The sequence below is a fragment of the Ixodes scapularis genome, unplaced genomic scaffold (genome assembly GCF_016920785.2).
Source record: "Ixodes scapularis isolate PalLabHiFi unplaced genomic scaffold, ASM1692078v2 PGA_scaffold6__148_contigs__length_123643588, whole genome shotgun sequence".
NCBI classification, from domain to species: domain Eukaryota; kingdom Metazoa; phylum Arthropoda; class Arachnida; order Ixodida; family Ixodidae; genus Ixodes; species Ixodes scapularis.
The window spans coordinates 47,550,552-47,674,465 of NW_024609881.1; the positions used below are offsets into that span (position 1 = coordinate 47,550,552).

At 47.3% G+C, this 123,914-nt stretch overlaps 1 protein-coding gene across 1 annotated transcript; it reads right to left on the bottom strand.

The window, feature by feature from the left end:
* Nucleotides 1-59,915: 59,915 nt before the first annotated feature.
* LOC115327921 (hydroxyacid oxidase 1) lies at nt 59,916-121,651 on the bottom strand (the record flags this gene model as incomplete). The annotated part of the gene is made up of 8 exons (XM_042294674.1): nt 59,916-59,983; nt 87,196-87,265; nt 98,759-98,917; nt 100,263-100,354; nt 109,964-110,118; nt 113,442-113,694; nt 118,487-118,661; nt 121,631-121,651. Coding segments are annotated over 8 exons (993 nt in total), but the record flags the coding sequence as incomplete, so codon positions are not given.
* Between the last annotated feature and the right edge of the window lie 2,263 nt (nt 121,652-123,914).

Genomic DNA, 123,914 nt, shown 5'->3' on the forward strand with positions numbered 1-123,914 from the left:
CGTTGGTCAGCTTCCCTTTTCCTCCCAGTCCTTTTTTTGTTTTCTTGAGTTTCTCCAGACCTGCATACATCCTCTTTGCTACGTGATTGACGCAATCCTCCTTGTGGATGTCCTTGTCGTACAGGTCAAGGCTGGACACATGCGTGAAGGCCTTGCTGTCGCCGTCGCACAAAACAGTGATGTACTGCATATTGTGTAGCTCAATAGACCGGCTGAGGATGGTTGCAGCCGCCTGTGCCTCCATTGCATTGGACGATCCCTCATAGTTCTGGCAAGCTGCCTTGTGGGTTTCTGCCCACTCCTCGAAGTGTTCGTCATCTTCCTTGGAGCCCAACTCGCACCCGTGGCAATACTCGCTCTGGACTGAAAAGTCAAGCACCAAGCCGGTCTCCAGTTCAATAGCAACGCCAACTCCGAAGTGGAATGTATGGCCACGTTTATGCCACGTGCCATCGTAGCTGATGCAGACATCTAAACGATTGCTGCCGGCGCTCGGGTTCCCGGTCGGTTGCGTGTCCCTCACGGCTTGCGCAGCGTCCCTCATTGCGTCACTCGCCGCTTGCATCGTCGCATCGTGCACTTTCGCCGCGATCTTCTGGTACAACTTGACGTGCATCGGGGGCGGAGCGTTGAGGCCGCCGAAAAGATTCGTGAGCTTCGTAAAACTGATGCCACAGTCTCTTCCAACGACGCCGAGACGCACCGCGAGTTTGTTCTGTCGATACTTGCCAATTGACGGTGAATGCGGTGTCGTGACGATGTCTCCGCAAGTCGAGCAGCTAACAACGAACTGAAGGTTGACGCCAATTCCTTATTCTCGCAAGCTCAGCAGTTCTCCGTGGCACTTGGGGTAGAGCAAAGCCGCAACAAGAGTTTGCACGGCCGACACACTGAGAAGCCGATAGCCGTCCAGCGGCTTTTCAACGGGAGCGTCTGTCGGCTCCGGGTCGTCCGTAGTCCCCGCATCGAAATGGAGCAGGCTGAGCTTCTTCTCGAATGTGGTCAGCACATCGGATTCGGAGGAGACAGGAAGCCGATGAGCATTCGGAGATGAAGCTGTAGGCTCCGATGTCCGCAAAGCCCCACTTGAGCTTGAAGATGGTGAGGTGACGGCGGCGGCGGAGATGGTGACGATGGTGCCGGCGGAGACGGGTCCCCGTCCTTTTGCGAGGAGTGCCGCTGATCGACCCCTCGGTTTTCTCCATCGAGAACGCCGACCAAAGCTACTGCAAGTGCGAACCTTGGAGGCAGGCATTCCTCCAAGGAATGCCTGCCTCCAAGCACTTCAGCTAGGACACTTGATCAAATTCTGTTGGGTTCCTAGCCACGTAGGTATTTCCGGCAATGAGAAAGCAGACTTGCTTGCTGGCTCTGCAAAAGAGTCCCCAAAACTGCCTCTTGGCTTGCCACACCAAGACCTGAAACCAATCATCCAGAAATCAATTATGAAGTCATGGCAGCTGGATTGGAATATGGAAAAAGAGAACAAGCTTCATGTTATCAAACCCCAACTGGGAGTGCGGGAGAGTTCCTCCCATAAAGACCGTCAGGTTGAAGTTCTCCTTTGCCGCTTACGAATCGGTCATACCCGTTTGACTCATTTGCACCTGCTCTGTGGTGAGGACGTTAAACTCTGCGACAACTGTGGGAAAGCTATGACTGTTTTGCACATCCTGTGGCATTGCAAATCTTTAAACCAAGAGCGGCGATCATGTTTTCCAGAACTTTTTTGAGGTCACCTTCTCTTTCACCCATATTTTCTGCTCGGTGATCAACCATTGGTACCATTCAATCGAGTTTTAAATTTCCTTCATAAAACTGGCTTTTTACACCAGCTGTAGCTTCCAGTTCTTATAGATTATACTTTTAAGCCTCTTGGAAAAACCTTTGTTTGGCGCAATATGGCCTAAGTTGCTCTTGCGCCAAAAAACCCCAATCATCATCATCATCATTTAGTAATAGTAATATTTATTTTGTCCCGGGAGAGCCGTGGCACTGCAGAAAGGGAAGTAGCCCGTACCACAGAGGCCCACGGTGATGCGTCTAGTGATGACGTAATGATAATTTACAAATGGCAGTGACTAAGAAATGAGGGGAAATTAATGACGATGGTGTCGACGGTCTTCTTGAGCTGTCAGCCTCCCATCTCTGGTTTCCCCCTGTTGGTGTGAGTCGTCGATATACTACTAAATGTAGCAGGCCCTTGCATCCACCAAGATGTCTTATAGCCCTTCCCTGAACTATAGTCGGTGACAGGTCAAGAACGAAGTGGAAGCTCCTCCCACCTCTTTCTACTTTAGTTCTTTAGTTGAGCGAACGCTGGAAAGAAGGCGACCTCCTCTTCTCCATTCGCTCCGCTGAAGTGGAAAGGGGTGGGAGGAGCTTCCACTTCGCTTTTTACCTGTTGCCAACTAAAGTTATCAGGGCAGCGATTCTAGGTTCTAGGAGGGCTTTAATTTTCACTTCAATGAACTCAATAGTATGCTTGGCAGTAGGCTCACAACAAACAAGTTTAAAAAGAAAGTTGACATACTCGCCTTATGCCCATGAAAATAGCTGGTAGCTAGATGACGGGAACTGCTCTCGAATCCTCCGCAGGACGCAACCTGGTAAACGGTGTCTTCGTGACTTTCCACAGTAGCCCCACACCCAGCTTACGAAGATCCGGTATGCCGTATACCTCAGTTTTCTGAAAGGGAATAAGTAACAGCACGGAAATTTCTGGGTCAGCAAATGTAAACTTTATAAATACTTCAGTTGCTAGTAGCCTCCCAAAGTGCTCACATAACCACCAAAGTCATATCATCTACACGCATACCGGTTTCTATCGTACGTCTCCATTTCTGTCGGAGTGAAGTGTTCCATGATCCGCGCGTGAACCTCCATCTGGTCTCTTTGAAGGCACAACCGGTTGAATAAGGCGTTCCTCGTGATGCACCCATCTCGTAGTAGTGGGGACATTCTCGCAATCTCCCCACAGCACAGGTCTTCATCCGGCAGCATTGGCCTACAAGCGCCACAAGAGCACCTGTGGAAGTAAGCGGTAGTCAGCCCAAGCCACAAGCGCTCGGACGAGTGGAGCACACGCGAGCGCGCGGATGAAATGCACGTTCACGAAGCCGAAGCTACATGCGCGAATGATGTCTCGAACGACACTTTTACAGCGCGAGAATGGAAATTGAGGTTATGAGGCCCTAACAATCTTCCATCCCCGCACTCGTGCCTTCTGTCCATAGGGAGTTTTAGTAGATAGTTATCAGAGGCCCGCTACCCCTCCGGGCGCGCGCTAGAGCATGCTTAGAAGTGGCGGCGCGATCTCGCGCTACGGAAGCGTCGCTTGAAAACACGGTCTACTAAAACCGTCTATTGTCAGACCCCAAGATATAACAAAAAGTGCCTCCAATCAAAAGGCATAACGTCAATCAGTTTTTCTTGGCGTGCTAGCAACAAAAACTGCCTTACCATTCCGCTTCGGATGCGGCATCTGGGTCCACATGGCGGCGGATCACGAATGCAGCCGCCGCTGGCGCTTCCCTCGGAGGCGATGCCGGCGGATCGTATGAAAACGGGTTATCGTCATCGTCCCCAAAATCTAGCCGCATATCCTCATCGTTGCTCGATTCAGACAAGCTTGATGAGTCCATTTTCATCCGCGGCACGAACACAAAACAGTGACCTGCTGCCAGGCTGGCCAGGCTCAAACTGCACACGTGCGAGTGTTTATACCATATGTGACGTCACATCAAAATGGCGGACCAGTCGAGTGGCAAGTTGGTTTTGGTTTCGGTTTCAGCGTATTTTAACGATTATAAATTATGTAAACAGTTTCTTAATGATTTAACCGCTGCTATAGGCTAAATTTTTAGTACCCTTTCCGAAAATATGTTTCGATAAAAACGCTCAAATTGACGGCGGAGCTGCTCTTTAAGTTGCGGCTGTCAAAAGGAGATATTACCGTATTTGCACAAATATAACGCGAGTTTTTTTTTCGAAATTACTTGCTCCAAAATGCACCTCGCGTTATATTCGGAGTCGAGTTCAGCCGAGTCCGGAGAAAGCCAGTGGAGAAAGCCATCCCTCCGGCTCAATGCAAAATATCCGGTGGGAAAAGAAGTGGGGGTGTGGAAGGGAATTTATTAGCTATTGGGCCACGTGAAAGGGCGAATAGAAAACATAAAAAAATCATTTTTATCGCTTTTGTGTTTGCACAACGCGTGCACGCCGCAGAAACGGCAAAAAGCAGAAACCCGGCGCGCGCGCGCGTCATGCGGGAATGCGGGCACTGGCCAATTCGAGCTAAGCCAAGCTGGGCCAAGCGAAGCCAACACAAGCCAAGCCAAGACCACCAACCGCGTTTACGCAATCGTGCATCACGAGGCATTTGTTTATGCAGAGGGACCAGAACAAGATGTGTGATCAGGCATCGGATTCAGCAGTCTTTTTTCTGCCTGCGCATTGTTTAGTTTCTGCTCCAGAGTGATCTGGTGTTTGTGTGTTGGTGCTTCTGCTTTCGTGCATTGTTTGGATTGTGGGCTGCCGAGGAGGCTCGCAGGGAAGAAACAGGAACTACCAGACAAGCAGGTGCCGTGCTGCTGCTTATATGCGTAGTCGCCAAGTGGATTGTAAACGGAAGGACCTGAGCAGTGAGGATGAGCGCAGTCGAAACATAAACTGATATTTCTTCTATTTCCATTGACTTTTCACATCTGCTACGCCCCCGAGTGCGAGAAGTCGATGCGGCCTCGGTTCGCGTTATAATAGCAATAACATTTTTTTTTCTTTTTGAGGGCATCAAAACCTGCCCTCGCGTTATATTCGTGGTCGCATTATATTCGTGCAAATACGGTATGCATGCACTCCCGCTTTCGATATCCTTGCTTTCAGCGCGAGCGCACTGACGTTCTTGGTGCTGCGTGTGCACGAGAAATGTACATGTACGGGTGCAGTCATTCTGCTGTGAGAAGCAATTTGCACGAGGCATTCAACAAGCAGTTGAACAGCTCTAGACGGTTGTAACAAATCGTGATGGCTATAACAAAAAATTATGCGCATATGAAGCTCACCTTGTTTCCAAAGGGATCTTTGTAGCCACTCCGCGTGCATCGTTGAACACAGCAGGATACCGGGGCATACTTCTGGAGCCTGCACCTTCCGTTTCAGCAACGTATACACAGCAAACGCAGCTAGGATGCTAGCTCGGACACTCGGGCGAGTACGGACAGCACGGCGGAGCATCCTCCAACATGGTGGACATTTGAAGTTTGCGCACGGCAAACCAGATGGCGCTTATCATTTTTGCATATGGCCTATATTTATAGGAGGTTCCGTGAACACAGCAAAGTATGCTCGACGGACCTTCGTGGCCGCCATTTGTGCTTGTACTTGGGCATAATAATCGTGATCATGCCTCAGCTGCAGGTTCTAATTCAGATAAGGTAAACGCTTGGAAGTCTTAGTGAGGGAAGCACCTTTCATTGATGCAGCACACTTGACTTCCAGGACTGCCTTCTCGCAGCATGCACGAGAGACAGTGGCATTGGGAGATGCAGTTAGAAAGGGCAGGCTTTCTACAACAAGCCGACCACACTCACTTAGTTGCAGGTCTTTATGTTTCATAGATTCCTTTGCGATAAATGCTCGTTTAGATTCTGGTTTCTTTTCGGAGCCCCAACGGAGGTTTGAAACACAAGGTGCCTTTATATACCCTATATCTCTGCCACGAGGCCATCAGCACCACTCTCAATGCATATTCAACAGCAGGTGTGAGATGCTGCCGTGTATACGGGTACAACAGCGCGAGCACGAACACAGGATAGAGAAGACGCAAAGAGACGGAACGCTGACTGTCGTCTGTTTATTTTGAATGAAACGCTCAACGGCGTGGTCACAAACACATGACCATAACATGATCATCACAAGCTAAAGCCCCTCAAAAATGCCAACTCACGTTAATAAAGATCTATCGAAGGCACGCTGATACACTTGTCTTTGATCTTGGAAATGTAAAAGGCCTCAGAAATGTAAAAGATTTCTTCTCTGTGCTGTGTCCGTGTTCGTGCTGTTTTTTTCGTAAACATGCTTCACCAACTTGCCCAAATTTCAACAGGATGCTGCCATGCCCACAGGCAGGCACGTACTGGGGGGACATGTTCAGATGTCAGAAGACTTCCCGAAATTTCACTTTATTAGATAAATATATACTTTTTTTTATTGTGTGTGATTGCAATACACCTTGAAACACCCCTTGAAAATATTTTCTGGCTACTCCACTGCCCGTAGGGTATCCTGAGGAGAGTGAGAAGTTAGGCATGAGTCCCAGAAACATGAATGTTCGAACAACTTATTTTAGAGATACCTTCCCGTTGATTCCCTTCGAGGTACATCTGTCATACTAGTCAATTCAGAATTATGTTCAATTTAATATAATGACTGGTAAATTACCTTTTTATAAAGCTGCATTTTTTTTAATATGCTTATATTTTGATGCCAACTTTCCTCTTTAATTTCACAGAATGGCAAACCCCAGGTTTGCTCCTGATTATTGTCATTTGTCAAGATATTTCGATTTTTTCAGTAATGTGATGTGCAACCTTCTATGTGTCAAAGTTACGAAATCATTAAGTTTGAGCAAGCCATTCATTACGTTCAACCATTATAGAAGTCACGTCCGACGTACAAATGCCTAAGAAATTAACCGGGTCACATAGACTGTGTTTCTCATACATTCCATATTTTGCGAAACTTTCCTGATAGGCTGCACATCCCTGAGAGTAAAAACAGTCATGTCACAAAATTTAAAACTCTCAGATAAAACTTGTGACATTGTCAATGTCAATGCATCCATCAGTAGCAGTCGGGAACAGTCTAGAGGTGACTTACAGTGTTCTTGATATGTATGTATGCTTACACAAGCGCGAGCATAGCTTGTTGCTTCAGAGTTTTGACAAGCAAAGGATGGAGGGGCAATGTCACTAATTGTTCTATTAAAAACATTTTTAACGGCACGCAAAACATCAATAATCGTGAAAATGTCACAGTCGATAGGATAATAAAACAGCACTGAAGAGATAAGTTTACGACAAGACTGTTATAACTTGGCGGATCTAGCTTATGTGTAGCTGCGCTAAGTCGACCGGTGCCGGACAAGTATACCCATAGGGCAGTCCTCTGGGTCAGTCGGTGGTGGATACAGCTGCCCCCAGGTGAAAATTCAAAGTGGGACCACTTTAAAGTGGTATTTGGTGCAGGTCCCACTTTGGAAGTGGGACCACTTTAAAGTGGTCCCACTTTGAATTTGGACCTTTTTGCCTACTTTCCATGGGCATTAGGCATCAATAAGGTACCTACGCATATTCTTGTGGCTAATTTTGACTACCGAACAGAACATCTCATCGAGAGAATGATTGTGTCTTAAGACGAAGAATTGCAAGTCATATATTTATTTCTCTGTTGGAAAGTAAGAAAAGGATGTACAAACAAAGAAAGTTGTTTAGCTATCTGCAAAATCTCCCTAATCCTGCATCAGGCCCATGCGCCTGAACTCCCTTCTTGTGTCCTGGATTTTCTCAGACAGAATGGCGTTCATGTTGGAAAAGGCACCGCTGGCCTCAACATTCGTTGCCCGGCCTCAGTGTGTCTATGTTTCTGTGAAATACAAGAAAAAATTCCAGCATTAAATTAGATCTATGTGAGACCCACTTCATAACTCACGCACCAAGGATGAGGGACACCTTTTCTGGGGTTAGCTCCTTCCAAGCAGAAGCACCCAGGCTCTTCCTGTCCTTTGGAGCAAGTTTCCTCGCGTAGCTCCTCTCCACCAGTGTCTTTGACCCCCAAAGGATCTGAGCAGTATCTTTTGCAAACTTTGCAGGTCCCGTGTTAGCGTACATATGATGCCTCTGTTTTTCAGAGATAGTAACCCCGAATAGAAAGAAGCAAGAGCGAGTTGCAAAATCAAAATGGGCGATCCGACTTGCGGCATTGCTGCGGGACCCCTCCATCTTTCAAGATGAAGGGTTTTAGTTTCTCATACTGCCGGATTGAATAATGAGGTCTAAGGTTTGTGCATGCTAGAGACCAAAAGTGGGGGCATCGAAAAGCACTACACAGAAAAAAAAATATGTTTATTGCATTTACAATCTCCCCCCACCCCTTTAGGTTGTGGGGCAGCCTGCCCAGTAGGGCAACGTTTTTTCACCCGTTCTCTAAAACAAATACTGGTTTTTAGCACTTCGGCGGCTTCGTATGCTGCCGTTGCCGCCCTCACCTCCTCCTCTACCGCCTTTAGTTTGGCGAGGAGACATCGCCTTTCAAGCTTTATTCCTCCTGTTGTGCAAGCACATCTTGGTAATACTGTTTGTCAGCAGCCCGTGTTCCAGCTGTTGAGCCTTTGGGCAGCGTGCTGGGCCTCCAGGCTGGTCGTGAACGAGGTGGTTTCTGCCGACGTCGGCCCGGCAGTGCCAGTCTCTCTTCATCAGCAGCTGCTGTCTCAGGCAGTCCCTCTGCTATTGGCGGAGGCCCTTCCCGGTGTGGCAGAGCAGCTGCTACACCAGGCTCCAGAGGTGCCTCATCCTCGTCCAGCAGCTAGTCCGGAGGCTGATAGTTTTCCGCTTCTTCGGATCCCGGCACTTGAAGGAAGGAGACCCCAGGGGCCACCTCAACCTCGTAGATGTGGCCCCGACCTTCTGGCACCACCTTGTCAGTCGTCGGCTGAACATTGACTGGTGCCGTGCTAACCCAGAGGAAAATACACAGAATCTGTACCATGCCACCCTTGTCCAGAATTTGAAAACTCTTCTTTGTTTTTTAGTCATGCTTTTTGTGTGCATGTGGATGAATCACGGTTCCTCAGCTCTCGGCCGTTGCGGCTATCTGTCATGAAGGCAGCTGGGCTCAAGTAGAGCCAGTCTACAGTGTGCAGATCATGCCCGATCTTAGCTGTTGCAGCTATTGCTTACTCTTCCGGCCCCTCAGCAGAAAGTGAAGAAACTTATCTTCAAGCGCCTGCGCAGAGCAACTTCATGGCAGATACGCCCGTGGATACAGGGCAGCTTTCCATAGGTCAAGAAACTGCCGCGAAGCAAACATGTGCACGACAACCTTCCGCAAGGTTGTGGTACGACTGGCGTTTTCAGCAGCACCCGTGACTTCACTGCTTTCGCCATTCCTCTTAAAGGAAGGGAGGTGTAACGGTGCTGTTACTCTGGCAACCTGCTGCATCGTGGGCAGCGCCACCGCTGGCCTATTTAAGGGATGCATTATTAAACTTTATCCTCTTTTCTTCAATCGCTACCCCACGGCTCGTGTCTTTATTCGATACAAGCTGCTGCTGTATAATTTAGCCGAAAATGCGGCTGGAAATTTTCATTTCCAGCTGGAAGCTGCAGCTTATTTTTATGTCTGTTTTTTAAAGTTCTGCATAAAATACTGACCGGAGACTACCTGAACTTTGGCCGGTGTCGACTGCTTAGTGTTGAGGTCCCCTGGCAGCAACCTCCCGCACATTTACTGAGCCAGTGTTTCCGTGCCCCAAATGGCTTGGGCAGCATCTAGTACACCAATTGTCCTCTTTTTGTTTTTAATATTTTTGACGCGTTCTTTGCGTCGATGAAGGTGGTGTTGCCGAGGTGAAACTGGGGAATAGGTAGACATATAATGTAGAAGATGTAAACAAATGCATGCACCATTTTTTTGCCATACCTTCAAACGTCGTAAGTGACACCACACAGCCAATCAAAATAAACCATATATGTGAATCTTGTTTAGGTGACTTAACATTGAAAATAATTATGCAACTCTTTGAGAACTGTACTCACGCATTCATCACCAGTCGGTGAGAAGTTTGGCACTTCATCTATGGGAGGCTGGGCATCTGGTGCAGCTGGGGGCTCGGCTTCTGGGGCCTGGATTGGTGCGGCTGGGAGCTGGTCATCTAATGCTGCCACAACAACTGCACCAGGCTCTGCAGCTTTGGAAAAAGAATGTCAAAATGCTACACAGAAGGTGTGCAATACAGGTGAAGAAAAGGCCTAATGGAAAACCACAACAAAAAGTTCCAGCGGTGATCGGAAGCTGCACATGATTGGCATTCGCATCAAGAAAATAAACAGTCAATGACGATGGGGTGTTTTATGAATAGTTACTTAAAAAAACTGTTATGCTTACAATTAGCTGCAGCACGATACGGCATTATACTCTGAAAGCACTTTCCAGAAGCGAGCTTACTTTGATTAAGTCCTTCAGTATGTTTTTTCTGGGCTACGTAGTACTATACTTCATTTCAGCTTCGGTCCGAGCGCGGCCGATGTTATGAGCCGAAGGGTCAATCAAACACCGCAAAAAGCGCAGCGTCATAGCGCGCTTTCTGGGCTTGATAAGACTAGCCGGCGGAGGAGCACGCACAGAAATGCGGCGAATAGCGGCTGGTCCTATCAACTGCAGAGAGCACGCCATGACGTTGTGCCTCTTTAGCTGTATGATTGGCCCTTCGGCTCATAACATCGGCCGCGCTCGGACCGAAGCTGAAACGAAGTATAATGCAGCTCAACACAAGCACACTGAAAGAGAAAGTATCACGAAAAAAGCACGAGCAAATAATCTATAAAACTTTTAGCACAATGCACTAAAATATTCTGTAATTTTTCACCAATAGTTAACACAGAGCAAAAAGCAACTGCATTTACCTCCAAAAAAGTCAAATCCGTTGGTAGATGGTTCCACTGCAGATGTTTTGACTTGCTACTGAGTGCCTGGCAGCTTGACGGAATATGTCATTTAAAAGAGCAACCCTCTGAACCGGTGTGAGGACGTCTGTGTGTTGCTTTGACGAGTGTATGATGAGCATGAAAAGTTCCAAAGTGGAGAGTCTGATGTGACCGACAAACCTCGCTACGGCTGGGCTCGCACTTCGATTACGCCGAAGAGGGCCTCTGCCTTCGAGCAACTCAATCACAGGAACCGGCGTGTCAATATCGATGAAGTAAGAACTGAGTATCTGGAGCCAGACAGGCTCCAGAGCTATTCCTGGCTCTGGAGTCAGTCACAATAATGTTTCTCCTGCAGCATTTGCACTGGTGACATGTTGAAGCTCATGAATTTTATGCGGAAGGACCAGTGTTTAAAACCGCTAAAGTGTTTTTTTTTTAATATGTGTGGTACTATGGAAATAAAAATTAAGTTGTGGTTACATTTTTACTTTGCCTCGTAACTAAACTAGTATTCCGAATTCTGTGACTGTTTCGACACGGTTGTTCAGCTCACGCTGCAATTTTTTCATGGGTCTGCCTTTCAAATAAGTTGCTGTTTACTATCATAACAGTCACCGAAGTTCCTACATTTTTAATGGAACTACCCACTATAGGTCTTTTTAGTATTGCCTTCAACCTACCCTGTGTTTGACACTATGGCCTTAGTTGCTGCTGTGCCATTAAACACCTAATTTTCTTCTTTCTTCCACCTAAGTTCCCACCTACGGTCTCACAGGCAGCACTTGGTGCCTCGCTGGAAAAAGTGAGGCACACCAGCCCAGATTGGCCAGAGAGCCAATCCAGGCTGATTCCCACTCTGGAAGATCATGAAGCACTGTGCATGCTCGATGATCCACCACATACACCTGTCCTGTCAAACCAACAAGATCGCACAGATTAGGTGTACATCTGCAATATTCAGAGCTTGGTAGTGCTGTTGATTCGTTCCTTCACAAGGAAGTAAACCGCCACCTTGAGGTTCTGCTTTGTCGCTTGAGAATTGGCCATTCACGTTTGACACATACATACCTTCTAAGTGGCGAAGATGTTGCAGTTTGTGCCCATTGTGGGGAATTACTTACAGTTTTACACATTCTATGGGAATGTAGGTTTTATCATCAACTGCGCGTATCATGTTTTCCTGAACTCTTTAGAAACCATCTTCCCTTTCATCCTATGTTTTTACTTGGAGACAATGCCTTAGTACCACTCGGACGAGTTTTTGATTTTATTAACAAAACTGGATATCTACACCAGTTATAAAAAGTTTCTCTAGCCTAGCATCTGTTTCATTCAATCTTTAAAACATTTTGTTTGGCGCATTATGGCCACCGTTGCCGCTGCGCCATTAAAATCTTAATCCTAACCTAACAAGGAAGTACATGCCAGCCTTCTGTGTGCACCCAGGGAAAAGACATTGCCATTAATCCTGTAATTATCGCTGCATCTTTTTGCATACATGTACCCCCATGCAAATAAGCAAGGACACATGCTCACTGTAACGATGAACAAATGATGCTGTTGATAGGTACATACTTATAAAGCTACCGAAGCCCATTTGTAAGGTGCATGACTACGCACAAAAATTCATCACTCAAACCAGGTTGGTGCACTCTGATGTGCTTACTATTCATTCCTGCAAGCTCTCGAACCAGCTTCTGCACTAAAAGAAAGAACAAAAAGGTCAGTCAGCTATGATCCCATCTATACACAACATAGAAGCATAGAAAAGAAATCACCTTACTTACAGCTGCCCAGCCCCACAGGGGCACCTGTGAAAGCAGGTGTTTGGAAAGTGGCGTCCCTATGGGCCCCGAGCCCCGCAGGGGCGCCTGTGCCTTAAGTGCTAGGTGTTTGGTGAGTAGCGTCGCCACGGACCCCAGCCACGTGGGCCACCATACCCACACACAGGGGGCACCTACTTTGGTAGGTGCATGCTGAGTAACATCACTACGAACCCCGAGCCATGTGGGTTCGGCCACTCACGCCTGTCTGTGCATGGCTTAACCCGTGTCCCGGGAAAAGGGGATCCTGGTAATCGAGCTGAGCCCGAGGTACATTTGAATCCTTCGGGGCCCCCCAGGTGAGGCAATATACCGCTTCGGCCCCTGCTTCTCGTAGACGGGCGTTATGGCTTGGCCCGACCAGGGTGAATCAGTCAGTCGCCTCTTCTACCCTCTTGTTTTACTTTTTCTTCCACCTCTTTTTCTTTTCTCCTATGCTCCCTTCCTTTCCCAGGTGAAAATTCAAAGTGGAACCACTTTAAAGTGGTTTATGGAACAGGTACCACTTGCAAATTGTCCCACTAGCAAATGGTGCCTGTTCCATAAACCACTTGGAAGTGGTCCCAGTTGCAAATGGTCCCACTTTTAAGTGGTTCCAGTTGCAAGTGGTCGCACTTGGAAAAAAAGGTGGCATATTCTAAAATATGGCTAAATGAAAGAACCAAAACTGCCAACTAGGGAATGAAAACATGAGATGCATGCTGGCCAGTTTCATGTTTTATTTGCACATTAATACACAAACTGTGGTCATTGACAGCGCAGCAAAATTCTGCTTGTTGGCCAAAAATCCTTTCGCTAGGGCCCGGAGCTTCATGCCTCTTCTTGTATCCTGTATTTTTTCGGACAGTATGGTCGAGATGTTTGCAAGTGCCGGAGCCACATCAATCTTTGTCGCCATTCCCCAGTGGCTGAGTGTTCCTGAAAAGCAGTATGATCATCACATATGTACAGTGAAATGCAAGGAAGCATGCCTAAAGTATTTTCACTGATGACGAGGGAAACTTTGTGTGGGCTGAGCTCCTTGCGTGGCTTTGCATCGGGATTATTCCTGCCTTTGGGAGCCACTTTGCCTCCATAGATACTCTGCGCAAGCAATTCTGAGCCAGCAATTCTGAGCCCCACAGGGCCTGTGCAATCTCCTTGACTTTAGCGCAGGCTTGTTTTTCTTAGAGTCAAATATGTTATCGGCCTGCACTGCGCTGATGGTGACACCATCCTTCAAGTGAAACTACAAAAGGAGCGAAATTCAGCCATTACTTTGAAAAAGCATAACTAAATAAAACATCTGCTTACCCTGCTATTGCCACACTGATTGAAATTTGGTGCTCCAGAACTGCACTCTAAGTGAAAATTTTTTTTAACTTTAGCTCTTTTCTACCAATATGACATAAAGGCAGTTAATTCGGGAACATGCACTGTTATTTCTTTATAGGGGTGTGCAAATAGTGATTTTTGAGACCAAATAGGGTATGATTAGAATAATTTTCGAATAGATTTTAAATATTGGATACACTGCTTATACACAATAGAGCTTTTTACAGTTTCCTAGAAAACCATTGTGACAACAGAAGGCTAGGTGAAAGTTACTAGAATTATAAGGTGGGAATAAATAGGGATAAAAACTAGCGCAATGAGCAAGTTTGGCAGGAGTGTGTAAAAGTTCGGATAAAAAGTTCTAAAAGAACTTTAGAAATCATGTGAAGAAAAACTCTCTGGAATGATGAGTATAAAGTCTGTGAGTAAGACAGAAAAAAAAAAGAACAGCAACAACGAATAGCTCACATGGCGTCACAGACAATAGAGAGCTTTGTAGGAGAAAAGGAAAAAAAAAGCCTCTTGTACAGTTGCTTTCCTCATAATCACATCCATTTTTGCAAACCAGATTGAGGCAGAAGCAGTTGGAGATTGTGATTCAAAGCGTGCAAGATAAGTGTTGCGAAAAAGTGTGCAGTTAGCCGTAGGCGTAGGAGTAGATACATACAACGGCACCGTACAAATAGAGACAAACTGGTACTGCTGGTTTCAATCATGCCAGGGAACCTGAACTTTTTATCCGGTATATAGGGAGCCTAATCTAGAGAAGAGCGTAGTGACATCTTCCGGCATGTATGGCAGGCCTTCGACAAGTGCATGTGAAAGAAAAGTTGTGGCAAGTAAGGGTTCCAACACTGGCTCCGACTATTCGAAAAATACTAGAAACTGGAGAAACAACTATTCAATTCATACACTAAATCAAATAGGGTGTAGAGGCTTGCAGCGAGACCGTCTTCCCCGTAATGCTCCCCTGAGCTGCGGAGGAGGCTGGCACGCACCGGGGATATCCGACACCTGCTCGGGGGGGCCCGGATGCGGGCCAGACGGCCAGACCTCCGTGAGGTAGACTAAACAACTCGAGTCGCCCCTACGGCAAGAGTGAAGAGAAGAGCAGAGAGCAGATTCCTTGCGAGCAGCGCCCGGTTAGGACGCATGAACATTGCTCGTAACTTTAATGTCATTCTTGTGTAGTCACCCAGAAAAATAAAACGAGTTCAGTAGAACATTATTTGTATCTACAAGAAAAATATTCTATTCATTATTAGAAGTTATGAATATTTGCACACCCCTAGTTTTTTTGTGATTAGCATTAAAGACCGAGCAATTAAAAGTGTAGAGAAGCAAGCTGCAATTATCAGTGAGTATGTCAAAGCCACAAAGCTGGCAACAAGGCCTATAGTTACCGTAAGCAGCCCTAGGCAGTTCCATGCGCTGATTTTGCACAAGGCGCTCTCCGTTGCTGCCTGAAGGCGTCCTGGAGCTTGCAGCCACTGCAATGCGGTCAACCCCTGTTGGAAGCCTCTTTGCAACATCTGGAAGGTGGTTTCATTTGAAATCGAACACGCTTGCCTGGGTGGGTCTTCCGATTTTAGAGCGCAGCTCTTAGGCGCCCGTTTCCGGCTTGAGCGGCGTCGGCGTAACCAAGGTCACCTCAAGGTCACGCGACCCCCCGAAGTCACATGGCCCCCTCCCCGAGGTCACGTGACACCCCCCCTCCCCCCGAGGTCACGTGACCCCCTCCCCCAGAGGTCAGGTGACCCCCCCGGAGCATATTAAAGAATGAGGGGAGGAGGAGGAGGAGGGGTCTACCCTCCCCTCAGTACCCTTCCCTCCTCCTCCTCAAGAGCTGCGCTCCAATTCGGCGTTATAGAAAGTTGTAAACGGCTTTCACTTTTTTTTTTTAAATATATGTAATTGCCCCATTTCTCAAGAAAACAAAACCGCTCTTCAAAAGTTTTTTAAAAAATATTTTGCTTCACAAAAAAAATTAAGTGGAGCAGGGTGAAAATCTGTTTTTTACTCCCTGATTTTTCTACCTAGTTCTGTACGCTGGTATGAAAACGGGAAGCATACAAAACAGTAATTTTTTGTGATTTTGTATGTCATTTTGACTATTTTTTAGTTCAAAGGAAAATATCTTTGTATTTTTGTTTATTGAGGTAAAAAATGTCAAATATTGTCTTTTTGACAATCCGGTGACATCTTCAGAGCCTTGTAACTCATGAGTTATTAAATTTGTCACTTATTAAATACTACGCGGGTGTAGCCCTATACATGGGCTATCGACGGGCATCAGTTTATTTTATTTTCACTGAATTTTTTATATAAAATTTGAAATATCGTCGGAATTGAAATTAACCAATATTTTGAACCCACTTTATCGAAAAAGACCATTTTTTATTTTGTTCAATTCTTCTATTATTGCTGCCGATCATATGAACTTCCAATTAGCTTGATGCGATTTCTCCCTTTTTTGTTGTATCTTCTCTAGAAGTGATCGAAATGGCTCCCATGTGACAATGCGATGACAACTACAGAGCCTTGTAACTCATGAGGTATTATATATGTCGCTTACCAAATACCATGCGGGTGTAGTCCTATACATGGAATATCAACGGGCATAAGTTAAGTTTATTTTATTTTCACTGAATTTTTTATATAAAATTTGAAATATCGTTGAAAATGAAATTAACTGATATTTTGAACCCACTTTATCGAAAAAGGCCATTTATTATTTTGTTGAACTTTTTTATTATTGCTGCCGATCATGTCAAATTTCAATTAGCTAGATGCGATTTCCCCCTTTTCCTGTATGTTCTCTAGAAGTGATCGAAATCACTCCCACATTTTCAGAACGGCCAAGCTCAGTTTCCGCAGGTCGGCTTCGCTGCAGACTATACTGCTTCTTTGTGTGTTCAAATGCAGCGGTTAATTTCTTTTCGATTGAGAACACTCATGCTTGGCTACATATTGTATTTTCTTAATTTTTTAAAGATGGCAACTGACATTCCTTAGTCTGATAGTTAGCAGTGCAGTGGATGTTCCATTATCCAAAGTCTAAAGCCAGGGCACAAAGGGCGGAGAAAACGGAACGAGCTCTTCATGTAGCCAGACCGGGGTCATATATCTGTTTGTGCTATGCACAGCTTGTAAGGCTTGAAGCACCTCGCCACAGTACACAATTTTCGTTCGCAGGACGGCTCCTTGATGCGGACGTCAAAGGACTTCGTTAAAAAAAATTAAAACAATGACAAGGAGCATTCGGCTTTTCGGTCGCGGTGTGAAGTCACCTCCTTGCCTCCCTCGTAGAATGGAGGGAAGTACGGCGCACGTCTGTTGCGCGTCTCAGCCACTGGGGAGCAGGACCGCGGGTGCGGTGATGCGCCCCGATAAGAAACGGAAATCTAGAAACGCGTCCGAATGGAGCGTTTTTACAGAATGCTGTAAAATGCTTCCCCGGCATTATATCCTTCCAAAAATGGTTGATTTAGTGGTTTCCGACGATGCTCTACAAGCTTCTAATTGAAACCGTATGTCTATTTCCACTAATTAAAAAGTTAATTAACAAATTTTAATTAATTAGCCGACTTATCGCAAAGATTAGCCACCCACATAATGTCTGCCCGGCCTTATAACCCACCTGCACAAACCGCATTAGTGTAGCTTTCATGGTTTTTTTTAAACAAATGTGTAAGAATAAAAAAAAACACCCTGTATGTTTCTAGATCTTCAATACAAACAGTCAGAGGCATTGATGCCGCAACTCAAGTATCTCAAACTGTGAGTAATAGTAACTAGCCGCCATTTCATTTATGACTAAGCAATATAAAATAAGGCTATTTTGATAGGTTCAAGTGAATAGCCAAAAACTCAGTTGCTGTTTAAGGAAAGAAATGAGAGGAATTCAAATGTATTCCTTCTTATCCAACAACCTTTTACCACTAATATCACTGAAGGCAAGAATAACCAAAAACCAACCGTAGACACTCTGTCGCGGGACTGGCTATTTCCTCAAACGCCGTTTCATTGAATGCCGTATAAAATGTTGTCGGTAAGTTCTCTTTTCCTTTTCTTTCTTAGAGAAGAGAACTTTCTGCAGAAATAAATAGAGAAAAGCGAACAGTGTTCATCCTCTCAACTCGGTGAGAACAACTGACCACGTAGAGGCTTCTGGATCAGTGGCATTGTGTTACTTAGGTCAGAATAATGCCAGTGCGCTCATGTATAGCAAAAAACATCCTAACCAAATTGCGTTGCACCGGACCTTTAACTACGCATCTATCTGATTTCTATCGTTCATAAGGAGTAAACTATAGATATTATCACAGCTAATGTTATGCTCGCATTTCAATTGCAGTTTCTGATATGCTGGCCGAGTACACGGCAGACCAGCGGCATCAATACCATAGTAAAGCTAAAAAATATATTAAAAAAGCAGCACAGTGGAGAGTACAAACTGTGAAATGCAGAATCCTACTTGTATTTTCAATCCATTAGAAGAGTATATTCTTGCCTCATTGCTAATTTAACTAATTTTATTCACCATACAAGGACGCCGTACGGGAGGCGAAAGAGATGTCCGATCTCAGCTCGGCAAAAAGATGCTCCCTTGATCACTCGGAGAGCGAGTCGGAGGCAGATGGACCTTGGTAAGTGTAATAAATTTTGTCAAATGTTTGCTAGTGCTTTGCGCTTTTTGTTGTGAAATCAGGGGCCAAGTATGTCGTATTTCATAAACGCAGATGAAGAGCCCAATTCGCCCCTCCGTCTAGTCTTCCACAAAGCAGCAGGCGGACTGAGACGTCGGGGACGGTGACGAGAGAAGTGCCTCAAGGACGTCCATTAAGGAATTCACCACAAAGTAGGTATCTAGCTGGGAGCATTGGAAGAAATAATGCTGTACTCACAAAGTTGTGCAACTGAACCGTAAATAGATATACGCACGATGCGGGGAGCTCACGTTGTCTTAGCGGTGCCAGTGACCCCAATGTTACACGCCCGACATGGAGTCAGAACGCGCTTATGTCCGCGCTCTTGCCTTCCGTCATACTTTCGCTGCGCGTGAACACTAAAGGCTCACAAATTATAGTCACTGATAGGGTGAGAACGGCGGGGCCCGTTTTTCAGAAACCCAACCTCCAGCACGTGCTCGTCGCCTTCCGCTTAGCTGGATGCGCGTGCACACTCAAAGCTCACGAGACATTAAAGCTGGGAAGCTCGCACTGGGGGCACGCAAAACAAACTCCGCGCCTCTCTCATCCTGTCAGTGATTTTAGACCTTTCCAAAAAAGAGCGTGCAGCCGGTGACATTTTTAATGTTTGTGCGTATGACGCGTGCTTTGCTCACTTTCCGAAGCGCCAACACACCCATGTGCTGGGCTGTGAAGATTGTACGCTGGACTGTGATTTTTTAAACACTCGAAAGGTCTATAGAATGAAAGCTTGTGCACAAGATCGAAGCTTTTAAATGTAATCCGGCTACGCGAGCGCTCATCCACTGGGACTGTCCAAGTGTAAGAGATAGGGCTCGCGAATTTCGTTTCAGTCAGAGCGAAGGATGGATGCAGTCTGGTTCAAAGTGTTGCGTCAGTTGCGTTAAAAGCAACTGAAACGATCGCAAAATTCAGGTTCGTATCAAGGTCAGGACAGTGAAGGGCGCACGTTCACAATTTAAACTTGCTTTTGCGACGAATATTGTGCTTGTTGTACGGATTAGTCAAACTGTATAGCTATTAAACTTCGGACATAGGCAAATCATTATATCGTTGACAGCGTCGTGCATGCGGAACAAGGCCTGCGACCCATTCACACCGAGAGACGTACCTGATCTTGATTGATGTCCACTGCACCACTGTGGTCGGCCACTATAGATTGCCTATGCTCTGTGTTAAACATAGCGTGCAACGCTGGGAAAGGTACTGAAGTAGTGCGCATGAAAAAACATAAAAAAATGTGTTACTCCGCGCATTTTGTGGACGAGCGGTACAAGGCGCTGCTCTGGAGATACCGACGTCTCGGTGGCGGTGGTTCAAATCCACTTCGGGCGCAAAAGTTTTTTGTTTTTTTTCGACGTATTTTTTGTGCAAAATTGTGCGCATTGTGGAAGTGTATATTTCAATTCCTATTTTCTTGTTCCTTTTTTATTTATAAGGGGGTAGACTAGGGGCTGGTGTTCCGTTTGAACCCCGCGCCGGCCTCGTCAAAATGGAAGAACGGTCGAGATCGAGGGCGTCTTTATTTAAAGCCGTTTATTTACGTGGTAGCGTGAAAATCGGAGAGTACCTTGAGAGTGCGTTGGACGGTCCTTTATACAACGAATACTGGGATTAGGGGACCGCACTGCCATTGGTCAGACGGTTCGGCATTCCCTCGCGTGATGTGACTTCATGGAAGTTTCCTTCAGAGTTTAAATACTCGCCGGTGTATGGAAGTCATCCAGACGGCAGTATCTCGCTGCTCTGGTGCCGGCGCCCCCATGAACCGGGAGTGATTCACAATAGACGCGTACACACCACACGGCACTCGAGATCAGGATTGAGTGTTGTTTCCTTTTCCGAGGAAAGCAGGCACGGGCATGTGCGTCGTCCACTTAGCCGACCAAGGTTAAGGTGCCTTAGGCAGATGGAGCCGACCGAGGTTACGGTCCCGCAGGCAAACGAACCCAGACGCTTCGGAATGCGGCCACGGGCATCGTCCGCTTAGCCGATGAAGACGAAGCCGTAGGCACGATTCATCACCGACACGGTTCCTTCTTGAGGCTTGTTTCACCTTGAAGCCACAAGGCCGATTTTAACACCAGAAATTACAAAAGGCAGTTCACAACACGGTCCGCGTGCTCGAAACTTTCACATTGCGAGGTCCTCGCTTCGGGGACGCCACCTTGCCAGGCACACCGGTGTCGTTACTGACCGTCTCCTGAACTTTACGGACCGACGTCTCCGGGAAACGCGTTCTTGAATGCGCGTACACGTTGGCGATCGCCTGCTTGCACATTTTCGAGATCTTCACACAACGAATCTCCGAAAATATCCGAGCAGGAGAGCATAGCTTCCTGCGTAAGACGCCATCTTCTCAAAACCGGCGAGGCAGTGGAAGCCGCACAACCCGAAAACCCGAAGCGGCTGCCGCACGGACGAAAACGGAAAACAATTTGGACTTTGGAGTAGTATACATTATATTTTCCTTTTTATTGAAAAGAATTGGTGTTCCGTCGAAATCATAACGCCACTATTACTTACTAGCTCCAAAAATGCACATTTACGACTCTTTTTTTTTTTTTGCAGGGCAGCATTATTTTATGAGGCGAATGTAGGCGGTCGGCAGTGCAAACCGGTGTGCTAGCTTTGACTGCGTTGCACGCTATGTATGAAATGGAGTATAGATGGCGTGAGCTCCCCGCGTTGTGTGCATAGCTATTTCCAATTGAGATACTGCCTGCCTTGTATTTCTGCGGATGTCAAAAAGGTGCAGTTTTTCTACGAACGAGAACTCGGCTTCAGAGGATAGGAAGCGCTAATACTTCGAATAGTAGAGCATACCTGCGAAGTTTTACAATTTTATCGTAAAGTGTCCGCTTTCCAGCACTTTCTTACGGTTATCGTATTAACAACAATATTTGTACAATTTTCCACACCCTATGTAAAAAAAAAAAAAAAAGTTTTTGTTTCAGCTGCATTTTGCCTGTTTACTAGTTGGAGTTGGCAACGCTGGTACATGAACTTGTATGCCAGGGGGCGCAAGTTACTGCTCCAGTACCATAGCTCCAGTGTTGTAAAGGGTGGTATAGCCGCTAACATCCATCCATCCATCTTAATCCAAAACTGCTTAGGAAATCTCCTTTGTTGTGGCGAACGTTGCGCATTGTGTTACTGAAACTTTTACTCATGATCCCTTGAAACCTTCTTTGCTACAAGATGTCAGGAAAAAAAAATACTTTTAAAGTGTTTATTCCCAGCTATTCACCCTAGCAAAAATTCCCATAGAGAATTCCCATAGCCTATCGGTTTATTGACACCTATGGGTGTATCGGCCTATAGGTGTATGGGCCTATAGGTGTATGGGCCTATAGGCGTATGGGCCTATAGGCATATGGGCCTATAGGTGTATGGGCCTATAGGTGTATGGGCCTATTGGTGTATGGGCCTATTTTTGCATTGGCACATAGGCCATCTGCATGAGCACACAGGGTATGGTGGTGCCTTTATACATTTTATTATGCAAAAAAGGGTCTTGGGATACACTTGCTCCTGTTATGAAGGCATCTTGACGCTGAACACTGTCACAAACTGAGTCTTGAAGGTGCCAGAGCGTAATGGCATACTTCTTGCTTGAAATCCTGAAATGAGCAGCAGAACAAACAAAAAGTGTTAATCGGCGGCGTGGCAAAGGTGGAGGATGATGTCACCACAGAAAGTGATTAAGGCTAAAGCCATTCGATAGATGACTCAAGCATTTTTAAATTTCAGACTGAAGAAAATAAAATTAAGAGGCTGGATTTCCTTTGTTTTCTGTCTTCATCATGAGCCTAACTGCCTTTACAACTTATTAAGCATCAACCTTCTGAAGAACCTTGAAATTAAATAATGTAAAATTAGTATCAGCTTTGTTTGTGGGATTCCTAACAACGCTTCATTTAGTTCGGTCAACAAATACATAGTAGGTATATAAACTCAGATTAATTCGGGAAAGTCAGGGGATCGAAGTTTGCCCTGTTTGCTTTAACATTACCATCCAGTCCACTTGCATAACTTCAAAACTAGTCGCATGCTGTCACACGTTTTATAAAGATGGCTATTTTCGAACCATTTTGACTGCAAAGGTATAGTGGCTCTGCATGAACCGAATACTATGGAAAACTTCTCAAATGAAATTAAGTATGATCAATGTAATCAATTTATAGTGGGACCACTTCAGTCCACTGCTAGACCAGTAAGACATTTTCTAAAGAAACGCATTGAAGGTAGCATGAAGGAATTTAGTAAGTGTGCTCTGTTGACATAAGCTACACTTTCTCGGACCACACGCGGAATGAGTGACAACTTTTCTTCCAAACATAAGAACAGGTAAACAAGCACAGCTAGTTAAAAAAATTGCTTAACAAGCAAAAGTGAGCCGAGAAAATAGGGAGCTTTAGAATAACGGGCGCTAATTTATCTCGCGTTACGGACGGCAAAAGCGTTTCTCTGCCGGGGACCCAAAACGCAAGCATCTCACACTTAAAGCGCCACCAAGATGTTGCGATAGCTTTTATTTTGAAGTTAGAATGTTATATCTTTAAAATTAAACAAGCTTATCGTCTGGAATAACATTTTTATAGTTGTTTTATACTCAATGCCGCATGTTTCTGTCACTCTCAAGCTGCTCTGTTGTACTTCCGAGGCCACGACGATCCACAACCCCGGCATATTTACATTTCTGCCGCGATCGCAAGTACTCGCGCTTTGATAGCTTTGAGCTCTGAATCCAACGGTATGTGACATTTTCTGTACGCTATGACTATACCAACCGCGGTCGCCAAGTGCGACTCACGCAGTCCCAAGCGGACGGCCGGCGTCGAAGACGCGATCAACGGAATGTCGTGGGCGCCGCCATTTTCGGTATCCGCGCTATTTCCGAGAAAAATAACGGGCCCCAAAGCCCAAGCCCCAATGCTCGTTTTGGGTCCGCGCATTCGCACTAGCGACGACGTTATTTATTCGAAATTGCGGACGTCGTTCTGAAACTCCCTAATGTTCAAACTTCCACGCGTCTACAATGCAAACAAAGACCAAAAGCATGCTTACCAAGTGTGTTGAGGTGCTCGCGAGACTGTTGCGTCGTGGGTCTTCCAAGCTCTTCTTGACCATAATCAACATAAGAGGAGACTTCACAGATAGGTAAACTTGAATAAATGAGCACATTTCCATGTCTAAAAGCATCTTTGTCCCCTGACAGAACCGTCCCCGACACACGACAATGTCGGGGAAAAAAAAAAAAGGTGTGGTGTCGCTAGCGATGGGGTGCTGTAACTAGTACGAGCTCTATAGGAATAGATAACTGGGCAAGTTGGTGAGAATTCATGTTGCGAGACAGCGCGACCGGGACGAGGACAAAAAGACGAAGAGAACACAGGACAGGCGCTGTCCTGTGTTCTCTTCGTCTTTTTGTCCTTGTCCCAGCCGTGCTGTTTTTCAACAATATGAGCTCCTTACAAAATCGAAACCGAAACTGGCCGAATCGCGATGGAGGGTGCCAAAAAAATGTCTTTACATACTTAGGAATAAAAGAGGGTGAATACAACTATTGTTATAAGCACATGAAATAAATGTGTAAATCATGACTAGTACCGACTTGCCATTTGTTTTGGGTGAAATGGAGTAGGAAGTCGATTTCTTTGTTTCAACCCATCAAGATATTTTCTTTATTTTTCGTGGAGATTACTTTTATTTACACTTTCCTTACAGTATTTTATTAGTAAATTATTTTGACGCACCAGGGTCCCAAGTTTTATTGAGAATATTGCCCTAAAATCTATTCAGAAAAGCAAGCATTTCATTGTGCTATTTTCCTCTAAATTGTGCATGACTGTGTGTGAGTCTCTTATTCTACCATTATTTCAAGCTACAAAACTATATGAATTTTTATAACCCATTGATTTACAATGATGGTGTGTTATGTAACCTGGGCTTAAACCATTTTTGCCATTCGAAAATATTGAGGAAAAAAAAGCGTAACATTGTCGCATAATTAACTTGACTGATGTACTTTTATGCATGCTGTTCTAGTGTGGACACATTTTTTGCATTTGGAATAGATATTTGCACCACACAGCCCAGGTTACATAACACATGCATCAAATGGGCCGGTGTATTTCTGACACGGACTATTCTGACAGACATATGTCTAATTTATTCCTATTGCTCAAATATAGACATGCATAATTGGTACATTCCTATTGAATGATTCGAGGTTTCCACTAGTCAAGGAAGCATTCCTATTTGGCCAACAAAACTTTTGGTTTAACTGATGAAGATTCCTAACCGTCCGATAAGGTCCTTATGGGACCAGTCTAAGTTTCTATGGGACCAATAGGAATGCCTATTGGACCGATCCAAATTTCTATAGGCCCAATAGGCATTCCTATGGGACCGGTACACACTCCTATGGGACCGATACACACTCTTATGGGACCGATACACACTCCTATGGGATTGATACACACTCCTATGGGACCGATACACACTCCTATGGGACCGATACACACTGTTATGGGACTGATACACACTCTTATGGGACCAATAAAACTTCCTACGGGACCGATACGCACTCCTATGGGACCGATACGCACTCCTATGGGACCGATACACATTTCCTATGGGACCAATTGAACTTCCTATAGGACCGATACAGATTTTTATGGGACCGATACAGATTTCTATGGGACCAATAGAAATTCCTATCGGACCGATAGAAATCTCTATTGGTCCGATACAAATCTCTATCGGAATTTTTGCTAGGGCAACCGACTTTCCATTTATGAAGACGTCGCCCAAGGGCGAAAAGTACGCATTTTGTAGTTTGTGTCGCTGCGATGTCAACATTTCGCACGCTGGTTGCCGGGACATTCTGCGCCATCTGAATAGAAAAAAGCACAAGGACTCTGCAAAATTAGTTGAAACCAACGAGAAGCTTGGAGGGTACTTTAGTCGATCAACGGACTACGACACTACCCGAGCAGAATGCCTTTTTACGGCTTTTTTATCGAACACAACGTGCCGTTCATGGCGGTTGTTGTGGAGACATTAAAGAGCAAGAACTTTGCTTTTTAATGTTTCTGTTAAACCAGGCATAGTCGAAAGAGTTTTCAGCAAAGTAAAGAAGGCACGCATGCAGTTCCGCTTCACCATGTCGAAAAAGCCTCTTGAATAGTTGTTAGTTGTGAGATGCAGCCAGTCCCCGGAAAGTGCCATGAACAAGTCTTTGACAAGAACTTCCTAAGAAAAGCAGAAGCTGCAACTTCTTCGGTGTTGGCCCAACCTTCTACTTCTAAAGAATAAGACATTTTGTGCAATGTATGATGTGTTTGTGCCTTAGTTGAGGCATTTTTCTTACTCAAACCAAGTTTTTCAAGAATGAAACAGTTTTCGTATTTTTTAACACAATTGTAGTGTTGTTTAACATCCCCTGTAGTATTTTCAGCATTGTAGTGTTGGCAGGTCTGGTAGAGCGTTTACAGAAACTGACAACTGCCAGGCGCACAACAACTAACGAGAAATGCGGGGCCAAGATGTCTTTACTAGCCACATAAAGGAACACCGACTGCTGGAGAGGGCCCTTTGTCACGCATATAATATTTCCCCTTGTGATGACCGCTACCGGAGAGTAGCAATTCAACCACCCTGAGGTCTCTTTTTGGGGTAGAGTGGAAAAAGTGCCACGACACCGAATTTTGAATACGGACTTTAATTGGTTCAACTGGGACGGTGTGTTTGCTCACTCCCCCCCCTTGATGCCGGTGCTGTTGACGGGACACGGGGCCTTGGGCTCTTCTCTCTATTTTGAGCGACATAGTGGTGAAGCGGCCGGACGGTTCTTGGACCGCGGTCTCGGTGATCCGGTTGGATGCCTGAGTGGTCTCGGAGGTACAACTTGGTCAGTTTCGGTGAGCTGGTCTCGGTCAGGATCGTTTCGATCGGTGGGACGCTTCGGTCATGTTCGGTGGGTCAGTCTCTGTCAGCTCCGCGTCGATCGGTGGGATGCTTCCGTCAGGTTCGGTGGCACGACTCGGTCAGCTCCGCGTCGATCGGTGGGACGCTGCGCAGTTCTTCCCTCCAGTGTTTTCTTTTCTTGGTTTGGTCCTCCTCTTCACTCCCACGCGCCCCGTCCAAGGCGCTTGTTTTCCCCCAACCGTCCACAGTGGCTCCCCCGACACGTCCCCCCTCTTCCCCAACGGCGGGCCTTCCTCCTCGCCGAAACACCACCAAGCTCACAGAGAAAAACTCTCTCCTCCTCGGTGACGCACCCTTGTGCTGTTCCCGTCCCTTAGGCCAGCAGCTCATCTCTCGACTTCTCGGCGCCTCCGCAGCTGGCAAGCACCCATCGTCTTACCCGACACAGACAAAAGGCCAACGGACAAATCCTCCCCGTCGAAGCCCGAAGGGCATGCACCTGTTTCTCGGGTTCGGCTCAAAAGATCCATTGGTGGCGCCGTGACCTCTCACCGCACGCCATACTTCACATTCGTCAACACTTTTTTTTAAGAAAAAAAAAAACTCAGCACACGCACACACACCATACTTAGAATGTCAATACGAGCGTGAAAAGTTCAGAGGTTCTTGCTGCTCCCGGTCAATCGTTTGTGCGCTATCCCCCTGGGCCTTCTCATGTCTACAAGGCGATACACTCAGCACTCCCAGTCCGACTCACGGTCCGGAACACGTTTGGTCACAAGCTTACTATAGATATAACAAGCATACAATACAACATAACAAGTATGCAATAAAACAGTCTGAACATACCCAATAGCCCGTCATATTCGCTTGCTGGAAATAATGAACAAGCGTTACGAAAGTAATCCATGGAGAAGGGGAACAAGAGGGACAAAGGACAAACATAAATCTCCAAACACAGCTAGGTGACTGGTGAGCGACCGAAAAAATCCGCCTGGTCCGGGTATCGAACCCGGGACCTCTCCATTACATGTGGAGCGCTCTACCAACTGAGCTAACCAGGGGTTAGACGTCAGTAGAGCAAACGGGTTTTATCAGCTGCCACCAGTCGAACACCAACAAGGGTGAAGCTTGCAATTTAAGGTTATAATTATAATGCAATTAAATGCAAAGATGCAAGCGAGCTGGACAAGAATGACGAAAGTAATCCATGGAGAAGGGGAACAAGAGGGACAAAGGACAAACATAAATCTCCAAACACAGCTAGGTGACTGGTGAGCGACCGAAAAAATCCGCCTGGTCCGGGTATCGAACCCGGGACCTCTTCATTACATGTGGAGCGCTCTACGACTGAGCAACCAGGGGTTAGACGTCAGTAGAGCAAACGGGTTTTATCAGCTGCCACCAGTCGAACACCAAAAAGGGTGAAGCTTGCAATTTAAGGTTATAATTATAATGCAATTAAATGCAAAGATGCAAGCGAGCTGGACAAGAATGACGAAAGTAATCCATGGAGAAGGGGAACAAGAGGGACAAAGGACAAACATAGATCTCCAAACACAGCTAGGTGACTGGTGAGCGACCGAAAAAATCCGCCTGGTCCGGGTATCGAACCCGGGACCTCTCCATTACATGTGGAGCGCTCTACCAACTGAGCTAACCAGGGGTTAGACGTCAGTAGAGCAAACGGGTTTTATCAGCTGCCACCAGTCGAACAAGCTTCACCCTTGTTGGTGTTCGACTGGTGGCAGCTGATAAAACCCAATTGCTCTACTGACGTCTAACCCCTGGTTAGCTCAGTTGGTAGAGCGCTCCACATGTAATGGAGAGGTCCCGGGTTCGATACCCGGACCAGGCGGATTTTTTCGGTCGCTCACCAGTCACCTAGCTGTGTTTGGAGATTTATGTTTGTCCTTTGTCCCTCTTGTTCCCCTTCTCCATGGATTACTTTCGTCATTCTTGTCCAGCTCGCTTGCATCTTTGCATTTAATTGCATTATAATTATAACCTTAAATTGCAAGCTTCACCCTTTTTGGTGTTCGACTGGTGGCAGCTGATAAAACCCGTTTGCTCTACTGACGTCTAACCCCTGGTTAGCTCAGTTGGTAGAGCGCTCCACATGTAATGGAGAGGTCCCGGGTTCAATACCCGGACCAGGCGGATTTTTTCGGTCACTCACCAGTCACCTAGCTGTGTTTGGAGATTTATGTTTGTCCTTTGTCCCTCTTGTTCCCCTTCTCCATGGATTACTTTCGTCATTCTTGTCCAGCTCGCTTGCATCTTTGCATTTAATTGCATTATAATTATAACCTTAAATTGCAAGCTTCACCCTTTTTGGTGTTCGACTGGTGGCAGCTGATAAAACCCGTTTGCTCTACTGACGTCTAACCCCTGGTTAGCTCAGTTGGTAGAGCGCTCCACATGTAATGGAGAGGTCCCGGGTTCGATACCCGGACCAGGCGGATTTTTTCGGTCGCTCACCAGTCACCTAGCTGTGTTTGGAGATTTATGTTTGTCCTTTGTCCCTCTTGTTCCCCTTCTCCATGGATTACTTTCGTCATTCTTGTCCAGCTCGCTTGCATCTTTGCATTTAATTGCATTATAATTATAAAAAAAAGAACAAGCGTTGTTACTCAGCAGCATAGCCAAAACCCCAAACATTCGGGTCGATCTGGGCAGCTTGATTTTGCGGCTGATCAGAGGCCTCTATGACGTCGCCTTCTCTCTCCCCTCCGGTAGACCATTGCGCTCGCCGCAGCTCGCGCTCAAACTCCTCGAGCGCAATGAAAAAGTTCTGGTCAGGTAAATCCGGATGGCTCTCCTGCGGTAATTTTGACTGTTCCTTTTGGGAACTCGGGGGCCTCGCCCTTGGTCGCTCGGTTGAGGGAGCCTCCTTGATCTCAAGGTATGAACTCTCAAAATTAGCCTTTTTCAGTCGGCTTGCATGGACTGTAAACGAACCCCTGCCCCCGCGAAATACCACTGGGCTCAATTTTTCCACGACCCGATACGGGCCCTTCCACTTGGGGGCCGGCCTTCGCGACAGGCCCGGCCCGGTCTGCTCCACGCAGAGGTATACTCTTTCCCCTACTCTGAACTCCACGTCCGCTGAGCATTTGTCATGTCGCTCCTTCTGAGTCCCGGTGACCTTGGTGTTAAGCTCCCAAGCCATATCATGAGCCAAGCGCAGTTGGAGCGCGAGTTCTTCCCTGTAGCTCTCAAGTGTCCCATAGCACGGAAGTTGAGGTCGCGTTTGAAGTTCATGAGGGAGGTCTGGGTCCCTACCATACAGAAGGAAAAACGGGGTGTCGTTCGTACTCTTGTGTGTGCCGTAGTATATGCAAACATAACATAGGGGAGCCACGCGTCCCAATCCCTCTGGTCCTTCGCAACCAGATGAGAAGAAAGTAGGCCTTTCACTGTCTGCTTCAGCCTTTTGACTGCCGTTGCTTTTGGGGTGGTACGGCGTTGTTTTCAGTTCCTGTACTCCGAGAAGCCTGCACACCTCCATCATGAGACCCGATACGAAGTTGGTACCTTGATTAGTTAGAAGTTGGTGTGGATTACCATGCTTAAGCACGATCCTCTCAACAAAGCATCTCGCAACCGTCTCAGCCTTCTGATCGGACAACAGCAGAGCCTCAGCAAATTGTATGAGGTAGTCAACGAAAACAAGGATGCAGCGGTGACCCTCAGCCGTAAGAGGCAACGGCCCCCAATATCCATGGCCGTTCGCTGGAATGGCTGACTCACCTCGTCGAACATTTGCAGGGGAGCCCTTCTTTTTTGCTTTGGCGTTTTTCTGAGCTGGCAGGACTCGCAGCTGCACAGTAGTCCCTGACCGACCCTCTCATGCCTTCCCAAGAGAAGGACTTCGCAATCCTTTGCCTGTTTTTTTTTGTGCCAAAGTGGCCAGCATACGGGGCATTGTGAAACGCCTTCAGTACGTCGGGCACCATGCTTTCTGGCACGACGAGTCTCTCTGCAAGGCCCTCTCTGCGACAGCCCCGACGCTCCGCAGAGATCTTGCAAAGCAAGCCGTGACTGTTCATTCTTATTCGGAGCAGAGAGGATGTTCGGAATCAAGTCTCCCAAGCAGTGCCCGCAGAGGAGGGTCCCTTTGCTGCTCTTCTTTTAACTTATCCTCACTGATTGTCGGGGCATAAGGTGTGACGAAGTGTACATCGGTTGAAATGCCGTGCTCTGTAACTGTTCGGCTCAAGGCGTCTGCATTACTGTGCACCTCTCCTGCCTTGTGCTCAACATCAAAATTGTACTCCTGCAGCTGAAGGTTCCACCTAGCTAGCCTAGAACTTGGGTCTTTCATGTTCATCATCCATCTGAGAGGTCGACAGTCTGTGACAATCTTAAAGCTACGGCCATACAAGTAGCACTGAAAATGCCGGACTGCCCATATCGGAGCCAGGCATTCTTTTTCAGTGGCGCTTTAGGGCTGCTCGGCCTTATTGAGCTGGCGGCTAGCAAATGCCACAGGGTGTTCAAGGCCCTCGTGTCTCTGGGACAGGACAGCCCCAAGGGGATACTGGGATGCGTCTGTTGCGAGAATGAATGGAAGACGGAAATCCGGATACCTAAGTATCGGAGCCTCGACCAGTCTCTGCTTCAGGTTCACGAAGGCGCCCTCGACATCGTCGATCCACTCGAATTTTGCATTCTTTGCCGTTAGACACGTGAGCGGCTTCGCTACTCTAGAAAACTGATCAATGTGCCGACAATAGTATCCGACGAGTCCCAAAAATTTCCCAACTCCCCGCAAGTTCGTCAGCCGAGGAAAGCTCTGGTCGGAGTTTAGCTTGTCTGGGTCAGGTTGAACTCCTGTCGTGGGCACCATATGACCCAAATACTTTACCTCCGCTTTCAGGAACTGACATTTCTTGGGCTTTAGTTTTAAGCCTGCACCTCTGAGACGACGGAGCACACTTTCGACGTCTTTCTTGTGCTGATCAAAGGTCTCATTGTATATGATGATATCGTCCATATACACGTGGCAGACCTGACCCACTAGCTTTTCTAGCACGACATATGCAGTATGCAACACTGCGGGACTGTTTACCAGCCCCATCGGCATCCTGGTCTACTGGTAGTGCCCGTTTGTTGTGTTGAATGCTGTCTTTTCCCTCTCAGTGGGGTCCATCTCGACCTGCCAGAACCCAGATGCCATGTCCACCACAGAGAAATACCTGGCCGATCCCAAGTGAGATAAGGTCTCCTGGATATTAGGCAGAGGGCAGGGATCCACACAAGTCACGAAATTCAACTTCCGGTAATCGACGACGAACCGAAACAATCCGTCCGACTTCACCAAGAGCACCGGTGACCCCCCGGGCCACTTCGAGTGTTCCACTATACCCGCCTTCATCATATCCCCTGCCTGGCGGTCCATCTCCGCTCTCTGCGAATATGGAATACTTTACGCCCGCCGCTACACTGCAGTGGTGTCGCCCGTGCTGATCCAATGCTTGATCTCCCCGCACTGTCCCAGGTTCAAATTACTCCTGGCGAATACGCTTGAGTAATGATGTATTACCTGCCTAAGCTTAACCAGCTCCTCTCCGGACACATGAGACGTTTCGAAAAGGGAACCAATCTTTGCATTGGACAATGCCTCGGCGACCTTTTGAATAGAACGGTCGCTGCTCGTCTCAAGGGTTGCATACCAGATGTCGGGAGTCAGCCCACACAGGCAGGCCTCCTTGTCTTCAGAGAAGGCTTCACGTAGGCTTCTGAAGCTGCTTCGTCATGTTTCTGCAGTCGTTCTCGGAGAGGCAGGGTTGCATACCAGATGTCAAGAGCCAGCCCACACGGGCAGGCCGCCTTGTTTTCAGTGAAGGCTTCACGTAGGCTTCCGAAGCCGCCTCGTTGTGTTGCTGCAGCCGTTCTCGGAGAGGCAGGGTTGCATACCAGATGTCGGTAGTCAGCCCACACAGGCAGGCCGCCTTGTATGCAGAGAAGGCTTCACGTGGGCCTCCAGCAGTTCCCGGAGAGCACCATGGAAGAAACACTTTGCCCCACTGCTTAGATATTAAGTGGCTCCACGCCTGGAATGTGTGGCTGGCCTGATAGTTTGAAAGACGATTTGCTTCGTGCAACCTCATTCTTCACTTGCCCCCAGATAAGCTCAATGGAATCCAGCTCACAATGATTAAGGGTCAGCCTAAGAACCGTGCACCCAACATTTCCAGCACGTTTGTCCACTCGGTAGCTAAGGAATTTGTGTCGCATTTGGGAGACTAGGGAAATTAGTTCCACCTTGAGCATGTCTTTTTTTCCAGTCAATTCCCTTTGAGCTTAGCCATTCTTAGATGACACTCTTGGTTAAAGATTTCGTGGGGACACACTCCACGCGTCTTGAGGGGTAGGAAGCGTTATCCATTACAATAACGCTTCCTGGCTCTACCTTGGTCAGGAATAAGTCACACCAATGTTCAAATCTGTTGCCATCCGTCTCTTCCTGGTAATCGCCCGACTTCACTCCATGAAAAATGTCGAGGCATCCTTCCACAAAGTCTTCTTCACCCCCAACGTGAGTTACAATCAGTCTGCTGCCTTTGCCAGATGGGTTTTTGAGACTGGTGCTGAGGCCGTGATTTCCTGCGTCTCTGGCAGAATGCATCGTCGTGTCGACCCAGATCTCGTTGTGAGGCCGCGATTTCCTGCATTTCTGGCAGAACACACCGTAGTGTCGACCCAGATCTTGTTGGTGGTGTGTCCGGCGTTGACCCACGTTTCGTCGAGATAATAAATCGCCTTACCCTCTGCCTGAAACTTGAGGATCGAGCGGAGGTACTTTGTATGCCACACAAGGATGTCGTCCTCAGTGAGAAGAGAGATACGATTCCTCTTCTGCAGCCCGAACCCAATGTCAAGCAAAAGACTGTACACAGTTGGTGGACTCGGTTCCACGGCGACCTCATCATCCTTCAGCGCTTCAATGAAGGCTTCGCATATCTTAGTGACGGTCGGGGTTTTGTTCCTTCGAAAGAAGCCGTGCGCGCGGGACCGCAACACAGACAGCACAAAAGAGTCGTACTGGACCAGGCGACGACGGGTGCCAACCGACTTTGAGTAATTACCAGCTGGAGTTCGAAGGAGCCCGGAATTCGTGATGGCTTCCTTCTTTATCGCAACAACTGTCTGTGCTCCGACGCCAGTATACTCAGACGTCAGCTGGTACAAGTCGTTCCTCAACCTGTCCAGGTATTGTTCTCGCAGCTTGGCGTACATGGAAAGAACCATCTGCTTGCAATTACCGTATTTACACGGATGTAGGTCGACCCTTTTTTCAATTTTTGAAAATCTGAAGTGGGGGGTCGACTTATAATCGAACCAAAGCATTTCACCGCCGGCAAAAACGAAACAATCGCGATATCATGGACATCTCGGCTTGTTACGAGTTCAGCCGGCTGTACCCCTAGCATTACACTGTTTTGTGCGTTCATTTTACAATTTGATTATGTTTTATTTGCGCAAACGAGTATTATTGGTAGCGATTCGCAAATTAACCCGAATGCACGGTGGTGAACAGAGCACAGAGCGCCTGACTCCCGGGGGGGTGACGGCACTTCTCGTAAGAGCCACTACGGAGGCCGCTGGAACAGCCCCACGGCTCGCTTGGCTCGCTCGCCCCGCGGCGCCGCGGCTTCTCTTCGCAGTTTTTCGCACGATTCATGGTCGCACATCGTTTGATCGAGTACGAGATCATGCTGGTGTGCTAACTATGTTCATTTGTATTGAAACGCGTGATCCGGGCAGTTTAGGTTTTCGGTGCTCGTTTGTGGCCATTCTTCACTCAGAAGCAACCAGCAACTGCGCTGTTGCACGCAAGTTCGACCCGTCGGAGTGGGTGATGCTCCAGTGGAGTCTGCGGTGGCACGGAATCTTAAAGTGTGACGGCAAACGAAGAAGCTTCCGCAGGCCAAAGTCTGGATAGGTGGGGATGCCTTCCAGAGTTGGGGGTCAGGCTTGCAATGGTACGCTGCAAACGTGCGCAATCGGTCCCTACCAGTGACGTCCGACGCGATCGCCGAGCGAGCGCGGAAGATGCGGTTGATCTTGTCATTTGCGAAGTGCAAGATTTCATTGGACGACGCCAACGACGTGCTTCGAGAACGTAGCAGTGATGGCGACGGGACTGACATCACCAGTATGGACGAGTCGTAGTCCAGTCGTGGATGGTGACAGAACGACAGTGAACAGCTTCAGTTGTCCCGCCTCCAACGTGAACTTCCTGGTTCCGATAACGCCTGGCCATCTCATGCACCTCGGACCTGCATGCGCAGTCAAAGCACGCCAGAAGGCATCGATCGCGTGTTGGAGGCTCTGCTTTTGAAACAGATACTTTGCCGTTCTCCTGTGTTTGCAATAAAATGCGCACCTGAAAAAAAGAAAAAAGTTTTTTGTTTATTTTTGTTGATGTGCGATGTGGGGGTTCGACTTACAATTGAGTCGACCTACAATCGTGTAAATATGGTACTCGAGAGCTTGCATCCTTGCCGATGCTTCTTCCACAAACTTATAGGTGTCGTGGCTGCTGGCTTACATCTCGATGGCGGTGGAGATGAAGCCATAGAAACTACCTCAACGCTATCCACAAAGACAATACGCAGAATAATAAAACAGAACGATAAAGTGGTAAAAAAAGTCCGAACATGCAGAAGAAGAACGCAGTCGAGCCGAGCACATCGAGCATTCGATTCCCCGATTACAACAACAACATGACGTCACCGAGTTAACCGGACGCGTTCATAAATTCAACACTCCTATGACGTGGCGTAAAAGAAGTAAAGAAATAAACACTCAGGCTGGAAGTGTTGCGCCGTTTAAGGGGACAGTTTGACGGTACAATTGTTTTATTTGAGAAAAGATGTTAGCCAAGTCGGGAGTGCTGCATTTATTAACAAAGCAATTCCGTTTGTGAACGACTCGCTCTTCCATGAACAAACGAACGCAGTCACTACGGCCTTAGTCACCTATGCAGCGACTGCGTGCAATTCATATTTTAAAAAGAATCACACCAATAAATTTGAACATATGAAAAATTATAGCTCAAAACGTGCTACATTATAAACCCTATTTAAGATGATTAGATTATCACGATTACAACGCTCGTATAGAACTTTTTCTTTGTAGACATTTTTTGTTTATATTTGTTTTAAAAATGGCGGAGGAACGCTTCGTGGTGGTGCGACGGTGACTGGCCAATGCGCAGCCTGTAGAGGTGGAGCCTCCGGTGCACAAGTTGAGGTAAAAAAGAGTATAGTTCACAGAACCAACGGCAGAGCACGGGTACATCACTGCAGTATTAAAGCATGTCAGAAAAACCTCTGAAGGAACACAGTCCTTGCAGCACTGCTCTTTGTCCCACAGTCCAAAATTAACATACAAAATGTTCTCCAGCGTTTCCATCGCCATCCTGCTTCGGAAGTCTATCTTTGTGAGGGTGACCTGGTTGAACACGTGCCCTACTGCAGCGTTGGACAGTGGTAACCTAAGCAACATACCTCTCACTGTAATAATGGTACGCTTATTATCGGGGCATGGTGACCAGAACGACGTCACGGGAAAGCTATACAGAATTAAACACAAAGTATGGGTGCACACCAATCATCGGGCAAGCTACAGAATGCGCAGAACAGGTGCTGTTGAGGCCGCAAGGAACTGCATCGTCACTGGTTGAAATGGAGGAATAACAGCACACGCTTGCATTCAGACACGATTCGGGTGCGCAAAGAGCAAACGAATTTGCTTGCTGTCGCATACTTAACAGGGTTGACAGACTGAAGCACCAAATATTTATGTAAATTACTTTAAAAATTTCATATTTAAACCTACAAACCCAACTGCTTTGAGGCATTTTGGTGTGCCCAGCACGGCTCAGAAATAGCCCAATGCAAGCCAAATAGCCAACTAACACCTCTTCCCACCAACTGCAAGTAAAACTAGCCCAATTTGGCTATTTATAGCCCAACTTGTAACCCTGGCCCGGCGCCCGCGTAATCGCCCGCCCGCATTTGGCATCGTCAGTGACACATATCGGTCATGTGTTCTGGCGGGAGGAGAAAATGGGAGAGGAGGGGAGAGAACATAGGGAGAGGGACACAACCAAATTATCCCGTGCCACCAGGGGAGGAATCGGCGCGGCTATCGCTTAGTCGAATGCAAATGAGCGGAGTGTCCTGTATTCCCCCTAGTAAAGTATTTGACCACGCTCAGAGAGAAAAACTCTCTCCTCCTCTGTGACGCACCCTCATGCTGTTCCCGTCCCTTCGGCCAGCAGTTCATCTCCCGACTTTTTGGCGCTTCCGCAGCTGGCGAGCACCCATCGTCTTACCCGACACAGACAAAAGGCCACCGGACAAATCCTCCCCGTCGAAGCCCGAAGGGCATGCACCTGTTTCTCGGGTCCTGCTCAAAAGTTCCACCGGCGGCGCCGTGACCTCTCACCACACGTCGTACGTCACACCCTCACGTGCCGCCAATTTCATGCGCAACAAGGTGCATTGTGCTGTTGGTTTTGGTCCACGTTCCTAGAGGAGTAGCTTAGTAATTACGAGTGTGGTAACTATTCTGCCATTGTTAAATAGCATTTTGCTTGTGCAGTCAGATTCTGAACACAGCACTCATGGCGCATCATTGCTCAGGTGTCCCTCGCACCCATGGCACTCGCGTCCAAGTTTATTTAATAGCCACTTGGCGGATCGATACACCGGTTCACTTGTATCGATAAAATGCATGACGGGAAGAGAAATCGCTTTCGGCTACTCTCGGTGTGCTCAAAACTCAAATGTCGTGATTTGTGACGACTAATATTGCCGTGGTCGTACCAAAAATTGGTAAAAAAAAAAAGGTAGGAATAACTTGTGCATAAATATACATGTATTTCGTCACGAATTGTTATACCTGGTCTCTAGATAAAAAGTGGTTTAAAATATCGGCCGGGCGTCGTTCCGCGCGGCGCTGGTAGATGCTTGTGAAGCCCATGCAAAGTTGGCAGTTTCTGACAAACTTGACGAGCACTAACTTCACGGATAGACGCTCTGCCTAACTTTCTATTGTACTATTGCGACACAGCTGGCACCAACAAGAAATCCTATTTTTTTTATGGTTTCTTCTAGCACAGAAAGAGTACCGCTACAACTACAATTTTAAGAAATGTGGCCTTTAGAGGTGTGAACACAATCGGCCATATTTTGCATACACCAAACAATTCTGAAGTAAACTGCGAAATAGCGCAGGTCTGTTTGCCATACAAGCAGTGTAGAATCGTACCAAATTGAAGAGAACTTTATGAAGCACAGGCATAAATAGATGTGCCGTAGTATTTTAATGAAATTGACTTTGTATGTGTGGTCTCTTGCTTATGATCGCAAACAAACGCGGCTGCTGGATCGCTGACACTTCGTACGTGAGCCCAATTGAGTGCGTGAACGTAAACACAGGTATACTTACTGTCACCAGTATGCAGACAAAGGTGAAATAGCGTAAAACAAAGAACTGGCGAGAACAGCACATCACACGCAGCGGAACGGCGAGCATAAGTTTCTGGATTATAATGCAATTATATGCAAAGGTGCAAGCGAGCTGGACAAGAATGACGAAAAATAATCCCTGGAGAAAGGAAACGAGAGGGACAAAGGACAAACACAAATCTCCAAACACAGCTAATTGAATGGTGCACGAGCGAAACATTGGCTGTGTTTGGAGATTTGTGTTTGTCCTTTGTCCCTCTTGTTCCCTTTCTCCAGAGATTATTTTCGTCATTCTTGTCTGGGTTGCTTGCACCTTTGCATTTAATTGCATTATAATCATAACCTCAAATTGCAAGCTCTCGCCCTTGTTGGAGTTAGACAGATGGCTGCTGATAAAACTCGATTGCTCTACTTACGTCTATGCCCTGGTTGGCTCAGTTAGTAGAGCGCTCCACTGGAAATGTAGAGGTCCCGGGTTCGATACTTGGACCAGGCGGATTTTTTCAGTCGTGCACCAGTCACCTATAGCTGTGTTTAGAGATTTGTGCTTGTCCTTTGTCCCTCTTGTTCCCTTTCTCCGGCGATTAATTTCGTCTCAAAATACCTTGCATGCTTCGGTGCGCGCGCCTTGTCCACAATATTAGGACATCATTAACATGCTCTATTTTTGGTATTTTCAGCTGAAGAACTAATGTTATTTGTTTACATTCCAGAACGGCTGCAATACAAATCAATGGGGAGGAAACTGTCTATAACAGATTATTATGCACTGCAAGCAGGTAAGTGTTTGAATACCATATACTTCGCTCAAAAGGGTACTGAAATCATTTTTAGAAGGTCATGTTTGATGTTACATTGTTCAAAAGGTGTTAGTTCCCACATCTACCAAGTGCTACAATATGCGCAGATTCCGAATGACTTTATTATAACTTGTTTTGAAGAGAGTTTGATAGGTGCACATTCGGATAAGACCCCTCTTTTTCACCGCGAACGAAGCCATCGATTGCTACTCACCGACAAGCGCCTTTCGTCAAACACTTCACTTGGAAGAAAATTCTCCCCTAAAAGGGAATTTCGCTATCTTTGAACATGCTTTTAACAAGAAAATAAGCTATGCACGATTGTAATTTCAGGTGTTTTTTTTCGGATGCCTAGAGCATCTAGATTGAGTTTTCACCACAAAAGGACGATCTCAGAATCGACTTCAGTGCCCGTTTAAACATTTTCTTATGTTCTGAATGCTTGGCTTCCTGCGGCTATAATATTCATGACATATAGTGAACCTCATACAGAGAAGGCAAGAACACCGACTGGTTCGTATCTTTCAGCTCAAGACAAACATTTATTCAGGGGCATGCGTTCGCCCGCTTGCCAGCTCCCTATCCCGGTGTGGGCGAGGGACGGAAGGAGTGAGGGAAATCTGAATGAAGAATAGGAAAGGGGGGGGGGAACCAAAACCAAAAATATACGAAAGGACCTGACGGGCAGGAGGAATGTGTTATCTGCCAAGGTCGTCTAGGCCAAATTGGAGATCTTGGAACACAAGAAAGCGACCTCTCATTTGGAAAGCGTCAGCAAGGGAGAGGAGACATTTACATCTGAGCCCTTTATGGCCTACGACTCTATAATCTAACCTAACCTAACCTGTGAAACCCGGAGGCATGTGTGTGCTCAAACCTGGGCAAACATTCACCGCACGCGTGCCGATGCACGACGATTGGGTGCACTGAGTTGTCCCCGGGCTCCACCACCTCTCTGGGATGCTCCCGCCGGTGGTCGTTGATACACCAGCTGCCTGTCTGGCTAATGCATTCTCTGCCGCAAGTGAATGGGATGGAGTAGACCCTCTCTTTTTTACATGGGACAAACTGATGTCCGTGCATCTTAGAGCCGGTCTTTTTCAGGGGAGTGCAATTAACCATTTAACCAATTCTCTAAGTTTGAATTTGCAGCTACACCTACATCGAATCTGGACTCGAGCGCTTTTAGTCGATGCGCTGTGTTCTTCGTATAAGGAATGATGGCCAGTCTCCTCTTGTGTTGTCTGGGTGCTGGTGTCGGAGTAGCAGGGGCGGAAATTAGCCTCTTGAGCGAGTTTTTTTCAGCAGGTCGTCGGGAAAAGCCGGCCTTCCTCAATCTCTGCGTCTGTAGCCGGACACTATGCTCCGCGTAATGAGGTCAGCATCTAGAATGCGCTGACGTCAGAAGGGACTTGACGAGCCCTAGCTTAACAATCTTGGAGTGAGCACTTGCGAAAGGCTGAACTGGCTTTTCCGTCCTTTACCTAAACTCTTAGCAGATTCCCCCGGGACGGATCGCCAAACGAAGGTCCAAGAATTGGAGAGTTTTCTGTCGGAGAGGTCCTCCGTTTTAAAGACGAGGCCCGCAGTGCTCGACGAGAAATTGCCGTTCACACATATGCAACCGAGTAAGACTGAGAGAGACCAGACCGATTTTAAAGCCTCTTGCAACGTCTTAGGACCAGCTCCGCTGCAGCGCGTCTGGTCTTAAGACTTCGCAAGAGGCTCAAAAACCGGTTTTGTCTCTCTCGGTCTTACTCGGTTGCATATGTGTCAACAAGCCTGAAGGCCTCCACAATTCTCTCAGGGTCTGTTTCCTCTTCATGTATGATTAGGTAGTCATCTACATAACGGTACACCCGGCAGCCCGGCGCGGAATCCTCCAGTCACTCCTTGATCGCCCGGTTTACGTACATGAGAAATACTTCACTCAGAACTGCTATAAGGTACAACCTGATGCACACCCCCGCTCTCTGAATATAAACCTTACCCTTGTACTCCACTCAGGTTGAGCAGCCCCGGAGGTAAACATATTTGAGGTAACTGCTCACAGCGCATGCTCGGGAGGAGTTTCCCGTCAGCTCTCGGGCCATCACAAGAGAAGAAGGTACGGAGAAACTCTCTTCTCACTGGGACTTTTCTTAGTATGCCCCAGGCTTCCCCAGATGCCGCTATTTTCCGTCTAGAAGATTATAGAAGATCAACTTTCACTCAACATTTGTACAAAAGCAGCTTTCCCTTCTCTCTACACTCCGGTGGTTTGAAAGTACCAGCGAGCTCAGCTATGACCGCCAGTGAGTACAGGCTATACGCACAACACAGCGCATCGGCTAAATGCGCCTGCGTCCATATTCGATGTAGGAGTGGCGTTCAACTGCAAATTGAAAATCAGACAATTGTGTAAAATTGTTAATTGCACTTTCCTAAAAAAGACTTGCTCTAGGATGCACGGGCATCAAATTTTCCTAGGGTGCCTACATGTTTCCGCTCAGCGGAAACATGTAGGCACCCTAGTTCGTCGCATGTAAAAAAGAGAGGGTCTTCTCCGCCCCGTTCCCCTGCCGGAAACATGTAGGCACCCTAGTTCGTCGCATGTAAAGAAGAAAGGGTCTTCTCCGCCCCGTTCATCTGCGGCGGAGAATCTATAGGCCAGACAGGCAGGTGTGTCAACGACCACCTGCGGGAGCATTCCAGAGAGGTGGCGGAGCCCTGGAAGAACTCTGCGGCGGCGCATCCGATCGTGGTTCATCGGCGTGCTTGCGGGGGTGTTCGTCCAGGTTTGAGCACATGCGCATCTTGGGGTTTCACAGCCAAAGGTTTGGAAAAGTGGTTATAGAGTCGTATGCCATAAAGGGCTCAAATGTAAGCGTTTCCTCTCCCTCGCTGACGCTCTCCGAACGAGAAATCGCGTTCTTGCGCCCCGATCTCTCAAGTTTGGTCTAGACGACTTCGGCGGATAACTCGTTCCTCCTGCCCTATCGGGTCCTTCCGTATCTTTCCGCTTTCGCACCCCCCCCGCCATTTCCCTCACTCCTTCCGCCTCTCGCCCTCTCCGGGATGGGGGGCTGGCGAGCGCACGAACGAACGCACCTGAATAAATGTTTGTTCTGAGTTGAAGGATACATACCCGTCTGCGTTCTTGCCCTCTTTGTGTTAATTCTTTGTTTTAGAGCACAGCTCTTAGGGGCCCGTTTCCGGCTGGAGCGGCGGCGCCGTCAGCGTAACTGCGAGGTCATGTTACCCCCCCCCCCCCCCCCCCCCCGAGGTCACATGGCCTCCCTCAGGTCACATGACCCCTTACGTCACACGATCCCCCAAGGTCACATGACCCCACCCTGAGGTCACGTGATCCCCTGAGGTGATGTGCCCCCCTGACGTCGGACAACTCCCCCTGAGGATGCAGGCAAGCTCGTGAATATTAATCATGTTGGATTAACCTGAGAAGTTTGAGACGTCGTCCTGTCTATTTTCTGTCTCTTCTACATTTTTGTGTTTCTTACCCTAGTCCCTATTGAGACCTGTTGACTCCCAACTGGAACCAGTTGACTCCCAACTGGGACCATTTGACCCCAACTGGGACCATTTGATCCCCAACTGGTCCCAGTTGACCCCCAGCTGGTCCCAGTTGACCCCCAACTGGGACCAGTTGACTCCCAACTGGAACCAGTTGAAACCAGTTAGGTTTTCAACTGGTCCGAGTTAGACATTTTCACCTGGGGAGTCACCTATCCCTCAGTACCCCCATCCTCCTCCTCAAGAGCTGCGCTCTAATCCGGCGTTACAGAGAATTGTAAACGGCTTTCATTTTTTTTAAGTCTACCAACACGTTCCTTATGCTCTAATTCTACAGATTGCTTAGTTTTTTGGTTATCAGGTGCACTGATAGCACAGCCGTTTAAATTTTAAAATATACGCTTGATATCATTAGCCTGTTCGATTTACCTGCACTTCCGGCACCGGTACAGAAAAGTGTGGCGCGGTGTACATCCGCCCTTATCGCAATAGACCTACCGGAAGTGTACCACTCTGTGCTGTTCTGGTCTGGTGCAGGAGGTGTAGGTAAATCAAAAGGGCATACTGACACTCTGGAATTTTAGCCTCGGGCCTGACTGGGATGTTTTGACAAAGAAGGCAATTGGATTGATTCGGCAATTAGCCTAATTTACTTTTATACGATTTTGATTCATGATGCCTGTTTCAACAACATTGTGCATGTACGACTGATTATGGAAGTTAATGTAATTCATCCAACCAATCTTTGGAAAAGCTGGCGACTTATAGAAAGTCAGATAAAGTACTCCAATAATCTTGGCTGCAAAGCAAACCCAAAGTTCAATATGTGCGACAAAGATCTCCCAAATGGTGCCAAAACACTGCAACGCCAACACAAATTATATACAAATTTAATACAAGGTTTAGGTTGTCAATTATTGTTAAGACGTTCATTGGCTTCTGACTTCTATAAGTTCGATTAGACTTCTATAGAACCGCATCTCACAGGCAATTCAATCATATGTGTTCACTATTGGAGAATTTCGGCCCAGCACCACCACTGGTTTCCACGGGCACGGTAGCGTGCTGGGGGCACTACATTCTAAAAGAAGCCCATGCATCTGCTTTCCCTCAAAACGCTCGGAGAGCCAATCAATGCAGCTTGCAGAGGCATGCAGCTCGGCACATGATAATGCCGAAATATATGTTTAGACGAGAAAATGAAGACTGCGATGTAGCATTAAGCGATGCAAGCGTGACGATTTGCGTTTCTTAATGCTACATCGCAGACTTCATTTTTTGGTCCAAACTTATGTTTAGGCATTGTCATTCGCTGAGCTGCCTCCGCAAGTTGCAATGACTGGCTCTCCGAGTGTTCTGCGGAAAAGTAGACGGACGGGCTTTTTTTTTAGAGTGTACCTTGCCCGTATGCTTGCAAGTGTAGCGCGAGCCCAAAGTAGCGCAGTGGCGGATCATGGAAGAGGTATGCTTAAATTCTATGTTACAGAGTTTTAGCATACCGCGTTAGTGATCTGCCGCCGCGCTACCGTGAGCTCATACTAGACCTGAAAGCACGATCTTCAGCGCGAGCACATAAAGATACCGTGGCCACGGATCCCACGAATCGCGGTATGCCAGAAGTTTTTACTATTTGGAACATGAAAGATCTCACACATTTTTTTTATCGCAAAATAATTGTTTTTTAATTCTTCGATACCCTTTACTAAGAGTTTTTCCAGAGCTATATTTTGTATTACCCTACGATGAACTACAAGCCAAAGCTACTGACCAGCATGTCCAATGACAATATACTTTGAAACCACGTAGTATATCGCTTGGACGTGAGGATTGAATCAAAGCGATACACCATGTATTTTTATTTGCTCGTGATATGACCTCACGGCCCGTAGCTTTGGCTCGTAGTCCATCATAGGCTGAGCCGAAGTATAGCAATGTGCGCTACGTTAACTTGACTCTTTTAAGAAATTTTGGTGTTCTGCAGTCGGACAACTGCAAAACAGCAAAATTGTATCCCATGACTCAGTAAGCTTTGCATTTTGAAAAGTCTCCAAAAAAACGTTTTTCTAGCTTCCTTCAAGAAGGTTTTTCAAAAACGAACTACTGCAACTACTCCACGAAGAGGTGGGAGGCCTTCGCCAAGAAATCATCCGTCTGAGAGAGGTTCATGCTGCAGCCCCTGCCGTTTCTCCACTCCCTCCTGTGCTACCCAAACTGCCGATGGAGACAGCATAGGATTTTGCAGCCCTGGGGACGTTTCTGGCAGACGAAAGCAATTTTGGATACATGGTTGGTTTACAGTTTTGTTATAATGAATGATACCTTTCAAAAGTAAGAAAATCAATCAAGGTTGAGTCAAACCGATTGTTTTAAACCTAAGCAAATTGAGAAAACCCTATATTAGTAAAGTTGAATTAAAACAAAAAGTCATCTTATGAATATACCAAGTGTGTTTTTTTAGTCAGTTCAATTTTTTAGAAAAAAAAGGGCGTACGTTTTATGAAGAGACCCTTTCACTTCATGTTTATCGGGCTTGGTGGACATTAGGTAGTTAACTAATCGTCGCCATCAAGCGACTAATTAACAAAAATGTGCTAAATAATTCAAACTTTTATGGCCAGTGTTGCAATTACAATTTGAAGTCGGCTACTACGGAGGGCTAAAGGACTCAGTTGAAATAAAGACAACCCGCTCTAAGATATTTGTCGTCAAATTTGCCCTCAGCTAAAAGTTCTCAACTGGACGCAATGTTTGCGTCCAGATACAGCTGTTATAGCATTGCAGCTGTGTACCCGACAACCGTCATCCCCCCCCCCCCCCCACAAACGTCAAATGAAGATGGCTAGAGAAATAGACCTATTGCTAAATTACCCAAGCATCATGGAGAATGCAGGGTATGGTGTTCCACGCGACGCACGTGTCGGCGTTTGCAGCAGTAACTGTTCTAAAGCAAAAGCCTAAAACAAATGGCATCTTGCACGCGCACGTTCGTCAACGCTTTATTTTGGTTATTTACTTTGAATCGCTTATACGGGAAACGCGTGTGCATGCGGCACGTGGAACACCATTCCCTGCATCCTTCTTGATGCTTGGATAATTTAGAAATATGTCTTTGATTCAAAAATTCTATCATAGTTAGCACATATCTTTTTAATATCTCGGATATTAGCACAGGTGGTTGCACAGGTGGTTGCATTTTCGTATGGTCGAGAGTCTCGGAACTGCTTTGGTACGCCGTAAAGGACGCTTTTTATTTTTGCCGCATATTTATTGTTTTACTTCTTTCAATCTTGAGACAACCCTCTATTCTACAGTGCCACTTGAAACCTCGAGCTTCAATTTCATCGAGGAAGCTTACCTCGAGTGACTTAAAGGGATGGTGAACCGAAATTTGGATTTCGGAAAAACAATGCAGGAGATGTAGGCGAGACGCTACAGTCCCTACAACACTACTCGGCGATATCTTGAATGGTTGGCCATATTTTTGGAAAAAGAGGTCGAGATTGAACCAGGCCCACCAGGCGCGTGACGTCAAGATATCTCGTTTCCTCCTCTCTACACTTTGCCCCCTCAAGGCGACGAGGCGGAGAAGATGCAAGGCCGTTTTCTCTCCTTCTCGGAGAAACATGACGTAAACATATCTGTCAAATGTGCCTCCTTTTCTTGAAAAATATGGTCATCTGTTCGAGATATATCTGTATGAGTGATGTTTTGGTATTTGTAGCATCCCGTTGTATGCTTTCGCCACGTGTTGTGTGGAATCCAAATTTTGGTTCAGCATCCCTTTAAGGCAAGACACTGGTTCTAAAATCGACTTTTTTGTTTATTATTGGATTATAATGCAAATCAGTGTATATATGTGTTTTGGCTTCCTCTTTTCAAATATTCAATTAGTTCTGCAATATCTCAATTACTTGTTGAGTTACAAAGAAAATAATGAAGCCTAATTAGGTCATTTCTTACGACTCATTAAGGAACTTTCTAATACGAATTTTTTTGCATAAGTGATATGGATTTGTATCTAAAGACCTGTCATGCAAGATGATGCTATTTATATTTTTGTAAAGATAGAACATTGTATAAAACTAGTCTAATTAGGTCAAGTACACTATTTACAAAGCTTTACGAGGTCACATTATCACTAATAATAAAATTTCGGGCCCATGCTGTCATACAAAAATAGCGTCACCCTGCAGTTCACTTCTTTCTGAATTCAACGGTATAAAGTTTATAGAAATCCTTGAAGAATAATCTCATGAAAATAACCGTAAGGCTAGGCATGTAGACGAAAAATGCGAAGCTGAGAAAATTGCAGTTGAAGTTTTGACACTCATTGCATAAAATTGAGTAAGGGATCCCATGCAATAATGTTCAGCAATATAAAGCATAGTTCTATCTGAACAAATTGAGATGAAAAATTCTGCAATCAGTTCACAAGAACCTTTAAAAAATAATATAAAACTGAGAAATAATGCCTGCAATGTAAAATAAAGTCATACAAGAATGAGTAGACTCTATAGGGGACAACGGGAGGAGGCACCAAGGGTTGCACGTTCTGAAAGCAGATTTTGTTTGGCCCTGAAAAGGGCCTTTGTTTGTGTAGCACTTGAAAGGGGAGCCCCTCACAGCTGTCCAGGACTGTAGTCCCCAGCTGTTCCAGTTTGGTGTTGCCTGGAGAACCTCTGCTTTGCATTGCTGCTGCTCTGGTGGGCAGCGTTGGCCTTACGCAAACGCAGATTGTCCTTCTCCATGCTTTGAGAGCTTTCATGTCCACTACAATGAACTGCGTCCCAGCGTCGCGCGTCTGGCCTCCTGTGGTGACGCCGAGAAGGTCGAATTTGCGCAGGGTCGCCGACTTTTCCGATAGCGCAAGCTTGCATTCGTCCGATCGTGCGACTCGTTGCGCCTGCTCGGCCGTGGAGTAGTATGTGGTGTCGACACTAACCGCGCTCGCAAAGCTCGACAAACTGCCGCTGCTGCATGGAGTCGCGATGTCTCCGGCTGATGTTTCCGGAAGATCCAAGGCATCCGGCGGTGCCGATCGCGGTGGCGCACTTGCAGCAGACAGCTTCGGCTTTTTGTTCCACGGTCGCTTCCTCTTCCTTCTGAACGCTTGCCGCGTGCTCGATTTCAACCGAGCGTCGTCCCGCATCTCGAGAACTCGAAGCGAAACAAAACAAAACACGCGCGACTTTGTAGGAAAACGAACCAACAATATTCAACACAAGCGCGCAAACGGGAACTAAAACGTGCGCTCGACCACGGAGGAAACAAAGCAGACAGGCCTAAGGAGACGGGCCCAGGAGCAGACGACGCACCTCTCGCCAGCGCGGGAACGGAAAAGAGGAAAGGAGAAAAAGAGCGGAGGGGCGCGTTTAGGCCAATAGCAGGGGCGCTAGGCGCCGCGCGTGCTCTGACGTACGGGCACTTTGCTAGCCGGCCAATGAGCGATCGCAATTGGGGCTTTCGAAACCCGCGGAATGCGGACGTTTCCCGATGTTGTCGCGATAACGAATGGCATGGGGACATGGGGAAAATAAGCGGCTTTCCAACAAGACCAAGATGGCCGCGATCCGACGAGCGATCGCGAAACGCGCGGGGCGCGAAGTTCCACATGTTTTCATTGAACTCGCTGTGTCAGGGCTCTGCGGGGACATCGTAAATATCATTTATTTCATGCTTAGACAGTGAATTCGACATTGAAACTTTGCAGGCAGGTACCTTAGACTACAATTAATCCAAATAGGTGAATTTTGAAAAACGTGAAATTTCGCGTTTTTTGACCATTTTAAGACCCGCGTCTCCCCTTAACACGGCGACCGAAAACAAAAAGGATTGCATGTGCACTCTAAAAGTTCCCGGGTGTTCTCTTTCCTATCACACATTTATTTGCCAATCACAACAATCTGTGGAGTGAGCTCGGTGAATCATGGCGTCAGTCAGGTGTTGAGGCACAAAAAAAGGCCGGCGCTGGGATACCGAGCAACATGAAACGTCATGCTCAGTGTCCTAACGAAGATTTAATTTTTTGGTCTGAACGTATGTTTGTCCCCCTTATTCGCCGAGCATGTCCCGCTGATTGCTGTGATTGGCTATAAAATGTTTTATGGGAAAGGAAATCACGTGAATGTTTAGAATGGAACTATGGCGACATATCTAGCAGAACGTATAAGCGGTTTATCTTTTTTGGCGGTTGGAAATCATTTTCCCGCAAAGTGTTTCTTTTCTTCTTTTTTTTTTGCTTTTGATTTTGTATATTGTTGCCACAATTTCTGACACGTTTGCATATAATCCCAGTTTTGGTAAACTCTACATTTTATATAATATGTATGTTTTGCTATCTGAGCACCCCAGTTCTCATTTGTGTCCCGTGACCTATATTTTGCATTCTTTAAAAAATCTTTTCATGGTACTTGTACTTGCAGGTCTCCCACCTCAAGAGTTTTGACTGCTCAATGCTTGGAGAGAAGGCAAACGGAATCATGAGCAGTTTGTTCACTTCAGAGTTAGCCGTAACCTACACCTACAAGCGATCAACGGGCAAGCTTGTCTTCGAAGAGACGGCAGCCGAGAAGGTCGTTCGTCGTAAGTATTCCAACTAAATTCTATTGAGTGCAATGAATGTTAATTTGGAGTTTAAAAGCAATTCATTTTTTATAATGCCCCATGTGTATCAAGCCATGAATAAAAATTAGGAACATTGTCACATATATCTAAGGGAATAAAATTCAAGTTTCACATTTTATCACAAGTTAATGTTAGGAAGGTAAACTGTTTATTAAAGTTACGTTGCTCTAAGTACCAAAGCAAATGACAGGAATAGATGAGAAAAAAAGGCATAGTCATTAAAGTATTTAATTTCAGTAAAAACTTAAAATTCAAAACCTTTATTTTTATTTTTTTTAAATGATAGGTGTCATGCTTTTGCTGCTTAATTGGACATGCTTATTTGGTTTTCATATTGTTATGTAGGGAATGATATGTTTGTTTTACTTTTTTAGTTCCAAAGGAAAACATCCTTACGTTGCTAGCTATTCCAAAACAAAAAATGATAATAAAAAATATTCTAAATTAAAATTATCTTTTTTTTGTAGAATGACCATCTCCGATAGCTTTAAATGTAGCTGCATAGCTTTAAATATAGACTCTACCTAATCAGAATGTCACAAAATCTGCTCACATACTTTGTTCTCAGACTGCAATGAATACACACTCCTCGCTGGGCTAGGTTTTAAAGGTATAGAAAAGACAGTGCGTAAACCCAACAGGGTGTTGTTTTTATTTTTAAAATATACGATAGTTCTGTCAATATCAGGCAGAATTGAAAGTTTGAGAAGACACGGATGTCAAAGTGGTCTTTTTTACACTCTTTTTCAGGTGCTGCAATGGAGAGTTTCGGAAGACTCGCGTCCAAAGAATACACGTTCCACCTTGGAAACCGGTTCCGCAATGCGCGCGGCAGCCAAAACAGCAGGAAGAAGCATACGTAAAGAAAGCAATTTTCGGGCGAACATTTTTCAGATTCTGCCTTAAAATTTGATTGTCGCCTACACCATTAAAGGGATTGTCCGGTCGAAACCGGAAGTACTTAAGTTTTTGCACTCGTTGCGTCGAGGGAGCCTCCATGTAGACAAACGTTATTTTTATTTTGATATATGATCTCCCGTTATTAATTAAACCTTTCATGAGCGTATGTACGAAACTGCCGCCCGAATTTCGCCAGTGTCAATGGCTGACATCCGCAGGTACTGCGTGACGTCACAGAACGCAAAGGTTTGTCGGATGGTTGGGATAACAAGCGTTGATCGATGGATGTCTTGTATTTTGTTTCAAATTATATAATCTTCTAGGGTGTACCCTACTGAAATATGGTTCCTTGAATGCAGTTCCTAAGCATGTGCAAAAAAAGTCATGCCTTTTAGCAGGATATTACTCGCAAACAGCCATAAGCTTCGAGCGAACGTATGCCGTTTCGCGCAAACACAACTGTGCAACTGCGACGGCCACTGATCGAACTAGGGGTGCTTGCAAAGCAAAGGTGGCAAAGGATGCAGATTTCGCCTCTGAAGCTGCACCTAGGTACACGAAGCAGCACCTGGGTACACATGTCGACGGATCCGCTGGATCTGTGATGAGGCTGCGGGACGTTCCCTCTGAGGCGATGTCCGCGGGTCGGAGGCAAACAGCGAATCGTTCAAATGCATGTTGTCACTTGACTTGGGGAGCTTGTTGAATTAATCGTATAGTCACGCTCCATTTTCACACAGGGGTCAAAGAGAATCGGGCTGCAAGCGTGCTAAATACAACTTCTGGCATTGTTTCCAGACGGCCTAGCCAGCCTAGCTGTTGGTTTCTGTCACAAACTCTGGCGCCGGCCGACTCCCACGAGCTTTTTCTTTGCGATTTTGTGCTGCTCGCCGTGCCCCTTCGCGAATTTGCCTTTTCAGTGGGCAAATTGCGTTGCAGCGACCACAAACGGGAAGACGAAACCCGGTTTTGTTTGTTTCTATTTTTCTTTCCCCCGGGGGTGCCTTCGGCGCCGACAAAAGCGATGTCGCCGTGGTCATCGTGGAGGGGGACGGTTTTCGTGGGGAGCCGAATCAGCCGATGGTTTTTGCGCAGAGCTTTTTGGGTCGTCAAGGTGGCAAAACGTTCATGGTTACGGGGTGAAGTCGGCGGGGCGTCCCGGCGACGCGATATCTTCTGAGTCTTCTTTATCGTCACCGCCGCGGTCTTCCTGCCAGTTGAACACCGCCGAGAGGCTGACGATGCCCCTTCGACACCAAATTTCAGTGAGACTCGTCCGTACACTTCGGACTTCGCTTTTGCGGACGTTTTATTTCGATTTGCTCTTTGTCCGTGGCTTGGTTCCTTTGTTTCATTGTTGTTTGTATTCTGAACCGTAGTATCGCTGTAGCGTGCCGACCGTTTTCTTTATTGCTTCTTTCTATTTTATACTTACTGAAGTTCCTGTGGAACCTTGGGGTTTTCTTTTTGTTGTGTATTGTTTCCCGATGCGCCAAACCTTGAAATTTATGGTTATATATATATATATATATATATATATTTTTTTTTTTTTTTTTCAAGTAAATATATTGTTTATTGTTCAAACTCTGTGTCCGCCTGAGCTCATTCCGTTCTTCCCCAACTTGGGCACACGCACCAACCGCGCCGGCTGACCGGCCGCAACAAAAATAAATATTGTTCACAGTCGTTGTAGAGGGCCAGCGGGAGAACCGTCAAAGGGGAATCGAAACTGTGACAGTTTCGGTTTCGCTGCATAATCAAATTGATTGATTCGATTTGGGCGAGGAGTGGATGAACGTAGTTTAATATCGTTGGCACAGCATCGTACCTCAGCTTACGAGCCTTCTGTCTGCTTGGAGCTCAGCTCGTAGCTCTTTTCTGTGAGGTGATTGCTGCATAAGCGGGATCTCGATCTAGGCGGGAACCCAGTCCCTATGCACAGCGACGATCCGCTTTGCTCGTCAGTGCACGTCTCGCGGAAAAGTGTGGAACATCATGTCTTGGCTCGCATGTGCTACCCGGTGGTTGTGGCACCCAACCGCGCAACAAAAATCTCACCCAACCACGAAACAAGTCAAGCACGGCAACAAAAACGAAGCACGCTGAGGCGTTCACTCGCAGGCAAACGACGAGACAGAAATGCTCGCCTGCTCGCTTTGTGTTTTGTGACATCAAAGTTTCAATGTTGCCAACGAAAGCAGTGCTTACACTAGAATGCGATTGGAGCAGTATAAATTCAATTACTCACGCAGAGGGGCATATAAAATTTAGGTATTGCACGTACGATGCTTCTCGAGGCAATAACAATGATATTCAATGATTTTCTCGAATACAAAATTTGACCGGACAATCCCTTTAACACTACATAAGAAGAAAAAACATGCTTTTCGTGTCGTTCAATGCTAAATGAAACAAGTACATTCAATCCAAAATGTGTGGATGAAATTTTTCTTATACATTTAGTATAAGAAAAATAAACAAAGCTTTAGGCCTGATTCACACAGCCGACATTCAGCCATTCCGTCGTTTGGAAACGACGGGACGTTTTCTCGCCGGAACATGACCGCGGCGTCACATTGTGGCGAGGAAACGGCCCAAAAACGTCTTTAAAATGACGGGAAAGCCGTCGTTTTTAATTGACGGGGTGGCCAAACGCCCGCTGTGTGATTGAGGCATTCTGCGTTACAAACGTTGACATCTGGATAACCGAATTTAAGAATTCACTTAAATGCTCTTACAAGTACCTTAATGCGCTACTCTCTAAAAAAAGCCCGAGCGTCTACTCTGCCGCACAACACTGACAGCCAATCACTGCAACTTGCGGAGGCAGCTCAGCGAATGACGATGCCGAAACATATGTTTAGACCAAAAGACGCAGGCTGAGTTGTGACATTAAGCAATGCAAGCGTGACGTTCCCCATTGCTTAATGTCAACTCAGACTGCATTCTTTTTTTTGTCTGCTTACAGTCTGCCCTCGTAAGTTGCGGTGATTGGCTCTCCGAGTGTTGTGCGGGAAGGTAGATGCACAGGCTTTTCTTAGAGTGTACATGGAGGGGTCATTATTTTTTGCTAGGAGCCGAAATTTTTTAAGAGTTCTTCAGGTGTAAACGGGCCGTAGTTCATCCCTTGTGGATTGAATGTAATTATGTGCATATAAGTTGCAATTTATAAAAACAAACAAAACTGGAGCAGCAGGGAGAGCTGTATCTTCTTTATTATTGCTAATAAAATTCAAGCCTACATTCACGAGCCGACGTAGCTTAAAGGGCCCATGGAACGAATTTTGGGCTAAAATGAATCAATTTATAGTGGGATTTTACTAATAGCACATCGTTCAGTAGGCCAAAAGAAAAAAAGGTAGAAAGTCAGAATCCTGACTTTCGGTACGAAAATTTGAAAACACAGCGGACTATTCCATACCTCCTTCCCTTCGTGAGCTCTTTGCCTTTTCACTGTAACACATCCGCAGTCCCTGCAATGCGTCACCGGGCTCCCGCAGCGCGTCACCGGGCCCAGACGCACGTCACACGAAACCGGACCTTGCTTATTCCCATCACCCTTAAGCTAGCTGACATTGTGGTGGAAGCTATGCACTTGCCGGACCAATCAGCCGCCTCCCTTTCATCACCTGGCCTCATTCTCTGCGCGTGGGTATGCGTGAGAGAGCGTGATCACGTGGCAAAAGTGTGGCTGGCCCAACGAGCACGTAGCTTCCACTGCACTGTCAGCTTCGGAGTGAACAAGGTGGGGAAAGCAACTTTTGTCTGAATTTTGAGCGACGGGAGAGAATGGCTGTGTCCGGATACACATAACGAGAGTCCGAGCAAGAGAAGACTCCCCACTTTCGGTCTTCTTGAACTGTTTGGTAGAATGCGCGATTTATGAGTTGAGGAGGAAAGCTAAACAGGAAAAAGTTGGAAAAGCGTTTCATGACTCCTTTAATGCACACAATGATGTGCCTCCAAGTTTTATAGTTGTGGGCTTCAGCAGTTGTTTATTTTACCTGCGAAGTTGCAGCGGTGTTTGTGGCATTTGCCCTAAATTGCCAATGATCACTAGACTTGGTTCTGTACGTTGACATATTATAACAGAAACAAGTCCACTAGAGACCATTTTATTCTCCAGTGGAGCATAAAGAATGAGTGTAAATTCGTGAATTATTTTACAGGCAAGCACAATACCCGTGTTGATTTGATTGGTTTACACTGATAGCCGATATTGCACCAGTTTTTTTTTTTTTTTTCATTTTAATTTTAACTATTGTTTTGTTTGCTTTTTCAGGAGGATACTAAAGGAAGTGTGCGCGTGTGGAGGAGCGGGGCCAGAAGTGGTCCAGGACCAAGAGCGAGGGAGCAGTCTTGTCACTTTTTTTACATTTATTTTATGTTTGTGTTTTAATTGATTATTCTTTACATGCCCATGCCCCCCCCTCCCCCCATTTTAAGAGTATAATAAAGAAAAGAAAATTAAATGCAATTCTGTTTTTGTGTTGTTCTACGGGAGATGTCGTCGGTTTATGTCTGGTGGGACTTGTGGCAGTTGTGAGGTTATGTTAGCCTAATTTCTCGCAAGATGAAATGTCATATCTTTTTTTTTTTTTTCAATATAAATAGCCTAGGTTCCACGGTGAGCACAAGAAAGGAAAGGTGTTGCCACTGTAGTGGTAGTTATGTCGTCTTGCATGCGGCGAGATTTTTATGTTGTGTTAACGTAAATTCATGCAAAACCCAGGCTGACAAGCATCACGCTGCGTAAATATTCCCAAACAAAGTTATACCTCTGTCGGACGGGCACCTAAATGGCCCTTTATGCCAGAGGACCTTTACTGTAAATGTCATTTAAGCAGTGCCACACGGCAACTCAAATGGTATTTAGCGTAAAGGTCCTTTTGGTGAACCTGAGTTCACGCAACTCCTTTACGGCTGTTGAAGGCGTACTCTCGTCAGCAGGGGTGTACACTAAAGAAGCGAATTTAAATAAATGGTCGTACTAATATCTAAAATCAATGTTTTTTATGTTTAATATTGAAAAAAAACGAGTTTCGCATACATTCTGTACAGACCTTGCTCTACTACTAGTTTTCTGTACTCACGGCCCCGGCTTTCTAGTAGGCCTTGTCGCCCCGCTGCTCGCCTGCTCGCATCGTTCGCTTTGACACTTCAGTTTTCCTCCTCAATTTTCCTTACAACCATAGTTATCTAGCTTTCTTTTTCTCTACTTTATATTTTATCATCCTTTAATAGTGTATTGCTAACTGCTTTTGTACACATATATACATATATATATATATGTATATATATATATATGTATTTCACTCTTAAGTCGTGCGATATGTCGAACGAACGAGGAGTGTCCTTCACTAGGAAGGGGTTGCCGCGCTTCCATTCGAGCGTTGAGGCGACCTGGGCGCTGATATGATACGTTGAGGCGACCTGGGCGCTCATACGGAGGATAGGCTGGAGGACCTCCGACGCGTGCGATGAAACTCATCTCCGAGAACGGCGCCGAACCGAACAGGGCAAAAGCGTAGCAGAAGCACGGAAAGGAGAGGGAGCTCCGAGCAACGTTAGGACTAGGGACGTAGTGAACCGGTCGAGGTTCAAGTTCGACCAGGTTTGACTTTTTCGAACTTCTTGTGAAACGTTCGACAAAGATTCGACTCGGGTTCGACTGCTATGCACATGCGCGACAGGCTGGCCAGCTGGCTTCGGATTGGATGGTGATGGCTAAGGGATGAATTAAGGGCAGCACTGATTGATTATTTCAGTTAATACAGCACAAAAAAATTGTAATTAAATTCTTCAGTGATTAGAATTAGTTTCTTTTAATTGCAACTGTTCATAAACCATAAAAAAATAATTCTCCAAACCTAGACATGCTTCTATCAAGGTCTGGTCACACTGTCGATGAAGTCGAACCGGTCGAATCTGGTTAAAAGTTTGAAGGTTGGTCGAACCGGTCGAATCTGGAAAGTTCGACCTAAAATCCGGTTTGACAAAAGTTCGCGACACCCCTAGTTACAAGGAGGTTAGAAGGGCAGTGATGTGATTGCTGCGCCAATTGTGCCAAACTGCACCAAGGGGCTTACCCTGCTACATCCTGTTACATTTCGCCAAAATATAGGTAATCTGCGCCAAGCCTGTGCCAAAAAATCAATTTCGGGCGCTTTTAAGAACCGAAATAAACTGAGTACCGAAATTGAGAATGTGTGTGTTATGTGACGCAAACGGTCGCCCGACACAAAGTACTTGCATCAGTTGTCCATCCAGTCTTGCATGGTTTTCTTGCAGTCACGCGTTTCGCGCTCTCGTCGTCTCGTGGCTCTCGTTTCGCATATTTTTTAAAAATATTTTTAACGTCGGAGCGTCCGCAATATCTACGGACGCTCCGACGCTAGCGTGCCATGCTGGGTACCAACCATGTCGTCATGCTGTGAGACGAAACATTTTTGCTATAGACGCTTAATATTGCACGCGCCAAATTACAGCCGCCATTGCTAACCTTCTCTAGTCCTACCGAGATGCTGAGCAACTGAAACGGTAGTTGACGATCCTCTACAAAGGCTGACGCTTTAAAAAAGGACACAGTTGAATCTAGTATGGCAATAACCTTGCCTGCTATGGTAATGATGAAGTGAAATAAACAAAATAAAAGGAAACAAAAACTGAAGGTCAGTCATGGCGGCGTCCATGCACAGCTGCTGCAAAGCGTGTATACGGGAGTTACTTTGTGAAGCTGAAGCACTCGCTCCTGAAAGCAACGGCCGTGGGAAAACTATATTTGGTCCCTGCCTTCCAGTCACCGCGGTCGCGCGACGTCGGGTGTTGCCATCCCCATCTAGCTGCAGATATAGCGCTTTCTAAAATTAAACCTTGTATCGCCGCAAGTTCATCAACATTCCTGTTCTTGTTTAAATCGCACATTACTACAGAAATTCTGAGATTGCCAAGGGCTAATGCGTCATCCGCCCAACCACGTGACCACGCACCTTCTACCACGCTTTCAGCTTAGGGGGAGAGAGAGAGAAGGAAAGGCCAAAACGGGAGTGGACACACACAAAAGGCTTATCTTATGGGGCATCAACGATCACAGCGAGCGGAGTTGTCGCTTGTACCCAAGGTTGATAGTGCAGTGAATGCTATGTGTGGCCTTGGGCTCCAGGCAAGTGCCGTGTTCTGCTTTATCACCAGCTTTTAGACTAGTCACGTGAACCTAACCGGAGACACAATTGGCCTAAAACATGCATAGCATCTACCCTGCTGTCAATACCGAGTGAACTACAGCTCTATCAAGTCTAGCGTTTGAACTTCCAAAGAAGCTGTCCAGCTCGAAAGCAACTCAAAACGATGCGAGTTTGAAGATACTATGTTTTATGCCGTCTAACCCACATTATAATTTTAAATAAAAAAATAATCGCGACAATATTTTTTGCGCACGATGTCCAAAATAAGCAGATAAATAAATATGTATATATTTTACCAATAAATTTAGAATTACGTGTACACTGTTAGGTTCGCGTTTTTAAATTTCAATTTTTTTTACGAAAGTTACACATAAAGGCACCACGGACAGCACATATCTTCCGACTTTTAACACACGATGAATCGCAGACGCTCGCAAACGGAAGGTTGCGATGCTTCGTGAACGGTTTTTGAAAGATGCTGCATAGGGTACTCCTGGCTCAGCGGCTTCGCAGCCGTTCGAAAGGAAAAGGATTCGGGACGACGAAGTAGCATCTTGCATCTTCAGTAAGCTAACGGTTCGTGTTTCCCCGCTCAATTTAGCGGGGAAACATGAATAAAATTAGTTTCACTGCTAGATTTAGCGGGAAAATTGACGCCACGTGAACATAAGTACCTATTCAGTTTCTCGCTAAATTTAGCGGGGCGGTTACACCGATGGCGACGCCGACACCGCTTACTCGGAAACGGGCGCCTAAGAGCTGCGATCTAAAATCCATTATTCGATTAACTCGCTTTCCAATCTTATGCACTTCGTCATATTGTCACACGTCAACCATACAACCGAATTTCATTTGTCTTTCAATCTTCAACATGCACAATTGATTAATTCGTCCAAATACCTGGAATAACTTCACTTTAAGGATGTTAACAATAGTTAACCAATTATATAAGAATCATGCAGTATAAATCAATCAACTAGTGTCTTGGTGAGTATAGATATGACTTATTGCTTGTGCCACCGAAAGGGACCCATATATCATTATCAAGGGCTATATTTGCACGCATATATGGCGATATAAGGCCATATTTACACTTATATGGCCACATCTGGCAGTATTTGCCCACTTGTATGGCGATATCTTGCCGTATTTGCTCCCATATGTAGCGGTATATTGCCATATTTGATTCCTTATATTATTGTATATGGCCGTATATAAAATATATCAGTGTAATATCCGACATTTTCGTCATGAAGTTACGAAAAAAGCAGTTTTGTACTGCTTTTTCCCCCTCTTTTCTCTCTTCTTGTATGAAGAGGAATAAAGGAACTTGAAATGTAAAATCAAACGGGCGCGGCTGTGCAAAAACGTTTTATTCTCTCGCTCAAATGCTTGGAGTAGCCAACAGGCCTAGTACATAAAGATGCCTACGGAAAAACGAAAACAAATATCGAGAGACGAGATCGAGAGGCTAGGTTCTGAAACGCTGCCGAAGGAAGAGTTCGGTCTCGGGGGTTTCTCTGATGCTGCCGGAAAAAAGTGGGCTCACGAGGTTGCTGTCCTTTCCGCCGCGAGTCGCCCATTATGTGCTCAGCTTGGTTTATCCCTTCATCTATATTAGGGATATGAAAGGAAAGAGATGAGCGAATGAAAGAAAGGGGAACGGCGTTTTGACCAGACGGTCTTTTCACAAACTGGCGCTGACACGAAAGGTGGCCCCGCCATAACACTCTATTGGGAAAGGGTGAGAGGGAAGGTGTGGCATATAACTATGACTCCGTGCTTTTGGAGTTCATTTCCCGTGAAATTCGGAGGGTGTTCTCGGGGTTTATTTTTTGCCGAATAGTCACGAGTTTATTGAAGTTCATTTTTGTTAGCTTCCCGGTTCTCCGAAGTAAGGAGTTCTTTTTTCCTTTTCTTTTTTTTTGCTTGTTTCCACGTTTTCAAGATTGAAAATAAAATATATTAACCGGCGGGTGTAACCCTGCCCTAGATTAATAAGAACGCGTGTGTAACACATAATATTGGTGCCATTGCCATCAATGATACTAACTGTCCCAGAATAAAACTTGAAGAAGACACATTAAGATTGCTGAACTCCTGATGTAGTCGTTGGAACGCTTGCTTTTCTTTCCATGCTATTCTACCACTTCTCCCTGCGGCTGTACAGGGTGGAGTGGTACGATAGAAGCCTCAGCTGTCCCTTCCAAGAAATCCAAACGTTCACAATTATCAAAATCACAACCCTACATTCCTCTAAAAAGTTTGATCTGGAATCCAAAACAGTGGTTTTTGTCGTGGCCCAAAATTACAATGCCCCACTGCCCTGAACAAACCCTGACAAGATAATCGGTGAACCTTTTTTGGTCAATATTACGAGATTTTGAAGGGATCTGAGTAGTCCTGTTCTGAAGACCCCTGAACATGTACTCTGACCAAACTTCTTAGGAAAAAACTATCTTTTGTGTTTATGTTTGGCCATCGTGACATCCAAATTAAAATTTTCAGATAAATTCGAGTTTTTTTGTTTTTTTTACTGGCGAGGGTATGTTTTCGGATTTTTTAAATTTATTTGAAAACACGGAGTCCTACGTAAGTGGCGTAGAGTATTTTCGCCCTGGTTGAAAAATATTTTGCAGGTCGGCCTTTAAAGCCGAACGCAGGCGATGCTATGCTCTCATAGGCCAAATAAAGCGATGTCAAAAACACATGTCACTGTGTCTTCCCTGTACATGATAGGTTGGGCGATGAACGTGTACAAACATGGTCCCAACAGCTCGTGGCATTAGCTGGGTCCAGACAGAAGGTAAAATTGACTATAGGCTTTTTGTTGTGCATCTTTTTAAGTCTTCCGGATGTCATGTGTTTGACGTTCTAAAATGTATCCTTTTGAGGCTACATCGTTGAGGGCGCATTCACAGTTTGGCATATTGTTCTTGACGGGAGACCATTTCCGACTTCAGCTCGTCAATCGAAGATGCTCCTGCAAAGTACAAGCAAATTGAGCAGTAAATTATGATTTTATTTCACATCAGGCATCATCATAAACTGATGCAGGCTGCAGGGGCAGAAAGTGTAAATGTTTGACTCGATAAAGCCTCTGTTTTTTACAGTAAAACATGAATTTACATTAGAGCGTCTAAATCTACACCTGCTGCACTGCCTCAGGGTTAATTATGTTGCAGTGGTCGCACCAGTAGAGTTTACCTCTGTCCTATGTTCAACATACTTCAACAAACGAAATGATAAGTAGAAGCGTTGTCACAAAAGCTAGTTGAATTACCTCTTGTAAGGAAGAGTTCAAATTATATGCAATGTTATAACTTATAACCTGTCCAAAAAGCCAGTTTTTGCAAGAAAGTTGAAAACACGACCGAAAGGCATTAACGTGTATTCTCGAAGCACGAAATCTGGTTGAAATTTAACTATATTTCAGAAATGAACAATCCGAATGAGAACTGCCTAGTCTCCCTTAGTGAAGCTGTTCATAGTATAAAAGTCAATGTGAACTGTAAAGCTGCTCAGATATCGAAACTTGTTCGGAAAGGCATGTATAGGTTTTGCTCCCAGCCCGTCAAAAGCGGTACAAGATGGACGAACACTTTTGCAGTAACCATTGGCGTCCGGACGGCGGTGCAAGAGGGGGAGGGGGCTCCTCCTTCCACCCCTTGGGATTCTGGGGTTAGTGACGACGAGCTGTTTCGATGCCGTACCCTTAGGCTGCAGTCACCCTGGTAATACGTCATACGAAGAAGAGTCTGCAGACACTAGAGAGTTTTAGGGAATTGTTTATGCACATCCAATACAGTACGATGGGCCCTCCAAGACGAAATGCGCATGTGCGAATCTTCTGCGATAGCACATGCGCAGTTCGTACCGCCTTTACGGTATCGGATGTGCAAAGACGGTTCTCTAAAACTCCCTATTGTCCGAGGTGTGTTTCTTCCTTGTATGACTGTCCTATTCCATCAGCCATACACAAACTGTCTCCAGACATCCTGGAAGTTTACATAAAAAAATCATGCCTTGAAGATGCTTGAGGCATGTACGCCGATACTTCTGTCGTCATGTCTGCAGCGAATACTGTGTCGTCTGTCTAACCACGGCTTTTTGGTTCTTACCCATATTAAAAGATTATGAAATGTGAACGAAAAGCTCACTTGATGTGCGACAAGCACGTATGAAACTTGAGGCCATCGTGTCTATAAAACCGAAGTCGGCAGTTTGATGTTACCCTTCTTTCCGTCGATGATGGCAGAATAACGTGATCAAGGGACTCTGATTTTACTGAAACATTATAGGAAGTATTTACTCGCGGCCATAGACAGCTGAGTGCGCGACTGCTGTGCGCATGCTGATGGCGAGCTTCCTCGGCACCTCTTGCTACGTGCATTTCACACCATCAAGATTGCCGGTCTTAGCAGCATATTAATCTGACTCGAGCTCATTCTGAGGAGGAGGAGGAAAACTTTATTCAAAAGCTCAGGTCCGAGCCGTCTTAATCGTCCGCACTGGAGGAGGAGTCGTCTTCTACAACTTTGGTTAAGGTTGTTCGTTGCGGAGGGTCTAGGATCTCCCGCACATGAAGAAGGAGGAGAGGCCAGAGCTCGTTTTGTAGGTCAGGAGGAGGAGCGGCCCAATTTACCCAGGAGTAGGGGAGGTGGGCAGGGAAGTTCAGAGGAGTTGGGCGAGTGGGGGAGCTCGTGGCTCTTGGACAGAGCCAGTATGTGTGTTCGTTTGATGGGTATCCCCCGCACACCTGACACGAAGGCTGTCCGGGGCGGCCCTGTATGTAGTGATTGTATTGATCGCAAGGTAGGGAGTTAGTCTGTGCTTGGCGAATGAGGCTGGCGTCTGCTCTGTTGAAGATGGTGGAGGGTGATGAGAGGGTGCACCGCTGGTGCCGAAGCAGCCGGAGATGTTCTCTTCGTTCCTTGTGATTAGAGGCGCGAGCTTCTCGGGGGTTGTATGGTTCCGGCCAAGGCTTCGGAGGGCCCGGAGGATTGCTTGCGCGGGCCAGAGCGTGTGCACGCTCATTCTCCGGAATGCCTTGATGGCCCGGAACCCATTCGAGACGAACGTGGAGTTCAGGGTGAGTGGCCATGTAGTCCTGAAGGGTAGTGCGGGTGTGATCTGGCAGGCCTTGACATTCAAATGCTCGCAGCGCCGCCTGGCTATCGGATCTGATTGTGATAGTCGAGGTCGAGTGGTCATGAAGGGTGATGGCTTCCTCGATCGCTTGGATCTCCGCCGCAGTTGGGGAAGGGACGCCGCAGTGTAGGCGGGTGGATGTGGAGTGGGGGCCGATGACTGCAGTGATGATCCGATCTGGTTGGATATGAGCGTCTGTGTAGTATGTGTCGTGAGATAGCGTCGGGAGGTAGTGAGCATAGTTTTGACGGCGCGTCTTGTTCCTATCTGGATCCATGTTTCGTGGAATGGGGCGTACTTCTATTCTGGCACGCCGTCCCATGGTGGTGGGGGCGGAGGGATGGGGGGCAGGTGCTCCGTAGGATGGCCAAGGCTTTGAAGGATTGCCCGTCCCTGTCTGGAGGTTGAGAGACGGTGTAACTGGGCCTGGTAATGGGCCGCTGTTTTCTCTTCAAGTGTGTTGAAAAGTGCAGTGTCCGCTATTTTGGTATTGGCGGCATATACGGGAACTCCCAGGGCAGTACGGGTGAACTTGCGGAGGGAAGCCTCGATTTTGTTTGTCTGGGTGGTAGTGAGGGTTTGATATGGATACGCATACATGAGACGAGTGTACACGAGTGCCTCGATCACTTTGCGAAGTTCGTGCTCCCGTAAGCCGTGGCGTTGTCGCGTGATACGCCGGAGCATATGGAGAATTTGCTCTAGTTGTTTTAGAATGGTTTTTACCCATATCGTGCTTCGTCCGTCTTGTTGGAAGATGAATCCAAGAATTTTGATGTGGGTGCGGCGGGGTATAGGGTTATTATCGATACGCAGTTGGATGAGGTTGCGGTATGCATCTCCTTTTTTGGTGTCATCGTTGGAGACCACAACATAAGCGGATTTATCATGGGAGCAGGTGCACCTACGCTGCGGGCGTGACTTTGGATGATGTCGAGTCCTGTCTGGATAGTTTCCTCTTGTTCTGCTGGGCTGCCAGTTGAGGACCATATGGTTGCATCGTCAGCATAAATGGCATGTTGGAGGCCAGGGACTTTTGAGAGTTTGTGTGGAAGATCCTTCATGACGAGGTTAAACAGTGTAGGTGATAAGACAGAGCCTTGTGGTGTTCCCTTGGTGAGAGGGTGAGGATCAGATGGGTTACCGTCCGGGCCTATGATTCTAATTGTTCGATCCGTAAGGAAGTTCTTAATGTAATTAAAAAGTCTTGCACCGGGGCGAGTGTCTGCGAGGTTGTGTAGAATTGCCGAGTGGTCTACCCCATCAAAGGCCTTTTTAATGTCCACTCCAGCGATTGTACGGAGTTGTGCTGTGCTTTTGTACGCGTATATATCTTCACGGATGCGGCGGGCGACGTCCTGAGTGCAAACATGGGAGCGGAATCCGACCATGGTGGGAGAAAGGTGGTTGTGAGCGTCGAGGTGCCACTCCAGCCGAGTAAGCGCCATCTTCTCCAATAGTTTTCCCAAACAGGAGGTCATGGAGATGGGGCGGAGGTTATTGATGGTGGTTGGGGGTTTACCAGGTTTCGGGATGACTAGGACGTTGGCAGTTTTCCACGACGCAGGGATGTTTCCAGAGCGCCATACCTCATTAAGAATCTCTAGGAGTTCAAGTAGCTTTATGTCAGGAAGATTTCGGAGGATTCCGTACGTGATTTTGTCAGGTCCAGGAGACGTGGTACGCGTAAAAGAGCGAAGGGCTGTAAAGAGCTCCTCGAACGTGAAGTCCGAATTGATACCCTCTGCCTCAGGCTCGGGTGGTGATTGAGGATAGTAAAGGTTCTGAATGCTTTGTAGAGAGTGCGGATAGAAAATATCTCTGATTTGCTCATTCTGAGCGTGCACTATGAATAGCACACTAAATTATGGCATCCAGTGGATATCGCCATAGTGCCCAGCTGTTGGACTTATAGTGGCGAAATTCCAAAGTTGCTCCAATCTAGACTAAAATTATATGCCTTTTTTATTTTCTCATCCGGCCCGTTTACCCCTCCCGAAAAATAGGGTTTGTCACCCTTTAAAAAAAGCTTTCGGACGCATGGCAGAATACACATATTTCTATGGCGAATGCTGTGTCATATTAGGCGCTAAATCAGTAGGGCTTCATGATTTGTCTGCTCGGTCGCGTCTAAACATGGGTCGTGTAAGGTACTCCAGTACAAAATGTTTCCAAGCGCAGTCTGGAACAGAATGGTCCCAAGTGAATTTTAGACACCTTTGGCATTTTTTAATGCTTTAATTAAGTGCTACTCCGAAGATTTAGTGTCCATATGACGGTCTGAGCCGTACATGCACTGCGACGATTGCAAGTGCCCGCCTAAACTCAAAACCGCGTGCATCGTGGGAGGTGTCATTTATATGTCATTTGGCGAACTACGGACGCTGTATTCACACGGTGCTTCAATTTGCTGGGATGATTTATGGTTCTAAAATGAGATGCTCCGCGCCTGTGATACGCGCGGGATGATCGCCTTGCTTCTCATCAAGGAGAGTGCTGGGAACGTAGGTTTACGCGCGGTACGCAATCACCTTCCCCGTATAAGAGATTTGAAGTGAATAACCAAAATAAAGGGTTGGCAAACGCGCCCCCCCCCCAGATGGTATTTGTTTTAGGCTTTTGCTTTTGACATGTTACCGCTGCAAACGCCAGCACGTCCGGCACTCAGACCTACATTCCCAGCATTCTCCTTGATGCTTGGGTATTTTAGCAAGGGGTCTATTAGAGCGCCATCTCTTGCAATTCATACTTTCAACGCTTCTGTGACTTGAATTCATAGAATGAGAGCTTACCATCCGACGCAGATCTGTAAAATACCTCCAGTTCGAAATCTGAAACAGCCGGATAATCGCAAAGACGAACGTGCCAGAAATAAATCGAACGGTATAAAGGTGACAAAGCTTCGCCTTTAGTATCTCCCTTTGATGCTTCTAAACCTGAACGGCTTGCCAGCACTGTACGCCCTATTGGAAAAACCAGCATGAAAATCAAACTGGCCAATATGGTAACTAAGCTGGTCAATCTGGTCAATGTGGCTGTCAAACTGGTTTAACTGGCAATCAAGCTGGTTTAAGCTGGGCAAGCTAGAATATAAGCTGGTCAATCTGGTTTAAGTAAAAACCAGCATGGTCTAACTAAAATCTGGTTTTATATTCAATATGGTGTAGCTGGGAGCCAGTCTGGTCCTAATTGGTCAAACTGGTTTTCCATGGAGCCAATGTGGTCAAGCTGGGAGGCAAGCTGGTCATGCTGGGAGACAAGCTGGCGAATCTGGTCGAACTAATAATCCTTGTGATCAATCTGGTCATGCTGGGAGCGCGCACGCCAAGGTCGGCTAGAGATAGCCGAACTGGCATTGCTGGGAGCGCGCGCCAAGGTCGGCTTAGGCTGAAACGAGGCCATGTCCTGTTCTTTGTCCTCTCTTTTTTGGTAGACGACCGGGCGCGTCAGGCGCGCTGCAAGTTACCTTTGTGTGCGAGGAAATAGAGAGAGAGAGTGGTATGGAACGGAGAATTTGAGACGCGTTTCGCTATCTTGGACAGATTTTCGAGGGAACGGCTGTGTGCGCGTTGTTTGTAGACTACTTGAACGACGGTGCAAGCGAAGTGGGTTTTGAGGGGACAGCGAGCGGCAGTCCGTTCAGTGCGGGAAGATGTCGGACGTCCCGATTGAGGCGTCGCTTCGTGTCTTTTAACGTTTGTGTGCTTGTGAATGACGGTGGTGCCGAGGAGTATCGCCAATGCCATCCAAGCCACACGGATTTCCTCGCCTCTGCCGACCATGCAAGTTGCCGCTTCGCCCCCATCACTGGCGGGACCCAGGTTCGCTTCTCTCATCCGTGTAGCATTTTCATTTGCTATTGCCTGTTTTTGGCGTGTGTCTAGTATTTTTCGTATTGAAAGACAAGCAATCTGGTTTTATTAACATTGTTGGCTTTGCACCGAGAACCACTGTCTGTGCGTCGCTTAGTACTGTGTCAGCGCCGAGGATATGTAGCGTCTGAGTTCATGTGAGGCGGCCGCAAGTGCGAAAATAATAAATTGGATGCCGAGTTGGCTTTTCTGAAGAGCTTGGCTTGTTTATCCTGTGTATTCATTTAAACTCGTTAAACTGGTGGGGAAGTCCACCAGCATGACCAGCATGCCAAACTGGGCATGCTGGGGCAATAGCCCTGCTTGAAGCTGGGACCAGATCAACCACCATGACCAGCATGCCAAACTGGGCATGCTGGGGCAATAACCCAGCTTGAAGCTGGGACCAGATCAACCAGCATGACCAGTATAACCAGATCAACCAGCATGACCAGTATGACCAGATCAACCATCATGACCAGCATGCCAAGCTGGGCATGCTGGGGCAATAACCCAGCTTGAAGCTGGGACCAGCTTAAGCTGGTTTTTTCAATAGGGCGTGCTCCAACTAGACGATAAAAAAAACTTTTGCATTAAGTACACTATTTCTTTGGAAACAAAACCCTACCACTAAGATACATCTATGGGGAACAGAAAGTAGACCGTCAATGGGTTCAGGAGATACTGGACGTAGACTTGGATTTCGCAAAAAGCCGCTGAAGCATTGAAGGCTTCGAACCATCAAGTTGGCCATCCACTTACAGGGTAATGCAGATAACGAGGAAGGAGGTGTCACGGAAAATCCTTGTGATAGGGACCGAGCTGCGCCGTCTGATGACCGGATTCTTTGGCACCTGCTTCGACACGCACCCCGCCTTCGTGTTTCTACGGAAGTCTTCGGAGCTCCTCCTTGAGCGATCGTGAAGACGCGTGCTCTAGGGCATCCTCGCGGGTTCTGCCACCCGCCGCAAGGCAGGCCTGGATCCCCCCATTAATCTGTCAGACACCGATTGGTCGCCAGAGGCAACTGCCTCTGTCAAAAGGCCCCAAGTTTGCGCCGCCTGCGCCATCATCAAGAGTTAACCAGCTGGCCTACGTCTACGAGATTGCGGCGAGGGTCCCGGAGAGTGATCGACAGGAGTTTGTCGGGGCGGCGGCCGGCGTGGTTTGCCATCACGGCGGCGCGAGTGCACCGGTGCGCTCGGAGGTGACACGCGTCGAGGAGGAGCTCCGCCGATCCGACCTGGTGCTTTTGGAGGTGGACAAGGTGGGCCGATTTGTCGTAATTGACAGGGACAAATTTGAAGAAAAAGTAGATGAGGCACTAAGAAAGAACGTTGTCCCCCTTCAGAAGCGCGCATCGGGTGCTCTCCGGTCCGAAGTCAAATCTGTTTGTGATTTTCTCAGCCTCTCTTCCTCAAAAACACTGGTTTCTCCACCGTCAAAACAGTACCTTTCCATCTTTTTCACGGCAAAAACGCACAAGCCAGACATTCCTCTTCGATGCATAATCCCTGGGAGAAGATGCTAGCAGAAACCTCTCGCCCTCTTCCTACAAAGGGACCTTTCCTCCATTGACCTTCCCCACACCTTCGCCTTTAAGGGCTCCCTTGAGGCGATTGATTTTATCCGACCTTTGCCCTCCAATCAGGACCACAACATGTTCTCGCTGGATGTCGAGGACATGTATCACAATCTCGGCCTCAAAATTCTTCTGAGCTCTGTGCCTGATGCAATCGACCTGCATGGAATGACGAGATTCCGAAACGCGTCCGGAATCCCGGCCGGAGGCTTCCTCGATATCCTCCGGCTCTACCTGCGCTCCACTCTGGTTGAACACGAGGCAAGGGTCTTCATTCAGAGGTCGGGCGTGTGTATCGGTTCCTGCCTCGCGCCGATCCTCAGCGAGATGTATCTCTTTTTGGTGTATCGCGCGGTGCAGGGGCATCCTGCTCACTCGGGTAATGAATGTAAGATCTTCCGGTACGTGGACGACTACATCGTTCTTCATCCCGTCTCCAACTCAGGTGCTCCCATCCTTCAGGCTTTCCAAACTAATGCCAACGGCCTCACCTTCAAAAAGGGAGACCCTACTCAGGAGGGCCTCCAATTTCTCGATCTTCGACTAACCCACTCGTCTCACGGTCTATGCTGGTTTTTTCAACAGCGCTCCCAGAAGCCTATCCTCCCCTTCTCTAGCCATCATTCAAAAACCGTTAAGTCCGGAATTGTTCAGTCTCTCCTTGCCTCCTCTTGCAAAAAGTCATGCGATCACAAGATCAGAGACAGCCTGGCGCTGCAGGCAACCAGGCTCGGGAAGGCGGGTTACCCGGTAGACCTCCTAGATAACATCAGCAAGAAGCTCATCCTGTAGTCTAGGAGCCGCCCAAAAGAGGCCCCCTCCGGTACCCGGTCTGCCCTCCCGCGTGCATTCCTTACTCCCACAACACGGCACACCGACTGCGCGCACTTGCACATCGATTCGGTTCCAGGGTTGTTTCACATGTAATTTTAAATTGCGAGGCATGTGCAAGCGAGTCACCAACGCAGAACCCCCCCCCCACATGCACAAAAAGACACGCACAGTGCTTCCGGCCATGCACAAGGGAGAAGGTGTATAGAATCCCTCTTGTGTGCGCAACCGAGTACATCGGTCAGACGGGGCGCTGCGTGGATGACCGTCTCCAAGAGCAGGCCAAAGAGATATCGTCTTCTCCTGACCCCTTTCATCCAGTCGTGGCTCACGCCAAAAACTGCCCCTCGTGCACCCCCGAGTTCACGAAAACCAAAATTCTCGGCGGGCACAAATCTCGATTCGGCAGGGAAATCCTTGAGTCTTTAAATATCAAATCTTCTGTCTCAAACCTGTCCAGTTCATCTCTTTCTCTTTCCGATCGAGAGCTTCGCTTCCTGCGGGGCGAGAGGGTTCCTCCAAAGACATAAAAAAAGTCGAAATTCCCGTATCTTCTGCTCCTTTTCTTCTCCGCGCGTCCCCCCCCCCTTCCCTTCACTCCCCCAGAGAGCACGCCAGCGCATCTTTTCCTCCTCCTCTTGTCTGCGCCCTTCCCCCCTCCTCCCTCCTTTCCCCAAGAGGGCACCGTCAACACTCGGGCCTCCGTGTAACGGCGACGTGTCGATCGACACACAGCAGACCCCACCTTACGCCGTGCTCGCGTAGCTGCGAGAAGGGCCACATGGCCACGCTTCCCTCATCCACCACTCTCCCTCTCAACCTCCCGGACGACCCCGTTGAGCTTCAGGAGGCGAAGTCGAGCCGGTAAACGTTTTGTTGAAAGCGAAAGCCTGTCTTGACTGTTTGTCTTCAATGTCCCTCTCTCCTAATCGTAAATTAATAACCAACACGCTCAACCATCTACATCACACCGGACTCCGATTTTCGGTATTTCAAAAAGGGACGTAGTGTGTTCGCAATTGTGTTAAAAACAGGACCCGCAGTGCAAGCCCGACTCCAAGCTCGGTGAGAAGGCCACTCAGCGCGGAACCTGAAACTCGGACCAGCCGCCGCACCGGCGGCTGGTCCGAGTTTCACAAGCTCGGTGAGAAGATCCTGAGTACGGTTTGCTGCTGGACAAACCCAGGCCGAAGACGACGATGGCTAACCAGTCGCAGAACCCCGCCGCTCCTGCCGTCGTCTACCTACCCGTCGCTCCTCGGACACCGGCTCCCTTCCACGGCGAAAGCCACGAAGACATCGACGACTGGGTCCAACAGTATGAACGAGTGGCCCGTCATAACAGGTGGACACGGGAACAGTGTCTGCAAAACGCTTACTTCGCCTTGGAAGCAACCGCCCAGAACTGGTTCGAGAACCACGAAGCATCGATCACTTCCTGGGAGCAACTCAAGGCTGAGTTGCGAAGAACGTTCACGAACCAACAACGAAGAGAACGCGCGGAAGAGCTTCTTCAAGCGAGGATTCAAGGCCCTAACGAGAGCGTCGTTAGCTTCGTGGAAGATGTCCTGCGACTGAGCAACCGCGCCGATCCCGAAGCATCCGAAGCAGAGAAGCTCAGAGTCTTGATGCGCGGCATCAAGGAAAACATTTTCGGTGGTCTTGTGCGGAGCCCGCCTACCACCGTCGAAGGCTTCATGACGGAGGCCACCAACATCGAACGTGCCCTTCAAGCATGAGCCGCCCACTATCACCGAGTTCCCGGCGTCGGTTCCTTTTCGCCTTCCGGCTGCAACACCTCGGACATCCGCGATATAATCCGGGACGTCGTCCGGGAGGAGATCAAGAAACTTCTACCTGCCGCCGCAAGCCCAGCTTTGCCCTCAATCGCCGAGATTGTCAGGGAAGAAGTCCAGCAAGCGCTGCAGCCTGAGGCTCTCGTCAGCACCGCTCCGGAACCACCGACGTTGAGTTACGCCGCAGTGGCCCGACGGCCACCGCCTCCTCGTCGCACCTACGTCACGCCGCCCCGACGTCAGTCTCCTGCGCCGCAGCACGACCGACGCCACGACGACCAGGTCCAGTACTCCTGCCCGGAGCCTCGCGCACCCCGCAAGACCGACGTGTAGCGAACGCCCGACCGACGCCCTCTGTGCTTCCATTGCGGGGAAGCGGACCACACCTACCGCTGATGCCCATACCGACGACTCGGGCTACGCGGGTTCCACCCGAACGACCCACGCCGCCGTCATGGTGAACGCCCTATTGAGATCGACGAGTACCTGCGACGACCTCAGTCCCCCGAGCCTGCGTCCCGCAGAGAGTTCCGGTCGCCGTCACCGCGACATCCAGCTTCGCCGATGCACCGACCACGAAGTGAAAGCCTGTCCCCCCTCGCTCCTCACCGGGGAAACTAGGCGCGGCAACCCCTGGAGGTGGAGTTGCCGAAGACGACCGACGCCAAGATCCTCCTCGAACGTCGGGGGGCCCCCACTCGAACGCTACCAGAGACCAAAACGACGCCGCTGCGGTGGTGTCCAAAAACCTAAACGTCGTCATCGACGGCCACGACGCATCTGCACTCGTGGACACCGGAGCAAACTACTCAGTCTTGAGTGGGAGGCTCTCCCGCCGCCTTCGAGAAGTCACGACGCCGTGGGATGGAGCTCAAATACGAGCCGCCGGAGGGCACCTCATCACACCCATCGGGAGATGCACTGCTCGCGTCGAGATCCGCGGTGAGACGTGCCCTGTAAAGTTCATCGTTCTACAAGACTGTTCCAGAGACGTTATTCTCGGCATGGACTTTCTGTGTGAATACGGCGCCGTCATCGACCTTGGTGAGAACAGATTGACGCTGCGCAAGCCTGTTCCGTCTTCAGAGAAACCTCAAACAGCGTCAGCCGCCGTCCGAGTCGCTGCCGGCGACGTGAACCTGCCGCCGCGATCAAGTGTTGTCGTACCCGTAGTGGCTGATGCAGCTACCTGCGGCGAAGTTGTTCTTGAAGGCCAGCTTCAATTACTCCTAGAAAGAGGAATAGGCGTCGCAAGAGGAGTGGCTGAACTTCTGGATGGGCGCACCGTGGTCTTCGTGACAAACTTTCGACAAGAAGCGCAACACCTCACGAAAGGTGCCGCTGTAGGCCACGTCGAGGAAATTCGGAACTCCGCCGAAATTGCCGCGATTGCTGAAGAATCATTCCCGCCTCAGCAACACATTACGGCGCCAGCGCAGCTTGACATTGACCCCAAGCTTCCAGGCCCGAAACGACGGCAGCTAAGTGACATCCTCGCCGAATACAGTGACTGCTTCGCGACGTCGTCGAGGGTGCGCCAAACCGCCATTGCGAAACACCGCATCGTTACCAAGGACGACGCGCGCCCTGTGAATCGATCGCCGTACAGAGTCTCCGTTAAAGAAAGGGAGGTGATCCAGGAGCAAGTGCAAGAGATGCTGAATGACGGCATAATCCAACCTTCAAGCAGACCTTGGGCCTCTCCAGTTGTACTGGTTAAGAAGAAGGACGGAACGCTTAGATTCTGCGTAGGCAGCTGAACCCAGTGACGAAGAAAGACGTCTATCCACTCCCCCGCATCGACGACACGTTAGACCGGCTGCGCCACTCCCGATACTTTTCATCCATGGACCTGAAGAGCGGCTACTGGCAGATCGAAGTCGACGAACGGGACCGAGAGAAGACATCTTTCGTCACGCCAGATGGGCCGTACGAGTTCAAGGTGATGCCCTTCGGACTGTGCACGGCTCCAGCGACTTTCCAGCGTGTCATGGACACCGTACTGGCAGGACTGAAGTGGCAGAGCTGTCTCGTCTACCTCGATGACGTCGTAGTGTTTTCCAGCGACTTCGACGAGCACTTGCGACGACTCCGAGCAGTTCTCCAAGCCATAAGGACCGCCGGACTCACCCTGAAGCCGTCAAAGTGTCGGTTCGCCTATACATGCCTTGCACCTACGTCACATCATGACGTCGAACACCGGTATCCACCATGCTGGTGTTTGACTCGACGGCCCTTCGCAGCGAGAGCAATGGTAAACTGCGCCGCGCTCGGCTGTAGCAATTACCCCGTATTCCGACGATCGTCCGATCGTTTCGTCGGCGGGTACCCTCGTCGGCATGCCACGCGAGGCAGAGCAGACGTCAAGTTAGAGAAACTACGAGCGGCAGGAAAAAGATGCGGCCGCGGATTATCGAGTTTGCGGGACGCATTTCATAGCGGCGAACGGCGGCACTTTTCTACCGTTGTTTACGTTCGCGCACGCCTTTGCATCGGCTTTTGCTCGTTCGGGGTGTATATGGCCTTTGACCTTCGTTGCATAACGCCGATTTCACGCTTCGAGTGCACCTTCGGGGCTCCCGGCCGAATCCGGGCGAGTGTCGCGCCGCGGGCCCGGCCCGACGGCGATCGGCGGCCCCCATGTGCAAGCTCGCCGAGCCGCCGGGTCATCGGTTTGTGCCGTCCGCGATACGATAACCTTTGCAAGGAGCGAAAGTATGCAGGCGAGCCAGTTAGGAAACATAATAATATAAACCCTGAGACAATGAGAGTTTCTTGTCCGTTATTTGATTTATCCCTGTCTCAGGGTTAAGATTATGACGGTAACATTGCGTTGTTTACTAGTATTTCGCAAAATCGTAACAATTTTTCTACAAGCGACTCGTAGAGCCGCTAGTCAAATTATAAAGCGCGCAATTAAGATCTTTTTTTTTTTTTTTGGCGAGACGGCATATTTTTTTGCGTCAAAACTTCGCCGGCGGCATTTCGAAACTTTCTGCTCGTAGCGCAATCGCACCAATGCCGAAAAATTCCGCACATGCTGTGTAAACGTCATCATCGTAAGCTCAGCACGTTTTTCTAAGTTCACGGTACCTTTGTTGAAAATATGGTGCATGTTAACGCATGTCCGGGCCGTTAGCAGCATCCTACGCCTTGGTAAGCGCATCCGCGCGGTGTGAAGTCAACCACCAGCATGGTGCGGGGCCCCGTCCTTCCCTAGATGTTCCCTAGGGTGACGTCACTTGCAAGGCATGTATGACGAACTGAAGTTCCTAGGTCACGTGGTCGTGGTTAGTAACGAAGGCGTTCGCCCCGACCCAGAGAAGACTCGCGCCGTCGCAGCATTTCCAGCACCGACAGACAAGAAGGCCGTGCGAAGGTTTCTTGGACTATGTGCCTACTATCGGCGCTTCATCCGGGATTTTGCAAGGATTTCCGCACCACTCACAAACCTTACAAAGGACGCCGAGAAGTTCGAATGGGCCGAGAAGCAGCAGCAGGCGGTCGACGAGCTGAAGCGACGACTGCAGACTTCTCCTGTTCTAGGACATTTCGATCAAGATGCGGAAACCGAAATTCACACGGACGCAAGTAACGCTGGACTTGGCTCGGTACTGGTTCAAGTGCAAGACGGCACCGAGCGAGTTATCGCGTACGCAAGTCGGACACTGTCCAAGGCGGAGAAAAATTACTCCACGACTGAGAAAGAATGCCTTGCTGTCGTTTGGGCAATCACGAAGTTTCGTCCGTATTTGTACGGGAGCCCGTTCTGTGTAGTCACGGACCACCACTCTCTCTGCTGGCTTGCGAACCTCAAGGACTCGTCAGGACGCCTCGCTCGATGGAGTCTACGACTACAAGAGTTCAACATGACTGTTGTCTGCAAGTCAGGCCGCAAGCACAGCGACGCCGACTGCCTGTCCAGAGCCCCCATCGAAACACCTTCCGGCAGCAGCAACGACGATGACGACGAGTGCTTCCTAGGTGCAGTGAACATCGACGACTTGGCACGACGTCAAAGAGACGATCCTGAGTTGCGCGCGCTAATCGAGCACCTTGAAGGACGAGTGGATACTGTTCCCCGTGTCTTCTCGAGAGCCCTGCTGACTTTCGTCCTCCGACAAGGAGTACTTTACAAGGAGAACTTCGGAGACGACAGCACACCATGGCTGCTGGTAATCCCCACCGACCTTAGAGCGGAGATCTTCCAAGCCGGTCACGACGACCCGACGTCCGGACACCTTGGTTACAGCCGTGCGCTGGCCCGAATTCGTGAAAGGTATTACTGGCCCAAGCTGACCGAAGACCGTTCACTTCTACACACGGTCCTGCCACGAGTGCCAGCGACGCAAGAAACCGCCGACGAAGCCGGCAGGTCTCCTGCATCCGATCGCTCCCCCGACCGTAGCGTTCCAGCAGATCGGAATGGATCTACTTGGTCCTTTCCCACCATCGACGCAAGGAAACAGATGGATTATCGTCGCCACAGATTATCTCACACGGCACGCCGAAACGAAAGCCCTTCCTGTAGGGACTGCTGTGGAAGTCGCCAAGTTCTTTATCGAGTCCATCGTCCTCCGGCACGGCTCTCCCGAAGTTTTGATCTCAGACCGTGGATCATCGTTCATGGCCCAGCTGACGCAAGAAATCCTTCGTTTCAGCCACACCAGCCATCGCCGCACAACGGCGTACCACCCGCAGACCAACGGGCTGACGGAGAGACTCAACAAGACCATCGCCGACATGATCTCCATGTACGTCGACGTGGAGCACAAGACATGGGACGAGGTGTTGCCGTACGTCACATTTGCCTACAACACGGCCGTGCAAGAGACCACCGGGGTGACACCCTTCCAACGGGTTCATGGTCGTAAAGTAACGACAATGCTGGACGCGATGTTACCCCACGAACCGGCTGTCGACGGAAGCGACGACGCCCAGGTGGTTGCCCAACGGGCAGAAGAAGTCCGCCAGCTCGCCAGACACCGCATTCAAGCCCAACAACGTGTAGACACTGGCCGCTACAACCTTCGTCGTCGGGACGTCCACTTCCAGCCCGGAGACAGGGTGTGGGTGTGGACACCGATCCGCCGCCGTGGTCTCAGTGAGAAACTCCTAAAGCGCTACTTCGGACCCTACAAAGTACTTCGTCGACTCGGGGATCTGAACTACGAGGTGATGCCCGACGGAACACGAACATCGTCACGCCGCTCACCACGACCTGAGGTCGTCGACGTCGTGCGCCTGAAGCCGTACTATACGCTCGATAGGACTGTGGACCTTATGTGCTACAACGGACTCTTTAGTTTATCGTTCTTTTTATTTTGTTTTGTTTTGTTTTGTGTTGCATCGGGGCGATGCGTTTTTTAAATGGGGGAGTAATGCCGCGCGCGCAGCCGGCCACGTAAGCAGCGCGCGCGTGGCCTAATGGTTATCCTACTGGACTCCTACGCGAAAAGCCAGGGTTCGACTCCTGGGAGCGACGTGTGTTTTGTTTATCCCTGCATTATAGTGTTCTGGCAAATTCGAGAATCCTAGTGCTTGTTCGAGGTGCGAATGTCCTACGCGTCGAGCTTTCCACGCCGATTATTCCAGAAGCCCACGCATGTACATAAGGGGCTCCGCGTGGCGAGCCACAGTCAGTCTCACCCCAGCGCTCGATCCTGCGGTTTCGCCGACTTCGACGCCCGCGACGCTCTGTTATTATCTTTTCTACTCTTTTATTTTTGGCACAAGTTCGCCACATTAAACGTTTATTTCTTTCCGTTTATTTATTGTTTATTGGTCACCACCCGTGACAATATAATACAAATAGATGTAGTGAACAAGTGTTGGAGCTGGAAAGGTGTGGAACTTTTTACCGATTAGAACTACTAAGACGTTCTTGAGTTCTTGTTATCGTGAATGTCCCGCTGTTTCATATTTGGGACTACTTTAAACCGGTTATTATAAAACGGCTGTCTGGCATTTCAATAAAGCAAATTATTGCTTAATTGAAAATTAAAATGAATGAAGCTTTTCAACTCGGGTGCGGCATAAACCTTTGTTGGGCACCAAGTCATTTTGGAATTCTAGTAAATGAAGCATATAGATTGCCTGTATCTGCCAAGAATTCACTTATAACGACACGCGGTGCCCCCCCCCCCCCCCCCCCCCCCGAGTTTAGTTTAGACCACTTTGAAAGAACCACTTTTGCGGTCGTGGCAATTAAAGCGGGACAAGAATGTGGCAACAAACTGCATGTCATGAAGCCTACGTCGACACTGTGGGAAAACGCGTTCCACAGGGAAAACAGTAGTAGTATTGGTGGTTTACTGGCGCAAAAGCGACGAAGGCCATACTGCGCCAATTAGATGTAATAATGTTGCTCAGAGTAATAGTCTTGGAAGGCTCACTGTGAAATCAGCTTTGCAACAAAAGTTTTGTTATTGGTAGAAGATGAAAAAAAAGGGATATGGAAGCTAAAATCGACGTAAAAAACCACTTTCTTCTTAGTATGAAATTACGCGATTAAAGGGAATGATGGGGTGCTCACCCACTAAGAGTGCAGGATGGAAAGGAATATTGTATGCGAAAAATTCCGGGAAGCATGCATTTCGATTCTCTTCTAGACCCGAAAAGAGCCATAGAATATGAAGCACCGTTAGTGATTCGCCACAGTGCTCACAGACTGGAGCATCCCCTCCACAAAGAAGATGCCCATGCGTCAAGAAGCTGTGTCCAATTCTAAGGCGGCAGTGGAGTACTTCTATGAAGCGATTCTCATGAGATGCACTCTCCCACAGTCCTAAACCTGGTTTTATCACATGGAGCTTATTTTCACTTTCTTGGTCCCATTCAGACTGCAATGTTCGAAGGAGTGCTTTTTTTAATGAGGGGCTTCACATCTTGATAAGGTAGGCCAGTAGAGGTCACCGTGAGATTTTTTGTGGAGGTAGCCAACTGGCCTGCTTTTTCATTGCCCAAAAGCCCAACATGACTGGGGATCCAGCAAAACTTTATATCGTGGCCATGAACTAAGGAACTATTGATTTTAAATCGCACTAATTGGGCTTGCTTATTTTTTGTATCTTTTACTGAGCAGAGAGCTGAAACAACACTCTGTGAGTCCACAAAGAGAACAGCTTTCATAGTTTTGCTTGCCATAATGTATTCAATAGCCATCAATACGCCATAGAGCTCTGCGGTTAAAATACTAGCCATGCTTTCGAGTCGTTGGGCCTCTTTAAATTCTTCAGAGTAAACGGCAGTTCCTACGGAGGAGGAGTTCTTGGATCCATCAGTATAAAAGTGAACATAGTTGCTGTATTGCTTTTGTAGCTCAACAAATTCTTGCTGAATAATAAGTGGCGAAATAACATGTTTGCTGAACCGTGTAAACGTCCAGTCGCAAAAAACTGCAAGCAGCTCCCAGGGTGCAATACGTAGAGGCTTCTTAAGGAGTTCTATCCCATTAAGGTCGAGGTCAAGAGATTCCTGATCACTTCCCACACGAAAACTTAAAGGTCTAACCGTACTCGGCTTGTTCTCGAAAAGACGTAGTAGAGGTTGGATGGTCGAGGTCAGACATAATCCGGGAAGCATAACTCAGGCTTAAATGCTGCCGTCGCTTGGCAAGGGACATCTGGTGAGATTCCACATACAAGCTAAGTACAGGAGACGTACAGAAGGCGCCCGTGGCGAGCCGCAAGCCGAGATGGTGCACAGGGTCCAGCATTTTCAGCGAGGATGGTCGCGCTGAGTTATAGACTATGGCACCGTAGTCAAGACGGGACCGCACCAGAGAGTTATACAAGCGTAACAAAACCTTTCTGTCTGAACCCCATGTTTTATGAGACAAAACTTTGAGAATGTTAAGGGATCTTAAGCATTTCTGTTTTAGGTGCCGTAAATGGGAGTTAAAATTTAACTTTTTGTCGAAAATAATGCCCAAGAACTGATGTTCAGCTTTAACAGCTATAGGAGTTCGGTTTATTTCTAAGCCGGGATCTAATGATATCCCACGCCGGAGAGAGAAGGGTACGCAAACAGTTTTCTCAGCTGAAAACCGAAATCCATTTTCATCTGCCCATTTGCTGATTTTATTTATTGCTCGCTGCAGCTGGCGCTCACAACTAGAAGGATTGCAAGAGGAAGAAGGGATCTGCAGGTCGTCGACATAGAGCGAATATGCAATGGAACGTGGTATCACTTTAGCGATCGTATTGATCTTGACGGCAAACAGTGTGACACTAAGGACGCCTCCCTGCGGGACCCCATTTTCTTGTACAAAGATATCGGACAGAGTGGTGCCTAACCGAACCTGAAAAGTTCGTCCCGTTAAGTAAGCTTTAATGCAACGGAACATGCGACCTCGTACTCCATAGGCAAGGAGATCCTGAAGAATGCCATGCCTCCAAGTAGTGTCGTATGCTTTCTCTAAATCAAAAAATACAGAAACGCAGTGCTGCCTGTTTACAAATGCTTCCCTAATTAAGGTTTCAAGGCGTACCAGGGGATCCAAAGTGGACCGACCCTGTCGGAAACCACACTGATACTTATCCAAAATATTGTTAGTTTCAAGAAAATATACAAGTCGCCTGTTAATGAGTCTCTCATATGTCTTACCCAGGCAGCTAGTGAGTGCAATTGGGCGGTAACTTGATGGACATGAGGGGTCCTTTCCTGGTTTTAGGAAGGGTATGACATGTGCACATTTCCATGCGTCGGGAAAGTAGGAGTCTTCCCAGAGGCGGTTAAAGAATTTAAGCAACTGTTCAAACGATTCCAAGGAGAGTCGACGAAGCATTTCATAGTGGATAGAATCGGGACGTGGTGAGGATTGTTTCTTGGTGTCAAGAGCCAGTCTTAGCTCACAAACGGTAAAAGGTTTGTTGTAAGGTTGAGAATCTGCACCTGATAACTTCAGTCGCTGACATTCTGCATTCCTCTTGAACAGCTTAAAAGCAGCATTGTAGTTATCAGAGAAAGACACACCCTGAAAGTGCATGCTGAGGGCATTTCCTATATCCTTTAACGATGCAGGAGACGGGGTGAAGAGAGGAGGAACAATGAAGCCACGGTAGTCACCCTTAATTTTACGGTAGCGGTCCCACACCTCTTTTGCGGAGGCAGCGCTGCTCAGGGAAGAGACATACTTCTTCCAGGACGTCCGTTTTGCCTGCTTTCGTGTCCACCGAGCCTTCGCCTTTCTTTTTCTAAACTCCACCAAGTTTCTGGGAATTGGATACCTTCGAAAGGTGTCCCATGCCTTTTTCTGGTTTCGCCTAGCTGTGCTGCACTCCTGGGTCCACCACGGCTTGCACCGTTTTGGGAGGTTTGTGGATGTCTTGGGAATAGAGTGATGCGCCGCATTTATGATTTGCTCGGTAACATATAAAGTAGCCTCCTCTGGTGTCGTACTCTCAAGCATTAACGGGTCAAGTGTGGCCTCCAGTTGAAACAGTCCCCAGTCAGCCTTATCAAGTTTCCATCGGGAGATTCGCTTTAAAATAGTGGGTAATGGAATATGACCTTCTAAAACGATGGGAAAGTGATCACTGCCAAGAGGATCATCTAAAACCTTCCATGAAAACAAGGAAATAATGGTGATGATATAGACAAGTCTATACATGTAAAAGTGTTATGGCTCTCACTATAAAATGTTGGTTGTTTGCTGTTTAAAAGGCATAGTGAAGATGAAAGTAAAAAACGTTCAATGACCTTTCCACGATTGTCCAACCGAGCACTTCCCCATAAGGGGTTGTGTGCATTAAAATCCCCTAAGATTAAAAAGGGCTTCGGAAGCTGGTTCAGCAGGTCCTGCAAATCGTAAAAGTCAATCGGAACATCAGGAGGAAGGTAAAGGTAGGTGGGGGCTGAGCGACGGCCCCCCGGTTCCCAGACGGAACCTGGAAGGGTCGAGGCTCGGAAGGTGGTGCAAGCCCTCTACGCACCACCTCAAGGAAACCCCCCTTTGCCAAGAAAGCATAGCGCTTCTTGGCCTCGGGGTAAGACAGGTTGTCCTTGGCTTTCAACGAAAGGATCTCTTTCTCCTGTTTCCATATGGGGCATGCGCGCGCGTAGGCGGGATGTGCACCATCGCAGTTAGCACACTTCACTTCACTCTCGCAGATATCAGCAACGTGATCAGTGCTTCCACACTTTGCGCAGATGTCCTTGCCTCGACAACTCCGAGCGCCATGACCGAATCGCTGGCACCGAAAACACCGCAGTGGATTCGGCACGTACGCTCGGACACGGCAGTGGAGGTATCCCGCCTTCGCAAATGCTGGGAGTGTGTGTCTTTCGAACGTGAGAATAACATGTTTGCTTGGAGTTTCCACACCATCTCGTTTGAAAATGATCCGCTTTACAGCAACGACACCCGATGGTCGGTGGCCTTCGAGAATTTCCTCTTCACTAGGGTGTAGGAGGTCGTCCTCGGAGATCACCCCTCGAATGGTATTCAGTGTGCGGTGTGGGGCAGCTGCTACTCGGACATCTACGATGCGGGACAGTTTCTGGAGCGCCATGCTTTGATCTTTAGTGTTCACTTCGACGAGGAGATCACCGGAGTGCATCTTCTTTGCTTTGTAATTATATCCAATCAAATTCTCAAGAACTTTTGCCACAACGAAAGGAGACATTTTTCCCACGTGGCGCTGTTCATCTTCAAAATGAATAATAAAGAATCTTGTAAAGGTTGCAGGTTCAACATCTTTTACTTTGGTTAGTTCAGGATAAGGCCGCTTGGACGCTTGTCCTGAAGAGGTTTTGGTAGAGGACGCCATAGAAGGCAGAGAAAATTCAGCACCCGTGGCGTACCGCCCACCACGGAGCCCAACAAGGGGACCGGCAGCACCTCATAACAGTCAGGGCTTGTCTGAGAATGTTGCTCTGCCAGTACTACCTAGGCGCTATAAACAAGTGTGGTTCAAGACAAGAGAATCTATTGCCACCCAAGGTTAGCCCTTGCCGCCAAATAAGTTGAAAAGGAAAGAAGAGAAATGAGAAGAGTGAAAAGAAGGAGAAGACAAAGGTGAAAGAAGGGAGGGGATAGTAGGAGTGGCGACTAGACTGAATCATCCTGGCCGGGCCTTACCAGGACTCCCGTCTATGAGAAGCAGGGGCCGAAGTGGTGTATTGCCTCGCCCGGGGGCCCCGAAGGGTCCAAACCTACCCCGGGCTCAGCTCAACCACCAGGATGCCCTTTTCCCCAGACACGGGAAAGCCACGCACAGCCAGACGTGGGCGGGCGAACCCGCATGGCTCGGGGTCCGTGGAGACGCCACTCTCCAAACACCTGCTTTCACAGGTGCCCCCTGTGGGGACCACGGGGAATACCGTGTTGAGCTTCTGCTCTGCCGCCCAAGAATTAGTCATGCACGCTTGACACACTTGTACCTTCTTTGTAGCGAAGATGTAAAGCTCGTTGGCCATCGTGGGAAAGGGCTGACAGTGTTGCACATGTTATGGGATTGTCCCTTTCACCGCCAACTGTGCGGATCTAGCATTCCGGGAATCTTCAGAGGTCATCTTCGCTTTCCTTCAATATTTTTACTTACTGACTACCCTTTAGTACCGTTTGAGCGAATTTTCGATATCTTGAAAAAGACAACATTTACACCAGTTGCAACTTGTGTCTTACTATTCCAAACCCCGTTTTTAGTGCCTTCTAAATAATTTGGAATTAGCGCAATATGGCCTACGCTGTCACTACGCCATTAAAGCCGTAATCATCATCATCATCAACATCATTCCACCACTCTCTATCCAGTGATCTGGCACTAGATAGTTTCCAGTGGTGAGATTTCAGTTTTAATTGGAAGCATGCACTACATAATGAATTTGAAATAGTGTTTATTTTCTTAATAATAATATATATATATATATATATATATATATATATATATATATATATATATATATATATATATATATATATATATATATATATATATATATATATATATATACACAACACGGGCACTTCACACCATCGTACGTGGTCTCCAAGGAGGATATAAACGAAATTGTGCAGATGAATAAACCGTACTTAATCCAATGAATTAAAGAATCCAAGTTTCCAGGAACCCGCCGAAAGCCAAAAAACGGCGGAGCCAGGATTTGAACTCTGGGCCTCCCAATGTCCGGTCGGTTAGCACACCCGACCGGACATTGGGAGGCCCAGAGTTCAAATCCTGGCTCCGCCGTTTTTTGGCTTTCGGCGGGTTCCTGGAAACTTGGATTCTTTAATTCATTGGATTAAGTACGGTTTATTCATCTGCACAATTTCGTTTATAGACGCTTTACACACGCGCCAAATTACAGCCGCCATTGCTGACCTTCTCTTGTCTTACCGATATGCCGAGCAACTGAAACGGTAGTTGACGATCCTCTACAAAAGCTGATGCTTTAGAAAAGTACACAGTTGAATCTAATATGGCAATAACCTGGCCTGCTATAGTAATGATGAAGTGAAATAAACAAAATAAGAGGAAACAAAAACTGAAGGTCAGTTATGGCGGCGTCCATGCACAGCTGCTGCAAAGCGTCTATATCCTCCTCGGAGACCACGTACGATGGTGTGAAGTGCCCGTGTTGTATATTCAATAACGTGGCTCTTGATTCTCGCAGATGATGATGATACCGTGTCTCTAAAAACTCGTAAAACAAAGAATACTACTACATGTACACGGGGCGAGACAAACAGTGGGAGGATTTCTGGAGCACAAACGAGCACGTACCACGTGACACTAAGCGTCGTACCGCGTTCCACGCGGCGGCGTGTGTTTCCAGAACACCTCCGATTGGATACATTTCGTTTCTTGTGCATTAATAAGACAGGTAGGAAACGCCAGAAAGCCAAGGTGGAGTGGTGTAGTGGTTAGCACACCCGACCGGACATTGGGAGGCCCAGAGTTCAAATCCTGGCTCCGCCGTTTTTTGGCTTTCGGCGGGTTCCTGGAAACTTGGATTCATTGGATTAAGTACGGTTTATTCATCTGCACAATTTCGTTTATATATATATATATATATATATATATATATATATATATATATGGGTGGTTTCATCTCAAATCGTGCATTTCGTCGCATTTTTTGTTCTCGACTTATGAATTTTTAAAGAGGCCGCGGCGAAAAGCAGTGTTTTTCACACCCGTTGTGGGTCGGATGTTTCGCTTGATCTCCCGCCATGGATTTTCAGTCCACATTATATTAACGTTTTTGAAGCACTCTGTGGACACATTTAAAAAGCTCCAATACCATGAAATAATTTTAGGCCTTTTGCTTTTTTTCTGTAAAAATGTCAAAAACGCCTCCTCGGTCGATTGTTGACGAACTTTGACAATTAATTACTGGCGATCTACTTGGGTTACACCGATATTTTTTATGTCCACGGAGAGCCCAAAACACGGTCTTTATATTTATTATAAAATGCCTTGGCTGTATAAAATATCCTTTGCGGTACGTTTACGTTAATATTATGCAAAAACCAAAAAGTACCATTTTTGAAATTGATTTTCTCAAAAAACCCATTTTTTATTTATTTATTTTTTTTCAAATGTAGATGTGATAGTTGTCTACACAAAAATCAAGCCTAGAAAGTGTATGTTTTGTTTGTATGTTTTACATTTAAGCATCAATATCGTACAAAAACGTGTTTTTACGGCTCGAAGTGGACTTGCGAATTGCGCGTCTTCACAAGCTTGGAAATAGTTTTTTCTTCTTTTTTTCAACGTGCCCACATAAAAATGAAATACAGTATTTCCACCCTGATATATTTAGTGATTATTTAAATTTTATTGTAGGCGGCAAGCTGCATCGGAGGAGTTCCAAAAAGAGAAAGCAACACTTCTTAACACACCAGCAGGTTTCGTAAATTTTTAACGTGTAGGAGTCGGCAGACGTCTTATTGATTCGGGGCCCTCATTGGCTTGCATAAACGTCCCGCCCTTTCGGAGCCAGCAGATGACCACGACCTTTCGCGCTCGTTATGTTAGATGGGACGGCCCGTAACAGTAAAGCGAGCAGCGCACCCTGTGTCACCAAAAGTGAAATGGTACGATTGTGTCGTTGACGCGGGGAACAGTGACAGCCACCCAGGAGGAGTCTGTCAGAGTATTGCACAAGGGAAAGCAAAAGAATCGTTGCCTGAAAGGATGAGGACACCACGGCCTTACAATGTCGACGGTCAACAACTGTTCTGCCAGCCAAAACAACGCCGCGTGCGCGCTAAAACCGGCGGCGCGGGACAGAAATCGCGCAGACGCACACACGAAGATGGGCCGGTTTCGTTAGGGATGTGGGGAAATTTGAAACCAGCCATCCGTGCATGCGTGAAACGATACCGCCTGTTTGCCCTAGCCTTCGAGCGCCCTATCTTTACCTTGAAACGGTCGTGCTCTCTCTCTCTCTCCGAGGAGATCCGATAGCACCGAAGGGTTATCTATTAAACTTGAGGAAGAAAACGAAAAGGGAGTGTTTAAGTTTAATTATCCCCACCAACCCGCTCGTTCGGTCCTTATAAAGGGTTATCTCTTTTGGAAACAGCAAAGCCCGGAGACTGACATTAAAACGAGCGTGTTGGTAAATATACTTGTGTTTGTATTCTGCCCGGAGACTAGTTGGGTCGAAGTCAGCCTCCTTGTCAACTATAACCGTTTGTGAAGAGTGGGCTTCTCCCGAGATGAAACGTTAGAGCCGGCTGACGTGTTCTTTTGAAAAAAGGGAAGGGGAAAGAGAAAGTTTGAGTAACTGCAGAACCTACCTCGAAAGCTCCTCTCCCGATATGAAGCTTGAAGCATAGTCTCGGTTACCTTCTCGCGCATCGCCTGCTCCAATCTATTCTCCACTTTCTTTCGTACAGCCACTGTTCCGCACAGCCGTCGTGGATGTGCGTAATAGAGGGAGGAACAGATTCCAGCATCATCTGGACGCCGTCATCATACCAGACTTCAATGTCGTGGGACCGACTCGTGTGTGTTTCTTCGCCCCGCTGAACTTTGTTTCTCGGGTGTGGTTTTATGAACGTTTTTTTTTTTTTCGATGTTTTCTTACTAACTGTTTGTTAGCACTGTTCAGTTGTTGGGTTTATTTCGTCATGGCGAAGCGGCCTGGCGGTGATGTAGAGAGCGTGTTCGCACGCATTCGGTTGCGTCCCGTTTGGGGAATGCCCGGAGGAGTTGGTTTTTGTTCTTGCCATGTGCGGCTGAGTTTTCCCGTCTTTATTAAATTATTGATTTTTTTTTTTGTTGTTTTACCTTTACGCGCCGTCGACTTTTTTGTCTGACTCTCCACCGCCTTGCCACCGCTCGAACCTAAATACATTTTTTTTAACGCAATTTTCGTTAAGATCAAAGTTGGGCAATTTAATTCCTATTTATTTATTTTTATTTCCTACCCCTCTCCATGACACACTCTCTGTGTGTTTCGGACCGTTTCTGTGTCACCACTTTTGTGTATTACGGAAGTGAAAGGACATTCCCTGGTGACCTGTCCGATGTGCGGTGAACAAGCCCCAGTGTTTGGTTTCGTAAAGAATTGTATATAATATATCGACGATGTGGTGACTTTCTTTGTCTTAGTAATATGACAGCTAATAGCTAGTCGTGCTAGTTTACTTTGAAAGGTTTATAAATCGAAACAATACAACGTCTGTGCCTTTTGGTTATTGAAAGTCTACTAGGCCTGCTGGTTTGGTTAGATATGTATCTCATGGTTCCCGCTGTTATCAAAACATACTTAAATATTCAATACCACAAAATTCGTTTATAATTGATTACAAAATGCAGAAGAAAATTCAAGAAAACTTTTTCACAATTCATAGAGACGCATGGGTCGCTATGTCTGACTTAGGTCTTGCAAAACAAAGACGTCTTTTTCCGATATTGAGGCCTAAATATAAAACATGCAAACAAAATATACACTTTCTAGGCTTGATTTTTGTGTAGACAACTATCATATCTACATTTGAACAAAAAATGAAAAAAAAAGGGTTTTTTGAGAAAATCTATTTCAAAAATGGTACTTTTTGGTTTTTGCATAATATTAACGTAAACGTACCGCAAAGGATATTTTATACAACCAAGGTATTTTATAATAAATATAAAGAGCGTGTTCTGGGCTCTCCGTGGACATAAAAAATACCGGTGTAACCCAAGTAGATCGCCAGTAATTAATTGTCAAAGTTCGTCAACAATTGACCGAGGAGGCGTTTTTGACATTTTTACAGAAAAAAAAGCAAAAGGCCTAAAATTATTTCATGGTATTGGAGCCTTTTAAATGTGTCCACAGAGTGCTTCAAAAAAGATAATATAATGTGGACTGAAAATCCACGGCGGTAGATCAAGCAAAACATCCGACCCACGACGGGTGTGAAAAACACTGCTTTTCGCCGCGGCCTCTTTAAAATTCATAAGTCGAGAACAAAAAATGCGACGAACTTGCGGTTTGTGTCGACTGCGGTTTTAGAAACGGCGCCATAACATATATTTTTTTCATCGAAATTAAAAATTCGACCCTTTTTGCCTGCACGATTTGAGATGAAACCACCCATATATATATATATATATATATATATATATATATATATATATTAGTAATTTGCAAATATCTATATTCTTATATGTTCGAATTGTACCCAGCACATAAAAGAACAACCCGGGGAGCACTACGAAACCCCACATTTCTTTCGGATAATATTTTCTGGGACAATTTTGTCCAGGATCTTTTGTTCGGAAACATTTTGTCCGATTTCCTCCAACATTGAGTGCTGAGGGCATTCGTTCGACGAAACATCCCCATACGTCCGACTATTACGCATTCTTGAACATAAAAGGAGACACATAATTTTATTTACTAAACTTTACGCTTAAATGGACAACGTTCGTCTACGACACCAATCTACCTGTGAACAATTCCACTTTGATTACGCATTTTGTTTTTTAGCTGGACGCTTCAAATGAGCATATCATCGGAAAAACTCTAACGTCGCACTTACCGATGAGTGCCATTCCTAGGTCCAGCTCTTTTCTCAAGATCTCGAGCATCTGGGTCACACCCTCTTCGCCCTAAGGAATGATGTTGGGCCAGAGATTGATCGCAAAGATCAGAAGCGAAATGACGCAGTCATCTAGTCTGTCAGGTTATCCTATTAGGCTAGACTATCAAGCAGGTTTATAAGTTTTTAGAGCGCAGCTTTTAGGCGCCCGTTCCCGGCTTGAGCGGCGTCGCCGTCGCCGTCACCGAGATCATCCCAAGGTCACTTGACCCCTACAGGTCACGTGACCCCCCAAGGTCACGTGACCCCCCAAGGTCACGTGACCCCCCAAGGTCACCTCAAAATCACGTGACCCCTGAAGGTCACGTGACCCCCAAGGTCACGTGATTCTCCGAAGTCACGTGACCTCTAGGTCACGTGGTCCCCTCCTCAAGATCACGTGACCCCCAAGGTCACGTGACCCCAGGTCACGCCTCCCCGAGGTCACGTGACCCCCCCCCCCCTCCCCGAAGTTACGTGACACCCCACCGAGGTCACGTGACCCCCCCCCCCGGAGCATATTAAAGAATGAGGGGAGGAGAAGGAGGAGCGGTCTACCCTCCCCTCAGTACCCTTCACTCCTCCTCCTCAAGAGCTGCGCTCCAATTCGGCGTTACAGGGAGTTGTAAACGGCTCTCACTTTTTGTTCTTAAAATCATTCACTTCTCATTTTGAACAAAAGGCAACCTTGATCTCTTGGCAGAACTATTTTCTTTATCACTATATAACTGTCGCTATAAGGAGAATGAAACAATTTCTTTACTTTTGGTTAACTGGTGCTTGGAATGAAGGCTTCAGTTTCACAAACTGGAGAAGAGGCATCACTGTTTGCTTACGTGCCAGGTTTTTCGGTAAAAAAAAGAAAAGACCGTGACACAGTTTGCATAAGCCAGTGTCTCCGATTTCGGCAGTTTTCCTATTATACTCTATGTATCCCATTCCGCGGAACGCAATGGAATGCATGTGCATATCATTCCATTATGTATTTGTAAACATTTTTTTAGGTGTACTTCATTTCCTCCTCGCAACATCGCAACTCCCTAATGCTGAGGCTATGCACGATTTCGGTTGTAGCACGGCAGCAGAGGTGGACGCTGCAGTTCAGTCTCGAGACTGTGAGTAATTTGCGAGACCAACAACCACGGGTTGAGACTTAGCGTGCCTAAATAAACCATTTTAAAAACTCATCAAGCAACACTTGCAGTCGCTATTTGTTTGGGGCATAAAACACGACTACGTCCGACTCCTCGCCTAGTGCTGACTAGGGTGCCTTCATGTGCGCTTTGCTTAGGGTGGAGACATCTGGCCATTTTGTCTCACACTTTTATTTTTATTTTTTGTTCAGAAGCGCGTGAAAGAACGTGTCTCTGCACGCGCTCGTGGCGCTGACTGTGCTACGGCGACATTTTGTTTTCGTCGATTTCTTTGTATTTTACCCGTGAGCGCGTGCTGTCGGCATCGGGTACGACAAAGGGTGGCATCACCCTAAACAGAAGGACATAGAGGCACCCTAGTGCTGACGCAGCACTCGTGTCCAAAACATGCTCGGAGCGCGTGCCCAAACAATGGCAGACTCGGATGATGGGCGCTGCAGCTACTAAATGTCGCGACCTTTTGAAAGGGGTCTGTTTCGTTGTGTGTAGAACTGCTCGATGGACGGTCACTCCATTTATTGGCAGCATTCACAATACGAGCTGCGAGTAGGCGAAGAAAGCGTGAATCCTCGGCAACCGTTTCCCATTGTGTTACTCGCCGCGCAACAACGCGACGTCTTATAAGTACGCGAACCTTCCGACTCATCCCTCCAGGAGGCGTCCTCCGTTAAATTGCGAATGCTCTCCGGGGTTTCAATCGCTCCCTCTTCTAAATCTAGGATATCTGTTGAGACTGCGACGCCCGAGTCCCTATGTCGTCATCATTGGCGCTTCTAGAACCTACCACCTGGATTGCGACGCCCTCTAACGTTACCGAAGGCTCCTGTGGCGTATTTGTTGTCAAGCGCTAGATCGATCCCTCGAGTCTGCTACGGCGGTGGAAAAGCTGCGCCTATTGCGCCATGAACAAAAGTCTCCTACACCTGGTGCCGAAATTTTATTCTTGTTTGCTGAGATTTGCGCTACATGCCTGCGCCAAGATTGGCTTACAAACGCAAAAATCAATCATGTCTTTTTAATGGTCGACTGTTATGTTCAGATGAATATGAGGGAAGGGAACTGGTACAATTCTCTATTTCACAGCGTCTCTGCTCACCGTATAGTTCGTTTCATTTTGGTAAGAGCAGAGTCGAGGGGTCTACCAGATACAACCACTAGAACATATATTAAAAGCGCAAGTCACGGGACATTCGCTGTATTTGATTGGTTCAGTCGATAAAGGAACACGACCGAGAAGACGGACAAATGCCATCAGTTTGCAGTGAGGCTGCTCGGATCGTAAAATTGGCTGTAGCGTCGGTTGCGCTTTTATTTAGGGTGAAGCGAAGTTGAAAATTTGTTCCTCAACCGCGCTGGCTGGTTAATGCGCTGGCGGGTTGATCGCCGGCATCGCCTGAATTTCCAGACAATAGAGAGTTTCAGCAGACCGTTTTTTCGCCCCGATAACGATACCTCCTCTCCCCTCCGGCGGCCATGGCATGCATCCTATCGTTATCGAGTGTCGTTATCGGGGCGAAAAAACGATCTGCTAAAACTCTCTATTGTTGGCATTATCGGAAGTGAAATGTAGCGAGAAAACATTGCAAAATAGTAGAGTGGCGGCTGCTGTGATAAGACAGAACCAGGGCCTCTGTTCACATCGCTTGATTATGTCTGGCCCATCCGTTAAGCGCCGCCTCTCACCAGCGCACGCTGGTGAGCTTCACCGCTTCGCACCGGTCTACTAGGAGCAGCGGCTGACATGGGTGACCGCCTAGGTTAGCCGATAGGCTTGGAAATTATGCTCAGAATAATGCCAAGTAATCTTTTGGTCTTGGTTCTTCATTATTCCCTAAAATAACAAAAAAAAAAAAATAAGACAGGAAAAAAAAAAGCATTTAGCAAGAAAAGAAACACGCGCGTCTATATTTGAAGGTACACGCTTGTCAATAGTTCCCATGCAGCTGTCGATCGAAAAAGCAGTGATCTTTGACTTAAATCTGGTTCAAACGCCGCTGAAGAGCCTTGTAGATTTTGAAGTGGTCACAAAGGTATGGCCTCGTAATATTTATGGGGGGTTGCATTTGTACTTTATAATATTTGAGCGTTGAGTTGGATAGGTTTATAAGGGGGCCGGTTGGGGGGGGGGGGCATTTATACTAATAGACACAATTAAGTGGATATTTGGATTCTTACAGTAAGTTTACAGGAATTATTTTTACAAGCTAAATAAACTACTCGGTGTAAAAGTGGGAGGTGAGAGACTTTATCCCAACCGAAGAGTTGCACTATATACGGTTAATATATGTTACGTTACGTTACGTTACCAAATGTTACGTTTTTAATTTCCAAAGGACGTCCATAACCAAATTAGGCCGGATTAGAAGTGAGTCTCGTGCCGTCTGCACGCGCTTCGTCTTTGTCCTCGGTGGGTTCTGGCACGCGCCTCAGCAGCACCGCTACAATATATATATATATTGTTGCGGGAGTCTCAGTTCATGGGCAACCCAGAATTCAGTCCCCCGTCCTCCACACGACCTCGTCTTCTTCTTCTCCTTTTCTTCCTTTTCCTTGTCCGTTACACTCGCCCCTCCCCGTTTGGAAGTCCGTCGCGGACGATGCTAAGATAGTCACCACGTGTGACATAAAGTTTCAGATAGCTTGAATGGGCTGTCAAAGTGCGGCGTCGCCCACGCTGAGGCAGGCTGTCAAGGTGTTCGAGACGGTATGTTACGGGTCCAAGTTGCCTGCTAATCTTGAAAGGTCCACAGTACCTGGGCAAAAGCTTTTTTGAGTGCTGTGAACATCTTAGGTTCCTTCGAAGAAGCACCACATCACCTGGTGAAAACGACGGCAATGAGGTTTCTACAGTCAACGAGGTATGTCCTTCTTGTTCGATTGTAGAACCGTCGGCTGATATAAGACAGACGGTACTAGGAAGTGTTTTGGGCGTGGTACACTTTGCTGATTGCAGTAATGCGTAATCGATTAGACTTACTGCAGCTCCGGTGTCCACGATAGCATTCACATGTTGTCCCAACTCATGAAGATGAACTGAAAGACATGGCGTTGGTGAGGTGCGCAGTGGCGTTGTCACCAGAGGAACATGATGCACTACATGAGACTCAACCTTGCCAGGCTCACTGTCACTTGAAACGTTTGGCGTTGGTATAGGTTGCATTTTGCACGGGGCCAAGTGATTTGGCCAGGATCGAGCTAAGTGCCCAATGTCACCACACGTGAAGCAACGTCGTTTACTTGAACGTACCGGAGAAGATCGGTGAGCCACCCGCGAAAGCTGGATTCCAGATGTCGACACCATGTCCACTGCTTTGCTGGCTGCTTGAACTTCGAGTGCGCGAGCCAGTGCTGCACGAGTCGTGGTTGGGTGGGCGAGTCGCACAAGAAGCTGGATGTCGGTGTCTTCGATTGCGTCGATGAAAGCAGTGGTTGCTATCTGCTCCACGTCGACTTCCGTACATTCGACGAGCGCTCTTCTCGCCATCCTCTGGATTACGTCAGCTAGCTCCTGGAGTGTGTCCATGCCTTGGCGGTGGTGCTTTAAAGCAGTCAGGTGAAATTGCTGGAGATGTTCATCACCAAAGCGGGACTTTAGAGCTTCTATGAGTAGTTGATATGAGGAACGACTTGTGGCAGACATGCTCTCCAAACATTCAGCAGCGTTCCCCCTTAACTGGGCCACCATTGCACGAGCTTTGGACGTTGAGTCGAACCCGTAAAAGTCTGCAACCGTTTCGAATTGGATGAGGAAGGCTTGCCATGACGACTGCCCATCGAATGTCGGCAGCTTGAGTGACGGTCAGTGGTGCACAGGCAGTCGAATTAGAGATTCCACGGACGAAAGGCCATCATTGAGGCGTTGCCCTACGTCGGCAACCTGACGTTCGACCGCAGATTCCAGCAGAGACAGACGGGTTACGAGGCAATCGTCGTGGGTTCCAAGCGGGTTCACAATGTCCGTAGCACTCCTTTCGGCGAGCAGATTAGCTAACCGCTCCGCGATTTGCATCGCCGCGGAAGTTGAGATGACGCCACTTGCCTCCGATTGGGTTGCCATTTCGTAATCCCACCGCTGCCACCAAATGTTGCGGGAGTCTCAGTTCATGGGCTAAACGGTGTGGGCACCCTGGCGGCTCCCAAGCCAAGTTGCCCGACTGCGAGGCTCAAGCCGAACTTTTCCCGCGTGGCGGCGACGTCACGCCAGCCACGCGCACATCGGATGCGCCGCCTTGATAAGGCAGATCAGAGGCGGCGCACGGAGAGTCGCTGCCTGGACTCCGGCAGCGCCGGTAGCAATGTTAGTCGTCTTGTCCATGTCCAATTAAATGTAGTTTCTTGTTGTTGAAACCGTTGGCTCCGTGTTATTCCTCCGGGTCGGGTATGCAGCAAGGCAAACCGACCACAATGGCGCCCAACCGTGGTATGCTACCCACTCGCAGGAATTTCACGGGGCTTGGTTTCTTCTTTCGGTAAGCCTTTTTCATATTCCCCGTGTTTCCTATCGTTGTTTCGTACTTCCGTCACGTCCACGTTTGCTGCATTGGCGTGTTTGTGAATGTGTCTTTGTGACTGGCGGCAATTGTTTTGCGCGCTTGTGTTGGGTTTTTGGGGCGTTTCTTTTTTTTTTTTTTTGTGCTTGCAGGAATGCTTACGCGACGCAGCACCCGGATGAAAGTCTGGCCCGGTACGTTCGGGTCATGCAGGAGCTCTTCAAGAGGGCGGACCCGAAGTCACCGGAATCGGACAGATTAGCTCGGGTCAGAAGACAGTGTCACCCCAGGTACCACGTCTACCTGATCAACCGCACCTTTGAGACCCTTGAAGAGCTAGCCCGGGGCGCCCGCCTCATTGAGGAAGCTCTTCATGCCGAGCGGAACTACGTGCCGCCGCCACCAGCCAAGTACGCGCTCGAGCCGGCATGCGCATGGCGGGGCCCCGAGGCCTCCACGCAAGTGGACTGTCCGAACGAGACCTCCCTTCCCCACCACGTCAACCAGGAGAGTTGGCGTGGCATGCATGGTGAACTCCCGTGCGGGATAAGCGTATGTTCGCCTAACTCTCCCCGAGAGGTCCCCGGAGGTCACAGCGAGGCCCGTGAGGGTTTCGGGCGGGGGTCGCCACGACAGGTGGGAGGTCGTTGGCCGTGCCCTATCGCAAGCTGGGGCCCAACGGAGATCACCACCCAAGCGAACCATCTTCATCAGTCTGCTCCTGCAAGTGCTGGCGAAAACTGGCACGGTGCGGTCGCAAACCCGCAGCCCAGCAGCATTGACCCCCGCCGCAACGGAACAAGCCCTCCTCACAACAGCCAGTCGCAAGCCTGGTGGAGGCCCTCCCATAGTGGTTCCTTATCCGATCACTGGAGGCAGTCCGACGGGCACCTCGGTGCGGGTGACCTAAGCAGGCAACTGTCGTCGGACTGCTGCTACCACTGCGAGCAGCCCGGCCATCACCGAAACCAGTGTCCAAGACTTCCGGACACTACAAACAAGAGGTGGCACGAGACGGCGGCAAAGGGCCGGAACCAGAACCAGGGAAACTACTACGGCCGGCGACGCTGAAACCAGACAGCCACTCGCCGACGGCCGTTGCAGTCCCTGGGAGCAGTGAGGCCGTGGCACAGATTCCATCGGTATGTCGAATCCAGCCCGAGCCTAATATCATTGAACCGCGCATGACGATTTCACTGCTCGATTTTTCCATTGCCGCACTTTTGGATTCCGGGGCCGCTATCTCGCTCATAGGGGATTTCGTTTTCGAACTCTGCAAAGCAAAAAAGATAAGCCTCCGGGAGTGCGAAACCCGTTTGCAGCTAGCTTCTGGTACAGCGATAACAGCTGGAGGAGCAGTGAGGCTGCGAATTCGGTTTAGTGGAAAGAAGCGGCGTCAGCGATTTCTTTATCTGCCAGGACTCGTGGTACCTGTGATCTTGGGCCGAGATTTCATTACAGGCGAAAGCATGACGCTCGACTTTTCTGGTGGTGGATACCGGCTGAACAGTACAACCGGGGGCGACGTGACTTGCAGTTCGAGGTGGGAGATTTTGTACTCCGGCGTACTGACCCACTGAGTGACGCCGCTCGAGGCTTCGCAGCCTCCCTCGCCAACAGGTGGGAAGGTCCGTTTCGCGTGCGTGAAAAGTGCTCGCCACTCACTCACAAACTAGTTAACTGTGAGTCTAGTGAGGAAACCGGACCTGTTCATGTCACCGACCTTAAACGATTTTTCCAAGCAGAAGACGAAGATTCCTCGCAGGACCGGAACGACAATGACGGCAGTCCCGTTCCGGAAACCCCCTTGTCTCCACCAAGGCGGCGGTATAACCTGCGACGTCGGTGACACCAAAGAGAGAGGAACCTTTTTTTTTTTGTCTCCTTGGCTTTGCCTATCTCGCATTTTGGGGGTAGTTTTCTACTTCCACGGATCTGCCCCTTTTTCAAGAGAGGGGGGAGGAGATTGTGTGCCCACCTCAGATCCGTTATTTCAAACTTTCTGGAAGGGGTCCGAAGATAACGTCAGGCTCAGCCCTCAACTGAGTCCCATGTCGTCTGCTTCCATGTTTTCTACGAAGCTGACTCATGGACAAAACTGTCGCCACACCCGCCATCTGAACGACACGGCGGCCGGTCTCATCGTGGACCGCGGCCACCCTCTACAGGACCACGGGCAAAGCAGCCACCTGGTGGAGCCCTGATCCCGAGCAAGCGACAAGCTGGAGCTGACCGAGCCGCCGCGCTCGTCAGCAGCCGCCGCGCTCGTCAGCAGCCGCCGCGCTCGTCAGCAGCCGCCGCGCTCGTCCAGCAGGCGCCGGCCGGACTTACAACGTCAGTCCGCCCAACAGCGCCATCCACCCCCTGGCGCCCACAACGTCTCCGTCATCGACATGCCGGACGAAGCTTGAGGGGGGGGGGAAGTGTGGGCACCCTGGCGGCTCCCAAGCCAAGTTGCCCGACTGCGAGGCTCAAGCCGAACTTTTCCCGCGTGGCGGCGACGTCACGCCAGCCACGCGCACATCGGATGCGCCGCCTTGATAAGGCAGATCAGAGGCGGCGCACGGAGAGTCGCTGCCTGGACTCCGGCAGCGCCGGTAGCAATGTTAGTCGTCTTGTCCATGTCCAATTAAATGTAGTTTCTTGTTGTTGAAACCGTTGGCTCCGTGTTATTCCTCCGGGTCGGGTATGCAGCAAGGCAAACCGACCACAACGGGCAACCCAGAATTCAGTCCCCCGTCCTCCACACGACCTCGTCTTCTTCTCCTTTTCTTCCTTTTCCTTGTCCGTTACAATATATAATGATTTGAACATTGTTGTAAATAGTTTTGGTTCCCACATTTATTTCGTTCTTCATGTTCTCTCTTTTTTTATCTTACGGAAGGAAGAAAATGATATGAAAGTGATATGTTGTAAATACCTTTCGTAGCCTGATAGATTTCGTTTCTTTTTGCTCTCCTTTTGCTTTAAAGGAAAAGGGTGCCCCTTTTCCTTTAATCGCCCTTGTGCGCGTGAATAAAGAAGAAGTGTAGCAGCGTTCGTCGGGGCTGGACGTGTCCTTTTTCCTTCGGCGTGTCCGCTTGGCCGCGGGCCGCCGCTGCCCTCCACGCCATCGTCGTCGTACCGTAAGCCTTCCTGCGCATATATCCTAATGCAGTATAGCCCTTCAAACACTACAAACATGCGCCGAGAAACTGAAAAAGGGGAGAAAATGAGCGTGCAGGGACGTCACAATGACGAGTTCTGGTTAGAATAATTAGCGGGTAGACCTAAAGTCAGCTGCTTTCGTCTCAACTGCACTCGCCGAATGCTTTAGGACGCGGAACGCCGGCGTCCGCCGTTTGGCTCGCGCACTTAAACGCGTTGTATGAGTACAGTAGATAAAAAGTCAGCCAGCTTTAGGTCTACCCAAAAATCACTCGTAGGAGAGCTCGGCGTTCTGACGTCCTCATGTCTCTCCCTTAGTTTCTCGGCGCATGCCCCTTGTAAATGGAACCTAGTCTGACCAGAACCTTATTATTAGAGAGAAGACCCCGTGTTCCTTTTGCGCCTTATCTATTTGTATTACAAAAACAAAGAGGCAATATGGTTTAGTATTAAAGAGGAAACGTCAATCATAATCAAGGGCAACCTCATTTAACGATGCAAACACTCTATCAATCTTGGGTAATGCTGTAACACATGGCATCTGCTCCAGACCAGTACCTTGCCTCCTACAAAACCTGCTGCGCAAACGGTCAGATGCCGCTTCTATCACTGCTACAAGTACAGCCGACGTTGTTAGATCTTGGCTGAGAGACTCCCCCGTACCGGTGAGGCCCCCTCTGCCTTTTGACGTTGCCTCCGAACGTTTGAAGCACCCTTTGGTTGCTGTGCTTTGGAACGCATGGGTTCTTTCGAGAAAAATTGAAACAGCTTTTCCACGACCTTGGCGCTTGGAATGACAGGACGCTAAAGCCCCTTGATGTGTTCGCTTCACAAGCGTCAAACGCGTCGACTCCCCGTTCTGCCCTTGATAGCGAATAGCAACGCAGAACTGCAATGAGCGGCCCTTGGATGCGAACGGCGGCGGAGCACTCGCTCGTGGTGCGTGTCTGTATACAGACACGCACAACGAGCGGGTGCTCCACCGCCATTGTTGCTGGAACATGTATGTTCCTGCAACAATGGTTGGCGGTGCTTGTATATCCTAAAGTCTCTTGATAAAATTCACGCTTGGCGTTTCTTACAGGTATCTCCAACCATTGATCTGGAAACGCGCAAGACAGGTGTCGCGGGCGAACGCTCCGCCGCCATTTACTTCCATGAATCGTTCATATCCAGGGTTGCCAGGTTGGGCTATTAATAGCCAAATTGGCCTACTTTGTCATGCATTTGGCGTCGAAATTTGGCGGTTGGCTATGTGGCTATTTTGGGCTATTTTAAATCCTAACGCGGACTTGTTCTTTTTTTTTTTTGCTTGGTTTAGAGTAGATGTACAAAAAACACTTCAGCGGGGACACAAAGCGACAGTCCACCCATACTGTATTCCCGCCTTAGGAATTTTCTGCGTGAAGATTCGTGGGCGTGAGCTACCGTGACCTAGATTCAGCTCCGACGGCATCGCTTTTGTATTAATTGTGGCTTATTTTATGCTCCCAAGTTCTTTCTGCTGCCTACTGGCGTCTCTTATTTTCTCGAGTTTCCCACCATCCTTTTACAGGAGGCACCTCATCGGAGGAAAAATTATACTAAAGGCAACTCAAAACATGAAGTCGCCTGATAACGCGTGCTGTACCGGATATAACAAAGGAGGCTTTTCCGCGAAACGTGGAAGTTTCTTAAAGCACAATAGGCCAGAACAGAAGAGAACAGATTTTGGACAATGTATATTCCGAACAAGGCCAAGATCGATGCGCAGGAGCCCTGTTTCCACTGCTATCCGAGCTTGCCATCGCGCTCCCGACACTGCTCATGTCGAATGCCACAGGGGAGAGAGTATTCAGCCACGTAAGCCTCACAAAGTCAAGCCTAAGGAAGAACATGTCTTTTCCAACTCTTCTTCAAAACGTCTTCTATGTAAAGGTTGCTTTCCTTGGAAAAAACGAGTGCTGTAAGGACATCAACTCTCCTAAAGAAGTTTTTGCCCGTATTAAGACGGAAATCATGAATGAGGCGAGTAAACCAAGCACAAGCAAAACGCGTGTGGAATTTTTTTTTTTTTTTTTGTACCGTTGTGGCTTGAAATAAAGCGTTCAATACATTTCAAGATGTCGTAGATCTTGCAAGCTGCTCCTAAACCCCAGATATACAGACGTAGTGCCTTCGAATTGAGCTCGCACACTCCAGTGCACGATATTTGGGCTTCTGCAGAACATGGCTCCTTTTGGGCTACATAAATCTCTTGCATTTGGCAACTTTTGGGCTACACGATCTGGCATTTGGCGGTTTGAGCTAGAAACTACCTGGCAATCCTGTTCATATCAATACCTCGGCGTCATTTTCTCCCAAGGGCCGCACGAAGCATGGACCTGCTTGATGCTACTTTTAAGACAAACTCGGACACCTCAAGGGGCTTTAGTGTTGTCCGGGACCCACTAGAGTGACGAATATAAAATACCGATACCGACAAAAGCCTCAAACACGTGCGGCGTTCGCGCGAAAGTACCTTTGGTCGAACGAATTGGAGCCTTCTGAGTAAGCAAGAGTGGCTGGAAGCTTACCAAAATACCTTCGCGCTTATGCTGCACGTGTACTTGAGGCTTGTCAGTGTCGGTTGTTTCTGTATGCCGCTTTAAATAGGACTTGGGAAAAAGTATGGGAAGTTCTACAGCTGAGTTGATGAAGTAACGTTGAATATTTATGAATCTTTCGCTGTGTGTCTTCAGAGGAGCATCTTACATTATACGCCAGTCCCCAGAGTACCGGGCGTCCCACGAAGACGGCTTTGGCTCCAAGGGCGAGGGCCTTGATGGCGTCGGTCCCGTGACGAATGCCTCCGTCCAGGTAAACTTCAACCTGGCCTTCAACTGCTCTGATGATCTCCGGCAGGGCCTCAATCTGCACACCCACGGACCCGAGTTATCAGACCTCGGAAGAGTTTTGAAATCCTTAAAAAAGAAGGTTGATAGACGCCTAGACTATATGGCGGCTTCAAATGACATATTTCCGGCTCAAAAATCTTGCCGGATGCCAAGTTTATAAATTTTTGTCCCAAGCTTTTTTATGTGCGGAGGCAGCCTTTTCCAACTCGGTCGCGTCATTTTGCGTCGTTCTTCACAGTACCAGTTTTGGCAGTTGAGCACACAAAAGTGCATTCACTGCTACACTGTTTTTGAAGCATTCAATTCTTTTAACAGCCCTCCCCCCGCCCCCCTTCCCAACCCACACACTCCCCTGAATCACAAAGTTTTTTGTTGTTGTTTTTTTCGTTCGTCCGTGCATTTCTCGCTAAATTTAGCGAAGAGATTCTCGTCACGTGACATGAACACCAATTCAATTTCCTGACTCCGCCTGGCGGTGAAATTGATGTCACGTGACTTGGCGTCACCTGACCTATACATTAATTTAGTTTCCCCACTAAATTTAGCGGAGGAAATTATTGTGACGTGACCTCTAGTACACCAATTCAGTTCCTTTGATAAACTTAGCGTGAAAATTGACGCCACGTGACCAGACGTCACATAACATATACACGAATCCAGTTTCTCCGCTAAATTCGTCGGGAAGTTGATATTACGTGACCAATGCGCCTTCAAAATTTAGTGAGAAAATTTACGGCACATGGAGTGATGTCACGGACATGTGCACAAAGTCCATTTCTACGATAAATTAATACTATAAATTGATGTCACGTGACGTGTGCACCAAATCAGTTTCCTTTCTGCTAAATTGATAAAATACAGGTTTTTCACTCAACGAACCTAGTGTTCAGTGTCTTCTAAACAGACCTAAGGGACTTCCAATTAAATGCTGATTTTCATGCATGATTTCAATCTGAAGATATAAGTCACTGCCGAATTTGTACACAAACCGGTCTTTGTTCGAATTTCAGACAAGTGAGCGATCGGGAAGGTGACACATGATATTGTGTTTGTTACTTCACGATATTATATCACACTGCAACCTGGCATTGTGATTTCCTGTTAAATTTAGCTGGAAATCAGTATGTGAAAAACGACTTACATTAGAAGACGGCCACTGTAAGTAGAGAAGTAATGCTCGTAACCTATAACTCTCCACTCAAGTATGCTCCGTTGGACAGAATTTTAGCTTATATGTTAGGAAACCGATGCATGTTGTTCCTTCATACAGTCAACGATTACTTTGACTGATGCGGAAGAGTAGATGACTAAGAAATTGCTTTGTGCCACGACGCTTTCATAAAGGCTTTGGAGGAACATACCGTGGATGTCACAGTGTCCAGTTGCCGACCGCCATGATTGGACACAAAGATGGCGGCGACACCGTTGCTGACAGCCTCCTTGGCATCTTCGGCTGTTTCAGATTGCGTAAATATGAAGCATAGATCAGAATGCTTACATTGACCTTCTGCACACTGCGAAATATTGTCTTCGAAACCGACTTCGTTTTTGTTTTATTGCCTACTATATAGCTAACTGATGCTCTATTCGTTTTCCCGACAACATAATCCTAATATTGATATCCAGTTACTAAATATCTGTATTTGTTTTCTTATTTTTGATCATGGCTCGATTAATTTTGAAACGAAGCATCGGCACTTTGAAAATTGTGTTCCAACGCGTCAAGAAGAATTATCATAATCTGTTTTTTAGGCGTCTGTTAGTAATTTGGTTTTTAGCCATTCATTTGAATAATGCATCTTTTCTTGAAGATTCCACAGACCCTCGTGTGCATATTTAACGGCCTTTATAATGTACATTATCTTGAAGAACGTCTCAAAGACGTACCGAAGTTACTAGTTCTACGGTGACTGCTTTTTAATGCATATTAGTCATGCATGGTCATAAAAAAAATAAGTTAATTGTTGGAAACAAGACCTACACTATCACATATTTTCGGGCACTGGCTGCTATGTCACTCCAATGTGAAAGCAGATGGGGGGAGCTTGAGTTATCCCGTCTCCTGCGCGAGCTTCCAACTTCGACAATGCTTCGCCATCTCGTGCACCTCGAGCGCGTACGCGCAGCCCGAACACGCCGGAAGGCACGGAGCACCTGCTGGAGGCCAGTCATTCGGAAGACGCCCTCCCGTTCACATTCTTTCAGTGATTATAGTAACCTTTTTTCCCTACAGACTCCACTTGAATCGTAGCGAGAGAGGGAGAGAAAACAAGCAGGTATTCTGGAGAGTTCGTATCTCTGACGCTGGCCCTGTCTTTCGACTTTATTCCTTTTTTATGGTATAAGCGGAGAAAATTAGCGCGAACAATTTTCTAGCAATTATAGCGAAGTGCCACAACCCTACACAAGATATACCCGAGGGTCCGCCGGAACTACTGAATAAGTTTACTCTGACCTGACAAAACAACAAAAGATAACAACCTAGATGTTTCGTCACGTGTAACGTGCGGTATCCTCAGTGTACACTGACCCGGTGGTTACGTGGACATGAACTAGTTCGCCAATCTAAACAGGGACGGCGCCAAGGGGATGCGAGGGGTGGCGGGCGCCTCCCCTAAAATTTCTTCTGCCACCCCAAGATGAAGCAGCTTTGTACGTCGGCTTGAAGACCCAGTGCAACGAGTGTCCAGACTTTAGAGCCGTTCATGCGTTTTATTATTTTTTTTTTCTATTAGCTTCCAGCCACTGGAAGTCGTACCGCGGGTAGGGTGCCTTCATATCTCCCTAACCGCGGGCGAGTAAGCTATCAAGCGCTTTAGAAAAAGCAGCTTCCCTTCGTAACGCCTGCTGGCTTTTCTCCGTATTCCGCTCTGTGGTGCTTATCTTCAGCGGAGACCGTAGACGTGAACGAAGGGGAGCTTAGTTAAAGTCGAGGTCATGGGGAATTCCGCACTGTCTCAGAAAGGGAAGCAAAACCTGGTTGTGAGGCTGAGCACAGGGGGCAGAGGTCCCTGCTGTGATACACCCCCCCCCGCCCCCCCCCCCGTCTTCCTCCTCGTGTCTCCGCATTTCCCTTTTCAATGAGCACACCGCATAAGCTATCTTGCATAAGCCCGTGCGCGACAGCACCTCAAAGTAACCGCCCCTCCCCCCCAATTTGGTTCGCCTCCCCACTGCCCCCCCATTACGAAGATCCTGGCGCCGTCCCTGAATCTAAAATGTCCTCGCGGAGGTCCAGTTAGCAGGGAGGGAGGGGGGGGGGGGGCTATTGACATTGCACTCCTTTTAGTTGCGGCGGATAAACCGTGACTCCACAAACTTTCTCGGACAGGCGCACACCCGTCGTCCAGCCGTGGTCGACCAGCTTCGATCAGCTTTCATAACACACTTGTTATGTCAATCTTGAGTAAATTTTTTCAGTGGCTTTTTCTGTCTTTTGGAGTGCATTTGTATCAGTGTTGCACAACTTCTTCAAACAAAGAAAACCAAGATCGTTTCTTCGTTCCTTTCATTTTTTCTCATTTTCGGAACGCGTTCCCGTGACAAGTTCCATCTGCGAGAAAGAAACTCGTTCCCGTTACAGTTACGAAATGGAACGTATCGTTACATATATGTTACATTTGTACTTTTTTGATTACCATTATTAGTTAGATCGAGCATTTTTTTATCTATCCCATCAAACGGGAATATACGAATTTCATGTCGTGATGAAGGGGTACCAGGAGAAGTAAACAAAGGAAGCAGGGTTTCATTTATTTATATTCACCTTTAAAATTTTAGCTTTTAACCATATTCATGTTTGTGATGGGACATTGAGACGAGCCAAATCTACTGTTACCCCACATTGAACGAGCGTTTTATAATAACTTCACACGCTTCGATTAAACGAAGTCCCTCGTTCGAACTTAGCAATAGTTTCTTCTCGATGATGCTGTTCGTAATACGAGCGAGTGAAGACGATTGTGGTGCCTTTGGAAGGCCAGTCTCGAAAACTATAAGTCTATATTTTTGAATGTTGGATTAGTTGTTCAGATTGAAGGTGGGGGATAAGGGAAGAAGAAATGAAGGTTAATTTTTTTGTATCTTTTAAGTGATCAATGTTAGGAATACAAGTGTGTGTTCGATGTCTGGTAACCTGTTCTTCCCCGCAGGGGGCACCTGTGAAAGCAGGTGTTTGGAGAGTGGCGTCTCCACGGACCCCGAGCCCCGCAGGGGGCGCCTGCACCTTGTGTGCTAGGTGCTTGGTGAGTAGCGTCACCACGGACCCCAGCCACGTGGGCCACCATACCCGCCCGCAGGGGGCACCTACTTTAGTAGGTGCTTGGTGAGTGGCGTCACTACGAACCCCGAGCCATGTGGGTTCGCCCACCCACGTCTGGCTGTGCGTGGCGTACCCGTGTCCGAGGAAAAGGGGACCCTGGTGGTTGAGCTGAGCCCGGGGTATGTTTGGACCCTTCGGGGCCCCCCGGGCGAGGCAATACACTGCTTCGACCCCTGCTTCTCGTAGACGGGTGTCCTGGCTTGGCCCGACCAGGATGATTCAGTCAGTCGCCTCTTCTACCCTCTTCTTCCTTCTTTCACTTTTTCTCCCACCTCTTTCTCTTTTCTTCTCCACTCTCTTCCTTCCTTTTTCATCTCCTTAGGCGGCAAGGGCCAACCTTGAGTGGAAACAGGACCTGTCCCTGCAACCACACTAGGGTATAGTGCCCGGGCAGCACTGGTAGTGTAATTGTGTCAGCCAAGCCTTTCTTGCTTTGGCACATTACCTACCCCCTTGCTGGGCTCCGTGGTGGGTGGTGCACCCGGGCACTGAATTTTCTCCCCCATCTCTATGGGTCTGCACAAAAAATCCTTCCTTGATCGGCCCCCGAAAAGGGGTCGCACCGAAGCTTCTACCTCGCACGAGACACATTCTACTCCACCTAGATTCCCGAAATTTTGGGTACTCCACTCTGAAAGTGACAAACCGCTCTCGAAAATGTCACCATTTCTTGTTGCAAAAGTCCTTGAGAGTGTGATTGGAAAGAATTTCAAGGCTAAAAAGCTGGCATCTGGCGATTTACTTGTTGAAATTGAGACCAGCCACCAGAGTTCTGTGCTCCTTGCACTCAACTCTGTGTCGGACTACAAGGTCACCGCGACACCCCACAAGACATTGAACACCATCCAAGGAGTCATCTCGGAGGACGACCTTCTGGACGCGTCTGAGAGCGAAGTAGTGGAGGGCCTTCCTGACCAGGGGGTTGTAGCTGCAAGGCGCATCTCCTTGCGTCGTGACGGCCAAGAGCTGAAGACGAGGCACATTGTGCTTACCTTTGAGGCCACCACGCTTCCCGAATCCGTGAAAGCCGGATACCTTTACTGCAGAGTTCGTCCGTACGTTCCAAACCCCAGAAGATGCTTCAACTGCCAAAGATTTGGACATGGCTCACAGAACTGCCGCGGCAAAGCCACATGTGCTAAATGTGGCAAAACTGACCATGCAGCAGACTCTTGCGCCGACGACGCAGTCTGTGTAAATTGCAAAGAACCCCATCCCGCTTACTCCAGATCGTGTAAGACGTGGAAAGATGAGAAGGAAATTTTAAAGGGTAAGAAAACCTCTCATACCCAGAGGCGCGTCGCCGCTTCGCGTTTTTGCGCAAGGATGGCTTTGCACAGGTGGTGCAGCGGGGACCTGCACCACTGAAGGTTGCAGTGGCAACTCAGACATCCTTCCCGGATGCTAGGAAGCCGCTGGAGTCCGCAACACCCCAGCTGAAGCTTCAGCTTCCTGGGCGTTCACTCTCGGCTGGTAGACCTACATCCTCCTCCAGCGAGAGTTGTTCCTCTTCGACGGAGCAGCAGCCTGTCCCCTCTCATGTAGAGGGCTCACAGGCTGTTTCTCCTACCCAAGATGGGTCGGCTGTGGCCGCACCTGTCAGTGCTTCGCGGTCTTTTTCCAAGGAGAGGGGACCACGCTCCCGACCCAGTTCTTCGGAGGGAGCGTCCTCATCCAAGGAGCGGCACGATTCTTGTGCCACTGCTCCAGCACCCAAGGGGCAGGAGCAGGTGGGCTTGGGCGACTGCCTGCCCAGTACCTCTGCTCCTCCGGTTGGTGGAGGTCGGGGCCGGGGTTTTCCACCTCGTGCCCAGAGCCTCCCTAAACCGGCTAGAACAGCCTCAACCCAGGAGGCAGAACCAATGGAGGAGGGTACCGACCCATCCACTCCTGCGTCTGACCCAGACGACATGGAGTGGCAGGTCCCCAAGGGCAAGCACAGGAGCAAAAAACCAATTGTACCACAGAAGTGACAATTATACTTTGCAAGGCTGGTATGCTCTCTCAACAGGAATATCATCCTGCATCTTCAGTCACTACACTAACCTCACATCACCAAGTTATCTTGCTCATTCCCATTGCTCCACCTACTCCTAGGGACCAGCCGATACAGAGGACTAACGGCGACTCCCTCGCCAGTGGCCTCGGCCCAAAGTCTCGACGCCCTTCGAGGTCGGAGGGGACAGTTCCATATAGACCAACCAGAGGACCACTGGCGACTCCCTCGCCTGGGGCTTTATTTTTAATTGTTTTTCCCCAAAGGTTCGGTCGGAGCTGCCTTCTTGCAGACTCATTAAATCATCATTCATGTCCATTTCCACTTGTACTAAATTTACCTCCTGTCACTGGCTTAGTTTTACTCTAGCTACCATTACACGAAGCTTGTAACTTTCTGGTAAAAAGCTAACTGCCTAACATTAATCATGTCTGTTTTTTTACAATGTAACTGTCGTGGGCTTTTTCCCAATTATGACGAAATCACCTTTTTAATAAATGAACACCACCCTGCTGCCTTTTGTTTGCAGGAGACGCACCTTAAAGAAAGTCACTCAAATGTTCTTAGACACTTCAAAATGTTCAGAAAAGATAGGTTAAATGCATCTGTAGCTTCCGGTGGTGTTGCAGTGGTTGTCCAACGCATGGTCCCGTCCACTGAAGTGGCTTTGCAAACCTCTCTCGAGGCTGTGGCTGTCCGTTTGCTGCTTGACCGCGTGATTACCGTCTGCTCAGTGTACATCTCCCCTGGATATCGGCTGCAGTACGAGGAGCTAGATAATCTAATTAGCCAGCTTCCGGTGCGTTACATCATTTTAGGTGATTTCAATGCACACAATCCCTTGTGGGGAAGCTCTAGAAGAGATTCTCGAGGAGCACTCGTTTAACGGTTTCTTCTGTCGACAGGATTGTGTCTGCTCAACACAAAATAAGCCACTTATTTTAGTTCAGCAACTTGTAGTTTTACTTCCATTGATCTTTCGTTTTGTCATCCTTCATTGTACCCCCTGCTTTTATGGAAGGTCATTCCAAATCCATATGGGAGTGACCACTTTCCACTCATTATAGAGTTCAACCATCCTCCTGCTGGTCTTTTAACACGTACCCCTCGTTGGAAGCTTGAAAAGGCTGACTGGTCAATCTTTATAGAAGCCTCACTTATGGCATGTTCATCTCTTGATGATCTTTCCATCGACGATGTCACCGAGCTAATTACTCAGCATATCTTGCAGGCCGCTATGCTTACCATTCCCATGACGTCCTCACATCTTCCAAAAAGGCCAAAGCCGTGGTGGAACGAAGACTGCCGCCAAGAAAGAACAGAATCATGCATGGAGTATTCTCAGGCGTTATCCCGCAGCAAATAACCTGATCGGTTTTAAGAAAAAAAGAGCGCAAGCAAGGTATATCCGGCAGCGAGCCAAGCGGCAAAGCTTTAGAGGGTATGCTTCCTCAATTAATAGCAGTGCGTCCTCGAAGAAAGTTTGGGGCCGTGTGCATAAAATTGAAGGCTCCCACCGGGTATTTTCTGCCCCACTCGTGAACCAAAATGGACAATGCCCTGCCAGCCTAGAAGAACAGGTGAATGTCCTTGGTGAGCATTTCGAATTTGTTTCAAGTCCTCAGCATTATACTCGGTCATTTCAGCGACACAAGCTACAGGCAGAGAAAAAGGCAGTTCCTTTGTCAGGTGGCTTGCAGGAGCCCTATAATTCACTATTTACACTTTTTGAACTACAGCTGGTACTTCGTTCGTCCAAACAGACGGCTCCTGGGCCAGACGGCATTCATTACAAAATGCTTCAGCACCTCCATCTATCAACTCTTGAGCTTGTTATATATTTGTTCAACCGCATTTGGCTTGAAGGTTGCTTCCCCTCATCTTGCAGGGTGGCTATCATTATTCCCCTGCTGAAGCCAGGAAAGGATCCTACCTGTGCATCTAGCTTTAGGCCGATAGCTCTCACGAGTTGTTTTTCAAAGACACTAGAAAGGATGATAAATAAAAGGCTTATATTTTATTTAGAAAGAAACAAGCTACTTGACCGTTACCAGTGTGGATTTCGCTCAGCTCGATCGACGGTTGACCATCTGGTCCGCTTTAAGACTGCTGTGCGAGAGGCCTTTGTAAATAGACAGCATTGCTTCTCTGTCTTTTTTTACTTGGAAAAGGCATTTGATACAACTTGGCGCTACGGCATATTGCAGGATTTGTTCAACATTGGTCTTCGGGGCAGAATGCTAGGTGCCATCCATAGTTACCTCCGGGATCGCACTTTTCGTGTGAAGCTTGGGGCAACTCTTTCTAAAGAATTCTCGCAAGAAAATGGAGTCCCACAAGGCGGTGTGCTTAGCGTCACTCTTTTTATCGTAAAAATGAATTCAATTTCTCGTATTATACCGCCATTTGTTCAGTACTCGCTCTATGTTGATGATGTACAAATTTCAGTCTCATCTTGTAATCCATCCATCTGTGAACGTCGACTTCAACTTGCGATCAACAATTTGGTCAAATGGGCGGATGTAAATGGTTTTAGGTTTTCTCCTGAGAAAACGGTTTGTGTGTGCTTCTCTCGTCGCCGCGGAATTTTACTTGAGCCTTCTTTAACTATGTATGAAGTCCCTATTGCAGTAAAGAACGAACACAAGTTTTTAGGTCTTATATTTGACTCCAAAATGACATTCATTTCACATGTTAAGAGCCTCGAAATGAAATGTGTAAAATCACTTAATATACTAAAGGTCTTGTCGCACGTATCCTGGGGGGCTGATCGGTTTTGTTTATTGTGCATCTACCGCTCAGTCGTGCGGTCCCGACTTGATTATGGCTGTATTGTGTACGGCTCCGCACGGGCATTGGTTCTCAAGATGCTGGACCCCATTCATCATCAGAAGCTCCGACTTTCGACTGGTGCTTTTCGCACATCTCCAATACTCAGCCTATATGTAGAGGCCAATGAGCCCTCACTGGAGAAAAGAAGGTTTGAATTAGGCTTCATGTACTCTCTGCGAATTAGGTCTGTTCCTGGTCACCCGACCCTGGACTGCAAAGAACACGTTCACTATGAGCAGACTTTCATAAACAAGCCATCATTTGTTCCACCTCTCGCCATGAGAATTCGTTCTTCTGCTGAGTTCGTAGGGCTGGATGTGCTACCCTCAGTTGTGCAATACTTGAACTCCGTAGCTCCTTGGGACCTCATGCCCATCCACTGTGAGTTGAAACTAATAAAACACAACAAGAAAGAGACCCCTAATGAAGTTCTGAGACAAGAATGATTAGAACTCCAGGACCAGTACCGAGACTTCACAAGTTTCTACACTGATGGGAGCAAAACTGATTCCTACGTAGGTTGCTCAGTGGTAGGGCCTTCCGTGAAGTGTGTCCAGAGAATTAACAATAATGCTTGTATTCTTTCCGCAGAGCTTTACGGCTTGCTCCTTGCCATAGACCACATTCTTAAAAAGAAGATCCGTAAGTCAATTGTTTACACTGACTCACTTAGTGCTTTACGAGCTCTGGACACAATGGGGGATGTTCAAAATCCGCTTGTTCTAGAAGTAAGGAACCGGTTACTTTCAGCATCAAAAAGGAAGAAACAAATAACATTATGCTGGGTACCTTCCCATGTAGGAATTCCTGGGAATGAGGATACTGACCGTGCAGCGAGCACTGCTAAGGATCGACAAGTGGATCTGCACAAGATACCCTACAGAGATTATAAACATGCCCTGAAAAAATCTACAAAATTCAAGTGGCAAGAGGAGTGGAACCAAGAAGTGAACAATAAGTTGCATGCCGTAAAACCTTTAATTTAAGAATGGGAGAGTGCACGTCATCGTGAGCGATTTTATGAGGTGGTATTATGTCGACTCCGAATCGGTCATAGACGTCTTACCCATGGGCACCTTTTGCGAGGGGAGGATGCTTTAGAGTGTGAACACTGTCATATACCATTAAGCATCCTGCACATTTTACTTGTATGCCCTTTGTACGACCAAGAACGCCACAGACACTTTGCTAAGGTTTACCAAGAGCATACACCATTACATCTCGCCCTTTTACTCAGCGATGAGCCGTTGATTCCACACAAGTGTGTTTTCAACTTTCTTAAGGATATAAGACTCCTGGACCAGCTATAATTTTAATAGTTCATCATATTCATTGCCACATCTTATGCGCTTGTACTTTCATGATCATTGTTTTATTAAATTACAAGCTACTATAGCTCTTTCTTCTCTTCAACCTTGATTCAGCAATAGTCCTAGTTGTTGGCGCATTATAACCTTGGTCGCTGCTGCGCCATTAAACCCCAATCAACCAAGTAGCCTGTTCTTTTATTGTAACTGTAGGTTTTTTTGTGGAAGTTCGGTGTGTAGTCGGCCTTAGATTTCTGCAAATATCAGGATACGTGGAAGCAAAGAAAGGAGCTGAGTTCGAAACGTCCTTCTTTGTGTGTCTTTTCCTTTGACTAAAAGTTTTACGTTTCAGTCCGCAGTCTCGGGCGTGAAAAAAGAATCGATGTCCACTAGCTCTCTTGCACCCGACTGCTACCAAGCGAAAACCACATGAGGGTCGGCAAGGCACTCAATGTGAAATTTCGGCAGGGCACTCAATGATTTCGGCCGCAGTCCATCTCAGTGTTCCGAAAATTCCGCATAAGATGGTGCCACCCCTCGAGCCTAATTTCATTGCTCTGACAATATGATATCTGCCACCGCAAAACAAAGAACATATTGCCTCACCGGTTAGAATTCCCTTGACAATCACGGGGAGCTTGGTGAAACTCTTGAGCCATTTGACATCGTCCCAGGTCAAGGAGGCATCGAAGAGACTTGTGTTTTCGTAGGCATGCCCTGACAGGTCAAGGAGCCCAGCAACTCCCTCCGCGATGGTTACACTGGAATCAATGCGAATCGACTGGAATTTTAATGCGACTGCCGGGTGCGTATTAGGAAAAGCTTGTGGGGAAGACAGCAGGTCAATCTCGGCACGCTTGTCTCAACATAGAGAAACGTAAAGAAAATACTAGAGCGCAGCCGTCAGTGTCAATTTTTTTTTTAACTATGCGTTCCTGTCAGTACACAATATCCGCTATGACTGCTTGCCTCATTTTAACTCGGGTCTTTCGCCGCCTACTAGCTTTCTTTCGTAAGCATCAGGGACCAATAGTTCCAGGTAAGAAGTGAGCTACGTTCTCAGGTTTTAAATTCCTAAAGAAGAATGCTAATTTATAATCGAGTTTCTTTTGTCGAGAGCCACGGGGTACCATCGTTGCTATTACATTTGGGACTTGTCGTAGAACGTCACCTGCGGAATGCGGACCCTGCGGGCGCAAGCTCAGTCCGCCCTCAAAGTGACGACACGAGTTCCCCCAAGCAATGCAAAACTATTGCGTGCACGTGTGTGCGATCAACGGAATGTGCGTATTAGCGTGACAAGTAAGTGTAGTTGCACTAAGTCATTTGGCAATATAGGGAGCAGAATAATTAACCCTGCGCTTCGCACAGTTGACAATTCGTGCTACTGGCGGTCTGTCATGAATCACCTCCCAGGAAACGAATAAGCATTTCGAGAGGCTCATATACACGTTTCTGTTTAGTATAGTGCTGTGGCATTTGAACAGACAATATTACCTGGTGCCCTGCACTTTTGCCTTCGGTACATTGTTTTACGAAGCGCAAAGCCAACACGACAAGCACTCGAGCCTCCCGCGTCGTCCGCTTAGCGTACGCCTAACCCGTATGGGCGCGCCTAGGGATTGGAGTGGCGCTGCGTATGCAGGGCGAAACTGCCGGCACACAGCCCTATACTGTTAACGTAGCGGCGGCCACCGCTGGCGTGTTTTAGCTAATGAAGTGTGCCATAGTGTAGCCGTTGAAAAAGTTACTGTGTTCGTTTCGATAATATTTGTTTTTGTAGTCCTTACATTGAAAGCTTCTTCGGCGAAAAACAACATTACACCAAACTATTAAGTGTCTGGAGTTTGTCGGGAGGAATCATGAGCTCTTCTTGGGGGCTCTCGTAAGAGTTCTATTCGAACCTGTGACGGTAGTGATGTGGTACGCTACCTCATGCGTGTGGATGTTCCGGGCACAATAAAACATGAATTCTTAGGTGAACATCAGTCCATATCCAGCTGGAATATGAAGCTGATCGCAGCTTTAAGTGAGACAATCTAGCAGAATTCGACTAGGACCAGTTCCATGATTCAGCTGCATATTATTTTATTTTTACTTGGGAATAGAGGATATGCAAAACTGCTTGGTGTTCTGGCAGCACTGTGCACGGGGTCATCTTGGTAACGTCAACTGTCTTTAAGTTTCGGTTTCTCAGCATTTTCAGGGCATGGACGCTCTGCCACTAAGTGCGATTCGGAAACTTTATTGTTTCCTGACTTCCGATCACCGAACATGGACAAAGGACTAGGCCGTCATGCCTTTCATGTCTGGGGAAACTTAATTTTGTTTTATGCGAATACGCATGAAGTCGTTCTAAATGAACAATTGAGCTGGGTGGTAAGAGTACATCTTAACTTGCAGCGGGACTGGGGCAAGGACAGACAGGGCAGAAAACACAGGACTAGCGTTGAACTTGCAACTGATTCTATTGAATGCAATTTTATTCAATAGAATTAGTTGCTAGTTCAGCACTTGTCCAGTGTTTTTTCTCTGTCTGTCCTTGTCCCAGTCGCGCTGCAAGTTATATATATGATGAAGTCGCACTGTTTAGCGGTAGACTGCTCCATGCCGATACAAACGACTCAGGGTTAGTTTTTCTTTTTTTAGTTGCTAGTGACGACAATTTTTTTTGTAAAGCTTTGTGTTTTTAAAGGAAACTGTACCCAGGACAATATATTTCAAACGTTGCAAAGAACTCAAATTGGTTTCAGATAGCACTAACCTCAAGCACAGTTTACGGATCTTGCGCTTTAATTAAGGTTTGTTCAACCCTGGCAGAAAAACTGCATTGACTTTCTCAAAACTGCCCTCCGAGCTTCTTTGCATTAAACAAAGCTTTACCTCGGCTCCGACAAAAGAGAAAAGGATATTGTGAAATGAAGTTGGCAACACCCGCACCATTCGACGTACGCAACGCAAGTTTTCGCTGCCGCCAACATCGAAGTTTTAACACCACCGCGATGAACCTAAGTCGAACGCCACATTCGTTGTAATCGAACATGGCCTTCGACAAAAAAGGCAGCAAAATCTTGTCTTTGAGTGTTGAGCAAACAGGCACGTCGTCCGTGTTTGTTGTGTTTTCTATTCTACATAACCGCGCTTTAAATATTAAGCCTATTTAATGAACAAACTCCCTGGTTTAGTTTTAGAGGTGTTTTACAAACCTCGTTTACCGACGCCAGAGCAAGTGTATAGAAATCGCTGCAAAGCAATTAGATTGTTTGCTGGATTTTCAAAGTAATTTATTTATTTAAATAAGGCATTAAAATGAGGACTCTTTGATGCTTTCGGCTTTTGTTGTTCACTGTTTACCGTACTCTTTTTTCGATTATGGTTCGTGATGTAGACTATTAAGTTTCATCTTTTTGCCTCGCTTAAAGGCCGACGATCAGTTCGCGCTTTCCACTTTTCTCTCGCTTTCTCCTCTCCCCCTTCTACCCTGTCCACCATTGCCTGTCTCCTCCTCCCCCATGGAGAAGAGGATCTTCTGCCTTGCAGAACCTCGAGTCTGGTCGTCGGCCTTTAACAGCCTTGGTCTCATCCGCATACATTGAGCTGTTTGCGCATCAAGAAAAGCTCAGGCCGACACTACAACGTGCATAAAAGAAAAAAAAGTTCAGAAACAATATCGGTACAACTTCGTGAAAATACTAGGGCCCGGTTCAATAGTTGTGAATGTCATCCCGCCGCGCGATAACGTCAGCATAATTTTTTCGCATTGTCACCGATTGTTTTTGTCAAAATCTGCGTCTCAAGTAACAAATAAAAATAAAAAAAAAATTCTGAACCCTGTTTGCGCTCGCGTCACGCACGAATCGACGGTTCATACGTGTTGGCATTGCATTTCTCGCACGAAGCGCGGTCGCTTGTATACATGGGGTTTTTGCCGGTCGGGTCACTGCTTTCGCTTTCTGGTCGCTACAAAGATAACGGACGTAGTTCTCGGCTCGCTATTTGACGGCGCTCTACATTTCGGATAAAGTATTGATTGCTTGACATAATAAAAAAAAAAATGAGAAAAACGCAGAGAGGTTCCACTTACGCCAGATTGCCCAGTGGTGTGAGTTTCTTCCGGTCGAATATTCGGTTCCCAGTCAGAGGAGTGTCCACGGTGAGCACAACCGCCTGGTAGCCCGCCTTTTCAGCACGCTGCACCAGGTCCTTGCTGGTGTCTCGATCCTTGAACATGTACAGCTGGAACCAGCGCAGTCCTTCTGGAGCGGCAGCCGCCACGTCCTCTATGCTGGTGGTGCTCATCGTGCTCAGGATCATCACCGTGGCAGCCTTGTGGGCCGCTGAAGACGAAAGACCATCGTGTACCCCGGGGACGTGCAACACTGGTTCACACATTGTAGTTAGGCTGTGAGCGACCGCGATACTACAATCGGTTGTGACTGCTTTCGACTAAAGCCCTGCTGTACTGAAAGTAACGTCAACCATTGTACTCAGCCAATACCTCGTAGATAAGTAAGCTTGCGTCTTTAACGGAGGCCACCATAGATTAAACACGACTGATCTGCGTTTGGCTGTGACTCGGGTTCTCGTTGATTGGACACGACTCCCACTTCAGCGCTGACGGTGCACTCTTGTCTGACCTGTGTCCCGTACTTGTCTCTTATGTCATAATGATAATTTAACTTTCTAGACTTGTTATCAATAAACTACTGCATCGTTTGCCGGGAAGGGAAGGGTCTCCTTGGTAGACGGGAGGAATACTCGCGCCATGGAATGGGTAGCCTTGGCGACAGTGCGGATGTAGCCAATGAACGCTTCCGGTCTTCACTGTATTAGTCTCGCGGTAAGTGCAGGAACAAGTGTGCGCACGTGCGCAGTGCTTGTGGGAGATGGTATCTTTTTAGACTGGCGTGAAATATTGACGCGTAAGAAGTAAGGTAATGTACTCAGAACGGAAGTGAGCCACGTTCACCGTGTAGTCGACGCCAGTCTGGTTCTAAGCAGTCTTAAGTGGCCGCTACTCGTCGGTCGCAGTCAAACGCAAATATGTGGACCTGTCTTACTGTTAAATCCACCGTTTATACACGCGAAAGCAAAAACGAGTGCGATTGCTTGTCGGTTTACTTATTTATTTCTTGGTGTAAAGCGCGTCAAGCCAACAAATGATATCAAGCCAATGCCTCCTACACTCTTAAAAAAAAGAGTCGCTATTACTCTCTTTGGGGGGTATTGGTGCGCCGCAGAATCGACTCCAGTTTGTAGAGTCCCTCGACTCTTTTTTTAAAGAGAGTCGCCATGACTCCTTTGCGCGCTACAGATTTGACTCCTCCACGACTCCAGTTTGTAGAGTCACTTGACTCTTATTTAAATAAGAGTCCTGGGACTCTCATCACACTGGAGTCATGGTAGTGTATGGGCGACTCCAGGTGACGTAGTCAACTGCGACTCTTTAACGACTCTTATCCAACGGAGAAAGAGTCACACGACTCCTTCCTGGTAGTCCTCGTGACTCTGTAACAAGAGTTGTGAGGACCCTCCTTTTATGAAGAGTCCCCCGACTCCTATCGCAAAAGAGTCATGGGAGTGTATGAGCGACTCTCCGAAAGATAGTCAGTGCTGACTCTCACTTGGTCTGGAGTATAGCAGCCCTAGTCAAGTATCAGTTTGTTGAACAAAGGGGGGCATTGTGATCCGCGCGGTCCGCGCCCGGCGTCATGCTTAGTGGATCCCCGTCAGAAGCGGGAAAGACGCTGAAGCTTGGCAAGTGGCACCGCTGAAGCTTGGCGACATACATTCACAACACTCTACAACGACACATGCATAGCTACCCCCTTCTGGAAATCAAGATCCAATTGGTTCCAGGACATCAGGGACTGAGAGGGAATAGCCTGGCTCACGAGCTCACCCGCGAATCAAATCCGGGACCCCCTTTACCCTAGCCTGAAGAGTGTGAGTATGAACCACAAGTGGAAAGGAAAACTCTACGTCAAAAGTCAAATTTGGGGGTTTTACGTGCCTAACCAACGGCGGGCATCTGGCACGCCCCAGCGGAGGACTGAGGATTAATTTGGACTACCTGGGGATCTTTGGACGTGCAACCGAAAGCTCGGTTGCACGGCGCCTTCTCCGCAATAAGCCTCCGTCAGATTGCGGGCACCTCGGCCGGGAATAGCCTAGCACACGAACTCAACCGCGAATCAAATCCGGGACCCCCTTTACCCTGGCCTGAAGAATGTGAGTATGAACCAAAAGTGGAAAGGAAAACTACGTAAAGCTAGAAAAGAAATCCTTAAGGACACCTAGGCCAATAATCTCCTCTGTTCTACCCTCACCATCTTATACAGATTCAAGAGAAGAGTCATCCCTCATTAGAAAAGCACAAGCACACACATTACTCACCAAGCAGTGTATTCATTACTTCACCAACGCTCCGGGACACCCCAGCTGCTCCCATTACGGTGCATACCCCTCAAACCATCATACGCTTTGGGACTGCCCGGCAGCCCACCAGAGTCGACATGAATCCCTCTCCCAGTTACCCCATGACCTCACTCCAAGCGGCTGGGAAGGATGGTCCTTCCCCCTTCAGAACTCCAGAAGTTGTGGTGGCCATCCCTCGTTCATCACACACAAACTATGATGGGCGACGGAGACCGGCACCGTTACATATGCCTGAACCTGGGCTAAGATCGAAGAGCTTCCATTTTTCGATTAAAATAAAGTTTCTATCTCTCTCTCTCTCTCTTGACGTCAACGCGTGCTAGCGTCACGCTCGTTCTGAGAGCTGTAAGATGCAGTGGCGGTGATGTTGACGCACGGTAGGCGGCATTGCATGTATCCACTAGTGAGCCGTGTTGACGTTCGGGGGAGAAAGGAACCGGCCTTGTCTTCCAGGTGGGATTGATCCGGCACGCGCCAGCGAAAAGCTGAAGAAGACTTTGGACCATGGGGAGAGATTTAACGAGATACGGAAGTCTTTCGAAGAGGAAAAAATTAATGTGGAAGTCATAGCCAAAGGCCAAGTATTTAACTTGGAACAGAACACCCATTTATATATTTTGAGTTCCTTCCTGACGGAGGCTTAGATTTGGTGGAACCGTCTGTTTGGTTCATCGTTTTGCTGTGTGCTTGAAATCGGAAAAATCTACTAACATTGTCTTGCAAACAGTGGGTTAACTTATTTCAGACAGTGTATGCAAATGATTCGATAGCGGTTGCCGCAGGGCGAATGCGTTTTGCGTTGGAAGATGGCAAGGGTAGCGCCTATCGAGCACCAGGAAGACATGACCGAAAACGGCTTTTTGGAGCCTCAAGGTGCGGTTTGAGAATGCGAGTAGTGCCAACAGCAGCGCCACCGCAGTGGTTTCCCATGAAAGCGGCTAAGTTGGCGTATCTCAAGGTTTTGTGTTTCTAGTAATGACCAATAAACCGCAAAAATTTACACCGAATTATTTTGTTTCAAAGCGGTAAACAAAACAAAAAATGGACAAACAAAATAGGGTTTTGTGCATGTTTATACAGCCTAGAACTTTGGTGCTTCAACGGGCGACTTGTCTTTCAGATCTAGTTGAGCTATTTAACCAGTGCAGTAGTGATACACGGTCGCACGCCGGCACGATGGTCATCCAGGTTGAAACGGGCAGAGGTGGGGATTGAGCCCAGGATCCCTGGGTTCTGCATTGCGAGCTTTCGCTCCACGTCCTCCGAGCTGGTGTACGCTAGTCCACTCGGCCACCGATCCCCCAAAAAGAAACCATTTCGGAAATACGCTATGCCTCCCGCCTTCTTTTTGACACACTACGGTAATCCGTAGTACGGAGCGTGAAGGAGTAGGCCATATGAAGAAGGAGGCGTTCATGGTTGTTTAGCATTTTGGCAAAGGAAATATTGCAAAACGATAAAAAAAAAAAAACAGGGTATACGTATTGGCTTCGTGATATATTCGCTTTTTTTATTTGTGCACGTAACTCGCGGAGAAATCGAGCCCCTTCCAGGTTGTGCGGGGCTTATACGAGCCGGCCTGAGCGCGCGGTGCAACATTGCACCGAGCGGTGCGATGTCGAATTGGCGAGAGACCTTGTGGGGATTTTCCGGAAATGTCCTGCTGGAGCTCTCCTCGATTAAGAGAAAAAATTGCCCGGGAACAGCTTTATTTACAGGGGTATTTCGTGCTAACCCAAAACAATCCCCCCCCCCCCCCCCCTCCTTCCCCCTTGAACTTTTCTGGAACTGCGCCCCTTCTTTCGCTTCCTTCTGTTATCGGCACCGAGAGTACTCTTGAGGCTGGGAATCCCATTTCCCTGTCCTCTTTTCTTCGAACATCAGCTCCACTAAACTTCTATTTTTTGTCCTACACCAAACATTTACACCAAGAATTACTAAATTTCTAGGAAAAGAAAACCATGAAAAAACACCCTCGAATTCGGAGGGAAATATATCGGTGCTGGGCAGCATAATGTTGATATTGGGCTCTTAGTAAATTCAATTCATCCGATTCATCTATATTATTATTTTCTAATACCGTCATTTCCATGAGTTACTTCAGTAGTGTGGTAACAAAGTTGACAAAGTTTCTTGCGGATAAATGGTGATGCAGTGTAAAAAGATTCAGTAGCGTGAAGCAAGATATACAGAATATAGGGCAAGCCCAATTGGGCGACTCGGATGAAATAGATGAATACGTACTCGTGATATACCGTAATACATGATACACATAAAACATGCATATTTAGAAAACCAATAACAAATAAAATAGTCAGTTAAAATGATAGTAGCACAAATAGTATGAAGTAGCGGTATAATGCAATTGCAAATGAATGTACAGACATGCGTTGAACAAGGTGTCAAGCTGACAATTCGTTTCTGGCACTATCCGCAAAAAATTAGTATTTGAAACAATTGTTATTGTTTCGATATTCTTTTAGGAGCCGGCAGTGGTTACTTCTTGTGGCTCCTGATATGTTTTGACCGATCGAGAGAGTTTTATCTATTCGGGTTTGGTCATTTATTGTATAAAATAGAAATGCAATGCTCTCCATCATAGCCCTTTTGTCAAGTATCGTTAAGTCAGCTGATTTGAATAAATATGACACAGAGTTTGTATAGCGAAATATAAGGGTCTGCGAAATTCACCTCTGGCGGTGGCCTTTTCCCCTTCTGGGTGGGCAAACTTCTGAAAGCCCGTGGGCGAGATCCCGATTGGCATGGAGAGCTTCTGGCTTCCAAGTAGCGTCACCGTCTTGTCTCTCGTTTCCACATTCCGAAGCACTCGGGGTCGCAGACGTAGCCTGGAAGACCGTAGGAAAGCCTTCAATAGATGGAGCTCATACCTATCAAACCCCGACACAAAGGACAAACATACACACACACAAAAAAAGTAATTATCTTGGCTCAGACCTTCTCCTAAAAGCAGGAAAATTCGCTGGTACTTGGTGGTTTTAAGGGGCAGCACTTGGAATCAGACTGTTATGTAATGTAAGACGGCGCGAAGGAATTGTAAATCTGTCGGGAACTTTGTTTTCCTTATCCATGCACCTCTTCTCTGGAGGCATGCCATAATTGTCCCTGCAATGCGGCCACGCATACCACTTGGCAGAAGAATTCCTTCGCGCCTACTAGATTATCCTACTAAAGCTCAACTCGTACCCTATTCGCACAGCTCCTGTTCCTATGCATGGGAGGGATAGGAGAAAAAGGGGGATGCTGACGCACCACATGTTCGTACCTTCCTCCGACATGCCCACACACACCGCGGCGATGTCTCACTGGTCAGGAGCACTATGACGTTGAATTAACTGCTGCGTTGCGTTGCTCAAACTCTTTCTTGGGGTCTCGATTTACTGTGACCGACACCAACTCAAGCAAACAAGGTTCGTGCAGGGTTTGCATATAACGCTATTGCTTTAAATAGGACCCACACACACTACGTCTGCCTCGTACTTTAACTTCACTTATCCGTTTTTTAAAGGGGTTATAGCATATAGTCTCTTTCATGGAGTGTGTCCGTTGCTACGCATGAGGAGTCAATGATTTCCATTTTGTAACGATGAACCAACTCGCCTGCATTGCCACTTTGAGTCAATGATGAATTGGAAAACGGTGAACTTTGTCAAACGCTATGAGTGCTGATCAGGTAATATGTTTAGATGCATGAGTATTCGAGAAGTCGATTTGTTTAGACACTTGGACTCCAATGACACCGGCAGCAGCGAGCTCTACGGTTTGGGGTCTCGTTTTCTTAGATAATAGATATGAGATTGTGAAACTAGCAGCAAACCTGCTTATAGACTATGCGAGAGTTCCCCCCGTTAAAATTGTTTCCTTGTAGCTTCGTCCCCCTTGACGGTTGCTCACTCGCGTTTAGTACAAGTGTACTTGTTTTGTGTGTAACGGGTTCCACAGTGTGGGCATTGCTGCTATATTTGAGTACCAATTCTATTACCATATCTGAATTACAGTATTTTATTTGTTTTTCTAGGTAATTTATATTTATACCCTAATGAAAAATACACCAGGCAATCCTGGTGTGACATCAAAGAATCCTGATGTGACACCTGAATATCTGGTGTGCCCACCAGCGATGCTGATGTATCGAGCACACCAGCCTGGCGTGCCCACCAGAAATGCTGGTGTACCCGCACATCAGCCTGATGGGTACACCAAGGGAGCCTGGTGTCACATCACAGGGACTCATGCGCCGACCAGGCAGCCTGGTGTGCACACCACGCAGTTTGATGCGACACCAGAGTTGTGTTTTTGTTGACTTTTCCCCCCGGTTCGCGCGCGTGTTTTCTATTAGTTTGTGTGCCGCTCCGTCCCCCGACGGGGTGCCTTGTTTCCTCCCGTCTTGGTGGTCGCCGGAGACCCCGCGGCGGGCTCCTTTGTGCTCAAGAAGTGTCCCCCTCGTCCCGAGCACTTTCCCGGGCGGCCTCGGGCAGCTTGGGGCGCTCGCCGGCTCGCCTCTTCGAGGGTTCCTCTTTCCCTTTCCGCCGGTATTCTTGTTTAAGTTTGAGAAAGTAAAGAAGTCTTCTTTGTGAGTCGAAGCCGAAAAGGTATGTTGGTGCGCTTTCCTTACTTCCGACGAGCTTGGTTTGGTAGCAAAGAAACAAAGGAAGCTAGTAATTATTAGGATTTTTGGGGCCGAAATGCCTACTACGAGCGAGGAGGGCGTCGACCGCCTGAAGCCCAAGAGGATTACCCTGCGAGCCGCCACAACAAAGATGATCAACGAGACTGGCGTCTGCTGGCCACGGATCCAACCGACATCGGTGAGCTCGAAGAAACATTTGATATTCTTCTACTTAAGGAGGCTTCCCTGAAAGAGCTGGACAAGGAAATCGAGCTATCTGTCGAATATGATGCCTTAGAAGAGGAAATTTCTGGTGCGGAGGGGTACGCGGAACGGATCAGCGTGACTAAGATACGAGTCAACCGCAAGCTCAAAGGCCAAGAATTTCGGAACGACAGGGCGTCCGGTTCTTCGACGCACGGCAGTGGCTCCGGACAAACTCCAGTTGATCACGGCCAACTCCCTACAACAGTAAAGCTTCAGAAGCTTCACTGTTGTGCTTTTTTGCTTTTTTGAATAAAGTAATTATGGCAGCAGCGTTGTTGTCAAACTTATCATTGTACGCTTTTTTGTGAGTAAAGCAACACCCAGTCAACAGGTGGTCTGGTATCATATTACAACAAAACCTGATGTCCCGCCAGAACACCAGATTTCTGGTGTAACATCAGAACACCAGATTTCTGGTGTCATACACACACATCAGATTTCTGGTGTCACTACAGAACACCAGGTTTCTGGTGTCACACCAGAAAACGTCCCAAATCACATCTGTGAAAAAGTCTGGTGTAACATCAAGTCACACCAGCCCTCGAGCTGGTGTATTTTTCACTAGGGTATTTATTTTGGTAAGTAATCTTAGTTGTAATTTAACTACTCTATGGGCCTCATTGTTACATAATTTAGATTAAGGCCACGGTCCCACTGAATGTGTCCGTTTAGGTACTTTTTGGCAGGTCATTACTCATCTCCTTTTAAATACTGTTTTGTGGGATTGATGTCATTCGAAAGGCAATGCAATCCTCTTTCATTTTATATTATGTATATGTTGGTTTTTACTGTTCATGCGCATTTGTAGCGTTGCGAATATAATGACGCGGACCCTCACTTGCTTCGCTAGTTCATGTTTTATGAACGATCCATTAAAGATTACACGGTTCCAATATAGCAGTTTTGTTAAGATGATGTCGGAGCAGAATGTAACGATACACTTTTCTGTTATTTGCACTACTTTGTTTTTTCGTCCCTCCAAATATTGCCCTAAAATTGACATTTTTCAGCACAAATATGTTTTTAATGACACGCGCTAGGGCAATGAAATTAGCTACAGATGTAGTACTTATAATTGGTAATATACAGAAAAAAAATTTAATGTTGTGTAAATTTTTTTGTTTATAAATTTTATATCAAACGTAGCACTTTTTTGTGCTTCGAGTCACGGTACTTCAAATGCCGCTGAGGAAATAATTAAACTATGATAAAATCTTTTATAACATTCAGAGCTACAGTGGTTGCCCAAGAGGTGGACGATGGCTTTTTTTCATTTTCAAAGTCATAACGCTCCAGGAGCAGACATAAAAAATAACACTATTGCAATCTTACTGCTGTTGGAAAATAATAGAACTGACTCGCACCGCACACGGAGCTCTCTTATACCAGTATTGAGGTAGGTTTGATGTTGCGCACAAAGGCGCAACATACGACAATCATTAAATTTAATACGCGGATCCTCTATTCCTTGTTTGGCAAGGGTCAAACAAGAAATATAAAAATGAATTTAAGTGCCGACAACCCCTCTCATATTAAAATTGTTGAAGTTCGGCATCTCAAAAAGTAATTGCATTTGTTCGTAAAAAAATTAATTAACAGCGACGAGCGTGTTACCTTGAACTCTTTAGGCGCCATCTTTCGTTTCATTCTGCCTTCTTTCTTCGAGAAGGAACCTCTCCTCTTTTAATCGTGATTAAATTGTTTTTGATAAATACCAGCTCTCTACTTTAGGTGTAGCTTTTTTTCATTGCCTATGTATGTTCCTCCTGTTGTGGATAACTTAAAGAATCTGTGGCAACATATGGCGAGGTTGCTATTGCACCATGAAACCCATAATCATTGTGTTCTTTTTTTATTAGAGAGTTTTCGTGTTACGTATTAAAGCAAAGCTTTGAATCATCCACTCTGCGCATATGCGTTTTCCCCATGCGCCAATCCAAGACCGATCTTGGGCTCCCACACCCGTAGTTCGGAACACGCAACGCAGATGCACAGTGTTCATTTTTGCGTTTACTCGTATGCGCAATATTAAAACTCACCGTTTATACCTAGAACTCGCGTTCCTATACACGATTCATTCCCGCGATCTTACTGCATCACCAGCTCTCTTGCCACTTTTGTTTTAGCCTTTTTACAGTGATAGCAGTTGGCAAGGTTCGGCAGCATGGTCGTGTGTTTCGTATACGTATTCCGAGACCCGCTCGATTCAGCGAGAAATCGCAGTGTCGTGATATTGTGACGTCATCGTGTCACGTGACGTCGCGCCACATGACGACACAATTGTTCAGCTAAATTTGCCCGCAATTTAGAGTCACGTCACATCATGATACCACTCGACGTAGGACTGTCACACGAACACTGTTTGTATTTCTCCGTTTTACTTTCAGGGCGATTCACCCGCGATTTATTTGTAGACTTTTCCTCTTAGATGACGGCAATTTTTCCGAGAGCAAACGAGTTGCTCGCAGCTGCGCGTGCAGCTGCGAGTAAATTGTTTCAAAAATAAATATATCACAGCTTCAACCAACACAAGGAAAAAATAGAAAAAAAAGGCGCATAGTACACACAGTCTCAAACTCACCAAATAATCTATAGCTTTCACAAACATGTATTTTATATAAACCGATACACCCTCACCGTTCGCAGCCACCTCTTTGCAACGAGGTCAATAAAGCAACTTGCTGAAAACTTTTAAGCCTCCCACAAAAAAGAACAAAAAAGAAAAAACGTAAAAGTTACAAAAATGTTTTACCAAAAACACTTTTGAGCACTACCTTGTATTAAGTGTTTCTATAGCACGTTTTCTGGGGGGACTATACAAAAAACAAAACGGGACAGTGTTTTTGCGGCACTTTGCTACAGACTTCACACTAAAGGCTCTGCTGGGCTCCGTCGTTGAGGGTAGAAAACGTGACGTGACGCAGCGCGCGCAAGCACTAATTGGTCGCAGATATCGGCTTCCTGCTGATCAGCCAACGAAAGGCGCACGTTCTGCGCTACGCTGCTCTGAACGTCGACGTATAACAGGGCCTTATAAAAATATACTTTTTACAGGGGTGATGCAACGATATTCAGTTGGAATATTTTTTTGTTTTCTTTTTTCACTTTACACAAGCCAACTGGCACAAGTGAGAGCAAGGTATACTCCCTCGCAACGCCATTGACCAAGGAACCACTATATTGCGGTATAAATTCAAAAATAAAAGTGAGCGTTTTCTTTCAATC